The sequence below is a fragment of the Copidosoma floridanum genome, unplaced genomic scaffold (assembly GCF_036245765.1).
Source record: "Copidosoma floridanum isolate Cflo_tuat_1 unplaced genomic scaffold, Cflo_Japanese_pri ptg000014l, whole genome shotgun sequence".
Taxonomy (NCBI): domain Eukaryota; kingdom Metazoa; phylum Arthropoda; class Insecta; order Hymenoptera; family Encyrtidae; genus Copidosoma; species Copidosoma floridanum.
The window spans coordinates 1869663-2013841 of NW_028321891.1; the positions used below are offsets into that span (position 1 = coordinate 1869663).

Here is a 144179-nt window from a genome sequence, read left to right on the forward strand (position 1 = left end):
TCGGCGAGCCCGCGCGGTTCTCCCATGAGGCCGTCGGTGTAATTAAGCGAGTGCACCCCTCACATGTCTACATACGCTCGCATCGCGTCTATCCATCTCTACTCTCTGCTCTGCTCTACTCCATACCAATGTACGTGTATGTACCAGCTAGAGCGCTACACCTCTTCTCCATCTCTCTTTCTTTCTTTCTTGCTTTCTCCTCGTCTCTCTTTTTCCCTCGGATCGGGTGAGATAGGGCACGCAGCAAAAACCTTACATACGGCACCCAACGATCTATACGCGCTCGGGTGGGTGGGTGTAGTGTATACCAAAGTACCGCTGTCAGGAGGCTACAGGAGGGAGAAAAGGAGGTGACCTCAGGTCGGGTGTATTATATACCTACGTATGTGCACGTCTACGGGAGGGAAAAAAAAAAAGAAATCTACGGGTGGGTGTGTACGTTAATGGAGTTTCTCGATTTGCTGATTTGAGCTTTTTGCCGGCGCAGTCTCCGACACCTCGAGCTTGGAAAAAAACAGCTGTTCTGATTTATCACATAAGCCGACGTTGTGGAAATAGGGCACGCTTTTAACATGTCACTTGAGGAAGGAAGTGAAAAAATTAACCATCGTCCCAATCTATCTGCGTGTAAAATTCGCAAGAGTATAACCTGGCCCCTTGATTGCTCGATGGGCACCTCCACGCGGCATTGCAGTTCCCACGGGGTCCGAAGAAACGGAGCTCCCTTTCGTCGAATCGGCATTTTCCTCCCCGTCCATCCTTCGGATCGGTTTCTTAAATTGCCAGGATGGCAGCTTATTTTCCACACGTCCCGGCAGTGCTGCCGACGATTCTGCCGACCAGTGCTCTTTTCCAGCGCCCGTTCGACCCGCGATTTCAAGCTCAGCTCGATCGGCTCCCGGAAACAATATTCAATCCCCCCCTATCTGGGCCAAACTCTCTCGTAATAAAATCATTCCGACAAAACGATCCCTGGCACTGCACGGGGGGGGGGGGGATTTATCCCTCGGACTCGTTTTTTCGCTTCGCCCCGTCAATTACGAGCGAGTCACCGAAGGATGACGTATAACGCACAATCGGCGGGCGCTCCACCGGTGCGTCGAACAATCGTCTAATCGGCCCAGAAATACACAAGTGTCCCCTTTTCTCCTTCCTCTCTCTATGTATATGTATACGGAAACATCTATATGCGTTCCCATCTACATGTACACGCGTCATCTTGCATCGTTAACCAGTACAGTCCCCGGATATGGTAATGGAGGGCCAATCACGCGGTAACTAGCCACCCAGGGGATATACCTCCGGGGGGGTGTGGGGATCGGCCACCACCGCCGGCGGCTGCCAAGCGGCGGTCAGCTCCCGTCAATGTGTCACTTACGTTTCCGGGAGACTCCGGTTGTGCGGGTGCACGCGCATATAATTTTCCGTCCATCTCCCGTACCGGACGCGACCTGACAGCCAATCGCTAATGGACGCTCGTTATCGTTCCAATGAGCCGACGTGGCTCGGCCCGAAATTAACGATATCGTTGTTACTTTAATCCTCGCGAAGAGGCAAAAAAAAAAAAAAAAAAAAAAAGAGAGAGACTCGTACTACCCCCCAAACTGCGGTTCAGGGGGAGGGAAGGACGTGTCGATCGGTTGCAGTTATCGTTCCGATGGAAAAGTTCGTATACCGCCCGAGGACGGCGAGTATATAACTCGAATTAGAGTTAGCCCAAGTGTCCACGCGGAAAGTAGTTTAGCCGCGCGCGAGGAGGGACGAAAGAAAAAAAGAAAAAGAGCCGGGAAATGGCTTCGGAAAGATCGGAAGTATATGTGTGAACGAAGGTCCTCGCGCTAGAGCAAACGTGACGCGTGCTGCGGTAACTTTGAGAGTAAGGGCTGGGGAGATGTGACTCGCTCGGTTTAGCTACACGGGGGTCAAAGTGGCGGGATGATTTTATATACATACATATTTTTTCTTACCCCGCGCTTGGATGGAGCGATCGGTTGGAAATTTTAGACGTGTCGCTCGGAAAACGATCTTTGCCGTCCTCGCTTGTAAAAACTTGCGCAAACGAGCCATTGGCTACGTGTACGAGTGCAAGAGCGCGAGCGAGTAGGTGTAGGGATGGGGGAAGTCAGCCATCGGCGAAAGAGAGATCGAACGCGGGGAAGCAGGGTAATAAATAACTACAAGAAGATGAAGAAGGGAGGGGGGGGGGCGTGCTGCCCCCTCGGGGCCCCTAAACCTAGAGCCGTGTATACACTACGCGTCGTCTCTCCTTTCACTCCGATTCCCCATATTATGTAGTGCGTAGGACATACATATATACACACACACATAAAAGATGGGAGCACAGCGCAAAAGAAAGCCGGGGGCCGCCCCGGCAATTATATCATCGCTCGGTGCGGGCGCACGCGAAATGTTTTATTGTACCCTTGGTGGTGGCGGTGGGGAAAGGAATAAGCGAGATCGAGCACCTGACGGTGCACGCGCCCCGAGGCTTTGCCTCTCTTTCTCCAACTGGCCTAGTTTCCTCGTTTTCTACCTACCCCTGATGCTCAATGTTCGGCCGATGAATTTGCGCGCACAAGCTCTTAAGAGCTCGTCACTCCCCACCCTTGATTGAGCTTGTTTGGACATTGTTGTAGAACATACTCGTGAGCGAGAACGACGTCCATTGTTTGGTTTTCCTCGTTCATCGAGATCTGATTTCGTATACGCAACGAGCAAGTGAAACGACACGCTTGTACGGAAAAGCGTAAAATTACCCTGCAAAAGGCACGAGGTAATTGACTCTGGTACAAGTACACCGGTTGATAGATTGCGTGCCGGTTCAGTGACTAAGTATATAAATACCCAACAAAGTGCGTGCACCTATATAATATACGCTACGTCTCCGCTCGTAAGATCGCGACACGTATGTTATATCCTATATAGAAGCTAGCATCCACGTCATGTATATACATATACATGTGGATAGGTGCTTCGACTAATTTCGTAATCCAGACTCGCGCTCTACTTACTAATTGCTCACTAAAGCACGGCAGATCCAATCTTCTCTGCTCCGCTGCTGCCTCATCTATACTTACGCACGTGTTACATGTACTTACACGTTGTGCGCAGTGCGTGCGAGTAGGCGACGTGATTTCAAAATCTAGACTGACTCTGCGGGCTATATATATATGTGTGTGTGTGGGTACCTTAATAACGCGTAATTACGTGAATTTCGCTGCCACTGCGTGTCGGATTGATGAAGCCACTGCAATCGAATGGTGTACACTTAAAGTAGCGAATGGGTTTTTGAAAAATCTAAGAAAAAATCGCTCATCCATCATGTTACTAGTAAAAAAAAAAAAAAGGTGACATTGTTATGTTATGCGTATCGTAGAAACACACGATGGCAAGGGGGGGTGGACACGACATGATACGGGCTCGTTCTCAATTTCGCTCGTGCATTATTCGGGCAGGTCGTTTCGCAGCCGCTGCAAACGATTATTGCGCGAGTCACGCGAGATTGGGTCGAAAATACGTATACATCCTCCCCCCCCCTTCCGCACAGGCGCAAATTGACCGTTAATTAATTAAAAATGAAGAGACCGTGGAAGCTACTCTCCCCTCGTGCCGAGTCAGCCATCCCTCGGTCTTTGGTTAATCGGGTTGGATTAACTTGGTTACGGGCCCCAAACCCCCCACCGCTTCCGTCATTCCTCTCGATCTTCCTCGCCTCTCTTGGCGCACAAGTGCCGTATCATGACTATACCATACAGGTATGTACAATGAGGGGAGTGACTTTTCGCGAGTATCCGTATAATCCGATGTAAAATCAGGTGCGCTCACTAATAGCGGGTCGAAGGGGAGGGAATGAGCCAATAGCCTCCGCTGAAAAGTAACGGGGGTTGTATCGATTTTTAAATTGCGTGATAAATAAAATTAGCGGGAAGAAGAAAAGGGAGGCGGAGGATAGCGTTCTAATAAACCTTGTATCAATTTTTGCCTCGTTACCCGTTGCCTGATTTTCTCATCTGATTTACGTCCCCCCGCGCGCACTGTCTTCCCTTCCTTTCTTCTGGTTCCTTGCATCCGCGGTGCACCAGCACGGGTAATCCGGTTAGGAAAAAAAGAAGGGGGTGGGATTCTGATTCGCCGGAGTATACCTATGGTTCCCTCTGCGATTTGTGCTCGTTAAAAATCATGCGACGCTCGTTCATCAAACTTTTAAATTTTCCACAAAAAAAAAAGGGGGGGGAGGTTTAAAACGGGGACGAGGAAGCCTCGGTCAAGCTCCGGTTGAGGTATAAGTGCGCGAGCGGTGCGAGAGTTGATAAAGAAATAAAGAATCGCCAAAGTTCGCGTCGAACCCCCGTCCCCCCCTGGTACGCGTCCCTGGGGGCCTTATGACTTAAAGTCTCCTTACTACGTTAATTCTGAACATTAACAAAAGTCTCGCTGAAACTCGCCGGGGCCAACTTTGCTCGGGTCCTCCCGGGGGGACGCGAGCAGTCCGGGACTTGTTAATGAAAAAAAAAAAAAAAAAAAAAAAAGAGTACAATAAGTGCCCGGAAAAAAGAGGGCAACTTTTCCTCCGCGATTCTTAATTTTCGCCGTCACTCCGTGCACCCCCCCTTTTCTTCTTTTCTTTTCAAACGAGCGAAATTGATTTTCGTCCGAGTACGTCTACTTTTCGGTCAACCAAACAGAGACCCACCTCCTCGTGGATGGTACGGAAGTAAAAGTTTGCGGAAGGACTATATATATAAACAACACCAGTGGCGAAACGAAAAAAACAAAAAATTTTTCAATATCAGTCACCACGGCACCTTGACATATCCGCGACAAGGGCGGCGACAAATAATGCTCGATCGCGCTGAAAATTAAAGGAAGGGAGCAGTTTGGAAGCCACTCCTCCCTAGGGGGACTCTCCGAGCGAGAAATGATCCCGCCACTGGACACGGCCTACTTTAGGCCTTTTGTTTATTTTTTAAAACTGGACCAACGCATTAATATCCATCCACCAGGTGCCACGCTTAAAAAACCTGCCGAGCCGACGGTTACACCCTGACTGCACTGCGGAAAATCAGCGATTCGAGTAAACGCCTCGACCTCCCCGGAGCCCTCCGCAACCTTTCTTCCTCGGGTGAACTGCTTACGAATTCCCGGCGCGAAGGCAATCGCACTTACCGGCTTGGCAGGCCACCCGGACGGACGGACAGCGAGGCTCGGAACAATTACGCGAGAGGGGGAGGGGGGGGGGCGTGACCGGAAGCCGAATCAAAATCACCAGAAGCACGTATATACATCGAGCCGCTCATCCGGAACCCACGTAGTGTAGCCAACGCGCACACCCGGGGCCCTCCCACGAGGCTGGAATTTGGTTCGATCGGCAAGCTCTGCTGTGATTAGGCTCCTCGTGTACCGATCATTCGGGTGGTTTACCGATCTCGACGACCACCCCTTGATTGACGCTCTGAGTATTTATATATACATCGGGCTACCGAGGTATTTTATTTGGAACTCGTTCGCGACAATTTTATACCAATTTAGTTGGACATAGCTCGAGCCATCTGACGTGTCGGTACAACAAAGCTACGATACGAGACACGCTCCGCTACATATATACACTCCGATGCACCATGTAGATGCTTGTATAACCCCGGGGATCGGAAAAGGAGTTGATAAATGTCTCGCGAAGCTCCTCCTCATTATTGTTGCTGCCGCGTGTTGACTGTAATTCAAGAAAGGGCTTCCTCGTTTGATTGGGTTATGGCGCGTGTGTTCCAAGTATAATTCCCGCGAGCTCAAAGTCCCAAAACTTTGGTGGGAAGGTACACGTCGTAAACTTGGGGCCGAGCAAAGACGGCTGCCTTACGGCGAAAATCACGCGCGACACGCGTATACGTACACACCGTGGCCCGCGGCGACTTTCCTGAAGGGGTGACGTTTGCCCTGTGCTCCGCTGCGGCGCGTCACCTGCGGGCAAAAGCACGTGCCAGGGGGAGAGAGAGGAGCCGACGTTCGGGGCAAACGCGATGTGACGCGAGTAACCGAGTGGCTAATTGAATGAAGCGGCGCCTCGTCTCTCTCAGGAGCGCCAATCTCGCTCCTCTGCCCGTCACACGTCAGAATTTCGCTGCTGACACCAGCGGCGTGAGAGAATCACGTGTACACACGCGGTAGTGACGCGAGGACGGGGGAGCCGAGCGAAATTTCATTTCCACAGGTGTTTATTGGATCGCGCGCGGGAGGGATTCGCCGCGTGTCAAATATGGGTTGCGTGATTTGTTTTTTTTTTTTTTTACCTATCCGGATAAACTCGATTTTCGGAGCGAGCGGCTTCGTTTGCCCGAGTGCTGGATTCATATTTCAGAGTCGCATCGGAATAATGAGCAGCGCGGAGGACGAAAAAAAACGTACACCCTCCAATTACGAGCGAAGGAGCCCCTGCTCGGACAGCCAGTGATTTATACATATCGAATGCATCGGCACCACGTACAATCTCCCTTTGGATGCGAGGCGTAATTATTATACACGCGCGTGTACGCGAGAGAAGAGTGACACACTGCTTTGTCATTAATAATCTGCAGCAACGAGGCGCAAATGGGCGGATTCTCGCCGGTGGTATTATTTCGGTATCGTTTATCACCGCGCCTTGAGCCTCGCCGATGCGAACCATTGGGTCGGATCGTTTTTTTTCCCCCCAAAGAAAAAGGAGCTTTCGATGATTTCGTGGGTAACTTTTTTTTACACCCATCGTCAATCCGATGAGACAAATGTGATTCGAACCCGGTGTAAATGACAACATCGAGCCTTTCAGCCCAAAAATCAGTAGAACAGAGCGTTTTTGGTCGGACGTCGAATGCGTGTATTTGCATTAATTGTACAGCGTACGCTTGGGCTCGAAGTGTAAAATGAATTAAAAAAGCATTAAAGCTACACCTGGAGACGGGAGGCGGTAAGTATACACACGCGCGTCCAGCGCAAGGAAAATAATTCTCCAGTGGAAGCAAAAGGATAAAACAAAGGAAAAGAAGGGAAAGAAAAAAAAAAAAAAAGTGTGAAATAGACACAGCTAGAGTGGAAGATAAAAAGGCGAAGAGCAGGAGCGCAGTGGAGTATATATGTGTATAGAAAAGAGCAGCGAGCGAGGAAAGGAGGAGGCCTAACTGCGAGGAGGGGGGAAGGAAGCGGGGCAGGTATAAGGGAGCGGGAGGCTTATATGAATGTTAAAATAAGTTTGAAATTGTCGAGGACAAGTTCGGCCCCAGGGGAGCAGAGGGGGAGAGAGACCCGGCCGAGTAATTCCGCAGCCCCGGCAGTTCGTTCCTGCAGGCCCTTCGACGTGTATCCCTTCCCCCCCCCTCCGCTTCTCCAGTGCACGACCAAGACACTCTTCCCATACATATATTCTCGCTCGGCTAAGCCTCGTACCTCGTGATACGCCGTTATCTGTCTCTCCGATATACTTTTGCCGAGGGGCCAGACGGAACTACACACGCGTGATCAACGCCCGCCAACCAAGGGCGGTTTGCATCTGTTTATACGAGCTGTTTACATAAATTTGCGAACAACACAGGGCCTCGATGCTTTCGTCCCTTCTTTCTGCTTCGTCTTCTTCTTGAATTTAAGTGACTCGCAAAACACGCCCCACCCACTGCCAGATTACGCTTTTTAGGGAACTTGACATGCAAACGACCAGAGAGTAATTGACAAAGCTTTTTCCCGATAATCAGATGATTGGATTTAATTGGCGGCTCTTCGGCGAGCACGTACAAGTTTTACTTTTTTTTTTTTTTTCCTATTGACACGTGTCCCTCTCCTCCCACCTGCGATAAGCGTATGCATCGGTATATGAGATATGCTTGCGTGCGAGCGTGGTATACTTACGCGTGAGGGGGAGGCGTGGACGGGATTTACATAAGATTATGCGACGCGTCGCGGGAGGAGGGATCGAAGAAAGTGACAAGCGGCTGGTGTGTGTACAGGGGGGGGGGGTGCAGGGCTCTCCTGGGTGCCCTCGTCTTGAGTTGATAATTAGAATAAAGCCTCGACGTCACTTCCTCGCTCGCTCGCGCGTATTACTCATTTCCGCGCGCGTCGCGGGGGTGGTGATTTGACAGGAAGGGCGTGCGAGGATGCAACGGTGGACGTTTGACGAAGGGGTTTCGCGAGTGTCGCTTTTGCTCGTTTGCATACGATTATTGGCTTGGTCGACCATCTGTGCGTTCATTCAACTATTTATTTACGTAATTAACACTCGTTGTTATAGTTTTTTGGATACGTGATATTTGTATTTCATCGGTGGGTAGTGATTGATGGGAATGTTTTTTTTTTTTTTTTTTTTTTTTGCATGATGCATGATCGATTATATCAGGACAGCATACCCTTGGGTGATTAGAAAGTGTGGAATATATGTTCGGCTATTTAGGTCGGATGGTAAAAGAGACGAGCAACGAAATTTTTCTGAGGAATTGTAGGAATTTTCGTATGAATTGTAGTACCTGTAACTTTTGACCCACACTTAGAAATTATGACATCATAATCTTCGTCGGGCATAAGTATTTTTTAACTAATTGAATGTATTGCAAAAAATATACACACAGATATGGGTGGTGTTTTTTTGACTATGAGACATCGTATTAGTTTGGCAGATGATTTTTGATAATTTAAAGTAGCAAAATTTAATTTTGTTCTCCTTTAGGACTACAAAATTATTTTGTTAAATAATTTTATAAATATATATAGTTCGGTTCACCAATGAATTTTACTGGATTATGAAAATGTCAAATGAGCGTATAAAGTTAGAAAATTAAAGATAACGCAAGATGAGACAGAATTTACGTGAAAATCATACGTACGCTCCGCAAAGTACACTCAATCTACTCCTATGAGCGTGTAGAGGTTTGTAGAGTACATTTTTCCACAGTTGCCTCGCAATTTCCCGTCAAATTACGATTACGACCCGTCACTCGTACAGTAAACCCGTACTAAAATAATATCCCGAGCGTAAACACTCGACTTTGGTTTTTTTATTGCCCAAAACACGTACCGAGCAAAATTTATCCTTCCAACCGGCCGCTTTGTTGAATCTCTCCCGCGAGCAGCCGGCGAATTTTGTATTTGATATTCATAGTCTGAGCGAAAATTGAGCACAATAAAGGTTTACACGCGGCGTCGTAAAGTACGCACGCCTCCGTGCCTCGATGCTAATTTAAGCACCCCTCCCGCGCTGGTGCTATCTTTCACGCAAATCTTTTTTTTTTTTTTTGCTTACCTTACACACCAGCTTATATCCCATTTCAGTCCGTGGCGCCGACTATTTCTATGGTGCTACCATCTCGTCGATGGGAGCCTTCACTACGCTCTTGTTGCGCGGGGAATGCGTACCGGCTGTGGGTAAGCATCCTACTCCAGCTTGTGGTTACCATCCGTCGGTTCTAGTTGCCAATTTTAAAAAATTTTACACCAAGTTTGCGCTATTTTCACCAGAGGAATCAACAATGCGTAATTATATTTTCGATTTTGTTGTTTACAGTTTGCATATACTTTTAAAACAAAATATCTCGACAAAAACAGTTACATTCACTCGGTAGGCTCGTATACGCCAAAAGTATCAAAATTCTCGTTTTTCACCGAACCCCGATAAATTTACCATGAGAGAGTTGCTGTAACGTAAATACAAAAAAAGAAGGAACAAAAAAAAAATCTAAATTCAAAAGTGAAAGTATCAACCACCAGCAACAATATGCTCCCGTACTCGGCAACTGCGCGACTGTTGTTAAACAATGCAGCGAAATTCGTCACAGCACCGACGGCTAACCTATTGCACACGAGTCAAATCAATCACAAGAAAAAATCGTGTCGATGCGGACCCAAAAAAGTGGCGATGGTAAACAAATAAACAAATCATCTATTACCTGAAAACTTATCTCTTCATCTCGAGATAACACCGGGGTAGTAGAGACCAACGCGTCGATGCGCGATACACCCCATCGTATGTATACAAGCATCGAATGTATAGGCAACAAATCTGATGTGGCGATCGACATCATTCCCGTGGGAAGCTGTTTTTGCACCCACTGCCCATCCGTGTCACCCGCGTTGTTTTTTTCCTCATTCCGATTCACGAACCGATACGTTTATAAAAAAAAAAAAAAAAATAGATCCTCTGCGGCTGCGGTGTACTGGACGGCACGGAGGTCTCGGAGGCCGTGTCGGCGATGATCCACCTGAGCCACAAGGGCTACGAGACCCGCTTCTTCGCACCGGACATAAAAATCTGCTCGCCCATGAATCACCTGACGAAGGACGTCGAGGCCTGCCCCGACAAGAACGCCCTGGTCGAGGCCGCGCGCATAGCTCGGGGTAACATCAAGTCGCTCTGCGAGTGCTCGGCGTGCGAGCACGCGGGCCTCGTCATTCCCGGTGGTTTTGGCGTTGGGAGGACACTGTGGGTACTTTTTACACCTTCTTTTTTTTTTAAAACTTTTTTCAACTTATCGATTTCCTCTTCATCTTCCGCAGGAGCGATTTTGCCGCCAAAGGCTGCAACTGCGTGTTGCTCCCCGATTTGATTAGAATCATCGAGGAGTTCAATTGCCAGGACAAACCGATCGGCGGCATCTGCATAGCGGCAGCGTTGATCCCGAAGGTTCTCAAGGGAGCGAGGGTGACTCTGGGGAAGGACTGTGAGTATACATTTTTGTTCCCTGAAATTCGGGATCCAAATGAAAATGACGCCTCGTTTGTACATAAGTTTATGTTTTATTTACAAAAATTACCATTTAAAAATTACATGTATACATAATATATAATATTATAATGATATTTGCGTAAAGTTCTCGTGATCTTCCATCGGCGCGTCCGATCGATGCGCTCACCACGCGTGATCGTTAATAACAACAAAAACAACAGGTCCCAAGGAACGGTACGTCAATTCGGAAGCGATAGAGCAGGCGAAGTCGATGGGGGCCAACATCGACATGCAAGACGCGAAAGGGGCGACCGAGTGCAAGGAACACAACGTCTTTACTACCCCGGCGTTCATGGACTCTTGCGCCACAAATGCCGACATTCACGAGGGCATCGGCAAAATGATATCGATGATGAGTAAAATAATGAAGTAGCTCGTGGGACGGCTGTTGTTGCCGAGCGCTGGCCGTGGATACGATGAAAGATCACTCGAAGGGTACATGACATGTGTGTGTGTATAGATGGTGATCTTACAAAATTAACGTGGTACATCTACATTTTTTATGTTGTACGGTTTTGTCTCGACACCGCCAATTCATGGGAGGGGGCAAATTATTGTTTTGCTTTCGTAAGTGTAGTTATACTCTTGGGTTTTTTTTTTTTTTTTTTCTTCAAATTTTACTCTGTGTGTAGGGGTTTCCAATGTTTTTCGCTCCACGGATATAATATCTACGTCTATCGCTACAATATATAGTCAACAACAAACATAATAAAAATGCACACAGGATCTTTCACGAGTTCTTTTTTTCTTCTTGATATTTTTGATACTCTGATATATCGGTATTTTTTGTACAGTGAAATTGTGAGTTCTATGGTAAGAATGTGAATAAATTTTTTGCAATTACTTTATTTCATTGATTTTATTACAAAGATTTAAAAAAAAAAAAAAAAAAAAAGAAGGTAATGACGCGTGTTTCGAAAATGTTCTCCCTGTACGGTTATAATACAATGAGCGGTAGGTTTTGCCACCCACGCGTTCTAGTTAATGGGCTGCTCGAGATCTTGTCTCCCGGCGAAGGTCAGCGCAGTAGCCGCGGAATTCCAAGGGCGCTTCGCTTGCATACCTACAATGCGCGGAGTTCCGTCGCTATTATACTAGTGTAAGTATTTGCTCTGCTTCTTTTTTTTTTTTTTTTTTTTTTTTTTTTTTTCGATTAATCTGTTTTCTCTTTCTCTCGTATTTCGCATGTACATGAGATATTTCGTTACTCAACGACAATCGCTAACTTGCTCGTAATTACGACGCGTTTTTTTTTGTTTCGTTTTTGCTTCTCATGTATGTAATTTCACATTTCTGGTGTACAATAGTAGGATGTATGTATATGTAGTTTAAAAAAGCAGTATTTATTGCGTAGTAAATAAAATTTCAACTTGGCGGAAAATGAAAAAAAACTCAGTCTTGGAACTACTTTTTTTTTTTTTTTTTTTTTTTTTTTCGATTTTCGATAAAACTTCAAACTCGATAGGTAGATTGTCGCTTTTTAAATATTCAAGAAATTACATATAGTGTAGGGTAGATGAGCTCTATAGATAAATACACTCTAAACTTGTATAAAAATAGTGGTTGGAAATTTTCGCGATACTCGCGCCGTTCGGAAACCACGCGAATATCGCCCAAAAATCTCCGTCTGATACAATATACAATAACCATTCCATATCGACAATTTTTCTTAAACACTAATACGTACGCATACAGGGCAGCAGATCGAGAAATCACAAATGGATTTCTGACGCCGCAAGAAATGACGATGATTATGATGATGAAAAATGCGAAAGACATCACTTGTGGTGTGTGTATATGATAGGCACGCGGGGCATTTTTTTTCTTTCGATTCCGATATACTTTTTCGCGCGAGGCCTCGGGAAGGAAAAAAAAGGTGTCATCTGACTTTTCGAAAGTCGGAAAATGGACCGTCACGAGCCAAACAAACCCACTTCCAAATGCCATGAACGATCGAAATGCAAAGGTCATCACACTCGATCGTCCGCGAATGAGAATTTTTACAGCATTTGATAAAGGGATCCTTCCACGTGACAACAAAAAAAAAAAACTCGGTTCGCCGCGATGAAACTAACAAAATGACCGGTGAAGGGAAAAAAAAAAAAAAAATGACAACACGTTTGACAGTATAGGTACATGAGCTCATCGTCGCGAGCGAGTAGCTCAGCTGAGCGCGAGCAGGGGCTCGATGGTCATGCGCGACTTTCTGGCCTTCTCGTCCTGGTACTTCTTGATCTTCATCAGTTTCCTCTTGCCCTGGCTGAGCTTCTTCTGGGGCGGCGTCTCCGTCGTCCCGGCCTCCTCCTCCTCCTCCAGCATCCTCAGGGTCTCGATGATGTTCCTGGGCTGGTCCACCGGCGCCCGACCCGCGCTGCTGCCGTTCTTGTTGGCGTAGACGACCGACAGGTGGGAGAAGCTCGACTTGGGTGGCGCTGTTATATCGGCAAAGTCCCGGAAGTTGGCGAAAAAGTCACCCCCGTGGACGGGCTGGGGCTTCGGGTTCTTGTAGTAGGAGGGCCTGGCCCGACCTGCCCCGTGGTAGAACGGGCCGTAACCTGGCGCGTCCTCCAGCCCGTACTCGTCGGTCTCCTTGTCCTCGGGGTAGTAGGTGCCACCACGGATGACGCCAAAGTTGCCCGAGCCCAGGATCGCCGGCTGGTGGCCCTCCTTGGCCGAGGAGGCGGCCACGGCGTAGGGACGGCTGTCGCGCTGGAAGTAGCCGAGGAAGCGACTCGGCCGGTAGCGCTGCTGTTGCTGTTGGTGCTCGGTGAAGGGGAGCCGAGGCCCGCCGAACAGCTCGGCGAACGACGGGAAGAAGTTCTGGCTGTCGGTCTCGAGGCTGCGCTCCTCCTCGCGCTCCTCCGGCTGGCCGGAAGCTGTGGGTGTCGACGAGGAGGATGATGTCTCGGTGGATTCGCTGGAGGTCACCTGGATGGAGGTTTGGGCCGGCCGCATTGCGACTATGGTCATGTGGGGCATGGTGGGCCGCTCGGACTCGTCGCGATGCTGGTGGTGCAGCGGTGGTGGGTCCTCGGGCTCGTGTCTGTCGTCGGCGTGGGTGCTCTCAGCGCCGTCCGGCTCCATGTACATGTCCGAGTCGTCCCCGTCATCGTAGGCCTCCTCCGCGCCTCCGGTCTCCGATGCCGCTGCCTCCGAGTCCTGCAAGGGAACGTTTTGTACTCGAGCGCATACGTACTGTTGCGTTTGAAGAAAAAAAGGGCAACACACGGTTTAAGGTACGTGTCCACCCTCGAGCTCCTTAAGTACCAAAGGGAACTGTATGAATAGTGTATATAACTATAACGTTCGCGTGTACGAATTGAGTAATCGAACCACAACTAGATCGTTTGAAGCACTTATTTTTTAAAGCTTACACGTAATATATATAATAACTCAAACGAAATACCCAACCATACAAAAACGTCACCTCTTCGTCCAACGAGGGGTAAAAACATTTGGGAGGCAGAAATTTGTCAAACGAGACCCAGAAATTTTTTAATCCGGTAATCCCTTGCACGTAATATCGTTGAATCCCCTAACGAGACCGGCATATTTTTCGAGGCCAGTCCAAGTGCAAACAGCCACTCCAAGCGCGATGAGAGAGAGAGAGCGTTTATTGCCTGTCCGTAGTGTAGGTACACGCGAAAAAAGGCACGGCGACCGGGTGATGGAATTTTAATTGCAGCCGGACAGTTTAATTACAGGCGCGCTCGCGCGTTTTCTTCTTTTTGCCCTATCTTTGACTCCCCCTTTGGTTTTGTACTTTCTCACCCACACGAACAACCATGGCAGTTGACGAGCCTCAAATAAAGCGCATATCTTACACACCCGAGTGGAGGCGAACAACAGTTGCAACACGCCGGGCAGGCGCGCCTATAGTATTGTTACGAATCTGCTGGGTCTGTGTGACGGTACGACTGTCTCTTTCTACACCGCGAGTTTGCATTAGACCGGACAAATAATGTTTTTTGAGGATAGGAGGACACACTTTTTCTTTCCCATCAGTCCTCACTATCCTCTACACGGGGATGCTGAACAATTATCGATTTGATCGTTACTTGGTTGCAAAAAGTAAGTTTGATTGGTACCTTTTGTTGCGTTACATAATGCACGATGCAATAGATCGCGGTTTTGGTAACTATATACGGGTAACAATTCACAAGAACCAACGTTATTTGTTTCGACACCACGAGCCGAAACATTGCTCATGCACTTCGGATCGTGATTACCGTTATTGTATTTATGAAGAAATGGGATACTATCGTTGCTCTATCAAAATAACGCGGATGATTGAAAAATTGCCCGCTATTGTATTCAATAAAATAATTCAGGTAAGTAATAGTTGCAACTCTGAGTGTGACTTTTTTTCTGAGCTTATAGTTTATAATTACCAAGAAAAAAAAAAAAAAAAAAAAAAAAAAATTCATTCCACCTCCTCCGGGCTCTAATTCACGGTCCCACGTGAAAATTTTCCCCTCGCCTTGGCGTTTTCTTATTTTAGAAAACAGATCTCTATTTTGCAAAGCCCTAACGAGGCGACTCCAGTCACCTTCTTGGAACCGATCTCTCGCCGATTTCAATGTATCTGCATCCAAGACAAATTGTGATTGCACATAGGTCGTGGGACAGAGCACCGAGAGATTGATGATCGTCGCGAGGTAGCTTCGGTGTACGAGAGTATGGCCACGGAGATAGTTTGATGTCTTTTTTTATATCGCGGCTTGTATACGTACGGTTTCCGGTGTGTAGGACTCGGGAGTGATTTTTAGTGCCTCCTGTATGCATATATAAGTATCGCGTTGCAAATTGCCCCTCGTTTTGCCTCTATTTGTACAATAATAATCCCCGCGCGATTAAAAGCTGCGAATTTTAGTCGTAAAATTTTTTTTTTGGAATTACGGCGGCCGGGGTATCACAGGCGAACAAGATTAATGCGGCACTTAATGTCTCGCGGTGTAAGTTATATGAATATCGAGGGGCATAAAAGTTGTATACTGGAAGACGCTGTATGTGCATGGAATACAGGTGTAAGAGAAAAACGTCCCGTGTGTACTCTTGAATCTCTGCGATTACGTGATCCCTCGGTGATATGGTTTAGAAATCGCTTGGCAGGTATATATCTTCTTCCTGGATTGTATATTTTCAAGTGTCTTTATTAAGTTGAGCGCGGGTAGGTAATGTAGGTATATGGGATTTTCTTCCCATAATTCATCTCGCAGGGCCTAATTCGTTTATGATTGCCGTAATTTCAAGAGAAAATTTACGATTCGGTGCAATTTGCTCCTTTCGTCCTACGTTTTGATGGAAGTTATTAAAACGATTTTACCAGTTATTTCCGATTAGGCCAACGGCGTTTCGATCAAATCGTGTAACTAAAATAATGAAGATCCCAAGAGATGCGCTAATTGTTTTTTACTTCCTCAAATAGAAAAAAAAAAAAAAAATTGCACTGCATCCGTATAATATGAGACATAACAATTGATATTTTTTCTCATTTGTATTTAAACCGGTACACAGTGTATGGTTCAAATCGTCTATATCATAAATTATAACCAGTCCTCGTAGGATCTCTACATTACTTTGAAATTTTTTCTTATTTACATTTTAATTTATCCAATACATTTTGAGAAAGGCTGATGAGGACAAAAGATTATTTTTCCTTTGTATGATTAATTTTATTAATTTATTTATATTGTCAATGGCGTCTATCTGCCTTTTGAGACTAAAAAATAAAATATTTTGCAACAGAAATTAGTTACATTTTTTTTTTGTTAGATTTCATCATAATTTTTCTCTCTTAAATTAATACTCTCTTTCGGTAAAAATTATAATTCAAGAAGTTTCATAACATGGTAACAATAAACTTTTACAACTTTATATCCAAAGAATCAGATAAAGAATGTGTACTACAAGAGCTGCACCGAATCCCAAATCGTTTCGTAAGCGCGTGCTCACAATACTTTTCTCGGATACCAAACTTATATTCAACCACCCGAAAATCGAGGGCTAATCGTCGAAAGATCCGATCCCGAATGCTTTCTATGAATCGCGTAACGCAATCGACCGATTCTTATCCTTTACACGCACATATACACAGCTGTATAGTTCGTGGGATGCAGAATTTATGATTTTATCGCTCCACGTACCGCCGATCGAGATTCCTCTACTATCCACGCTATCGATGTCGAGCACTAGCGCGCCCACACGTGTACATTATTGTATTGTTCTCCACAATCGAGAATCGCTCAGTGCCATACCGATGCCCCACAAAAGTGACACTACGGATGTAATATCTGGTTTTCTGCCCCCTCCCCCCCTCTTTTTATTTTCCCTTTCTTACAGAGCAAAGAAAATACGTCGTTTGTATGTATATATGCATGGATACTTTACCTCGTAACCGGTTCTTGACTGCTGGGGAACGGTAGCTCCATCTGAAACAAAAGAGAAGGTTCGTCTCGCATTAAATTAAATTTCGCACTAAACTCGCGCGCCAACGCGGGTGTAGTATATTAATGTTGGAAAAGTGCACGTAAGCGTACAAGTATACACGCGTGTGCAAAGGTAACTTTCACTGTCATTTTTAGTGCTGTTTATTGCAAGGAAGTCCCATTGTAAGGCTATACGTATATATACACGCGTATATACTTACTCTTGTTTATGGATAAAGCAAACGAGGCGTTTTAGAAAACGTAAATTTTTTTTTTTTCGCCCTTAAAAATCATTCGGTTACGTCGAATCGTCGCTAATTACCACAATACCTGTATATCAAGTCCCATTTCCGTGCCTTTGCTATTGGGAAAAAAAATATCCAAAGGAAGTGCCCGAGTTCACGCGATTCGGACATAAATCACTCACAACTCGGAGCCAATGCAATTAAAACCATTTTTATTTTACTTTTTTTTTTTTTTTTCATCGTCGACATGATACACCATGGATATTTTTATGAACTAAATTCGACGTCCATTAAAAATATTCATCCCGCAATCACGTAAACGACGAATCGCATTAAATCCTATCGCCGTTAAACGGTCATTAACGAGCGTGTCTTGTAAAATACCTCCTCGTGGGTTGTGGGGGTATACTTCTTTCGTCACCCAGTCGAGCTCAGGATGCCGGCAAGTGTGGAGGACGTAAACAACGTCGATTAAACGCACCAAATAAATTTGAAAACCGCACAGCGCGTCTCCATTATTACAAAAACTCATTATCTTTTTACGAGCCCCCCCCCCCCTGTAAGCGAAACAAAAGACGCTATTTGCGCGATGTGTATGTGAATAATGTGCTTACTCGTCGGTAGGGGGGGGAGGGAGAGGGCACATGCAAATACGATCGAGGCGAAGGCCCGTCGATCCAGCGGCGCGTAAATTATCATTACGAAAGTGACAATGCCGCGGCAGTGGTATATGTTATGGTGAAAAAACCCGCGAGCCTTTCCCAACGCTCCTCCTTTTTCTTCTCCGTATGAGTTTGCATTATTCATTTTCCATCGACATTTTTTCCCCTCCTCCTCGTTACGCGTATTATTCCCTCTTAGGCAGGTGCTGATGTTGTTATTACACGAGAGAATCGTATACGTCGATGCGCCTCCTTTGTGGCCTCATTTTTCAATGACACGATGCTCTCGCCCGTCGATCGCTCGCTGCTAGTTGTCTCTATTATGCGAATAATACAAGATATCCTATTCATGGGTTGTACACATTTTTAGCTTTTTTTTTTTTTCCTTCGCCGAGGAGCTGCGTGCGTGATAGGTACAAGGGCAATCATGGTATCCCCGGCATGTAACGGCAGACTAATCAACCTTGACTCACTCCTTTCAACACAGTATTATTTTTCAATGGAATATATTTTTTGTGAATTAAATGTACAAGCTGGTGAGCATTGAAAATAGTTGAATATTTCAGCAACGCCACTCTACGCGAGAAATCAAAGTTTTTGAGATTCCGAAAACAATATAGGTGCATCCCAACGCGTTTATCGGTAAATTAAAGAAGCCGTAAACACCATCCTACCGCGCTATGGTTTCTCAATTAAATCTTATACCTTTCAATGGGCAATTAATATTTTTTTTTATCCCCTTGTAGATTTCCAAATCTCCATTTCGCCAACGTAACCCAAGCACCTACTTCGCCTGTAGTAACAAAATATTATATCCCCTCTGTGCGAGGCACGATTGAAAAACCATTGACTCGAGCTTAGTTTTCGTGCAAATCTTTATTTTCGCCTCCTCGCGCTTCCTCGCTATCATCGCCAACGATCTGTCGGCTCATAGCCGTATCCCTTTCCTCGTCCGTCACTCTCTGGTGCTTATTGCCGAGTCACTCGATTTACACAAAAATATCACGTGCCCATGCGAGTCGCTTTCTACGCGCGTAATTTAGTCGCGTTTGCATTACTTTCTACGATCGCCGGCTCTCCGTGGATTTTCCACGGCACGGGTCAATCAGTTGCCACGGACCACGACTGTTTATACCCATACACGTGCATGCCTCGTGAATCTCGCGGGGAGTGCTTTCACCGGTGAATCGACGGAGAAGTGTATACGATGCTCGCATCTAATCGGGAGGGAAAAAAGAGCCGTATCGCTTACTAAGGCTGCGGTGATTGAAAAAAAAAATAAAATAAAAGTAATAGTGCTGGAGGCTGAGGAAAGAAAAACTGGTGGCAGCGGCGCTCTTTGGGATGTATAGAGGCTTACGGGGGTGGGAGGGGATCGGTTTTATACGCACCGAGTCTTTTCTCGTGCTCCCACGTGGCACGAACGAGGAAGTGATTTACATCGAAGACCGGCGCTTGCCGTATTTTCCGATTTTTTTCTTTCCCCCTTTTCTCGAGCGATCGTTCCATCTTTATGATTTTCCGCGAGCGGGTAATATCTGCGCTGGTGCGGAATCGTGCATCGAGCGCGCGTTGTAATGCATCGGATTTTACTTTCTTGCGCGACCTACTGGTATACGAAGGGACTGCGGAGGGACGAGGCAACTTTTTCAATATCAACTTTGCCGAGTTTTTGGGCTTTTTTTTTTATGTATGCGTGGTTATGACAAGCTTGTGAAAAGGCCATTATGACCATTACGTGTTTATATATGTTTTGAGAAAGTGTCCGAGTTTACGGGCTTTTTCGTGATGCTGAAAAAAATTTAATGTCCCGCAGTTTACGGTAGCTTTACTTTAGTTTACTTTGTTGTGTACCTTGGAACACGTGTGTCTATATGTTTTACGTAACTATAAACGGGGGGAAGTGCAATTTTTTTGTTTTTTTTTCAAGTTTATAGCAAAAGTATACACGTGCGATTTTTCCATAATTTTCATTATCCCCAAGTATAATATCTTGTTACGTAAGACGAATCAAGCGAGGGGGTTAAGGATATTCGAAGCGTCGGATCCTGCTTACGTGGGTTGTACATTTTTTAACCAAAAAATAAAAAAATAAACGTAATCAGAAAAATGTTCGTCCCGATCAAGACGCTCCGGGAAGCGATTTCGCAACGCTAGACAGCAGTTTAATTAAGATCCGATTGAGCTGTTAGACTCGACGCGTATTTATTTCTCATCGGTGAGTGTGGAATAATCACGGAAATACAACAAACCGCTTCATCAATGGGAGTTCAATGAAATGTTTTTATTGCATTGCATAGAGGCACAATTTTTCATTGGTGGTATTGTGGACACATAGTAATTAAAAGATGCGGTCTCGCGTGGTATTGTACAAGGAGCTGATAATCAATTTCATTTTAAAAAATGCCGGTGTATACGTTGTGTGCTTGTGATAATGTGTACGTGTCAATCTATATTACATGAAAGATAGCAATGTTTACTGAATAATTTGAGAATGAAAAATAATACGATTGTTTCGGTGACATTTTGGATAATTTTTTTTATTTTCCCAAGGGGAAGCTGAATTTTAAAATTAAAGTACAACTTTACTACTCTGGCAAAAAGGGGTCTATCTGTGTGTTAATGTGCGTAATAGATTATATTTGATGATTCCCACGAACAATATCGATTCAGATTGATATTTTGGTTTGTTTTGTGATTCTCATCACTATCCAAAAAAAATTGGTTCCCCCTTCTTTTTTTAAATTAAATCGATTTTTGATGTTTGGTTATTTTATTTTTCAGCTTTTCATCGCTGTTTCAAGACGTTTCATGTGAGAAAATCTGAAAGATCACAAGATTTCCTGTAAAGAGACGTAGTTGAACAGAAACAAATAAGCTCGTTTGTAGGTTTTGGGTCCCTTGGCTTTTTTTTTTTTTTTTTTTTTTTTACATAGATTGTTTGGACTTTCAAAAAAGTAATTGTTTTTCAAAAAAATCTGAAAAATTATAAAATTTCCTTAAATAACGTTTATTACAAAAAAAATGAATAAATAATAAGAATAAAAAGATAATGTGAGTGTGCGTGAAATTATGCATAAACGCTATACAATTCTTTACACTGATCTCTACGTATTGTAATATCTCATACTTTTGAACACGTATTTTTAATAGTTAATACCCAAAATAAAAACCTTTTTTTTTTTAACTACTCAGTACTGATAAAAATGGTATGATTATTTTCAATCAAATGCCTGGCACTCGAGATAGATACGAATCACCGAATTCCTCAATCAGTTCGACTGTACCTACAGCAACGCGAGCTCTACATTTCACATCGCGTCGAGTGCAACATACATGCTTCCATAAACCGAATTCCAGCGGGTACCCGATGGTTAATCAATTTAGCTTCTGGACCATCGGATAACGCATATAAAATGCTTCTCGTAAATACGATCTACATAGTGTTGATGAAAAACTAGTTGGAGTTATGATAGACCCTCCGGTGCGGGTTATAGCGCGTTTTATTGAGTAACAATGAGGAAAATGTATATACTATGCGTATGTATCGCACCGAAAGTCGCGGTAAAACATCGATTAATCCGACTAGCTGCTGATTTCTCGAAATTACAGATCGAACCATTTGATTAGCTGGAACGCGCGGCTGTCTGAAATTTCGGCTGCAGTTACAGAATTAAGTATAGCTAATAAAACACCATTTATACCGCGTATAAACTCGATGAAACCGCGACTCCAACGTTTTGACGAATTGTTCGCGGAAGTTCGTGCCACCGCTGATTAGTGTTATGTAAATGAGATTTACCTTCATTGAAAACTAATGGTACCGGAGCAACGTAATTTAAAAAACAATCTTGAAAAATGATAGTTTGGAAAAAACAAAACCAAAGTACCTTCGAGATCAAGTAATATTCCCCTCTTTTTGAAAACTTTCAATGAAACTGTGCACAGACGAGCGAACCGAGATCCGCGTGCCGTCACGTATTTCCCAAGTTGCATCGCGAAAACGACTGCCGCGCAGAAGACAAATTTTACGGTCGATTAATGGGACAGGAAACTTTATTACGTATACAGACTCAATTCCAACCGATGCACGTGACCGGAGCGCTCGTTCATCAAATGGATCCAGTGCAGCTTTTTTTTTTTTTTTTTTTCTTCCGCCACCGAGTGACTTTTAGCCGTACGTGCCGAGATTTTTATTTTCCGTAAAAAAGAGAATCAATGAAAAAAAAAAAGTAACAGCCTTCCAGATTGAACGAGTGCTCTCACGTGCGTCGTTTAGCGTGGATGTATAAAGTCAAAACTGGGTACAATTACTTCTATAGAGTAGGTGTACATGCATCGGTGCGCGCTGCTCGTAAAGAAAGCTGCCCGAAGCGTTTACGTGGCACGTTATCGCTCTATTTGCATGATCCGCCGAGTATACCCCGTAAACGGAGCTGAAACTGCGCTCGTGCATGGCTGGGGTAGGAGGTGAGAGACAAAGCGTGGGATGAATTCTGATGGGCGATACGGGACGAGGGAAAACTTGCCAAAGGCCAATCGCGCGTATCCAAAGGTTCGCTGTCGGTGATTGACAGGAGAACTCCATCGTGGGGCAAAACGAGCACTTTTATATTTTTTAACGCTTGTTTATTTTCCACGCGCTCTTGATAAGATACGAGAGCGTCACCAGTCATTCGACACGTAAATTTGAAATATCTAAAAAAAATCTCCCGAGTCTGTCACCTTGAAAACCTCATATGAAAGCCAATTCAACTAAAAAGTCATACGTACCAACGCTAAGCTTAACGCGTTTTCTCGCGTCGGCAATGTGTTGTAATGTTGAATAAAGTTTAGCTGCTCTTAAAAAATAAACTGTTCTCGAAGCACCGCGAAAATATGTTTCACTTCGATTAAGATGGAGATTGGGTTGCATCACACCTTAGACGATTAGCCTTTCGCTCGCATCCTACGATGCACGGCTGTCTACCACTTAAGCTCCTAGAAAATTTGAGTCAGCGAAAATCAAGCCGTCGCGCCGTCGCATATTTTCCTCAGCGGACGAAAGGAAAAAAAAAAAAAAAAAGTTGAAGCATTGTTTCGAGGCGAACAATGCTCGGGGGCTCGTGTGGAGCGTGGAGGAGGGTTCGAAAGGCCCCGGTTGCGACATATTATATTTATGCACACGCGCGAGCCGTAGGTAGTTTTTGTACACACCAAGCGAAGAAGCGCAGACGAGGGGGACGCGGAATATCTCGGCAACAAATACACAAGGAGTGCTCGTGACAATAATAATGGATTGTGTACATGGAAATCTCGGTGACGATGGAATGGGTCGTGGGAGTGCAGGTCACACCTTCGGCTCTCGGAATCGGTTAGCTCGATGCAACTTTAATTGTTGAAAGTTGGAAAAAAAAAATTCATAAATCTGGCTTTTAAACAAGTGTGTCCTTCTGTAGCTGTTTTTGCGTCATCAATAGGCATATAAAATCCCAGGCAAGATTGTTTGGGAATCGAACGATTACCCGGAGTCTTTTGATAAATGGCTCCTTTGCGATCTGGACTACGTCAACCACCATCAGCATGAAGTAAATTTAAGAAGAAATTTCAGGGCAAGAAAAGTACTTAAACGAAAGTAAAATTACTCACTTGGCGAGAGAGATAAACCGAGCGGCATTCCCGAGCAGTGGCTTCATAAATCACAATCATTTCGTACGAGAAAAAAAAAAAAGGAAAAAAATACCGTTTCCGCTACAATATACCCAAAATGAAGCAAAAAAAAAAAAAAAAAAAAAACAGCGTTGTCCAAATTAAGAGCGCAAGAGAAAGCTCCCGATGAAAAAGCCCCCGCACGCACACGAGACTTTGCATACACGTGCATAATATACACACGTATGTATGTATAATGCACTCACCGCTGTCGCGTCCGTGCTTTCTTCTAACTTGGCTCTGTAAGTGTATATCTGTAGGTACAAAAAAGGACAATCCAGTGCATATATATATATATATATATATATATATATATATATATATATATATAGTACACTTTCTCCGGCAAGGGAAGATAATAGCGCCGAGATACGCGCTCGTGGTCCAATTACAAATGAGTCGTGCGCGATGTATCGGCATTTTCGCGTTCCCATCAGTTATACCCGCTACACTCGTTCCTTTCTCATTTCCCCGATATACGCGATACCCACTTAGTGATAGACGAACAACAATATACCCGCCGGTTGATCAATTTGAAATTAATAAATTTGTAGCTCATTGTGCCCCACTTGAAATCAGTTAACAGGTATGACCCTCCTCTGTGCTATTACATTACAGGTATATACAGCCAGAGAACCAGTGCTCCGCTGTTACGTAAGCCCCTCCGAGTAGTGGAGAGAGCAGATGTAGAAAATTAGAGGGGAAGGAAAAAAAAGGAGCCATAAAGAAAATGCCCTTACTCCCCGGTATCTCGAAAAGAGGAAAATTTCTCCTCGGCATCAGCGGGGTGGAATTAGCTCTCGTCGGCCCGTACAGTAGCAGATACATATACGTGCACGTATACGTATAACGTCGCATTCACATGTCCAGCGTCTAATTAATCGCCGTTTGATTTCTCGATTGAGCGCTGCGATTCTATCGAGCCGGTTGACAGATACTCGCCTACTGCTTTTACCCCGCGACTCGCTGGAAAAGAAATCCCAAGAATGAACGAGATTCAAAGCCGTGCTGTGGGTGATAGCAGCACGGGGGGGGGCTTTCTAACGGTGTGGTATACGTATTGGGCGGAGAGACGAAATTGGGAGATTAGCGTGAGAGAGTTTTTGGCTTGCCCAACGAGCCCGGCCGGCTGTTTTAATGATAATAATAATAATAATAATTTAATTTTCGAGGGAAAGCGAGTGCACATAAATACATGCGAGAGCTTTTTTTTTTTTTTTTTTTTTTTCTTTTTTCACAGCGTGTACACAGTTTCAGGAAAATAAATAATCATCCTTGCAATTTTCGTCGAGCGAGCGATCGGATTTATCGCAGGTTGTTAAGTTGATGCTCCTCGCGTACGCGTCGGAGTAAACATCGGAGTATTATATTAAGTGCACAGGGTTGGGGGGGGGGGTGTCCGAGCAGTAAAAACCGTGAAAAACGAGGACGCAGGGGAGAGATCATGAATATTGATCAGTTGACGTTGTTATGCAATTTATCGAGATAGTTCCAACGTGTGTATGTAAACTTGCAAGTATTTCCCGTCAAAGTTGATGGGGAAAAAAAAAAAAAAAAAAATAAAGATTGATCTCCGATGGCGGGGATAGACGATAAACACGGGGATCAGTTCGACAAATCTATACCTATTGTACATTAGCAACGTTACTGCTTATTAATGAGAGAAATATCATTTGCTACCTCCGAGGGCACATTGAAAAGCAATTACAAGCGATTCAGTTTATCAAGTATAGCGCACTGTATCACTCTCGGACGTGCGACTTTATTTATGGCTTGTTTATTATTTATGAAATTCTGAGCATCGGGTTGTCGGGCACCGCGCAAACATACATATATACACGCACGACAAATTGAAAAGCATTATTGTCGCCTACCGAGGGGGGACTATTACATATTGTAATGAGGGAATTTCTTTCGCCCGTCACCCACGACTCGCTTTTTTCACTCCCTCCACGCGGAGACGCGATTTTTCTTATCGAGGAGCAAGTATATATTTATAAACGCACTGGGTGACGTATGCGTCCGTATTCCCCGAGTCACATTATTTATTTTCTCACCTTGAATATCATGCCTGCGAGCAGTGGGATCGCGAGCAACGAGTGACATAATTTATTAATTAGAGCTGCGAAAAAAACTGTTACTTTCACCCCACGCGCCTTATCCTCCCTGCCCGATTAGCCCCCTTGCAGCTCCACTCGAGCGGATTCTCCAAAGTTGGTTGACCCAGCCGCGGCTATTTTTAGCCACCGCGGGAGGACGTTATCCTCGGCCCGGCGCGAACATTCCTCCGAGAAAGAATCTCAAGGCCGATGCGAAGAGTAAAGAAACCTGATGCAAAAGTTCTCCCTCCCACCAACCACGACAATGGGACAGGAGCAGCGATCTGATTTGCCTCTTTCAGCCACGAGTGAAAGTTGGGCCAGATCGCCCCGTATGACGATAATATGTACTCATTTAGCGATTAACGGACGATTATCAAGGAGTAACGTGGGTTTTGCCTCGTGTATTAATAATTACTTTCCAGTCTTGCCCCCTCGAGCGATCCCTCGTGTTTCTTTGAATGCAAATGGAGGGCCCCCGCGACTAGCAGCGGCGATTTTGTCCCGGAGGCGGTCCGCGAAACGCATTGGCCTTGACAGAGTCGGGCCACCACGTGCGGGGAGAGTCGAGGAAAAGAGATCTGGCGCGCGGGTTCGATGGCATCACGTGCGGCCGCTTCTATCTTTACATGGGTGACTGTGCGCGGCGAAACCAGTTTTCGGTGCATCGTCATCGGGAAGAGCAAAAAAAGGAGACGATCTCTCGTAAAATCGGATGGCGCTCGGTGTTTTTTAATTTCTTCTTCTTTTCTCAAGCGCTCTGTAGTGGGGCAAAAAAAACAAGGAAGGAATATGTTGTTGTTGTTGCTCGGAGTTGGTTTACGAAACTCCGAGTGGATGGAAGAAAAAAGGTCGATGTAACGACAAGCAAATAAAATCGGATTTTTACAATTACCCGCGCGGCTGAAAAATCCAATCGGCCCTTGCAACACGGCGTTAATACTGTCGTAAAATCATAGCAGAAGTTGAATTCGCGTGTACGGATACACGTGGAGTGAGTAACGGCAAAAGCAGGTGGTGAAAAAATCCAAAGGATTTGAGTAAACCTCCGCGTGTAAATTTTTTTTATTTACATACACACACGCAAGCGTTTAAGTATGCGCAAACACAAATAAATACTTTTGATAAACGTGTAGCAATGCACGAGAGCGCGTGCAACATAAACGTGTATGACGAATGCGTGTAGAAACGCGAATTACACGAGATTTTGTCGGATGCAATTTCGTCTCGCGTAACGCGTGCCAGCCGTTTGATTAACGACGCGGACGCGGAGAGAGACGGATTTTTCGAGAAAAAAACAGCAACCCCCGGGATTCCAGATCGATGTCCGAATATCGTTTCACAACCCGCACCTTATACATGCTGTGCGCAGTTGTAACTCGACGATGCGTATCACACGCGTCCGTGACGACGTTGGATATAAGTACGGGTTTTCCCGATTGGCCAAGTTTTACTATACGTTTACATGGATGCGTCGGCCAAGAATAAAGGGATGATGACACGGGGGCGTTTAAATTTTTCGTGTGTGCGCTTACCGTATGTATTTTCATTCGCACACCTCCTAACAGTTGTTTCAATAAACAGTTCTTAACGTTCGGTTGGTTCAACATTTGTTGGAGTCATTGGATTTGGTAAACTTTTCAACTGTAAGTACTTTTGTACGGTGTAACCATCAAACGAGTTAAATTCACCGAGATGGTTTTAACGTACGCAGCCACTTGAAACAAGAGTGCATCACCATTATTTACCATCAGCATCGTGTACAGTAAAATTGTTACGCTTAACTGTATATCACCTTTACACATCGATATAGAGCAGAGAGGCGCGCAATAAATAATCGGTTGAATAAACGCAAGCCCAACTTTTCAGAGTTACGATAGCGGCCCGCATTTAATTGACAGGTATATACTTGTGTATACACGATGCGATCTGGTTGCAACATAGAGAGCCGCGTGTTGTGCCCCCTCGAGTGATAGGGAAAAAGCTCTTTTCCGCGAAACGCGGGAAAATTATTTGGCCGGTCGTGTAATCGATGATTCCCGATCCTCTGGTCGCAGGAGGAATTATATCAGCTTAACCCGCGCGCGTGTACGCGATGATGTCGGGAAATTTATTAGTCCCGATGAAGAGTATTGCGCAAATCATATGACGACACGGAAAGTTTCTTCTGCGCGGGAATCGAGTTTTGTTGGATTACAGAGATCCTATACGTATCAACGCGTACCGCGCGATAAAAGCCGAGTCGGTTGAAATAAACGCGAGACGAATGGAATCCTCGAAAAAGTAATAAGCAAACGCGCGGTGTGTATACAGGTATACCTGTAGCGCTTTTCCGCGAACATATACGTTTCCCAGCGTTGACGGGACTGGGCAAATTTATCTCCGATTTCCGCGTTTCACCCGATCGATTATATTGTTCGATCTTTGCGGAGACGAGCGAGGAGGATGCAGAGAGGAGCGCACTTTCTCCCCGCGTGGTGTCGTCGGTCACCGTGACGCCGGCTGAGCCTTCCGGCACTATGGGTACACTCTGTACATACATTACACACTCTCGTGATCGATGGCAGGAAATTTTTCCCGGGTAATGAGCCTCTTTTCTTTCCCATCCCCGCACTCCGAGGCTCGTCCCTATCCTGCGATTGAATTTACACCTCGTCGAAACTCGCTCCCGGTACTTTTTCGTTGTCTCCCAACGGTATTTTACACTGTAAAAGCTCTACAGACTTTTCTTAACTTTATTAATTTTACGCTAAACAATCCTATATCCTTTGAATCAAATAAAGTTTCTTTATCCTCGTTCCGTTAAATATTTTCTTGTGGAGAAAAAATATAAGTTTGTTGAAAAAAAAAAAAAAGAAGAATTTTATTAAATAAATACAAAGTTTTTATTTAATTGTATTTTTTTCGATCGACTAAACATTTTTTATTTGAAAAAAAAAAAAATACTTAACAGAATGGAGGTAAATAAATTATTTCTGATTCAACGAATTGGGTGCGCAAGTGACAAAAAAGTGTTTGAAGCTACAGTAGCATCAACACTTAAAGTTTTTTATTTTTAATGTTTGTTAACGTAATAAAAGTTGAATCTCTGTTTACAATCTGAGATTATGTCATGTAACGCGTTACAAAGGTATACACTACAAAGTTGACCCCATTAAGGAAGGAAATACCACGTAAAAGTACTGGTCCGAAATAAATTTTACGGAGTACAGTTGTTTTTACCCATTTTGAACAGTTTCTCCACTACAATTTATTTTCCACCGCACCGCTCTTCCCCTTGTAATGAAAAAACCCTAATTTGTTTGGCTGTTGGATAACGAAAACGTAAGTACCCCACCTCTGTTTGTTAAACCCAGAAACGAGCGAGTTCCAAACTCGTTACAAACCTATTATACCCCCGGCTCTCGCATTTTCCGTTTAACGATTATCGGCCCGTGGGATGGTTTTTCCAATCCCTCCGATTACGCCGTAGCGAGTCCGCCGAGATGAAACCATAAAACCGATGTCGCGAACCATTCGCCAACAGCGATATATCCACCACGGATTTATCGTTTGTTATCTCGGACAACTCGAGTAAGCATCCGTCGCGTGACGTAACAACACATCGCGATTGGGGCACGAGGGGGGAAAAAACCAACCCACCTCTATTGAGCGCCGAGTTGCAATCGCCGGCATTCCTCGACTCACCCGAAACGAAAAAGAGAAGGAAACGCTCGTTAATATTCAATCAAGATGCATCTCGGATATCTCGAAAATCGCTTCCAACCGGCACACACATGTGTACGCCCATTGGGATCTATGGGCGCACTAATGCAGCTTCAACAATTCTACTGCAGAATTATACACCCTGGGCCCCCTTGTGTATACACACGTACGTATGGTTTATCAGACGCGGAAGTCGGCGGTACCCTTGGGGTGCGTCCATTAGATTCGATTTCGCGTGTGGGCGGACGCGATAACCGCGACACTAATGGGCCCCAACGACCCAAGGGGGGGGGGAAGAGAGGGACCACGAGAGAAGCCAAGCGCAGCAGCCGCCAATTATCCAAAGACGCGAGCCGGAAGACAAGCGGTGGTTATTTTCCGAGAGTACGGCGAAACTGCACTCGATTCCCGAGCGCACGTGTATATATACATATGTATGTACCTACATGCACAGTCGCAAATAAGTACTTACGGGGAGCGGAGAGCGCGTTCGTTTTCTTTTGCCGTTAAATTTGAATGTTTGTTTGCCGCAGCGCCATCCGGGCAGGGGGAGAACTGCACACGCGGTAATTGACCGAATGATTTGCGGTTTTTCGGCACGAGATCTACAGCCATGCCTTCGTACCGATCGCACAGCATATATTTAAGCGAGTACATCGAGTAAAATCACGCGTGCGGTACCTGTATGTGCTTTTTTGGATTCAGGATGACTTTGGTGATGACGATTGAGTCGTGAGGGAGTGATCCATCGCTCAATTTGCTTATATGCGCGGGAAATGACATCCAAAGAGTTATTCTAGGCTATACTTTTCTTACATCTGTATGAATACGTTGTTTAATCCAAGTGGAAACATAATTAGACCAGAGGGTGATAATTTATGTACATGCACTTTTTGCCGATCGGATGTAGGTTGTATAAGCCAGATTTTCCGTTCCAGTGAAATGTCATCGTTGAACGATCGACTGCAGCTTTTTTTTTCACGGCCGAGCATACATATGTATATAGGTAACAGCGCACATTATTGCGGTAAAACGTCGGCAAAAAATCAAAACCGCTCGTATGTTTGTTCTAGACGTCGCGAGAAGAGCATAAATTTTATCTCCGTTTCTCTGTTCATCGGAGCTTTCGAAACGCGCAATAAAGCCCGCGTAAAAAAAATTGCGGTAATTAAAGAAATATCGCTGCAAGGTGTTATTATTATTATTCTCGCGTGCAGCGGTCAATTAAAAAATCCTTAAGCCTAACGGTGTACATGGCTCTGTCTTAAGGATCGATTAACGCACCTCCTGCGGAACAAAGGTCTAGGTTGTTTTCTATACGCTTGGAAAGGTTTTGTTTTTCTGGGCGAGATTACCCGGCGTGCGCTGAGAGGGACAAAAACCACTTTTCAAAAACTTTGGGGTGTAAGTTCACCGTCACGGATATGGAAAATACGGAGGACGATGCGATCGCTCGCGTTTTTTTTAACTAATTAGTTTAAAGTTGTCGCAAATTAAGTGAGCTGCTCTCATTTTGGTCGAAGGGGTTGCTTTTGATAAGCGCTTATATGAGCAAAAAAATACTAACGACTGTTGTTTATTTCACGGGAGTGAAAGAAAACATTTTACGCATGAACAGTTTGTAAAAAGCGTGGCTACTTATCCTCGTCAACGCGTGCGCTTTGAAAGCCGTAATGGCTGGCAGTAGCCGTGTAAAAATCATCGGCGTCGATTGTCGCAATTGTACCGTACGTAGGAAATGTGCAAATTAGCCGTGTAGTCACGAGAAGGGTAAAACTGAAGAACTTTCAATGCGTCATAAACTTCTTCGGAACGCGAAAAATGTCCCCGCATGCAAATTCGTACTCGATTACAAACCGCAGCTGCAGTGGTGCGTGCAAATGTAGAAACGATGCTGGGAGATAAAATGAAAATTTTTACCCTGTTTACACGGGCTTTGGTTAATTAACGAACGACACCCAACGGAGCGACATGATCGCACCGGCATAACTTGTACGCACACGTGGAGATTTTTCTTTTCACCGAGTCGCGTTGGGATGGAAATTCATTTCGAGGCGTAGGAGAGAAATTTCGAGGTCACGCAACCGATTTTCCATTAATCCCGTGTACCTATAACTTGTCGATATAAAAAAAAAGCGTACAACAACCACACGGTCGCTGGTGGATTTAGTTTTTGTGTCTTGCTGTGTGTTTGGCGGTGATCTCGATGCTTGTGCGAGAACTGCACATTATATATCGTGAGCATTCCTCGGGGGGTTGCTCTTATCTTTGCGCGTTAATTATAAAATTATTAAGTGGCCGAGTACATGGAAAAACACCGCGACATTTTGCACACGAGACACGAGTTGTGCATTTTTTACCCAGAGCAAAAAGTTTTATGATGCAGCATTGGGGAGAAAAATCGTTTTTTAAATGGTGCAAAGCGTGAATTTACAAAGGGTCGAAGGAGTATTTTTCTCTCACGATGTACCTCTGATTGAACAACCATTATTTTCTAATACTAACGCAATTACGAGAATACACGAGAAAAATTAATTCATGCACACGTAAAATAAATTAAACATGAAGTAAACTGTAAAATTCAATGGACTCGAAAAATAGAGGCGATTCATCAAGTTGTCGTCACGCTTGTTATTCCGATAAAAATATGAAGAATCATTTCCACAGACAGAGTTTCAAACAGTCAACTACAAGCTGTTTTCTATTTCGAATCGAAACAACTGTCAAGTTCTCTCTGGTTGAGGAAAAAAAAAAGTTTTAGGCACTGTATCCTTTGCTCAACGGACTTTGTTTACCTATCGACACACGTCAATCTTCGCCATCTCAGCGTTTCATTTGAAAAAAAAAAAAAAAACAAAGAAAGGCAGTTGTTGGCCAAGTCGAGGTGAAAAAATTCACGAGATCATAATCCAGTCAAAGGTGTACCCCGACCTGTATTGTACATGACAGCCGCCGATTACCAGCCGCGTCGACAGTCAAAGTCTCGATTATAGACGAGCGTCGGTTGGATGGCGCACAATAGCCTGTCCCTCTCGCCCATCATTATACTTTGAAACGCACAGTATTGGCTCACTCGAGGCGCACATGTACACGTCGTACTTATGCGCAAGCATTAATTGCACATTCGACTGAAATTGGCCCTTCTTTCGCGAGGATTATCTCCTGCATGTTCAAACAGCCAACGGCCGCGACGGGCTCATTCAAAGGATACCGATCAATTAGGCCCACGTATAGGGTAGCAAAACCCCACAAGAGTAGTACATGTAAAGACGCACTAAAGTGTATGAAGGACACGCAGCCGGCGCGTGCACCCGTACAACAATGTGACGGGGCCGAGCTTGTCCTTCTCTCTCTCAGCGAAACACGCGATCAGCAGCAAACGTCACGTGAGGAAGGAGCTCGTGCCCTGATTGATCTACAATGCGAGCGGCTCGTGATCCTTGGCGTTCCACCCACGGTTTCTATACCTACACTTACACGGGTCATTATAGACACTCGTGCATACATGGGCGCGTTGCAGTCGGAGCTAGCGACAATGGGGGCAACGGATTAGCGCGAGTGAATGGGCAGCTGTGAGAGAAATTTTTCTGTTTTCGCTCTCGCACTTTTTATTCTTGTACCACCCCCCCCCCGCGACCCTTGATCTTTTCGAGTGTGTTTTTGACAAGACGATCGATTGGCCTCGAGGATTATACTTCATGCACTTTTTTTTTTTCATTGTATAAGCACACGAGGGTTACGTTGATAATACCTATAAGATTGATGAGTGTCGCAATAGCGCAATTATGAAAATAATGGCACTGTCGTTTAAGAAATTTGTCGACAATACGTACTTACTTGCAGGGAACAAATGGGACACAATTTCGAGTTTCAATAAGGCGAACGGAGCTGGAAAAATGAGTGCTCAATAACGCGTATAATCGCGTATGCAATATATATGTGCACTCGCGCCACGAGCAAAGCTTACAAACGTTCGAGGATCTGGAATCGATACAAGAAAGATCCCGCGATAATTGACGTGGCGCGTTGCATCAGATAATACATTATATGGGTACCCCCTTGCACTACTCGAGGAGAAAAATAACAACTTTCTTCGTATCCATATAGTACATGCAAATCGGTCCTGCATCTCTATACCAGCCGTCATTTGTTGGAGTTCGATGACAGTAGTTGCGCAACTCGAGAGTACTTTTTTTATTTCACTTCCCTCCGGAATCCAACGACTTTCTTTCAATTAAGTATCCCCGATCGCGAGGACGTATAGGTGCGCTCTATTATCGCCGCGGCTAATCGCGCCCCCACCAGATGTGGACATACCGTATATATATACCTACGTGTAGGTGAAAGCACTCGAGGATGTGACTCGGCGTCATTTGTTATCCGCCCGACTCCTTGCAGGGCGTTTTCTTTCCCCGTGATTCTGAATTTTCTTCTTCTTTTTTTTTTTTCACGCCCCTGTAACCTTGGTTCGAGCAAGGCGCGGGCGACCGTCAATTTGGGGATTTGCTCGATACAACTCAATAAATCGAGCTTTCGGTTCATTTGGTGTTTCCCCCCCGCCCTCTTTTTTTTCATACCCGCTCTTTTATGTAAGCGTCGACGCGACACTTAACAGTGAGTGCCAAAACGAGTCTCTCCGAAAGTGCAAAGCTCGGGAGATCATAACTCCGGACTGTGCGCGTGTATGTACTTTCGGAACGTTGATACCGATGTTTATGAATTCGCGGAGTATTTCGAGCGGTGGGGGTATCATTAATAACACTCGCTCTCTATTTACCCCCGCGTAAGTAAGCGCGCGACTGTATCGCTTTATTGGCTAATATTTGGGTAAACATTTCATATTCCCCGATAGGGTAATTTATGGCCCCTCGAGAGGTTCAACATGATCCGCTGGTGTTTAATTAATTCATTACACGCGTACGCGCGATTGGCTGCGAAGGAGGAGAAAAAACAACGGACAAAGGAGCGCGTTACGTAACGCGTCGGGCTCGCGGTGCAGTTTCGCCCGCGGAGCTGGATGGGCCTCTTCAATTTCAATGGCACTTTTGGCGCGGCCCTTGTGCGCACTACACGGCGAAAACAATTTTTTTTTTTTTTTTTTCATTACAAAGGGGGAACGCGCTGAATTTATCAGTGCCCGGCGCTGAAATTAATTCCCAAAGGCCAATATAAATACACTCGCGTTCGGCGCTCCGCTCGCGATTATTAACTCCGCGGGGCAGGGGTGTACGCGCAGAAATGAAAATCGAAATCGCGTTTCACAATGCCCAGACTTACTTTAGTGCCCCTTTCGGCCATTGAAAGAGCCGGACAGTGATGGAACGAGCGCGCGTACGCGTGTCTCATCGATAAATTTCCACCGTGACGTAATAAGGAAGCAGGGGAACTAATTTCCCTTTTGCCGATTTTTCCGGCCCGCGAAAGTCTATTTGGGCTTTTTGCGTCGATGGCACGAAAAAAAAAAAAAAGCTCGCGCGCGTCCCGCGAGACTTTATCCTCCGCGCGTATAAATACACGTTTCAAGCGGGAGAAAGCGCGAGCGCAGAAATTACGCTTGGCGGGTGCAACTTAGCCTCCATTGTGCCAAGGTATATGGTAGTTGCGAAGGTTACATTATTTAGAGCAGAGTACCCATTAAGTACATGGCAAATGGAGCCTTTTTTTCCCATCCGAACCCCCTCTGCCATATATGTGTATATATGCGTATAGCATTGAAAAACAAAATTATTATCATTATCCGCGCGCGCAGCGATTATTATTATACATACCCGCTACTCGCACCGCGCAATTACAGCGCTAGGTAAATTATGACACCTGATGGCAGCTTTTGCCCCGCCGTAAACATTTAATAACTAGCTCGGACTTCAAGGAAAACACATAAACAGTTTAAAAACAAATGGAAATGTACATATACGGTGCATCGTGTATATGTGAAAATGTTTTAGGCTGCTATATATAATGTAACCTCGTGTTACCCCGGAAGTCTCGAGTTAGATATGTATACCCAAATTCGACTTCTATCACTCAAACTCTCGTTTCCATGTGGCTTCCCGGGATGGACAGGAAGAAAGTGCAAGAGCTTCTAACCGCACATTGTTTATCCTCATTGGTGCAGGAACAAAAAGGGCCGGAGCTAAAAGATCGGCTGACCCCGACACCCGATGCGGCTGGAGGTTGTTCGATACCCATAGCGCGGTGAAAGTTGGGAGGAGGACGTGTTGGTAAGTACAAATTTAGCTCTACCCTGCAAGATATTGTCGGATGTACCCTATTCAGCGCGTTGGGCACTTTCTTCCGATAGAGATCGCGGCTCATTAGCGCCAAGTAGAATTAGTGTGGGCTGGTGAGTTGGTTAGATGTCTACTCTGATAGGTAGTTGGGAGACACGTGACTTTTCTTTTTCAATTTTCCATTTGAAAGTTCGGACTGCGGAGAATTTTTTATTTCATGGGCTTCGACGTTACGAGTTCTAAAAGTGGTAGGTACTTTTGTACACGGCCGATCGCGGTTTATATTAAGTGGCCCATTGCGCAATTGACGGGACGCATTGATTTTTGGCTTGTTTTTTTTTTTTTTTGCACTGCGGTGCTTTCGCGCAAAAGGAGAAACCTCTGTTTATTGAATCGCTCGCCACTTTGATTTTATTGGGGTGCGGTCTCTTTTACTCGAGGGTTTCAAAATCGATGCGGCATTTTTTTTATCTCCGACTCTCTGGTGACACGGAATGACATGCCATGGCGTGTATCTTTTTATTATTTCAATGTGCGTCGTTAGTTCTCGAAAGGGACAAGTAGGAGAACTTATGTAAATGAACATTTATGGTTTTATTTTTTCAACACTCTCTGATTGTCGCGGGTACTTGTTTTGTGTTTAAAACTTTCGGATGCAAACTTGATTGGAATTCACGCTTCAGATATATTCCTTGTCAGCTCGGAGGTATACGTATATGCATATGATGTTCTCATGAATATTGTAATTTTTTTTTTCCTTACATAAGTTGTGCTACCATCTTGTAACATATAATTTATTTTGTCGACTCTTTATTCAAGATTTTAGCCGAATGTGATTAATTTTTTCATCGATGGATTAAAATGTGGTTGCACGCGTGTTTATACTCTAGACGATTATGAATATTATTATTGATAAAGAATACGTGTCTCTATTTTACTACTCAAGAAGGTTGTTTGATTAAGGTTAAACAAAATTTATTGGGTGATTGAATTAATTTTTGCATGTAAAAAGTATTTTTTGTTTCAATTTAAAATACTGTTTTATCAATAAATTCTGATACTTGATTAATCATCGATTTATTCAATAATGACGTTGTTAAATTCTGTTATCACTCTGAAATAGTAGATACTCGAGAAAAATGTAAAAACATTCATTGTAATACGAGATCCCAAGTTTTCCGTGCCACCAAGAGCGTCTCGTGCGGCATTTTTGTCGAAAGCCGTGATCATACGTTTTTCTCGTTTTAAAAAGGTCCTCGCTCCCAAATCGCACTTTCACGCTCAGGCCGTACTGCTGTGGCTACCTCCCGGTTCCTTGGCGACCCGCACTTTTATTTTCACCGCTGGAATTCGAGAATTTATGCCAATCACTTTTTTTTCCGATGAATACCTGAGATCCCAAACGCCAATTGATACCCAATCGTAAAGCTGGCACACAAAGGTTGGAAATCTTATCGCCGGAGAGTTTTATTGATATGTTTTTTTTTTTAAATTGGAATTTAAGATTATTTCAACCAAGAGAACATTTTTCTCGCAAACCGGTGTGTCCTCCTCGTTTGTTCAACACATAAGTTCTACATAGCATTAATATTTTATTAAAAAAAAAAGAACCAATTGTGGCCACCACATACAAGTGATAAAATCCTGAAAAAAAACCAACGACGCGCAAGAAATTCAATTAGAAAACAGGGCGCCAACGTTTTATAAAACAGGAAATAAAGGATTCCGGCGCGCAAAGAAAATCACACGGTTATTAATAGCGATAGTTATTGAGCGCGCGCCAGCATTAACTTTCTAGGCTGCTGACAAGCGTTGCCGTTTGCCGAAAATATAAAATGTAATTTAGATTATTTCTCCTTTTTTTTCTCGTTAATCGTGATTTTTCATCAAATTACCATAAATCCAGCATTAAGATACGCTAGTTCTGTCCGTATCGCCAATATCAATGTCAACGTAACAGTTGCACGTGTAAAATTACGTTTGACACATTTTAATAATCTCCAATGTTTATGAAAACTTTCTCAAGAAACTCGGAGTATTGGAGCAAAAAAAAAACTAGGATAGGAAACCATTTGAAATACATGCAAGTTTATAATAGATGTGGAGGACTAGTGACGAGAAAATATGGAAAGCATGTTTTTTTTCACCCGATAAGTATATATCCATGATGATTTATTTCACGGATTTTTTCATGCGAAGGAGAATATCCGAGTCTTCGCGCACAGCTTGTAAATCACTCGTGATCTCCACTCGCACTGACACGTACAACGTACCTCCGTACATTATACACAACTATGCATGCACATATATAGTTACAACGCCTGATACTGGCGGGTAAATTTCGTCACACGTGGTGTATTACATATTATGAAAAATCGGCATGTACAAGTGCACACGCGGAGAGAGATGGTGCTGGTTTGTGGATGGAGTAAATTTTTTTATTATTACCTAAAAACCCTCGCTCCCCGAGCAACCCACGGGTAACAGTTCAACATAAACACACCTGTACCTTGTTGTAATGAAAAAAAAAAAAAAAAAAATTGTCGCGTTTGCAAATACCTTCAATAATAATTCAAAGAGGATCGAAGAAACTCGTGATTAACAAAATAACACGCGATAAGTAAAAACGCGCCTAAAAGCCCGTAGCCAAGCGCCAACAAGACATTATATATGCTCCCCAATCAAGAGCCACACGTCGTCGTACAAATCATCGTGGTAAGGCGAGATAGATCGAGCCAGCACTATCGGAAATCATCGTCCATTCGTCATCGATTATGTGCACTCACGGGCTTTTTCGCGCTCGAAACGTACTTGCAGTGGCGCGGTCGTAAATCCTTGCCCGCCTTCTCACGCCGACAATGTTCTGATGTATATGTATATACGTACTTACACTCGCTTAAATAGGTACGTGCCTACTTGTAGGTATACTCAAGCAAGTATACCTATATTTCTCGAGAGAGGCGCGCACGGAGCAACGTGACGCCAGCGGCACACTCGCGGTGAAGGGGTGCACGGTAAAGACGGGCTTTCGTGGGTGCCAATTGTGTCACGCTGCTCTACGTGAATGGGGTTTTATCCATAATTAGATGATACGAATAAATAATGCCAATAAATTTTACTCGATCAGCCCCCCATTTATTTTACCAAGCGTCAATTATATCTATATGTTTCTATTAACAAGTGACGATATATAGGTTTCTATTTTAATTGCCCAATGGCTATAGAAATACTACCAGATCGTAGACTTGTACAATTCTCTGGAATAACACTTGTAAGACGCAAAACAACAACAACACTTTTTGGTCAGCGGGGCAAATTTCCGTGTAACAAGTTGATTATATCCAAGCGCAGGGAGATTGATGACTAGAAATCAATAAAAGCCGCTTAGTGTACGTGTATACACACGCGGAGCGTCTGATCCTTTCACCGAACGTAACGCGATGATCGATGGATGAATCTTCAAACGGTGCCCCAACTACGCAGTTCGGCAGAGCTACCGATTACGCCAGCTTTTATACACGGGCTTGAACAACAACAACAAAAAATGTTTGGGCAAAAGCAAAACGCCGCCGATGGGCTTGAAAAATGATTTCCTCCACGGACGCTTACCTTAAACGTATATCCTAATCCAACGAAACGAGAGGATGGGGGGGTCCCCATGTCGAAAGCCCATAAATCAGAGACCGACGCGATAATGATCGATAACGAGAGTCCTCCCGCGAAAAGAGAGAAGAGTTTGAAAAAAACCAGTCGCGAGAGCCCACTTTCTCCGCGCCAACCGGATCGCCGTGCGTGTACGTTATGTACGCGAGAGCTCCTCCGCTCGAACAAAAAAACGGTTTACTTACTCATCCGCTGGACGCGGCTCTCCGTTTGCCGAGTATATATATATATCCCTTACCGCGATCTCCCGCCGCTTATACCGAGCGGAAGCGCTTTCGTTCCGATAGGACAATGGATTGCCAGTTCCGCTTGTTGGAACGTACCCGATCTCGTAGATTCGCAGTCGCGGCGGGTAATTTTATTCGTCTCGGAGAAATTTTCCTACTCCTCCTCCACAGCAGTTTTTGTTTTTTTTTTTTTTTTTTTTTTTTAGATCGATAAACCACAAAAATACGGACGCACTCGGTATCAAGTGAAAAAAACCCCCATTGCTTTTGAGCCCGAAAAAAGTCAGACATCAAGAACTTTTTGCTCCTAGTACAACGAGACAGACGCATATGCTTCTTTTCAGTGTTAGCCAAGTTATCTCCATCTGTGCTGTGTGTTTGATCTATAAGCTCTCGTTCGTGTATATACATATATACGAGTATTTTGCACGAATGGAGAGTAGTACGCAAGATATGCTCGATGGTGTACAAAAAACGATACAACGGGAGTGCAATCGAGTTTTACATGCATCTGTACGAGCATCGGGAGATAATCAATTGCGTAAGAGCCGTAAGTGTATATAGCTATCGTTGGAGTAAAAATGAATACAATCGCCACAGCACGGCAGAGCATACCCATGGCTGTGTAGACTCGATCTCAACTGGGGAGAAAAAAAAAAAAAGGTAATACCTCTCAGATTTATCGACTCTCAGTTTTTGTTCGATGGGTAAACTTAATTACATACGCGTCGACGAGTGTACGGTTTCTTTGTGCTCCCCTCGAGTGCCGAAAAGAGCTGCCAAACGGGAAGAAAGTGCGGAAGAGTCGCTGCTTATTACCCTAATGGATGCGTTTACAAATTAATTTCCAACTAATAGCCACGGCGCGCAATAACAGAGCTCTAATGGTACGCATTACGATTTTTGCTCAGTTGCACAATGAGCCAAAATGATAATTTGAAAATTTTGCAACCTGCGTTATTTATGACCGCCGTCTGGCAATATATTTCATCGGTTCCTCTCTCTCTCTCGAGGAATCCGGTGCCCATGTGTATGTTATTCGTTCTCGTGTCGAGAGGGAACCGAGAGAAAGTCGGGAATAAAGAAAACTCGAAACTATACACCATATATATATGTGCGTGAGTACAAGCAGATGTACATATATTTACGTGCACGTACGTTATTGGGATGCGTTAAAAGTGCCTGATTATCGAACTTCCTGATACGTGGGCACGAGCGTGTCTGTTGTAACGTTACACGTTTGTACTCGCCAACCCGTTCATCGCATCGAAAGTGCGCGGACATAACGTTTTATCGAAAAGCCGCGATTAATCACACGCAAATGTGTACTCGGGTTCCGGTGCGAATCCATGAATAAAATTATCCGTCCCGAAGAAGCTGTTGGCACGGAAAACGAGAGTGTGAAACGAGAGCTTGGCTCTTGAATCGCGGGAGAACGGCTCCGCGAGGAAGAATTTTATCAACCGCGCGAGGAGGAGGCGCTCACTTTCTCCGGGGTTTCGTCGACTCTCGCGTGTCTTCTTTCCGAGCAACAGTCGCGAGTTTAATTTTTACCGCGTCGGGATCAACGAGCGCCCACCTTCGCAACCGGTTACCGCCGGGAGGCCCCCCCCCCTCTCGCTACATCCCGCGACCGATCCTCATCGCCTTTGATCTCGCGAAAGTTATTTGTTACGAAAATTGCCTGTTCCAACGGCCCCTCTCGCCAATGTTTGTTTGTACGGCCCTCCTGCCGATCCTCCCGATCGCGAGAACAAACATCGGCAAACAGAGACTCGAGTCGACCCGAGGATCGGTGAGCGGAAAATTGCGCCAAGCTCTATGGAGTTTCGCAAGCCGGGGACAAATTGTCCTTCTTGATCGCGCTTGACACCAAAAAGGTCCTAGTATCGAGTGGGGGTGATCGCGACACCTCGTCGAGATCGCGTCGGGCAATGCCGATACATCCTTTGGTGTCGTAATTGGAGAAAAAAAACGAGAGCTCTTCCTTGCAAAAACAAAAAAAAAAGAAACATGTTAGCAGTGGTGCCTAGTGACTTTATGAGTGTAACGCAGGTGCCTACTTAGTTCGGAGAAAGGCATGCATCGTCCGTCCACATCTGCATAATCCGCCGCGATTTCCCGATCAAAGTACATACCGTTTCGGCCGAGTTTATGTAACGATCCCACACTCGCTCATTTTTCCCCGGTTTATAATTAACCATTGCCCAATGCGTCAAATTCACCCTGTGTTTCTCCCTCCCCGGTAATCCGCGCGCATTCGACGGGAAGGAAAAAAAATAGACAGTCAATCGGTCTGTCATCGCGTTTCATAACGGGATCCAATTAAATTTTTTTTCCCCTTCCCTTGCGTGCATCTATATATTGAGGAGCAGGCGACTCTGGTGGGCACAACAAAAAGTTTTTCGAATAACCGATGGACTGCTCGCACCTCGTTTGGCACCTTATTAACTGCAACGGCGCCTAATCCGAGATACTTAGAGATATGGAGGGAGGAAAAAAAAAAGAGAGCTCCCAAGCGCGGGAGGCGATGGTTACAAATGGGCGGTTGTAGTCGTCGTGGGACGTGGACAACGAAAAAACGGGGAGTCTTCTGGATTTGCCATGTATGCCGGTTTCGTGCGAGCCGCGAGAGCTAGTCAGCGAGTGGGTTTATAGTTTTGGCTCGTCCGGGAAAGGCCGCTTGGTTTTTCATTTTTAGTTTATTATTTTTTTCACATGTCCACGTTGGCACGGATACATCGGTAGTTGAAGGGTCAATATAAACTACAGGAATGATTGTTGGTGAAAAAAAAAAAAAAAAAAAAGATTGAGGAAATAATTTAGTAAGCCGCAGACAACGGTGCGGGTAATTGAGTACGTGTTGAATTTTAATTTGATTAAATAATCGCCGAAAGAGCGCGAAACGAACGAGCTCGTATCATTGAAACGTGAGCTTGTAACGAGATAACCAGATCAGTTGCTGCGCCTCGTTAAACGTGAAACTAGACATACGTATATAAACATGATATACCAACGGGGCTGCACCGTTTCTTCCAATATTTGCAATCGGAGTATAATATAGTCGAGTCTCGAGACCTGCGAGTAGTAGTTAACAGGACGACTTCTGGATGTAATAATTTAGACAAGAATTTCAGTGCACTCGTTTCCCGAAGAAGATAATATTCGTAAAATATTGTATTTACTTGATCATACACTATAGGCGTCACATCGCATGGACATCGGGTCCACGCACTCCCAGCATAATATTATGCTCTGGACATTGGTCATCACCTACGGTGAGTATACCAGCTGAGGCAGTGCCAAATTCGCGAGATCGAGTTAATCGCGAATACGTGCTTCGAAAGCTATAAAGGTCATGATGGGTCAAGATTTCGTATTTACACGCATAGCAACTACACTGGGTCTTAGGGTCGTCGTGTGCAGTGTTATTTTCATGCGATAAATTTTTTATTTAGCTGCAACTACTGTTCATTAGAAACGGTCTTTTCGGATTTTCATTTGTAATAGTTTAGAAACAATACAAGGGAAGTGGATTACTCGTAGAGTCATGGCTTTGTGATTAGATTTCGTGGATGTTTATTTCGCTATCGGTGTCAGTTAACTAGCGTTTTGAATACGAGTTTTTATTTATTTTATCGACAAACTGTCAATACCATTAATTAGGTGAAATCAAGGAGACAAGTTTTTGAAGAACTTTTCTTGAAGTTGCGCTAAATTAGCTTGAAAAATATTTTGAGTCGATCAACGATTCAATATTGAATTGTGCAATAAATGACTCCTTCCAACAATGAATTTCAATCTTTACTGAATTTATATACAAATGGGTCAGGTGCTAAAGAAATTATACTGACACCCATAGTTCAAACGGTATGATGAGTTTGTGACACTTTGGACAATGAGCGTTATTGCACGAGATGACTCAACTACGTACAACAGTAAACTCTTCCATGAAGTCCTTAATTTTTTTTTTTTTCACTTAGATTATATTAACACTCACAAGAACATATCTTATGTAGAAGGGCGACAAATCTCATTCTGCCACATGGTCCACAGTGATGAGGTCTTTCTAAATTTTTCACATTTTCAAAGCAGTACTTGCTATAAATCAAGCAAGTGTTTAATTCAACACTCTAAAAATCGAAACAATACTACTTTTTTTTTTAAATGTATATGAGTAGGAGAAAACTTTTGTCACTGTTAAATAGGCCACAGTTTCGGTGTATGCCCAAGAAAATTACACAACTAAAACTTAGTCACAGTGTCAAGCCTGCGAATATTCATGAGAAACACCCATAAACATCCTTTGAAAAAAAAAAAAAAAAAAAAAATAGTCAAAGCTTCAAAAAACCATCCCCAAGCCCAATCCGTATCGCATACTTCCCGGCAATTAATCATCGTGGCAAGTTAGTTACGGGATACCGCCAAACTCGGCGGGCGCTTTGTACAAACGCACACGCGATACGCTCGGCGAAAAAACACCAGAGAAATGTACAGCTCGTGTGTAGGGCGCGTAGAGAAAAGCACACGCTCAGGAAAGCTGAACAGGGGGGGAAAAAAAGCTCAAGGAATGCGAACGGTTTTGAAACTATTATACACTCACAAAAACAAACGAAAAGGCGCACGCGCTCGTTCGTAATTTTGATTGATTTACCGCCGCCCGAACATTGTTACACTCCCCGAGAGATAAATCTAGAGCAACTCGCTTGTTTTGTCGCCGCTATCTTTGCACGCGCTATTTTTTATTTAATTTTCAGCTCCACTCGATAACACACCCTTGGTTGCGTGGCTATACAACACACGCAATAACGTATACTTCCCAGCCCACTCGACGCGTCCATCACAGAGCACTGCTCGTATATATGGCGGGTATTGCAACAAGAGCGCGGTGGAAGGTCGGCCGACTCATCGCTGGAACATTCGCATCGGAGACGCACGCCAACACGCTTCATCCGCAGCTTTCACGGATCACCGGCTGCTTTGGTATGGGTGTCATTACTGCGAGGCGGTGGCGAGGCTCGGCTCTTCCACAAAGTATGTTTGTTACTGCCCTGCGGCTACGAGCTGAGGATTTCAAGTTCAGGGATCCCTCGCTGCATGGATATAACATACCGAGGAGGAGTTGCGCGCAGTTACTGAACGAGCGTCTACCATCCCACTAAAAAATTATTTAAAAACTAAAAAATCAAGCTCATCGATCGATTACTTGTACTCGACTCCGTGGTAAACTTGAAATACGAGTTTCGGCATGTGATAATGGCGCTTAATCCTGTGGCTGGTATATATGTAATAAGCGATCGGTATAGATGTCGGGCATCGGAGGATCGCTGGTATCGGAGTAGTGTATTATTTTGTCATTCGATCTACCGGTCCGTAAATATGTGTGTTTGCAGGTGCGGATATGTTGCTTCGATTACCGATACGTTTGGCAAATAAAGTTGTTCGTTTGGTGAGGAAGCCTTGCTTGGTATCGTGTTGGGAGATAAGGTTTTTTTCGAGAAAGTCTTCGCTTGGGTGAAAAAAGGGCGTGGTTGGCGGTTCGAACTTGTTCGTTAGGGGAGATAAGGAATCGAAGCTCGTGTTCTAATCGACCGCAGAGTGTGTTTTCGATTCCAGTTATCTTGATATTTATTTTTTTTTTATTTTTTTTATTTGAGATTGGATAGGCAATCAGACCGGTAACGTTCGGCAACTTTTCAATTACAGCGATTCACCGTCCATTAGATCTTATGATTTCCTTGTTTTTGTGGAAAACAAACAAGATTGTAGGGGTCTTTTGTGACGCTCGCTTTTTCGGTCAGAGCATATAGCTGTTGTACAATACCTATTACCCATTTACGATGATTACGTATGTACGTTGTAATTAATGTGTTTATGAAAATTCACACCCAAGCGATGATCGACATTGACTGATTTCCTCTCGAGTACCCAGTGCAGATGTAGTCAAGCGGTGATTTACACGATTTTAATATTTATAGCTATGGTTTGTTGAAAGAGTGAAAGTGCGTATAGAAATATGGAAATTGTGTCATCGTTGGCTACTACATCTCCAAGAATCTAAAAAAACAACTTGTGCTTTTATCAACTTTTTTTTTCATCGGTACATCTTTCAGGCTTTACTGACAGAAAACATTCCTTAGAATCAAGAAAACACAAACTAGAATAGCACCAAGTCAACATTTCTCTTACAGCATTTTTTTTTTTTTTTTTACATTAAAATGATTTTATTTGAAATTAATATTCAAACATAATCTTACCACTTACTAGTTTCTTGATTATAAAAAATGTTTTTTTTTCATCTCTAGCGTGGATTATGAAAAGTTAATCGAAAAAATGCCTCGATAAACATTTTTTTCGACATTGAAAAATTAAAAGTTATTATTTAGTTCGCACGACGCGATCCCACGCTAAAGAGCTCATCGAACTGTAGTAATCCCGCACTCTACAATTATTTTACCTCATTGGGGCACCCACAAAATGCAAATACCGAAGTTAGCATCACAAACGCGGATGGAAAATCATGAAAATACGTCAGCCCGACGTAACACCACGAGCTTTCAGTGAATCATATGCCTGTATACCTATATACTTTATACACCCATACCTACCAGCCCGTGAGGCGAGAAGAAAAAAAAAAAAGGTGCCCGGATTATGCGATCGCGCGCACGACTCGGCCAAACCGTCCCCTAATGAGGGGCCTTATTTGAATTTACAAACGCCCGCTCGCGCTCCTAATGCGAAAATAACTTAATTCATTTGCAAGTATATAAATAATAATAAGTATCGCGAGTACATTTGCGGGCACACGCCTCGAGACAACATTAAGTAGAAAATACGAGGGTGATAAGTTTGGCGACGGAAAGGGGGGGGGGAATGTGTTTTACTCCAAATTTGACAGACACGGTTCCCCGCGAAGTACCGGATTAAGCGCCACGCGGAGATTATACTGACGGAAGTGGCCAATGATCATTTCATCGGTCTCCCTATATGTATAGGTGTCTTTAACCATACGCGGGAAAAAACTAAAAGAAACGCGCCAACACTCCATTCGGGAGAAAATGACTCAATCTTATTAACAAACGGATTGGAAATTGGTTATTCAAGACAGCGCGCACGTAACCGCTTGACTCCTTCCCCCTAATTAATTGGGGGAAAGCGAGGGTGAAAAAAAAAAAAAAAAAAAAAAAAAAAAAAAAACACTCGTTAAAGAGCCAACGAAGGCTCGCGCGTATGACCAGAGACGTGTAAGTTTTAGGCTCTTCGCGTCGATTGGCTGGGAAAAAAAAGCCAAGCTCATGGATTAGTCCACCAGAGACCGAGCAAACGCTAATTATCGCACTTTTTCCACCAAAGGGACGGAATCGAGAACGGAGAGAAGGTCCGCCCCGTCTTCGCGCTTCCGTACGCGTATACAGTTTGGAAATCAGGTGCTCGGGTTCACGCTCTGGTGCGTCGCGTTAATCGCAGGCTTACACACAGAGAGAGAGTGCTTGGCGCTCAAACAGAGCGTGGCACGCGTTACGTGCTCCGGTGGCTTGTGTACGTGTACCCTGGGCGCTTCGAGCAACAGGTGCTGTGTTGTACACGTTTTGAGGAAGCACTGGATGGGCAAACTTTCTAATTGGGAGAAGAGTTAGCCTCCCGCGCGACGCGTCGTTGGCTATGAAATGCGAAGCTACTTTTTTTTGCAACTCTAACGCAGGTGGTTTCTTCTTTTCCGAACGAAAATTTCTCATTCGTTGTTCGACCTGGTAGCGCGTTGGGAGGCAAGTCAACTGGTATCAGACAATCGCGAGTTGGTTTTATCCGAATTCCCTAGAATTTGGAAATTACCATTTTTGTTACGTATAGCTAGCGATGACAATAGAAAGTGAAAATTGCGTCAGGAGAATACAAGGGTATCTCGTTTCGGATGAGGTTGGAAAGAGAGAGAGAGAGAAGAGAAATTAATGCCCTACGCGTACAACGTATAAATTACACGCGAGTGCCTATGCGCAATAAAACGCGGATGCAGAGACGAACAATAACATCGCGAGCTGTTTATGGCTGTGGATTGAATACGAACAGAAGATAATATAATGGCCATTTTCTAAAAAAAGACACTCTTAATGCCAAACCGTAAATAATACAAATGTATATGGTGCTTGGGAAAAATATTTGCGGTACATATATAGGGTGTACGAAAAAATACGGAAGAGCAATATTTTCGCTGCATGTCGTGACATTTATAAACGTACTTACCATCATTTACGGGAATCTAAAATTATAGGAAACAACGCAAAGTTAAGTGAGCCCGATGCAATATCCTCGCGAAACAGCATTTCACTCCAATAATCCCGACGCGATATCAATTACAACCTCGGGAGCTCAGCGTCGTTTCAAAATCGCATTTGAAAGAGAAACCACGAGATGCCCATCCAAATGTACAACCGCACGCACGCGTGCCTCCACGGCATCACGAAGAAACATTTGATTCGATTGTTGAAAAATAAAATGGGACGTTTAGTTACCATCATTTAGTATGAAATACGCGCCGTTACAATTGAAAGCTGTTCTGATCGTCCCTATACCTCAGTAAAGCATTGAGCACAACACGAGGTATACAGTGTAGACATCCCGGGATGCCATAAAGAGATACCTCACTGGCTGCGCAAAAAGAGCCTATATATATGAAGCCTCTGCAGAGCAAATGACAGTGATTCGGTTAAAAACCAAAGTCCTTCTCCCTCGAGGGCGATTTGTCGAGTCCGCGGCTCTTCCGCGTCGGGCCAGACGCGAATGAATTTCGCAACCACTCGCTTCTCACGTTCGGGCGAGAGAGCGTGTATTATATACCGATAAGAGCCCCGGTATCGCGCTCTGGGAACTAATTGAAATCCAATTCCGCGGGGCTCGTGTATAATTCATGCGTGCGCTTGCGATATACCTACTCACCACCGCGAGCACGAGTTGCGAAACAACGATGAGCCGCGGTGGCGGGCACGCGCTTTGGCCGAACTTATCCATTGCGCAGGTGGCGACACAGCAGGAAGCGTCTATACATATATATATATACTTGCGTGCACACTCTCTCGATGGGGTTGCAAAAGGAGATGAGCGCTCGCGCGGGCCTCTATATTGTTATTTGTATAAATGCCGGTCGTTAATTGCTCGTTGCGCATTCGGTGTATACGTACATACATAAATACATTGTGTGCGCATCATTGCGGCGGGGAATTATAACACGACGAACCACTGAATTATTATAAATGTTGCTATTAAGCGCGCGCTGCAATTAGGGTGTACAGCGATGGTCTGTGTATATGTACGCGGGGAAGGGAGTTGCATCAAGCTCGACGGGAGTTTAATTAATTTCGGGAATTATAATTATGACGACTAATGGCGCAGCGCGGGAGCATATTATGCGATGTGTATATTGTTGCGCGAGTTCCCGATGCACTTGATTCAATTACTCGTGCTCAAGTGATGGTTCTGCGCGCATTAGTTTCATTTGCCCGGAAAGACAAATTTATCGGTTTTACGTACCTTTTGCTTTTGTTTCTCGCAAATTACGTTGATTTATAGGTCACCTTTACTTACGGTTCGGAAAAAACACGCCTTATAATCCCAATGAGCTCAATAGTTCTTACCTGAAACAGAGAAAACAAAGTTTTGTTTTACAATTAATCGCGTTAGGTAATCCTCCCAACTTTTGTAACAGCGCAAGCGCGCGATACTGCCTCGTTAAAACTATAAAGTCGAACGAGTTGCGTGGCTCGACGCGCAAATATAACAGCGCGCTTATAATGGACAAGTTAGTGTGTATTATGGGAACTCGAAACGACAGCGCGGAATATGATACACCCCCGTGCATATATATACGGATTAGCATACCTCCTCGTTAAACGATCGTTAAGCGCCAAAGAGACGGCGTTTTACAATCGGAGAAGTGTAATGGCCGTCGTTAATTTGCGAGATGTTTTCCTCCCCAAACAAACCCCCGGCTAATTTAATGCTTCGCTGCATATTATGGATGTATGAACTACAAGGGGGGAAACGTAATATATATATGCTGTTGTTTGCCGATGTCCGAAGAGTATTTGTTTGTACTCTGGCCTTAACGACCCGTGGACCTAAGGAAAACGTTGTACATTTAAATAACACACAGGGCACCGGTAATCATCTATTTTTCGCGCTAAGCTGGAGCGATGAAAATTAAATCATTGCCATACGCAGAGATGTATACATATAGGTGCGAGAGTGCTGGTTCATTAATCTATTTTCCCGAGCTCTTTCCCATGCATCAGTCGGACTCGGCTACTTTATATTTATGTAATAACCGCGATTACCAGTGCCACGTCGCCACTGCGATTGTAAGCGCGAGGTGTCTTACAAACTGACGCCTTGTCGTGTCTGCGGATGTTGGAAAAAAATCAAGTTGTCTATTCCTCTGTAAAAATATATGCATGCGCATATAGTTTAACAAGTGAGCGTTCCAGTTGCGTTACATCTCGTTTACACCTGACGTCTGCACTGTATAAATATATGCATTGCCAAGCCGATCTCTGCCCTTCGAGCTTCTAATCCGTGTCGCAAGTGTCGAGCCGGTGGGACGTGATCGCGCGTTCTGCCGGTGATTCATTCGCGTGTGACCTTTTGTCACTTGAGTCACTCACCGGGGATCTATAAGTATATCTCCTCTTGGCGCCAACGACACCTCTCATCGTGTGAAATATACAAGAGCTTAGAAAGTTGGAGCGGCGCGTATTTATGCAGGTGCGAGGGAGTTGCTGCTGATATTCATACGCGATACGGTAGAAAAAAAAAAAAAAAAAAGTTCACGTTGCTGCGATCGTTGCCATGGACACGCGGCTCTGTGTGTTTTTATGGAGTCGCATAAGTTACGCCCGTCAAAACGTATGATATTTACAGTGCCCTCAACGTTATTACAAGCTTAATGGGTCGTGGTTGATGTATCATCGAGTCAACTCTTTTTTTTTTTTTTTTTTTTTAATTTACACGCAGCTATGTATACATGGGCTTAATTTTGCCTCATTTTCGGGTATTTCGTAAATATTTACAACTATTTGCACACAGACACTCGTGTATATAGGTGCTCGTGATTTCGCGAGTCACGTTTATGTTTTTTCGAAACCCATCACCCGATGCGCGCGGAGCACACGAATTGCCGCAAAAGTGAAATTTCGAGCAACCCGAGAGCTTAAAGCCCGTCCATCCTAAAATTAAAAGGATCTTCGCATCGTGTGTGTTTTTCTGTGTAGTAGGTACACGGAGCGTTACTTAATTTTCAGCTTAATCCGCGTAACTGCGCTTTGTACAAGTACATCCATACCCGTAAACGACAGCCTTGATACAAGGAACGACCGCGGCGTTACATTACCCGTCGGGACTGCTCGAGAAAAGAGAAAAGGAGTCGAGGCTTCTTCCCTGAATACAAGATTGTGGTTACGTGTCTATGTGGATACGCGTATACTCTTGTGCTTCGTGTCTTACGATGCTGCGCTTAACACGACAAGCATCGGCGCACCTGTTGGTTGTTCTCGATGTTCGTGTACTGCATCTGATGTGTACAGTATAGCAGGTATGTGTACCAACCAAGCTCGTTCTGTTGCGTTTCGGTTTTGTCTTGTCAAAGTTGATTAATCGCCCTGGAGATTTTTTTTTTCTTCTTCACTCTTGTTTTTTAAAACACAAACGCGCTTTGGTGCTTCTTTTGTCGATTTATACATTTCCACGGTTGATTTTTCCGAGTGGGCTCGACGGAAAAACAAGAAAAAACTACTCAAGTGCACCTTCATGCGTATACTTACCGATGTAATGCGCACCCGTGCGATTTTAATGGGCAAAAGTTAATCGGCTTATAATGTACACCCATGTGGGATGCAAATGTCCCGTCTGATTTATCCTTGTGCCATGGAAAGTTTAACGATCCACGTACTGCACACCGTACGATTTCTTCCCTCGCTTACTGCGCTATATGTGCGATCTGATTTCACTTTAATGAGAGTGAAAATCGCGCGACAATGCATAGCTATCCATGTTATAGAAGCAAATCTCTCCGTGCACGGTCACATCCCTCCGATTTTTTTACCGATCCCGTACCGATTACCCACAGCTGCGAGTCCTCGATCAAAACGCCCGACACCTTTTAATCCTACAATCCTGACTAGACGTTCTCGAGGCACCCCGCCGTTTCGCAAGGAGTGCAGTACAGGCCGATCGGACTATTTGTTCCATGGTAATCAATAACTCCGAGCTTGTTTATAATTACTGACGCGAGCTTGCCACGTACAGCCCGGAAACCGTCGGCCAAAGTGTCGCGCTCACAGCAGTTGTTGCTAATTTTCGAGCAGTTTGCTCCGTGGTGAGCGCTAACGGAAGACAAAAAAAAAAAAAAAAAAAAACGGCATCCACGGCGATACTAATTGGCCCTTGTACCTTCGTAGCGCTCTTTTTTCCCCAACTTTCTCGATATTATCGTTATATATGTATACCGGGTTTTGCATCTTGTTTCTCGTTCATTAATAATTAAACAGAGTTGCCGATCGGTACACATACGCAATGTTAATCGCGCGTCGACGGTTTATTTACAGGGAATTAATTTCAACCGACCGGCACGGCCCCGCATGTGCTCGTTTGGAAAACAATCTCGGCTCGGACTACATAAAAAAAAAAAAAAAAAAAATCAAACTTCAAAGTGAAGTATCAATTTATGCTGGGAAAAAATGATTTTTCATTACATAGCTTCGTTTGACGTTCCACCCGTGTATATAAGGAGAGTCTGGTGGATTCCTCCTTTCCCCTGAACTTTTGTTTGTAATTGACCAGCAGAGAGTTGGTCTAATTACTCAGCGCCGAGGGGTGTCGGAGGAGTTACGTCAACGCGCCGAGTTACCTCCGTCTTCTAAGCTTGTATTATGTCGCGCGCGACTCGTCGAGAAATGCCGTCAGTTCCTAGTCACATCTAACCACTGCCTATGTGTTAGTAGAAGTACACGGGAAAATTTGAGGCGACTCGTTTTTAACGCTCGTCAAGTGCCTCCGCGTGTATTTACATATCCCACGCGAGCCGATTAAAATGTTGCGCTAATTAAATTTGACGGACCGAACTTTGCTGGTATATTATTTACGTACAAGGAATGTTTGCCCACAGTCGTTGCGAATTACATTTAACGCTTTATCGCTTCAGCGGAGTTTCGACAGTTTTTCGATAATATCCCTCGTATCGGACACTCACTTGCGGCCCCTATAACCACCCGTATAATTACTCGTTAAATCCACCAAACCCGAAATTAACTTCCATCGAAAGGAATAATATCGCATATCGATCCTTAAAAAAAAAAAAAAAAAAAATATCCTCGCTACCAGCTCGTATGGGATATATTGCGCGAATATGCTCTCGGTAACTCTATTCATCGTTGAATCATCCTTACGAGGGGAGTACGTATATCTCGCAAGAGTTAATTAATTGTGCAATCCGAGTATTAATACCCCGTCATTAATACCCACGAAAGCGCACTCGCGAGACATATGCGCTCCATCAGTTATACATGTATGTTTTCCCGAGGGAAAATTAATAATTATTATGCAAAAACATTCCCCGCAAGAGCTTACCCGTGTATCGCGTATTGACATTGTTTTTTCGATAAATTACAATGTCCGAGAGCTGTTGGGAGAGGACGGGGGGGGGGAATGTGTAATCGAGAGCGATACACGTCACGTAATTACGTAAAGATCTTTACCTGAATTACACGGGTGTCACTTGCTTGTCGTGAGAAAAAAAAAGTAAATTTCAGCAAACAGACTGGCCATTCAATGGAAATTCCATGCGATCAACCGCGTTTCATCCAACGAAATCTATTATTGTAGGTTTTGAAGTACACCCACAAAAAAAGAAATCGCTGTCGAAAAACAAGCTCATACACCGTTTCTGAGAGAACAATGAATTATGAAAACCATACGAGAGCAGTGAAGTTGATGGACTAAGAGAAAAAAAAAAGCAAGTATATCTATTTTAAGCAAAAGTTCACTCGGGACTCGAGAGGAACTTCCGTATCCTCCGGCCCGTGTATACATATACACAGAACAGAGAACGAGCGCGAGCCATTAGTCCTTATTTGCGCAACCACACTTCACGTCAAAGTCGCAGAATCATCGCACCTCGTGTACAAAGCACGTGTCAGTTTGGCTGACAATTAGGATCAGGCACGCGCCAACACTCCGATTCGCAGCTTTCGCGCTGGATGTAATGGTAGAAAAACTCGGGGGGGGGGGGACGATGTCGACACACGAGGAAATGGTCGCGCATTTACGGCTCGAGTGATTTGTAATCGCGCGGAGCCTTGGAGTCTGTGTATCCTTTTTTTTTTCTCGCACTACAATGTACGTTACGTTCAGCACTGGTTTTTCCATCGAGTTGGGGGAAAAAAAAAAACTTTTTTAAGAACCAAAATCCGATGTAAAGCCTCCTCGATCGGAGTGCAATCATCCCTGAGGCTGACTCTTAAACTGGAGTCTCGGAAACGTTTCTGTGTGTACCCGCGAAATTAATCCCGTGGCATTTGTCACAGTATAGCCGTGGAAAAATTTCGCAACGGTAAACCCGACCGCGAGTCTTTTCTTTTTTTTTTTTTTTTTTTTTTTTTTTCCTGTCGAAAGTCCCAGAGAGTCGGCTTCTGCTGCGGCTGAGTTATTACGTGCAATAGCGACTAGCTGTACACGCCGCTTTTACGATCGAGAGGCACCGAATTTTTTCGTAACACTCCTCGGAATTGCCGAAGAATCGCGAAAAATACACGAGACGCCCCACAGTGCGTATTAGGAATTATTTTACGCGATTGAATAATTTATACTTTCCCGATCAACAAAAAAACAACAACGCCTCTGTTTGGAAGAGCCGATCGAGCGCGTTAAAAGTAAAATCGTTCGCGCGAGCTTACCAGTGTCGGTGACGCAACGAGAGACTCTCCCTGCGAAACAATAAAGTACTAAAAATAAAAAAAATAAATAAAGTATGCCCCACTGATGCATAAATAACAAGCGGCGTACATATACTTATTAAAATTCCATGAAATTTATGCGATCGCTCCACTTTCATGTAACACTCGCGTAATGACCGATCGTACAATCGGCACCTGGATTCGCCGTTCGAGCATATATATGCACCCCGGCGATAATTCATGCTCTTTACCGATCACCGCGATTTTGCCTATTAGAGCATACGCTGAGCTACGCGCATATATATCAATGCAGTTGAGAACTCAATCGCTTTTCAGGGAAACACCTTCTCGCTCGCATGCCACATAGAGCATTCACGGGGTAAAAAAAAAAAAAGAAAGAGAAAGATCCTTGCATAACCCAGTGGCTGGTTGAAAAAACCATCGAGGAACCTCGAGTGCCTCCGTATACGTACAGACGAACCCGCCCGTGATCCGAGGAGTTAAAGCAGGAGCTCGAGATTGCGTTCTCCCGAGAAAATGAAAAGAGAGCAGTAAAGGAAGCGAGTGGCATCCAAAGTCCTATTGCGCGTTGCGTCGGCTGGGAGGACACGTAACGCCGCGACACCCCAGCACACACAAAGAGGCGCTATCCAGCCGGCGTCATCTTCTTTCTCGCCGTATATACATGTAGGAAACTTGGCTATCTCCCACTCGTTGGCGGAGAAAGTGTTCCGGTATACGTATTGGATGGCGATCGATCGCGTGTGCGCGGCTATATGCAAATGTATCGGAGGACGCGAGCCATGGGCTGTTGTTATATCGTGGCCGGATGATGAGTCTGTTTGATTGCCGTTTTCACTTTTTGCGTGAATAATTGCCCGTTTCCCTCCAAAGAGCTGTTCAGTGGGGATCGGATAGTTCCTCGGGATGCTTTCCAATCAACGATAGTCAATGCTATGGTGGTGTAATGGCTGTATACATATAGATGAAGGGTTGTATATTACCGAAAAGAGTTTTGTTTTTCAATCAGAATCTATGGTTTCTGTTGGATGCGCTTGGAGTTTGTGGTGAAAAAGAGGAAGAACGATATACTGGTATTTTCCTCCAATCATGGCAAAGTTTCATTTATGTGTTGCGTGAAGGTATTATATGAAAACTGTTGAGAGTCTTGTGAGGAAACAATCGAGTGCAACGTCAAAAGTGATGTAAATTGGTTTTGTCTTTTTTTTTGTTTCATATTAAAAAAAAAAAAAAAAAAACATTGTTTACGGGCACAAGACGGCTCGTTGATCTTTGAATTCAATTAAATACATTGTCAGAGAGGAAAAGATCGGATCTTTTTCGAGATTTATTATATTTAATGAATATTGCGATCGCTCGACGATTACGGCCATTAACCGCGTATGTATTGTATCGCGTCCAAACGCCCGAGCAATTAAAAAGCTTTGATCGATGGTTCGATAATATATCATTGAAACGCGTGACCCACGCTGCGTCAAAATTAAATTACTGCCGATTCTTTGTGACAAAAATCACAAACCAGTAGCCATCGAGTAAGTAGCCTCGGTTTTCCTCCGAAATTGTCGTTGCGAAAAAGCCAGTCAAGCGTCCTCCATCCGAACCGATGTTAATCCCAGCGTTGCAACAGCCCCGCGGCCTTTCTTCCTTCGCTCAATCCGCGCTTTTTTCTCGACTCTGCCCAGCTGTCTCCGACCCACCCCTCTTTCAAACTCGAACCGCCCGCTGACACAATAATACATCCATTCTTTTTTTCTTTCTTCCCTTCCCCCGTCATTCGGCTCGAGTCGCGCTATGCACGCCGTTTCGGGATTGTAAAACAACAGCGAGTGGTCTCGTTACGCGGCACTTTCCATTTCGGCTCGCAAAGTCAGGCAGACCGGCTGATTAGAATGCGCCGTTGGTCGCGCGCTGGGCCCGACGAAAGCTACTGGTCGGATTGAGACACTGCCGTGTGGTTTTTCAATTTTTTTTTTTTTTTTTTATTTTTTTTTTTTTCAAGTTCAGCTCGTCCCTCCCTCCTTCCTTTGATTTTGCACTGTTTGCACTGAAAGAGAAAAGTAATTAAAATCATAGAGAAATTCTGGCAAAAATTACCATTCTGCTCAGTAAATTGGATGCTAAAAAAATTACTATTTTTAACGGTAACGATTATTGTTTTAACAGTAAAAATTACTAAGTTCGACCAGAAAACTTTAAAAGGATCGGTTCATACATTTTACTTTCCAGCATAGTAATTTTTACTGATCGAACAATAATTTTTACTGTTAAAAATAACATCTTTTTCCTATTTCGCCAGCTTACATTCGATTCATTGTACAAAATGGTAATTTTTGCTGAAATTTCTCCATAACTTTTATTATTTTTTTTCCCGTCGGTGCGCAACTTCTTATTATCATGTACGAACAGTTATCTCGGGGGAAAATCATTTATGGAATATAATGTATACAAATTACGAGAGTAACAACAACATCTCAAGGAGTTTCGAAAAACACAGAGACAAAAAGAAATTTCGAAACGTATTCCACCGGGAGGATGGGGATCGCATTTTTCGCCTTTACACCACGTTAATACCACAACGTCTATTTTGTTACATATACCTGGTTTTTTGTTGTTCTCACGCGCCAAACGCGAAACTAAATTAAAATGCCATCGAGTCAAATTCAATCCGTATAGGTATAGGTGTGCCGAGTGATGGTGGCGCGCAAAGATCTCGAGGGACGACAAAATTTCTCACTCGGCGACACCTAACAATTCGTTCTCTCGTAATTTTCCGACAACCCCCCGTGACTGTTGCCCACGCTACGGGGAGATGTGAGCGCCGTTCCTCGGGGCCAATTATCCCGAGTGATTCCGATCTCTCGGGGCTATTATGGGCACACGTACGTACACGTGTGCGCACAGATTGTGCGACATACTGGTGTATGTATATGTATATGTATATACCTGCACACGTATAAGGTACGCGAGCTGCGAATTTACGAGCGCGACGAGTACGAGCCAACTCTTTATCTCTGCCGGGTATCGGAGACACGAGTGCCCCTTCCGTTGTGCTGGTTCTAATTTTTATGGGCGCGAAATCTGGATCGTACGTGTCAATGTTGTAAAGAGAGCCCCGACTAATTTCAGCGAATCTTATCGCTTCAATGGAGATATATTTATGATAGTACAATAGTAAATCTTTATTTGGGGCTACCCACTGGTACAGCAATGTGAGGTGACAAAAATAAAATTAAAAAGGAAGTAAACGACATTTCAATTGCTAAAGCCTACAAGTATAATTATTAATACAGATAATTTGTACACGTATGTAAGGAAATACATTTTACAATTGATTAGGAAATATGCACAAAAATATAGAGTAACTGTGAGGAAATGTGATTTTGTTTGAAGAAAACAAACTTTTTTTTGAGAGTTAGTAGTTTATGAATTAAATTGGTAGGATTTCGAGTTGGTGCCCCGTGATTTCTCCGAGATAGTTTTACGACGCAGCTGTGCTTTTCACACCGAAATTCACTACAAAAATTCGCAGCCTCGTATCACCTATTTTTATCAATTCTCTCGAGCGCCCTATGTTAAAGGCATTACCCGCGATGTCTATAAGGAAGTAACACCTGGTAATACAGTCCATCACTGCGCGTAAACCAGGCGGCAATCAAAGCTATCATCGCGCCCGGCAAAGTGCCACGACCAACAGATTTCCCCGTAAAACCAAGCGCGAACTGCGCTTTGGGAATTAAGATTTTTGTCTCGCGCGAATTTTCATCTCCTCGTTTCCGGGTGTGGTTAGCAACACGCGCGCCTCTACATGAGCTCGTACCCCATACCATTAAGATTGAGCCTTATCGCGTGCAGTTTCTTGTACGTGTAAAACTAGAATCGTCAAATTACCGATTTTCTGGGAAACGGTGAGAAAAAAAAAAAAAAAAATTAATTAAAGCGTGTTTCAGTCTCGCTCCTAATTTCTCTATCAGCACAGGTGCTCGACCAAAGTGTCGGCCCGACGCGCACACACGCGAGAGCGACGACTAATGACGCCGCGTCCACAGCAGCGAAAATCGAATAATAAGTATCGGGTCGTACAAATCGATCTCTAATTGCTACACGCGCGGACTTGCGAGCAAAGTCGTGTACCGCATTTTCGCGCGTCCTCGTGCCGCGGGGCTCTAACTGTACGTACCTATGATCGGTTATACCGTGCCTGATGGATCTCTATAGCTGCGTCCTAAAAACACGGGGGGGAACTACTTTCAAATCGGCCGAAAACACAGCGAAGATTTTCGGTGAAAGCGAAATCTCTCTCGGCGCTCTCTTGTTTGCCTGCGAGTTTCAAAATAGACGCCTCTGCCGTTTGGGCGTAGAGTTACACGAATATTGTGATTACAGGAGTGGATTTTCGAAAAAAATAAAATAAAAAAATGAGGAAGGAAGGAAGGAAGTGCCTCAAAACCGGAGATAAAGCCCCGGAGAGTGTAAGTGTATGGTTGCAGCTTCCGGCCGGTGCTCGCGGAAATGTACACACACGCGCGCCTGAACTGCTTTTCTCGCCGATATTAAGTCGTAAAAGCGCATTAGCAGCCGATCGGGAAGAGTCGACCGGCTCGCCTGTACGCGAGGGGAGGCAAAAAAGGGCCGTCGAGGCGACGACAACTACTCGCCTTGCTTGGCTAATGGACTCCCTATCCTCACCTTCTCCTTATCCGGTATAGCCGTCGCTCTCTCTCTCTCTCTCTCTCTAGCCGCACCACACTCGCGTTATCTAATGAACGATGTCATAATGCACTCGTTTAGTTTACCACTCGTGAGAGCACATCGATCGGCTATAAGTGTATATATATATGCGTGCAGATCAGGTTGAGCCGACGTACAGAGGTATGCCGAGCACGAGCACAACCTGCTACAACCACTATTGCTTGCTGGGGGTATATAGCGTGTACTCGTACTCGTACAGCTAGTCGTTGTTTTGCGGAAGGAAGAGAGAAGCTGATTTATCGTCGAGATGTTGAGGTGCCTATTAACGAACGCTAGTTTCTGGACGCCTCGATGTGGTGACGCTGATCACACGAGCTGGCGTCGCTCTGCGGGGCTTTAGTCTTTTAATTGTCGTACATTTTCCACATTTGAGATATTTATGAAAAAGATGATATATTGAAGATCAGTTACTACAGAAGATGTTATAAAAGGTAGAAACGAGAAAAAATAATATCAGCACTTTTACGACGCTTTCAAAAGCAAATTATTGCCGCTTTTATCCTTCGTACACCGCTTTGTTTGCTTTGGCCGTTTAAGATACTCATCAATTCTATAAGTATATGGAATACAACTTTTTTCAAAAATTTTATGCTATTGTTTGAGCTGAAAATTTTTTTCTTTCAATTTGCTATACAGTATTTAACACGCACATATTTTCAGCAAAAGTAAATATTTTTTTTTTTTCCAGAAAATTACATTCATTGAAATAAATATTTCACACAATAATTTGTTGGAAAAACTTTCGTCAAGTCAGTACTGTGGGGCTGTAGTTGGTATTACTGAGAAATTTTACATTTCAATCTCATTGAAACTGACGAAACGGGAATTTAAAAGCCGCACCGAAGACTAGAGTACCCCAACCAGACAGCCGCTGCGCGTAAATGAAATCAAAAAGCAAGCAGCAGTTGTAGAACACGGCTCGGCAACCGCACGAAGATCACACGAGAGAAAAAGTTTCCCTAATCGCGGAAGGAACAAAGCGGAGCAGCTCCGGTTGCGCAACTCCGCACTTCCTCCATTCCTTCCTCACCAAAGATAGAATCTTTTTTTTTTTTTTTTTTGTTCTCTCCCTGCAACGAGACGAGACACGCAAAAAAACAAAAAAAAAAATAGTAAGCGAGGTATTGTATACGAAACGTAATATACATCGTCCCCGTGTTCCGTTTGCGGCTCGCTAAACTTTACGACTCATTGTACATCTGAAACAGTTTACGAACCCCCGCGCACATAAGAATAAGCGCTTGTACATTATACGAGTACATACTCACACTACTGCCTCCGATTTTTCTCTCCCCCCACGACGGAGCTGTTACTGCAAATAAATTTACATCCCACCATGGTACAGCCACGCGATATGCGGTTTAACGACGAAACGGCGCGTTTATGATAATTCCAGGGGGGGTGGGCTACTTTCTTGCGCTTCATTGTCCAAAGCGTCTCGTACGATATGGTTAAAAAACTCGGAAATGTTGGCCCAAATAATTATTCCCTGCCAAAGTTATTATTGTACGGTTACCATTTCAAGTGTGTGGAAGAGCGTAAACGACTTTCCTCGGCTGGGAATATACGCGCACCGCAGCATAATAGCATTCCTCCGGTGCACGAAGCGAGAGGAGCCGTATTCTCGCATCGCGGAAGGAAGAGCCGATTACGCAAGTGCTCGCGCGAGATTCATTGTAAAGGCTGCCGGCGTCGTATTGTTGGGTTCGTCGACTCTTGGTTGTTTTATACCTATATACCGAGTGTACGTATACACTTGCATGGCTCAACGCTACGGGTCAGGTGGTATAGCATTATGTGTCGCACGCGTGAAGGTATGGGGGGAGGATTGACCTCGCGAAAGCGCTGCAGTCACGGTCGCTTCCTTTCATCCGTCGAGCGGGGGACGACTCAATCTTTCTCGTTCGATAGCTTCGCGCGGAATAAGAGTGCGAGTTTATATTATATTAACATATGTATATGTTTCTACACATGTGCGGCCCGAAAGCCAAAGCAGTGTCTTACATATTGAGGTATTAGCGTTGATGGGATACTTTCTCGAAGAAAGTGTTCCCGGTGCTCCCGAGATTGTTTTGGAGATATGTGGGATCAGTGGCGTCGATGTTTCAAAGCGAGATGAGATTGCTCGAAACGTATGTTACGTACGCGTGTTTTCTCGGGTTTTGATTGAATGCGAAATGAGCGACTCGACGATCGGTGTACACTTATTGCCGAGAGATCGGTACATGGAAGGAGGTGGAGATATCTTTTTTTCTCCTCCTCACAATCGTACACACATCTCTTGTAGCAATAGTAAGTATATATTCTTTGATTACAATAATTTTATGCGATATGAAAAAGAAAAGTTGTTGATTTTTTCTTCCCTTCGTTCTTCGAAAGTGAAGAGAAACGAAGAAAAGCAATCTTAAAATATGTATCTAATATTTTGATGTAACCGGTAATTACCCGCGGGGGGGTTTCTCAATACAACCTCGTTGTCCGCGGGTACGGTATAATAATAATAATAATAAAAAAAACCCCGCATCAGCAAGATCGTACATATAGTTCTTTGTGTTTGCCTTTGCGTTGAATATTATAAGTACACACGTAACGTGATGTATGCAAAAATGTGTACCATTATGTTTTGCAGGCTATCGTCAAGAATCATCAGTGTAGCCCTCCTTCCTCCGGATCGCATTCACAATGTATATACGTACAACTGCGGTATACGGACGTGGGGTTCGCATGTTCTCTCCATCGAAGGATGCGGCGATTACACGCTCGCCTGCACTCGATCGAGAGATAGAGTCGAGCTCGCGTATGTTTGTTTGTATGTATTCGGATGGTCCGTGGAACTATGAATTGCGTGCACCTATACAAAGCTTGAAAAAAAAAAAAAAAAAAAAAAAAAAGGAAAGTAAATACAACGCAGGCGACGAAAGAGAGCTGGAAATTTGTCAATTGATTCGTGTGTAGCGTTTCATTTCCAAACATAAAAATCGGTGGGTACAGGTACAAAAATACGTATATCTGCATGGTAAAGAGTATCGTTTTGGGAGAGTTGAATGCCGCAACGATATGCGTTGTAAAACGACGATAATATCTTTATCATCAAACGTATAGGTGTATAGCCGTACACCGCACGGACACGTGCGCTTTGTACAATATAGCTTCTGCGAGTACAATGTACCGGTAAGTGCAGTGAAATACCTATACATACACACGGAGACCCTTCGCTAGCGCGTGGGCCAAGCGTCCCGCACGTGTCACACGTGCTCTCGCACAGTATACCCACCCACACGCGCATTGCTCTCTCGCCACGTGGGACGACGATATATTTATATTCCGCGGTCAGAGAACTGTATCATATATGTATACGTGTTCAACAGCCGCGCAGCCATTGTAACGAGAGATAAGCTCCGCTCCCGGACTCGGTTAATTGACCGATTCCGCGGTGATGACTCAATTCGGAACGTATGGATACCTGTGGGATGTTGCCGGCCTCACCTCCGTAAGCGCAATGTGGTTTTTGCGGTCGATGACTGCAGTCGCTCGACTCGGGGTGATTTTCATACCGATCGAAAGGTTACCACTGCCGGACAATGATTGAGCCGTAAGTATATCCGTTCGTTGCTCGCACGAGTATTCCAAAAATCTTATGCATCCAAACAACGATAGCTACTCCATGGTTTTTCAATTAAAACAAGGGGGGGGGTGGCATTCCTCGCGCTCAGGCATCCCGAAACTTGGCTACTGTATACTCGGTAGGGGTATACGCGACTCGCGAGAAAGGAAATTCCGGGTGCAGTCGGTGGCGACAAAAAATCCGCGCCACGCGGCTCGAGTGAAATTCGATAGGCCGGGCCGAGCGCCTGTGGTTGATTTGTGAAACTCTGCGCGAGCCGGGGACAAAAAAAAAAAAAAAAAAAAGAGGCTGTCTATGCGAAAAAAACAGCTGTGAAATGGTGCCTGTCGGGAATTCACGCAGCCAAAATCGAGCTGGAGTCGAGGCGTACATTGGGTCTACGAGAGGTGCATACGTGTTTTCAGGTGTCCCTCTAACAAATAGGACGGACGCGATACAGTACGGGCTTATCGGTGCGCCGCTCGGTAGATTAGATATCAGGTGCAGGATTGCCAGGAGGCAACGAAACAAAAGTTGTGCACTATAATAAGTATGTCCGGAGCATTTTAATTCAAGATTTATGTTGGCCAAGCTGTGCTCCATACATGGTATTACCTCATTTGGGTGATTTGACTATATTAAAACGCACGCTCGGAGGTGTACAGAGGGACAGGGAAAAGCAGTCACGCGCGGTATATTATTATACAGCCCATTTCACTGGAATCCTGGCGCAGGGAGCGCGGATTGCGCGTTCGTCTGAAATAATGTTAATTGAATTTTATTAGTCGCATTTCGGGTGGAAAGCCCGCTTGGCGAAATCTATTTGTTCTATTGCGCCATTGGGGCAGGGAGAGCTGCTATATGTTATACACAGTGATGAAACGTTAATTGCACAGTTGAGACACTGGAGCTGTACTATATATTGCATGTATTATGCACCTATATATATGTATATACACGGGCGGTTGGGGCCGTTTACCGAAACCGTTACTTGTACCATTATTGTATTATTGGTATATTACCGAGTTTATTATGTGGTTTAATGGACTATATTAATTACGCTTCGGGGGGGAGGTGGGGCAGATCGGTACGACATCGACATTTTTGCTCGCAAGATCGAGTCGAGATAAATAAGCAAATTTTACCGCGCTCCTGCCACCCCCTAATCGCGCGCCTATCCGTACAGCCGTTGCTTTTCAGTGGATTGAAGATTTATCTGCCTCCACTCGGCAAATAAATTGTGCAGCTCGGTGCAAACGCGTTATCGGAAATTTTCGCTCCAATTCGATACCGGTATGTATATATTATATGCGTGTACACTCTGCTTCGGTATATAAATCCGCGCTCCCGACTGATAACTTAGATAAGGGGCGTAACCTTCTTTTTTTTTAATTTCCAAATACATTCTTACTTTATCTGGATTATTTTGTTCCCCGATTTTAAGGTATGCGTTGAAAAAGTTCATGCCGGAGAGGCCTATATTTTCGGTAGAATAAGTGATTAATGGAAAACTTGTCCCACTACTACTTATGACAGTTTTATCTATAATTATCGAAACATTAGATTATGATGTAGATGTTGGCACCCAACCTCGACTCTGCTTGATTTACCATTAAATTTCAAGGTATCCCAACCCAGAGTAGGTACACGTTAAATTTCAGAACAGCCACGCACTTAATATAAGCGCAGCATCGAGGACTGATCTATTGTCTCCGGCGAGTGCATTGTAAAGGTCTTCCTCCGGGGCAGCGCATATCTCTCATTCGCGACGCCTCGATCTTTTCGCACGTCAACGCGTGGTTCTCTCCTCTCCCTTTTTACCTCTTCTTACATATACACGATATTTTTACATTCGGATGATTGTTCCTGTTAATTGAAATCTGTCGCGAGCGAGAGCAATAAGCGTGATGTGTAGTTCGCACCGCCCGGAGGGTAAATAATACTTTCTCCAATCTCAAAATGTTTCAGTCACAAGTATATACCCTCTGACGGGAGCGTGATATTATTTTGATTTGGCCCGCAAAAACAGAACCCAAGTGCTCACGTGTGGAGAAGGAAAAGGGGGGGAGGGAGAGGCTCTAGCCGCGGTCACGAACGAAACAATGCTCTCTCTCACACAATGATAATATGCGCATATAGCGCGAGAATGGCACACGTGTGTTGCGCACTCAAAGACCCAATGGGTGTATATATAGGTACCCTCTCTACCCACTACTGCATCCTTGCCATTCCAGGGGCCCCGACCTATTATGTTTTTCATGAGGCATACGCCTCGTTATGCACAATCCACAGCCTCGGGCTCGCGTGATTTTTGATGGATAATTTCATCCCACGCGCCGAGCTCGTTGTTACGATGATTACCTAAGAAAAGGCTTACTGTACATCGATTAACTGTGCCAGTAAAATTCAGAGATAGCGCACGTCGCGCAATAGGGCGTATCATTTGACGCTATTCAAATACCAATAGTAAAAAATAATATTTTCATCTCTGGTTATCGGAATTTGTTTGACGATTGTGAGGTTTCACACGGATATACATATGTATACATGAAATTGCAATGGCACGCGTGAGCTCTTTTGCATTGAAACTCACGAGTTGGAAAATCGTGGAAAAGGAGCCTCGTTGCGAAAGAGTTTTACGTACACGTGGCCTCGAAGAGCTGCACCTGGACGACAATCATAATCAGCTGTTGTTCGCGTCCCACCGGGTGGACTTTGCGATAAAAATGCTATTTCATCGCTACACCATACGATAACTCGCGTGTAGCCGAGTGTACCGGAGAGACAATTTAGGGCCCCTGATTGTTTTATCGGCCAAAGTCTGTAGAGTCATATAGGGTGGGGGAATGACACTACTCCACGTTATCCCCCAGCGGAATCGATAAATCGGCATTCGAGTGCCCGCGTACTCTGTTTCGCTCTGACAACCCGACAAATTTAATTCGTCGCTGTACGCGTGCCTTTCCATGGAATAAATGTCCTCTTGGTCGTGAATTTATGCGTTGCGAGATAGAGAGAATAGACAACTAAGAATATAAATACGAGTACAAACGAGAGAATCAAGTTGAAAAAATGTATTTTGCGTCTCTGCTATATAACGCTGGCGTACGTTTGTTGCATTGTTCGTAGCATCGATGTATTTTTAAGAGCCACTTCGAAGTCGAGAGTTCGTTTGTGTGCAGGAAATTAATGGAGCGGTTACGTCGGCGTGTTGTTGGCCAAAAACTGCACGACTCGAAGTTTGACGCGGGTTCTTTTAGCGGAGCGAATGGCGTGCCGATTGTAATAATGAAACTTCGATCGCTATCCTCGGGTCATTTAAGAATAATAGCTTGGCTGAAAGGAGTCAGTTTGATGAGATTTCCGCGTTATATAGGATACGTAGCACTTACGACTATTCGATCGTTTTGAGATAATCAACTTGCCAAATGTGTTTCAATCTTGATGTAACATCGATAAAACTTGTACAAGATATCTCGAGTAATCCTCTGTTGTCAAGGAAGAGTTTGGAAAATAACAAAATTACGTGCTCTAAACAAAGAAGTACATTGAGGTGTGCGAAATCGCGTCAAGGTCAGCGGTTCGCGAGTGTCTGCTTTTTTAAACGTTACTGTACTGTGAAAGGCTCGACGAAACGCACTGAGTGGGAAATTTTCTACTGTTTTCCACGCTGGAGCGCCGTAGATCGTTTTTCATCAAAATCCTATTTGTCTCGCGTGGAGATGATTTAATTTCTCGATACTGAGTGCAAAGATTTTTGCGCATCTGTTGCACATTTTTGCACACTTCCATTTTCTACGTGTGTGTTCGTGGCATATTTTAATGTTTTTTTAATTTTGTTAAGTGCAAATTGGAAAAGACAGATTTTAAATGAAAATGAGAATAGGTCACATCAGTATTTCTCGCTTCGGCTCGTCTTACCTTACTCGTCTGTTTCTACTGAATTTTGCATAGTAGAATAACTCTTGGGTTTTAAGTCAAATACTTACACTGAGGACTATTTGGTTCAATTATAAATTTACAACACAAAGAAAAAGTGAAAAAATAAAATTATTTATGAAAATCCAATTGTACATATTAATTTGGTCCGTATTTTTTTAAGTTACGCATACTCTAAAAAATAAAAATCATCTTAGTTCATGTAACGAGTAAAAGCATATTTTTTTATTACCGTATTTTTCAGGAAATTATTTTTTTTCACCGACCCAGTGGTTACGGTATCTTCCAAAATCGAGGTCTCTCTCAGCCACCTGCGGCCTCTTTTGCGATAATTTACCGATACACGAGCCACAACAGCGGCATTACTTTTACGATCTCCTTATTTTTCCCTCCTCAGCTCGCAGTTCGTTAAGAGAGGCACACACGCTCTCAAACACCTAATGAAAAAGTTTCATTTAATTATACTGCGCACTGCATTTAATTACCACGGGGATAAAAAAAGGCGCTGAAATTTTTTCAGCGATGACAGCGATAAATCATACCAAGGGTCATAGAGCAGTAGAGGGGAAAAAGATAAAAAATTAAAATTAAAAAAAACGGTTGCAGAGAACAAAGAGGCGATAGGAGCTAATTGCGGCAAAAGCGCGCCCACGTGCGTGTGTTGTTTGTTTGCACGCTCGCGAGGGTTAGTATACGTATGGGACAGTACTTAGTTGCGAGGGAGAACAACTTGGGCTTTGTTTCAACTAGTGCGATGATTTGTGAATAGTGGCTGAGACGGTGCTTGGATAACGATGATCGAGGAATGTCCTTTTCATTTTTTATACTCTACATGTTTTTTTTATGATATGTATTTTTTAAAGCTCGAACATGCACTTTTTCTTTTTTATATGTATACAACAATAGCGTACAAACTAGACAAACAGAGCGATATCAAGCTGGCGAATATTTACGACCGGCTTATCAGATGGACCGGAGGACAATATGGCCGATAAATTTACCTCGCGAGTCGTACACAGGGTCCGGCCGTCTGCTCCTCGAAAAATTACCTTTAGTTGGCACACGTACCGATATGATTTAGTGGGGCACAGCGGAATAATTGCTTACATGCGTACTCGCTGTATACCCTATAACGTCCCCGTTCGTGAAAGTAAAATGCCAATGACGATTTCCCTACCCTACTTCGTGGGTGTGCGTTTTTAATCTGTTGTCCGATATCGCCGATACGTTGTTATGACAAAGACAGTCGTGTGCGACGTTTTTCCGATGCAAATCTCTTTTGCGCTACCGTTTTACGCGTACAGATATATATATATGTACCTACGTGCTCCCTAATGGCTTACAACTCTGATACAATATCTGGCTCGCCGAGCAAGTGCAAGTGCGTGTCTTACTATACACGTACAGATGTTGTTATTGGTCGCAAGTACGATTACCCTGTAACGATTTGTTAGGCGAGAGTCTCGACGGTGGTGAAAAAACGTGGGAATTTTTGCAATTTTTCCTCGTCGATCAATGAAAAACGAAACGTCTTTGAATCGAATATTGTGTGCTTTTGCCACCCCAAACATATATATAAACGAAAGGAGTTTGGATTAACCAAGACTAAGTAGATACTTCCTGCAATTAAACGCGGGCGACAAAGTATGTTTTCCGAGCCACGGGCGATCGATGCATAACCTATGCACACACAAAGAGAGAGAAAGAGCAGCGGTCCCAGGTACACACCCGGCGTTTCACAACGAGCGGCTAACCAAGTAGCCGAACCCCACCCCGTGAGCAATTAAAGCCAAGCGGCCACGGTAATCATAGGGATCTCGCTGTGCGGGACACAGAGTCGCGCGTGTTTGAGGAAAGCTCAAGAGCACGTTGTCGTGCAGGTATCGGTCGAGCCGATCGGTACAAGGTATGGCACCTAATTTGGTTAATTGCAGAGAGAGAGAATAAAAGGATCGTACAAGATCAAGGGAATCTGGCTTGTTTCTCTTCCTACGGAGTTATGATTTCAATAGACCGTGGACCGTTTTGAGAGTCAACTTGGCTATAGTTTTTCGCCGCATGGCCCGATAACGAGGCTCGGGGTGTAGCGATAGGGATCGCGATTGGCCCCATATGCTTACTCTCCCCGAGTCTTATATGGCAAATAACACGTTTCGGCTCCGCGAATCTGAATTTCTCGCTCGGGTCGCCTTTTTTTTTTTTTACCGATTTTCAAGGCTAAGAGTCTGGTGCAGAGTGAGCTCGTTCAATCCAAGAGTTTCATCAAAGGACCCAAAAAGCAGTTGGGAGCCAGGGACATTTATATCTGCGATTTCAGATTCTCCAGGAAAGCGTCGGTCGATCTTATCGGCGACTCTTCAGCGCGACATTAGAGGTGTTATTTTCGCTTATTTGTATTATACTATTAGGTAACACCGCGTTTTTTTTGTAGATCTACCCAGTGGGTGGGGGAGGGAGGAAAGTACAAGGTGTTACGCGCGCGCTCGTTGTTTAATACACTCTCGTTGCGCGACAGTATCAAATTGTCGTCATCGAATGGTTATCGCTCCCCCCGCAAGGCTTATTGTGTTACACAGCGTTGGGTGGGGCTTTTTTCGCTTTGGTCCCATCGTTTGCGCGACGCAATTATTTGCGGTCCTTAATTTTGGCTCTCCCCGCTCGATTACACGAAAGACACTTTGGACCAAAGAGGCCCCCCGAGTTAAGAGCCGCAGTTAAAGTACCGAGATGGAAAATAAAGAGTGCAGAACACGTCCGATATTACCGCATTCGCGTAAAAAAAAAAAAAAAAAAAAAAAAATTACTCTACCCGGCGATAAAATAGTGTCGCAATCCTGGCGCGTTTTCAAATCCAGATGTTAAACGCGCCGTACTGTGTATGTGTAACGTGCACGAGTTGGCCAAGACTTTGCGAGTGTTACGCGCTCCGACGAACAATTCGACAATGACTGCACGTGTATACGCAGGGAGGGGATAAAAAAAAAAAAAGAGAGCGGTGAGCCCGGAATACCGAAATAATTTTCGTCATCGATAATATGGTACACCGGGCCCGTATCCCATTAACGAAAAATTTGCATGCGTGTATGTACGTGTAAGCCGCGGGGTCGTAAAAAAAAAAACAAAAAAAAAAAAAAAAGAACGACGGAAAAACCGAAAATACCTGCGTTTATCTGAGAGGCGAGAAAAAAACGAGGGTGTATAGGCCACTTGCGGTTATTTTGCAGCCTTAATATGTTCGTAGATTATATACGTAGGCATGTAAAAATAGCGCGAAGGAGGGGTACCGTAAAAAGGAGAGCCCGGCCCGATAGTGCTAATTTAATTGGGCAATTTTGAAACTGACAGCGCGCTCGAGACGCGGGATTGTGTTTACAGGCTCTTTGCAGATTAACCGAAAAAATCCCTGCAGGTGCATGTTCACCCTGATGGGTCTATTTTTTTTTTTTTTTTTTAATTTGTCTCGAGCGTGAAAAAATTGTTTCGAAAGAGATGGTAAGGGAGGAAAAAATATTATTTACATTTTGAGTCGTAGGCGAATAATTTATGCGAGAGTGGATAGTAGGACGCACTTAGTCGATACTTTGGTGTTACCAGCGGGAGAAAATTTATTCGATTGTCTTATCAATCTCAGTCGCGCTTGAGAATCCGCTAATACATAACTATAAATAAGTACAATAAATTAATGACGTGAGTGAAAGTTACGCGTTGGTTGGCTTACCCTTCACCGAATCGTATATACTCGACATTGCAGTCGTTTCAACAACACCAACCTGAAACAAACGGAAAGATAATAAATTAATAATGCAACTCGAGTACAATTAAGATAAACTTGATAATAAATTTTCTCATATGTATATATGTATCTAACAGTGTGTGTTTCGCACGTTATATTAAGCAAGCGTCACTTCCATCAATATTCTAATCGCAAGTGCGATAAATTATCCGACGTATATTGCTTTGTGAATGAAAACAATACTACAATTTTTTTTTTTTTAAATAATGGTTTGTAATTCATACCTTTTTTTGTCATTATTAGAGACTGAGAAATTTTTTAACGCCTCATCATTTTACTCCCAAGTCTACATATCGACTGAATACTTTAAACGTTTTGTGGAACTTAAAAAAACAATTAACTAGTGTCTACATGAAAAAAATAGACTTTATACATACATACACGCACAAAAGGCTAAACCCAAGAAAAACTGTTAGTGTACGACCAATAAAGTAGGATTCACTGATTCACGTGGATCGAGTGGTAGAAAAGTTGGCTAGAAACTTGCTTCCGTAATGAGTTCAAATTTCGAAAAGAACATGTGCGAAAGATCAAAAAATTCGAGTGAGCCCTGCGATACAACCTTTGCCCACTACTAATGAACAAAATTTATGGTCAAGTTTATTCATGAACTGCATCTCCTAAATAAAAGTATATTTTTTTCTATTCATAAGCAATTATAATTATATATAGATCTCAGTACGACTTTAAGGTGTCAGGAAAAATAAAAGAGGTACTAAAAAATAGTTTTCTAATGTTTTTAACAGTCGGTATACAAAATTAAAATGAAATGGCATCACATCCCCCCCTAAAAAAAACAAAATAAGTCGTTGAAATCTAAAGTGTTTTGAGCTCTTCGCCTCACTCTTTCAACTTTTTTGGTTCACTAACTTTTAAATTTGGAAAATATTTTTTTGTTTTTTCAAATGTACGATAAAAAAATGTCTTAAGCTCTAAGAATCGTCCTTAGTAAATGAAACGTATGCGCTTGCAAAGTTCCAGCAAAAATAAAAATAACGATATCTCTCCTTTTTTAGCCTTAGAATTGAAATTTTTCTTATTTATAACTTCCTATGAAAGTAAAGGATAAAAAACTTCCCATTTTTCTTTCACTATATTAATTTTCCAGTAGTTAATGAAATATCAACCGGCCTTCTCCGAAATAATAAAAGCTGAATGAACCGAGTGAAAAGACCCACGAGTGGGTGGCACAAACCTACTCGTGTGTACCTGCTATAATCCCGCAACTCTTGTCTGACCAAATGATATTGCAATTCTCCCCCTCGGCAACTGCTTGCATTTTCTAACACACCTGCAGCCACCATTCCACTGTGCCATTTTCCTCAATTATCGGGCAGTATTACCTAAAACACCAACTCGTACAGCACAAGGAAAGATGTACCAATAATTACCCCGAGTCAGCCTTCCGAAGCCCACTCGTATATTTTTGCTCCGATAGGCATCATTTTTCTCGGGAGCAGTGAAAAACGTCCACCAGCGAGATTGATCCGCGTGGCTCTTGCCGCCCCAATCAAGGCTCTCGAGAACCACCGCGAATCTCTTGAACGTTTCCGCGTCCCGATTTTTTGTCAACCCCCCTCCAGCCCCCCTAGGCCAATGGGTACAATGATGGATGCTGAGAAAATCATTGCGGGCTCTCATACGCGCAGCTGGACCGAAACCTGTTCCAATGGCTCCCGAGCGCGCATTAGAATGGGTATCCTGTATACGCGCGTGTAATGTATACGGACCCCCGGCGGTTTATTTTATTGCGCGCCGGTGCAGGTTATGGGCATCGTCGCCGGTCTACATTACAATTGTAAATCACAGCCCCCACGGGCTGGCTCGTATTGATGACGATGATTATTCGAATTTGTTTTACTAATTTTCCGAGCTCGTGTGTACTATATATATGCGTCCATGAGCGCGCGATGATAAATATATACACACACGTGTTGGTTTCTCGCTTCGTTTTGCGGAAAAAATAACTATTCATCGTTGGAAAAATGCCATTGAGGCAGAAAAAGCATCATTTCGAGCCATTGCAGGTACAACCGTACCGAGAGAAGTTGTTACCTCGTCGAACAAGTATCCGATTCAAAGATTCTCATTGTCTTTAGCGCGTGTGTATCTATTACACAAACCCCTTGGTCCTTTGTTTCCAAGCAAAGAAGAAACGAAGAACTCGCGACCCAGTGCCTCTTTGGCACCATCGAGTATAGGCGAACTCTCTCGCACAATATACCTGTACTCGAGTAAAAGGACCTACCTTTCCGCGACTCGATCTCTCTGTCTTGCAAAAGAAGCCAAGAAGCAAACATACGGAGCATACATCGAAGGATGATGATTTGCGACTCTAGCTCATCGCTATACTTTTTATTCATATATGTACGACGTGGGTCGTGCGCCGTCATCTAGATGATATTCCCATTGCGCAATGTATAGCATATAGGTGAAGGTATATGTGTACATTTTCGTTCTCAACGAGGAGGATGCATTGCGTGCATCTGCTGGCATCAACTTTTCGTGAACATAAACGCTGTATCTATATGTTTTCTCTTTCGATCGCGTCTTAAATTTATGTACGCGTGGGTGAATTTCGATGCGACGAGCAGCACTTATTATTTTTGATACCCTCGCGTTCGATCACTTTTTATATCGATATAAGTGTTGCATCTAAACGTATTTCTGATGGAAGATAATTGCTCGTACGCGATTTAGTCGCTCCTCGACAATAAATCTAAATGCGAACTGAAATAAAATGAAAGCGCTTGCAATGATAACAACTGCGGCGACGGAAGTACGCGCATTTATAACACTATTGGAAGTGAAAAAAAAAAAAAAAAAAAAAAAAACGGGAAAGGAAAGAAATAAGTACTTGAATAACATTAATCGACGAATAACTGCAGGAGCTCTTTTTTCGGCACGACCAAAATTTATACCATAAATTCACAAAAAAAAAAAAAAAAAAAAAAAAACGAACCGGCGTCAAATGAGCCACACTCCACGATACATTTTCACGAGCGCTCCATTGTCCCGTAGCAGTGCACGTCAACACACGCTTTGCCGAATCGGAGCTCATGAGAAATCACCCCTGCGCGCGTTAAAGACCAAAAATCGAGTGCTCGTTAGCCACTCGCGGACTTTGGGCGAGTGCGCGCTTTGAAAATTATTTATGGCACCTGGACGCTATACGTGCTCCCCTCGTTAAGCTGTAAATGCCGAATTCGCGTCGAGTATTTCCCGCACCGATTGTATATACAATATATACGTACTTTCGGGTCTATGGTACATTAGTGTCGTGTATCTTGTAAATATATAGTGGCAGTGTAAAATGGGTGTATCTATCACGGGGGGGGGGGCTCGGTTTAATGAGATATCCGCTCGGTGCGTGAAATTTTTGCGATAGCAACAACGAGGCGCGTGGAATTTATAAGTGCCCCCAGTGTATATACGTACTAGTGCGGCCGTAGATTTAAAAAAACCCACCGTTTGGTCGTTTTGTTTTATTCGCACCCACTGGACAGCCGAGAGAGGGATAAATATATATATTAATTACAAAAGAGTCCGAGTGCACCTATTCTCCGGCAGCGTGTATACATTACATATGTGCACTGCAGAATCGCAAAGATACGGGGATTAAGATAATGAGTCGAAAGTTATATAATCGTATGGCTGCACGTGGTACACACAGACTCTCGCTATATATGTACAAGTGGACGCGTAAACGTGTACATATAATACACACGTGAGCCCGGCCAGGGCGGTCCGATCGCATTCTGTCGCAGCTCGGTATTATTATTCTTCGGCTGGTGTGCTGTCGCTGTAAAAATGGGGCTCAGTCGAATGAATTACTCGACACCAGTCGGGAGTCCTCTGTCACCGCGCTAGGGGGCTCCGACGCGAAATTTTAATTGGTTCCTAGCTTCGTTGGGAAAAAATCGCCCGGGTAGCACTGTTGTGTATACCACGGTATATGGGGCGGGCCTAACGAGAGTCTCGGCAGGTGCTCGGCACTTTCATAAAAGTGAAATTCAATTTATCTGCAATTAAAATCGATCTAGCTGGCCGGTGAGTATTGGTACCGATTGTCGCGCGATTTCACCTCATATGTCGATTATTACAGGTTATTGGTACGATTGATGGGCCGAGCGCGAAACCAACCTACCGTCCGCGGTTCCACGAAGACGACACGCATCTTTGATTCTACTGTTCGAAGGTCGTCAATTTATTTATCTATTTTTTTTTTCATTTCACTTTTGTCCCATTGACTTTCTTGTGGTTTATACATGGAATCTCTACATTTGTACGTTTCACTGTAAATGTCAGTCTTTACGCATTTACTTATCGTCCCACAAACAAGTGAATCATTACTCACTTGAAACGTTGAAAATCATGCCCAAAATTTACAACACACGAATCATCCTAACACAGAGTTAACACCCTGGCAATAGGGAGCTAAATTATGTATAGAGTGTTTTGTCCTCTATGATTTCTTTTTGCACATTAGGTATGCTTTGAAATTGGCAGTGTTAGTGTACACGTGGCAAAGAGAAGAAAATGACCGTTTAGTCCGTTTAGAAGAAAATGACCAATCGAAGGGAAAATCGGATACTCGGAAAAATATCCCGCGTCACGCTTTCGTTGATCGGAGCAAGGATTTTTTTTTTTTTTCTCTCGACACGCACAGTTCACTTATCTTGACTGCGCGCGCGTTTCGGAAAAACAAAGAAATAAATCGATCAGCTGACGCGCGGCCAAGTAGGAATCCAGTGCTTTTCCCTTTCGCTCCCGCAGCCGTCAAGTTCATAAAGAAACGGGGGGGCTTTCTCTGCGCGCGGGTCACCCGAGCGGGCGCGTACATTTTTCCACCACCACCCCAGTGGCTCAAAGGGGAAGTTGCTGCTCGTGTTCGACGCGTTTGTAATACCTTCGCGGCGTTATCTGTCTCTCGGACAACGGAGCTGTGACTCCGTGGGGTGTCACCAGTGATAATCGGTCCCAGGGAGATTGTTGATTACCACCGGTGATGGAGGAATCCCGAAAAGGGCGGCGACGACTTTGACAAAATACCGCGACTAAAAATATATGACTCCTTTTGGGGAATAAATAGTTAGGGCGAGTGGACAAGTTCTCGAGATTCGGTCGAGAGATTGTACAGTGCAGCTGCCGGATTATCGAAATCTCTCGAGCAGTTGATAAAGCAGAACTACTCCACTATCAACGCACTGCGCGACAAATGGCTCAGTTGTACTTTTTTTGGTTGGAAGGGGGGGGGGTCACTCGCTGGATTTATGGGTTAATTACGACATGGCCCACGGGTATACAGTGCGGTGTCCTAGGTCTAATTGAAACGTCGCGGTTGTATCTCTGGAAAGGGGTGTACGAGTGGGTTATTGATACAAATGGAGTGTGCTCGGATTACTTGTGTGTATATTTGTGTAGGTATACGTGGGATAACGTAAGCTCTCGATACGGCCGGAGAGTGCCGATAACCATTGAAAAGGAAACACAAAATCGAGGGGTGATTTATCGGTGGGAATTTTTATAAACTTCGTTACGACGGGATTTTTCCTTCTGCGAGTGCGTACGTATACCTACCAGGTAGCGATTAATCAGAAATCGACATTTATAACGCGGTATAAATCTTAATCAAACAACTTTGTAACAAAGGTTTTTCCATTTGCAGGGAACGAAAATCGCGGAGCTCGTTTGTCTCGGGGTTGGAAGGAGTTGAGAAAAAAAAAAAAAAAAAAAAAATCCGAGCCGATCGGCATACGCATTATTGTTTGTAAAAATCCAATCCCTCGGCATTCCGTCTACGTGGTTGCAAATAAGCGGTGATAAATTTTCTAGTTTGTGTAACCTGTAGCAACGGAAAAAAAAAAAAAAAAAATTATCGCCCTCAATGTCAAAGTACGGATAAAGACTCTGCACGGGCTGTCGAGGGAAAAGCTTCCGCCTACAATATCTAGCGATTTTCGGTGTTTGGCTCGCGGTTGGCTGGTAGCGCGAGGAAGAAAGAGTTTACCGTAAGATACGTGGGCTGACGCTTGTGATCGCGCCGACGTCGATAAGACGTGTCCGTTTAAAAGGATTCGGGTGTTAGGCTTTACCGATCCAAAAATCGGTATCTCTTTCGGGATTTTCTAAAAAAAAAAAAAAAAAAAAAAACCTGTCAGCATCGGAGCTCAATAGTTTGGAAAACCATATAAATCGACACTGACATTCGCTCATTCGCCTGTGCACATAGATACAACAGTAGAAACAGCCGAGTCTGGTAAGACACAGCTGCAGTTCACGTGTGCTGTATGTCGTATCATTATTATTATCCGCTCTCGTGGAGGGAGTAAAAAGGACTGGCTCGGCTATGCGTCTGGTCCAGTTCTTTGTGCAGCCGTGGCACATTTTTAGATCCTATTTTATAAAAGAAGAGAGAGGGGAGGGCTCGGGTATCGGATTTTACAGTTTTTTTTCTAAATTCCGTGTGACCATTTGAACCCCCCACACGTATACGTTTCGCGAGCAAGCTCGAGATGCCATATCTCTTTCGGAGAAGGGCAATTTGTCAAATTCTTCCATCGCCGGTCGCGTACGCGATAAGTAAACCGATAATGCTCCGGGAAAAACAGATTTAGAAAAAAGAATTCCACCGGCGCGGAGATCGATTTCAGCTGCGCTACACGGCAGGCAAGGGCCCACACGTCTCGGCCACCTTCACCCGGTCCCCTTCGTAATGTACACTCGCATGGTGCGCGAGCTCGGCCGAGTAAGTATCGCGCGTTTTACCTACAAATGCCTCGGGTAGCCGATACACGTGAGCGCGTCACGTGCGCGCGCCAAGAAAGGGAGACAGAGCCGCGAGCACGTGAATTGTAATATCGGCCACGAGTTGATGTAGCACACAGGTTATACCCTACACTTGGTAATATACTCCACGTGCATGTATATTTGTTAACGCGAGCATTTCACGATTTCATGCACCACTTGTGTATACAACGTGTGTCTCCCCCACCCTGGGCTCCTTTTGCCTCGGCGTCAGGTTCACGTGCTCTACTCCTTGCGAGAGGATATGATATGCGATACGCGATTTGTTCACTTTCAGTGTGCTTTTCGACGACAAAGCCAAGTGTGACACGCGCCTCACGTCGGGCAGGTGGGGAGAATTTTATTTTGTTTGTTTTTTTTTTTTCATTTTATTTTTTTGGCTCCCCAGAGTCACGACTTTGCTCCATTTGCGCGGAAGCTCGGTCCACACGGCTGTGGTGGTGAAAATTATTTTTTTCCACTCGTGAAATCGATTTGCATATATTTCGGCGGCAGCCGCACACGGCGTATTTTGTAACTGGGATACGAAGATTTTTTAGCACAATAATCCAGTCACGAAATCAACGTTTCACTGGATAAATCCACGTCAAAATTGAAGGGGCAGTAGGTAAAAATAAATATTCGTATACAAGCAAGTCCCATCAATGGATCCATCTCGAAAACCACACAAAGCACGTATAAATATACATATACTTCTCTCAATTAATCACGATCGAAAATTTTTCATTTTCCCGAGGAGATATCCCGTTCGAGCCCACATTCCACGGATTCTCCAGGCAAGCGAACAAAGTAGCAGCCACCGCGCACAGAAGTGCAGCTCAACAAACGGCGGCTGAACGATTGTTAGGCCTAACAATTATTTTCAACGGTGAAACTTTTCTCACTCCCGTGTGTGTATAATATATCTCGGGCGCAGAGAGAGAGAGAGAAAAAAAAGTATCGCCTCCAGCGCACGCGATACGGCCAACGCTTTTTCGCCTTTCAAACACACCGTGGCAAGTTCACGTGAGCCGCGTACACGTGTACGTGTATATATGTATATACTTTATGCACATATAGCCTATACTTCCACGCCTTCGCGTATATACCTCCATACGTATATATATAGTGAGCAAACATAAGGTTCATTGTCTACGGGTTGTAGCTAATTGCGCCGTACGTGCCTCTATGTGTGTACATTGTAAGATACGGGCGTGAATACGCGTGGAAAAAGAAAGGTTGAAATTATACATTGATCAGCTGAGCCCTCTCATCTCGAGATGAAATGATGAAACCCCCTTACCCTCTCTGCAACCCATGTGCATACAGTGAGTTTGCGTGTACACGAGAGTATACACATATAGGTATGAAGGGTGTGTTTTGTTTGACGTCATTGCGAAACGTTGGCCGATGTATATACGTATATAGATACCCCAGTCGGCATTTTTCGTCCCGTGCGACCGATAGTCGTGCCGGCCGATCGGTATCTCTCGATCCGATCGCGAGGTGTGAATGTTTTCGCGTGCGTGTATCGATCGGGACGAAATAAAAAGACAATCACTCGTTTCACCCATTTGAGGTTTAAGCAAAATATATTCGAGACATCAGAAGCACGTATCGTATGGTGTACACGATTCAGGCGTTGAGCTGAATTCATACAAGACGTGCCTCAACGCAGAAATTGAATTTCCCATGGATCGCCGATCTTATTCAATTTCATTTCTAAGACGCGTTACCCCTTGCCAATAACGCATAGCGCACCGAGAAAATTACGCTTTGTATTACAACCTGGGGCCGTTTGTTTTTGCGTCTGTTGGCGCATACGAGAAATCGTTACGCGCTCTCCCGGTGTGAGGCCGCGTTCATCAAAATGAGTATAATATAATTTGCTCGCTTGAAATTGGCGTTCGAGTGCCGGATTTCCACGCCGAAAATGTATGTAAAAAAAAAAGAAAAAGGCTCGTAAAGTCCATCGTTTCGAAACGATAATTGATCCAAATTGCATTGCCGATCACTCCCTCGCACTTTGGTCGTAAAATGACGTGTATATTTTTTCGTGCAGACAAGCGCGCGTGTCTAATTGATCGCGTGACGTAACGAAAATCAAAAAGGAAAAATAAAAAATCCCTACATCCGACATTGCGAAATCGTAATAACTATTTTCTGCCGGTAACAATTTTACGGTGGCTCGCTCGCGCGATTTTCGAAACGCCGAGTGGGCTTTTTAGAAAACCCTGCCAAATTGGAGCTGTTCCTTCTTTCATCGCGTGTAAATCTAAGTCACGGCTGTAGAGGTGGCTCGTTAAAAAAAGAAAAGAAAAGAAAAGAAGAAAAAAAAAACCGTGAGTGGAGGGCAATTTAAGAATTACACGCCAATGCGGTTGAGCGTACAATACCTATACTAATTAGAAGGGTAATCACGATAATGGCCCGTTTCGACACCTGATTTTTTTCGGAGGTCAGTGGCACGCTCATGGATCCAAACACACATACACGAGCGGCTCCATAATCATTCCAGTAGAGGCTCAACCTTTTCGCAAGATCATCTACTAGAGAGAGAGAGAGAGAGAGTAATTAATCACGGCAATCATCGATATTTCAAGTGCATCAACGAGAGCAAACGCAAAACACTTTTTCTCTCCGCGAAGCGATTTCAGAGCGCCTCGAGTTGATTAAGGCGTGCAACGGGACATTAATCAAACTATCCTCAAAACGTTTCAAAATAATCGACCAGGTGGAAAAGACAGACCCTCCATTCATGAATTCTTGCCGACTCGGACCAGTTCGGAATTCGCGCTCCACCCAAGGCTCTTATTATTATCAGTCGCAGCATTTTGAAATCGGTTGCACAAAAGTGCGAGCGTACGAGGGTCACGAGCAAATTATGCCAGCATTGGAGAACGACGCGGGCTGCTGTTGTGATAGTAGTATTTTCGCGAGAGAAACGAATACCGGTATACACACGCGATAAGTGCACCTTGTGCCGGGACTGTCGATTTTTTGTTTCTCGTTTTGGCTTCCTCGGATGTAAAATTCGCCGTCAAAATATTTTCGGCCCATGAGTGGGCGCCGGTTTTACGGCCGATCGGTTGGATCAGTTCTAATGTGCAGGGCGAAAGAATGCGTATTTACGTGGTCCTAACTGTGCACGTTGACAAAAAAAACTTCAAGGTTTTCCACCACCGACTGGTCACGCCGGTCCGTTGATTTTGTTGTCAAAACAGGGCGGCCAGACAGGCGCGCAAAAGCATTTTGCCACTCGACACTGTGATCGGTATCAATTACCTTATCCCACTCTGGATATTGAAAAAAAGGGAGGGGGTATCAATCTTGAATAGATCAGCCTTCACTTTTGACTCGGTCGTCGAGTTCGCGGACACGCGTGCCATAATTACCGATACTTAACAACCTGCTTCACGTTTCGCTGCATTTTACCAACCTGCACTCAAGTACCTGTGGATACACTGTGATTGTCCCCGATAACGCGATGACCACTCGTTTTCAACAACTACGGCGGGCATTCCCCGTCTCGCTTCGTTGAGCATATACCGATTTCGCGATTAAAACGATTTGCAAATTTTCAAACGTCGCGAAATTTTCTGTTTTCTTTCCTTTTTGTTCGTTGCAATTATGAATCTGGTTATAATCACGCGTTTGAAAAGCCAAGAGCACAATGAAACGCCAGGCTTCCCTTCACCTCGCGATCAATAAAGCGTATTAAATTACACGCGATACATGTAGTCGCAATGCAGTTCGCGAAACAAAGACAGTTTTGCTAGCGGTAGCTCAATCAGGCGTCGTACCTGGAAATATAAATAATATCCAGTCGGGCGCCACCCGCTGACGAGGTTTTAATTGTTCCGAGGAGGTGAGCTCTTTATGATGGTCGGACGGAAAAAATAATCGATTTTCCCAATAACGCGAACGCAGCTGTAAATATCCAAGTCCGCCTTTTTTAACCGATTGTTCCAACAGAGATGCAGGCACTATATGGGAGGCAAGTCCTAAGAATGCATCAAATCATTTGTAACGCAATCGCGTGTATCCCAAACAAAGTGCAGTTTGCATAATGGCGGTAAACTCGAAACCCATAGGCACCCATAAATTGGGCGAAAAATGCCGGGCAGAGAAAGGGTGGCAATTTCGCGGGCGCGCTCAATTATGTTGGCGTCAGCAGCTTTTGGTTTCCCGAATATTGTGCAAGCCGCGGGCCCAACCGCTCCTAACGAACCCACGGCCCAGCCAGTGTAGTGTCCCCTCCAGCAGCGGTGGCTAATTAATTATGAAAAACGCGGAAACGCCGTTCCAGGCGACAGGGGCAGGAATCACGAGGAAGGAATAGGAAAAAAAAAAAAATGTGCACACGCCCGCGGGACAAACGGAATAATTGGGAGCGCGGAATGCGGGGAGAAAGAAATTGGATCGAGGAAACGGGCGTCCTACGGGAGGCGCGATAAATCACCCGCTCGATGTTAATTGCCTCCTGAGCTTTGTTGGTAGCTCCCCCCTTACTCCCTTAATCGCCATTCTCGGACGATGTTTGGACAACGTCGTTTGACGCTCTGCTGATGAAAATATTTAGCGTCTGGCAGCTCTGGGCTTTGGCTTCGCGACGGGAAAACAGCATTTTGTTAAGCAACGATAAAATTAGACAAGCCAAACGTCTGTAGTGTAATATTTGTATTCATGAGATTCATCGATGTTGTTTTTTTTTTTTTTTTTTTTTTTTTCGCATATGTATACCACGTTTTCTAGTGCAATTAAATCCCTATACACCTGCTTTTAGGAGCGCGGGGCTGTGAAAATAATCTTTACATAAGCCAATGGGGCCAATGTAAATTGAATAATTAGGAGCGTAAGTCTTCAAGTTTTTGTTGACAGCCCAATTAATTATTATCCAGCTGGTGTGCCTATATACACATCGTACGGTGCATTTCACACTGCACACGGGTTGTCCGGGCGCTCCACGTGTACCTAATGTAAAACAATTTAGGCGTTTTCCCGAGATTGAATTTGCATTTGCCGTCCACCTATATGCGAGTGTTTGGGGTGAAAAAACTTGGGTTGGTCTAAATTATAGTGTACTCGTTAGGGTTACCAACGGGATGCCACCTGTGGTGAATCTCAAGTCTCGGTTTTTGCTGGAGAAAACTCGCAGTTAATGTAACTGGTGTAGCCTTCCGGGATGGAGAGAAAAACAGATGCTGCGTTAATTGTCGTCGGGTAGGCATTACACATCTGTTTGTCACTAATGGCGAAATTATAGAGTCACAACACTCGCTGTAATTGGCACTGAAAATGAGAGTAACCTCGGCAGGGCCACCGAACTGTTATTCCATACATTTTATACATTTATTTTTGATGATTACTGTTTATGGTTCAGCAATAATTTTCGAACCAGAAATAGGTACTCTGCATATGAGTGGATTGATGATTTCGATGAATTTAGCTCAAAAACTTCCATGTTGGAATATAATTTTTTTTTTTTTTACTTATTTCAAGATGCTGATTAAATACGTGACTTAAAGTCATAGCACCCCATTCATTGTACACAGATTGCATAACCATAGCGAATCTATAAAGCTCACCGTTTCGTTTGTCTGGCGTCATCAATAGGGAAATGAAAATTTATCGGGAGCTTAACAACGTAGAGTCATTTTAATTAGAGCTAAGAGGAAAAACATTGTCCACGAGCTTGTTACGGCACATGCAAAGTACGGAGGATTTATGATTCAGCTGTGCGCAAAATTACAGCTACCGATCTCTAATAATCTGCGCATCGATCACTATATTGCACAGTGCACCGCCAGAAATTTTTATCGTCCCCACCGCCAAAAATTCATCCGATTTCGAAACAAAATACAATCGCTCATTTTGTTCCCAAAGCTCGGCATAATTTTATTTTTCTAATTAGATCTAGTTTAAGTTTACATCGGCTTACAGTATGTATAGCAAGGAATTCCCGAATAAGTAGGGCAGGGCAAGCTCATAATATCAGATCAGAATTATTTATGGTCCACCGCGGCGCTGTGAATTATGCGAATTTATGAGCGTTTGCTTAATAGGCACCTACTTACGCGTAATTAGACACGATTGTTGCCGCGTAAACGTATAATTTGTCGACGCGCATACCACAAAATTCTCACAGACCATTTCACTATACTTGTTATAGTTTTCCAAAATAATTTTATGGCACAGATTTATACACGATTGTGAGGTAACGCTAAATTAAATTTCAATGATATGATGTATACCCTCCGATACGAAAGCGCGCATATAATTATTATTTTGTCATTGAGCGCATTGTAAAAACCAAACTCATTAGAATTATAATGACCCACGCGTTGTTACGTTCAGCTTTCACCAGCAGGAGCAGCCGCGTCTTTGTCGAGGATCGAGAAAAATGGCAAAATTTGTCGCTCATTAAGAAATTCCACTCGTTATAATGTACGCGCACACACACACACACACACAAGAGATAGTCGGCCGGGGTTATACTATCGCTGACAAACATCTATACCACTACATACACTCACCTCCATACAGCAGTTGGAGGATCTTTTAAGGAGATAAACTCCTGGGGAGAAGAGCTCCCGTAACCCGAAACGGCACAAAGAGACGTTTTTAGCATCCCGTGCCCGCGATGACACGCTCGGAGAATCTTTCGAGTCGTGCCTATGGGTTATACTACATTCCTGTACGGTGTGGGAGAGCTTGCATAATCCTCTTTGCCATCGCTGCCGTTGTCGTATAGGTACAGAGCATTGCTTGGATGTTTTTTTTTTTTTTTTTTTTTTTTTTTTTTCATTCCTCCTTGCAGAGGTAAACGTGCATGATCCATCTGAACGAGATGTATATATACCTGCGCTCGCCACTTGTTAACGAATACGTGCGAACACGAACTCCAAGTCGTGAAGTAACGAAGGGAGCTGTGCAAGTAGAGATCGTGTGTTGGTTCAGTATGGGTGCCATTCGCTGGGTCACGTTAGGTGCTTTGCACTCTTGGGTTTGTGCACTCTTTTTTCCTTCAACTTGTAAAAGTCCGTGTTGGCAGCTTTTCTCTGAATGTCTGCCTGACTATGTGTGTGCACCTGTGAGTATGCTTACTCTCATATACGTGTCGCAACATCTCAAAACAGAGCGTACAATCGCGTGATTCGCAAAATTTTATTTTTTTCTCTTTCCGCTTCAATCGAATGAAATAACTCGATTGCATCGGCGCTGCTGCTTATACCGAACGAGTGAAAGCCATTTATATGGCGTTGATTCATCCAGTGGGACGGAAAATCGCATTCCTTTGGGGTGCCAAGATATTTTCACGCCAATCAGCCGATTCTCGGATAAACCCTAATTGTCTCGCGTAATGGGTGTAATGGCGACACGGTATAGAGAAGATAAATGAGTTAAACGATCTTTTTTTTTCTCGAGGAAAGAGTGGACCGGAGCAGTTGGAGCGAGTGATCGACTTTTTCCGCAAAAAGATCGTGATCCTCTACCATCACAATGTAACATCGTTACGCCAGTTAATGATTCTCTGAGCTTGATTGTGGTTACTGGAAATCGTTTAGTTAAGGCACCCCCGTTACTGAGGGACGCTTGTATTACACCAATGGCAAAATCGTTTTCCAAGAGTCTCGTTGCGTTTGCTCAGATTTTCATCAATGTATATTTATACCAAGTCAGTGTTTTGCAGCAAAATCATTTGATTGATCTGCTGGATTTTAACTATTTAAACAATCCTCATCATGAAGATTCATACTCAATCGAGGGTATGGGCATGAAGCTCGGATAGTACTGATGGTAGAGGTACGTCTAATAAAAAGTATATCTTGCTTCCTCCAAGAGATGAAGTCTCTGTATCTGTTCGTACGAGTGAAGCTGCATCGCACAGCAGCAGACAAGGATATTATTATGGGGCATAACCGCATAAATGAACGAAAAAACCGTAGTAAAGTTACTATGTCACAGTTGGTAAAGTTAATTCCACATTTTTTTTTTTTAATTATTTATTGGTACGCTGAGAAAAAAAAATATAATATACATCACGTTATTAGCACCATGAAAACAAGTCCAAATTGTCAAGCAACTTTCCACTTTCAAGTCACTAAATAAATTTTTTTATTTTCTATAAGGGTGATTTCGATCGTTGGCACATGGTACATGAAAAGCTCCATAACGGTTGTTCAAATGGTACAGAAATCACTTTTCAGTACAGCAAACGTAGAATCCCAACAAGTAAAAAGAATCTACCTAAATAAGGTAATGAGCGCTATCACGTAATTTTTTTACAACTTGTGCCTCTCGATGTACAAAATAAAATTGTTGATTATCTTTTTCAAGTGAAAATTTTTAAAAATTCCCGTGGGATTAAATTGAATGGCGCGTTGGTGTGGTAATCAATATTAAACGATTAAAATAATTATTTTCATAAAACTCAGTTCCCATGTTCTCTCGTCTACGTTGACGATCAGATAAAGCTTTTCAACGCATCCATGCACAGAGAGGCCCTCATGCCTCGCAGCTGAGCTTTTCTAAAACGAGAAAAGCGAGAAAAGTGTCATGGAGAGCGTAAAAATTGTTTATTTTTGCAAGCACGCGGACAACATATGAAATTCTCACGCCCCAACAGCGAGATTTATTTATCATAAGCGAAGAAAAGCCCGAAGAGCTAAGCTAGCATCTGGAACGTGGGGAGGCAGGTGACGTTATATACTCTCTCGCAACCGACAGTCGTCAGTAGTGGTAATAGAGTCGTGTACTCGGTCACGTAGATGTCAAAATTGTCGCTCGCAAGCGCGTTTGGCACGTAACACAAAAAAGCTCTTAGCCGCGCGCGTTTGATTTCAATTTGGCCGAGTTGAACGCGACAGTTGTCGTCCGAAAAACTCCTATAGGTAAACATTTCCTCGATGGGTGTCAAAATAGACGCACGGAAACATGCTAATGCCCGCCCGGACGATGGTTTATTTTCCTCCTCCGGCATAATTATGTAATTAAACAGTAGCAGGTGCGCATTACGCGCCAAGGGGGGGGGGGAGCGCTCGCCGAATTGGCTTATCGCCGGCTGACGTCGCGGCCGTGTCAGGAGTATTAATTAGCCGAGTGAGACTTGTCGCGCGCGCGTCGGCTCGTCTGACAGCTGTCCAAATTAGGGATTTTTTCGCTTCGTTCCTCACAGTTACTTTGATTCCTTCTTTTACTTTTACGTGAAGCTCGATGAAAACATGTGTATACAGCACCGATATATGCAATTCGACAATCGGTCTACGGTGCATCCGTATACGTTGGCTGCAACGCGGTGAGCTCAACGAGCGCCAAAGCGATGGCTCCTAATGATTTCGTAGGCGTTTGATGCGCTTGGGTGAAAAAAAAAAACAAAAAAAAAAACTGCCCCATTCAATAGCCAATATATTGGGCAACGCATGATTTATCGTTCCTTTTACTCTTGCGTACCTCTACGTAGCGCGAAAGTAAGCCAACACACTGCTTCTTTGGTAAATTATAAACGTTATCTATCGATCTGCCGAATATATCGGTAGTTGCCGCTACCCGGCACGTATACATATATATTTTGCGCACGTTGCTGCTGCACTTGTGTGCATACAGGTATTACGCAATCAAACATTCATGTAGTTAATAATGCAAATGCAACTCGCATTAATTTAGCTAGATTATCTGTTTTATTGAAATTCGCATAATAGTACAAGTGCAGGTGTGGGTGTACGCTTCCTAAAGGTACTTGTGATTTTTCTACTTCCATTAATTTTAAAAAGATGTAGCTCACCATCGTCACGATTTTTTTACGTGCGTATGTATAAACTGTTGGTATAGAAGCTGTTTGCTCATGATATCGTTAAATTTTTCAGCGCCAAAGAACAAAAAGCCGATCTCAATAATTGTTCACTGTCTTCGCGTACAAAGGCTGCGCGATGTTCCGTTCAACGAAACTCCCGCGTAGCCGGAGCGTTTCGAAATCCACTGCAGCCACGATGCAGGGCTATCTTTGATCTCGGGCTGTAGAGCTTCCAAATTTTTCTCGATCCACTTCGAGAACTCGCGTTTTTTCGATCGTGTAATGTATGCTCTTACGCGCGCCGTCGGGGGATTTAGATTAAAAGCCAGCGATTACCAGGCCAACGTGCACTCTGTACGACTTTTCGGTCGTTTTTTCGGTAGCGGATAGAGAGGGAAAATCAGTTGCAGCACTACCGATAGCGTTACACACGCGGATATATCGAGTAATAACTATTTGACACGCCAAGTGTCAGGCTGACGTGGGCGTGCGCGTGTATAACGAAATACCGGCTCGATATACGAGTTCTATGCAAATATTCGCTATCGTTCACAATGAAGGGCTAATTGGGCGCTCCGAGTGATCAGATACACACATGTATGCGCTTGGTGCTGTAGCGATTTGCCGATTTTCCAGCCAGTCGCTCACGATTTGGCGGCCGATTGCTTGTGTGTACCAATGTTCGCACATAATTCTTACGCCCGTATACGATTTCTCGATGTATATTGTTGCGCAATGTGCGGCTGCTTTTCGCGATTGCTACCAACTCCGAGTCTATACATTTCTAGGGTCCTTACAGTTTTGGGTGTGTGGATGAGTAATGAAGAATCCAAAAATTCTTGTCGCAGAACCAAAAATACTTTTTTCCATTTTCAAATCCCGAGCTTTATCAATCTCGACTCGGTCGTTCCCTGCGAGCTGTAACGCGGGTGTAGAGAAAAATAAGAGTCACTTGAAATCAAAACTGTCAGTCAAACGAGTGCAATTCAATATGAATTTCGTAAGCAGCGTTCGACATATTTTCCTACAACGTCGAGAGCAAACAATAAAAACGATCACTCACGGAGATCGGAATATTTGATTGTCTGGCTGAAAAATCCCTGAAAGCTTTACGTTTCCACCGATATCGCTGTCGATCGAGAGCTCGCAAAAATACCCGAGCCGTTGTTGGGTAACGATCTCGCGAGTCAAAATCAATTCCATTGCCTTGTCCGACCACGATAATCGTGGATTTACAGCCAAAGATCCCACGACACCCACATAATTACCGATCTCCGAACGAAGCCATCCGCGACGATCGATTAGCTAAAGCTCGTGATTACCCGGTCCAGAGCTCCAATTATCGGTACACCCCTTTTGCCGATCGCTTCACAGCTACACGCGCAATTATACCCAAGGTACGTATACACACACTGGGTGCAATTTTCCATCGAGCGCGTACAAGTACGCACCTTATGAATTCCTCGCACGGCGCTGGCGATCGGCAGAGAGCGCAGTGTAACGAGGGCTGGTTAGCGCCAACCGTAACGTGTACCGTCGCTGCCGCGTGATAGCTCAATGGAAGGGCTCTGGAGTTTTTTGCTAATCACTGAGCGACGCCGAACCTTGGGTGATTAAAGAAAAGAGCCGCGCTCGGCAGGCAGGCCTTTTACAGGTAACACGTATGATTTTCCAATTTCGGATTTCATTCGTTTAATTAGGGAACACGGCACATCCAACACTTGCAATCAGTCAAGCGAAAAATGTGGGACATGCTTATTTACAAATATTAGTACCAAAAGTGACACGGGCAGAATACAGGTAATTGCTTCGTTTCGGCTCGCCGATCGAGAGATGCCTTACATAGATTTTTCGGCTCGTCGGCAGTACTGCCGATTCTTCTAATGGCTGGGTAAAATCGCCCGAGGGTGGATCGGTGGCGGTATATTATCGATGCGAGGCGCGATCGCGAACCCCATTAACCTTGGGCCTCCTCGCAGGGGCAATTAGGCCGTGCCACTCATTATATCGCCGAAGCAGAGGCTCTTAACGAGGCGCGCCGTCATTTTTCTAGCTGGGGGAAAAAAAAATTATTGCGCTTGGGACTCAATGTTTGCACGACACGCACATCCGATCTCGGGCTCGGAAAGGTGATGGACTCCAAAGTGGGCTATCGTCGGGCTCTTTTTTTTCACCGTATCTGCTTAGATAACGGCCCGAGAGAAAATTAGCCTTGAACGTAAACTTGAAAATATCATTTTTTGCGTTTCGATGGACAAGCTCGTGCTGTGTACCTGCGCACAACTGCTACTTACACCATTACCAATGAACCATTCCAGTTTGCCCGAGCATGAAAAAATCCAACATTACATGCTATCGCCTATCGAGGAGGGGGGTAAAAAACAACAACAAAATTTAATGGCGTTAGTTTCTACGTCTTTATGCCGCGTCTCATTGAAAATCGCGTACATGCTCACTCGCGTGGATTTTGTGTTTGGAAGAAATGAAAGTTTGCGTCATTTTTGTCGCTTTTCCTGAAACCGTTCAACGTTAAAATCGATAGCGAAACCTGCTCGCACTGATACTCGCAGCAACTTTCTTTCGCGCGCCATTATATTAACATCCGCGGCGCCAAACATGCGTACCCGCGTGGACGTGATAAATCGCGAATTCAATTAGGCAAACGGCCCAAAAGGGTCCATCCGAGAAGTGTCCGCTCGAGTGTGCAGTCGTTGCTTGTTGGGCTCTGAAAACGGGAGAGAAGAAGAAGAAAGTGGACTACTTTCACGGGCTGATTCTTCGCGTGTGCACGCGTTTGTGTGGGTTCACTCGGTGGTACTCACCTCCAGCGCGACGTCGCTTATCGCGAGACGGATCAATCCAGATTTCTAATGGCTCTTGATATTTATATTCCCGCGCGCTGTTCTTTTGCTGGTCATGTTCTGTTTTTTTTTTTTTTTTTCTTTTGGGAGATATAATTTATGCTTGACGCGCTTTAATTTATCGACGCTTATTGAAATGCTGATGGTTTAAGCGCGACAATTAATCAAGTTTGATTGGACGCGGTAATTTGTATACCAAATGTGAACAGGCGGGAGTGTATTTTTTTTTTTTTAGAAATTTTATGATACCTTTGATGTATGGGCTTAGATCAGCAGAAAATTTGATGATTCGCTCGTGACGAGATGTGGTTGAAAAATTTTGAGCTAGTCGAAAAAAAAAAAATGTAGTTTTGGAATATTTGCTGGGAAAACGTAGGCGAGAAAGTTCCTACACGTATTTTTAATTTGTTTACTCTGGTATTTTCACGGCATCTGTAGCTATGTCAAAAAATTAATTAACGAGTATTTATTAAGATTTATTGAAAATAAACAATTGTGACTTACAAAAATTAATATAAAAGTATTTATGATGGTTTCAACGAAATTTTTAAATATAAATTGCTTGATAACATAAAGATATTTGACTTTAACATTAATTACTAATGAAAAGTTAAATGTAATATTTTTAGACGTTGTAAGAAATATTTTTAATGAATTGTTATTTTTTAATCCTTGTGTTTATAACATAGTCAAGATATATTTTTATGTATAGAACACTCCCACAAAATTTATTGCATATTTCTTACAATAAGTACTTTATAAGTGTAAAATAAAAATTCTTAATAAAGCTACTCGATCTACTATAAGTATGCTCAATTAAATGAAATTCATGAGTTTACCTAACAATGCATTTACTAAAGTACTTTAAATAAACACCAAAAAAATTGTACACTATAGTATTGCAATCCAAGTGTTTATTCAGCGGATACAGAGGCTGATTTTCAATAGTGTTATTCATTAGCAACTGTGTGCAGCCTATACAATTTACACAATAGGGAAATTTTGAAGTTCCTTTGCTGATTCAGACTTTAAGTGTCGTAATTCTAGAAGTAAAATCTAGTAAAAAAAAAAAAAAAAAAAAAAAAAGAGTTAAAGTGATTCCATGCATCACTAGCGAAGGGCTTGTCTAAGTAAGTGCAGCGTCTGTCTAACCGCGGCCTCTCTATCCGCAGCTGCATCTTATTATTCCACGTTCGATCGAGGATAAGCGTGTGTACTAGCCAAGCTTAGAGCCATTGTGCAAGTGCCTTTTGCCAGTGTGTCTGTGCGGAGCCCTGAACTTTGCAAACCATCGCGCGCGCTCCTTGTGTGTTCTTTTATTCGATTTTTAACGCCGCCTCGCGCGCAATAGTACGGCTTTTGAAACCTTTTCACGCGGAGGAATTTTTCTTTCCAACTCCATCAAGTTTGACGCTTTTTGCACAATTGAATGTTTTTTTTTTTTTTTTTTTTTTTTTTTTTTTTTTTTTTTTTTTTCACGCACAAGCGAGGTTTCGAAAAATTGTAATCGTTTGATAGTGAAAGACCGGTCGATTGAGCGAGTTTCGTCATAGAAGCGCTCATTTTGGTTAAGTGAGTAATTTTACAAGATTTTAGAGCCGTGATTTATCGAAAGAGATCGTTCATAATTTTACCTCACGCACGACACTGATTCAATAGACCGCGGGACACCATAAAGTACAATTACTCAGATTAAGTTAAAAGTGAATCTCGTACGTTACGTACGGGTACGGACTATACTTTTAAATTTACATAATACTCGCTTTGATGCATGAGCTCCGGACTTTTGAAGTATGTAATATAAATGTAACGTATTAATCCTCGGAAAAGAAATTTATGAGATCGACTCTATTGGATGTGCAGGGATAATACACTTAAAATGCTGGCTTATTACATAAATTTTTGTGATTCAATTTTTTTTTTTTTTTTTCTTTCTAATTTTATTCCTGCATCCATTTCGTTTGAAACTATAATTATAACTTTACATTGCACAAACCATAAACTGTTAATGTATTACAAAACAAATTTCGCCTGGTAATTATAACATAAATTTTTTCCAAGGTGTTACCTGAGAACTCATTAATTCACCGTGAATCCGATAGAAGAGAGCGTGTGTACCAGCACATAATGAGCTTTCGCGGCGCGTGTTCGTTCGAGAAATTGGGTCTATTAAAAATTTTAATCGGCGCACAGGTCAGAGGAGAAAATAATTTAATTGCACCACCGGAGCTTATGGGTTCTAATCCCCAATTGCGAACATAAAATGATTATCCTGTACCAACAATGCACTTCAGTAGCAAGTATAGGCTCTCGGATTTACTTGACAAATCATCGACGGCTCTCATTGATTTTGCATTAACAAAAAGCATCAACGGAGGGGGGGGGGGAAACGAAAGAAAAAAATTCGCCGACTCACCTGGTAAGCCTCGATCCTGCGGATAGCCGGAAACTCGATCCCCCACCAAAAGGGCCACGGCCAACAACTGCACAAGCATCATCTTCATGATCACTGGCGTCGTTCAATCAAACAAAACAATAATCAATACTTGACAACCAAAACAACAACAACCAAGACAGTGGTCACGCACGAAAACCCTCTCGTGTATTCACTTGTGCGTCCGGTTGACAACAAAAAAAGGGAAAGGGACGACACCGGCTGTAAAATTGTAAAATACCCGCGCGAGCGAGTGAATGGAGCGGCGCGTACGCGTGTGGTCGTGGCTGCTGTCGCTGACAGACTGTGCTGCGGCGGCAGTCTGGAGGGCCGGCGAGCGCTTTCACTGGTTTTATACGGCGCGCCAGCGCCTCTTCCGCCGACTCCCGCGGAGTGGGGGGTTTAGGTGGAGGAGCTACCGCGGTCGGGTCCGTGGAATCCTCCGCCCTTTTGTCCTGCGAGCCGATATCATCACCCATCATCCACCAAACACGCGTGCAGGCATATGAAGAAACCGAAAGGAGAAACTGCATTCTGCCGGAATCCAAGATTTACAGCTCCCCCGGCGCGCTCCTGTTGCCAACTTGATGGGTGATGTGAAAATGTCCATCGCGTGCTCTCGATGGTTTTGACAAAGGGTGATTTGTTGCGCGACCGGAGCGTAATCCTTGTACATCCCCCCACTGTATATATTTAAAGACGCGTCGATCAAACGTGACAGCGAGCGATTGTTCTTTGGTGATGCATCGATATTTCGGCTCGCGCTCCTCGGTGTACGAGGTACAAAAAGTTGCTCAACCCCCAAAAGCGAGTTCGGACAGTTCCCCCTTGGGTTCGGCCTTGCCCGAACAATACTCCGCGTGAAATGATTTTCAATCGACTCGTTCGATTCCCGTCGACGTCTCTTGTGACTGCATGCACAACCTCACGATTCACCAACCCTCCGTGTGTGTACACGCCAGGAGGAATGACTCGGCGCGTCAAGACAAATGGGACATGTGTGTGTGTGTATACGTTGCGCAGAGTCAGCTCATCCGAGACAAATGTGTGTATGTATACATCCGCGGGTTGTTTCGCCACACCGTACAACCGTTGCGGCAACGCAACGCGATGAGGCTCGCGCATTGAATCGAGATCGATTGCTCTCTCTCGCGAGTGATCATTAAACGGTGCTCGCGCGCGCGTGTATTGAGTTATGCGCTACGTGCGTGCTAATGACCCGAGTATACGGTTCGACTTTTCTGCCTCGGCGAGTTATGATTTTCGACGCCTAATTAATACATACACAACGCGTCGGTCCATCGAGGGCGCGTATGCTTGCGAATTGTTTGTGCAACGATGGGGAGATTTATTGGATCGATGAGATTAGAAATGATGTACCGGCGATATCTCACTTTCCTTTTTTCTTTCGCGCGTGAATTATTGGTCCTTCTGATGAGGTGGAAGCTTGTACGTATGAGGTGCTAAAATTTCTGGGGTATTGGGATGGTTTAGTGCTTTTTTCAAAGATGACAATGCTTCATTATGACATGGAGCTATGTGGAGATGTTCACGGTAAGAGAGAGAGACGGAAAATTGGAAATTCGAGTTTCGTGTAGCTTTTGATGAATAAGGAGTAGCAAATTATAGACACTATTCGAAATAAAGCTTTCACCAAAGTAATTCCAAAACTTTTCTTTCAAATCTCAGTAAAATTACCAAAATTCCTGAGCACATTCTCTACAGCCGCAAAAGTAACAATAGTTACAATGCTCCACACACTTAAAAGATATAGAAACTATTTTCGAAGAATGCAGCAACAAACTTTCTACAAATACTGTAAAAAGCTAAAAATGTTTAAATATCTTCCGTCAATAATTATTTATACGAGTATACTTACCGATGTTTAGACACGATCAAACGCTCTTCAACGCCGTGTATACAAGGTACTTTCAAAGCGCGTACCGCTTGCAAATCGACATGTTTTTAATAAACCCATTGAAAATTTATTCACAATAAACGCGTGATACCATAATTTTGATAAGTTATTAGCCCTGCACTGGAGCAACCCGAATCGTCGAGGGTGAAGAAACATTCGCCAATATTCCACAATTATTTTATAAACGCAGCACTGCTCTTATTACTGAGCGCGAGCCCTGAACAAATCGTCACCATAAATCTGTTGATATAATGTACATCTCGGGCTAGAAAAAAATAAAGGAAAAAAACAGTTTCGTCAGGTACACGCAATTTTTTTACTTCATATTTTCACCATCTCCATCTATATAATATAGGTACGTACAAGAACGTAAAAACTAATTGCCGAAAGAAATCGCGCGCTCTGCTATTCTGGAAAATCGTGTAAAACGCACCGGTGAGCTAACAGCATCGGGAGCTGACATTAATTGACCGTAGCGAGGTTGTCCGTACGGCTATTTGCAATTCACTCGTGAAATCGCACATCTATGAAAATTATTTTTCGGAGCGATCCAATAATTTTCCGTCTTCTTCTTGCCAACACCTCACCGAGCTTCCCGAAAGTCACAAGCGTCAACTCCAGTCGGACTTTTAATAGCGACCTGCGTATGTACCAATGTTTGCTTCGATGTTTGGCAAAACTGCGATTTACAGCTCTCAACTGCGAGGAAACAGAACGTCATTTGTGTACCGAAATGACTCGGTTGTGAAATTGTTTGCTCACGTTGTAGGTTGTAGAACTGCCGTAGAGAGAGTAACTAGTCTATTTATAATAAACATCGTATAGGGGATGAGAAGTACCTTGAACACATGAATGCACACGTACGATTTTTATTCGGCTATTCAATGTTTTTTAATGTGAGTTTCTGTATCGTCTTCGACAATTAAATTGAATTTAAATGTATACGTTTAGGTAATGATTGCAACTGTAACATGAATCCTACTCACGTAACCGTTGCGTCAAAGTATGTACATATACTTGTACGATGTTGCATTAACATGCGCAGGATGAAATAATTACATTCTACACCATCTACACCACGTTTAAAATAGACAAAAAAAATTTCCGTTTCTACTACTTTAGCTTCACTATTCGTGGTATGAGTATAACTTTGTTTTCATACATCAAATCTCTATTACCACTAATTTCAATTTAGTTTGACATCAGATGGTCAGCGCAGACACATCACTTTCTATTATGGATTTGAATGATCAGTGAATATTTTTTTTCTAAATTACACGGTTGTAGGCGACCGTGAGGCTCGGTCGTTGAAGAAAGCTGTACACTCTGACAAGTCGGTCTTCGGGTACTTGGCCCAGTTTCTGTCAGTGTAACGTTAAACACTTGTGTATGTCGGGAGCATACAAAAATAGTTGAAATTTGTAATATTTATTTTTGAAAACATTTTTTTTCATAAGCATCACTCTTTTATTGCGTAATCAACTCTATTCGCAGTGTACCTACGTACTTGTCGCTAATATCATTAAAACTACATTTTTCAACTTGAATAAATGGAATGGATGGATTGTATGGACTATTTTTTGTTTACGTACACCATTGGTTTTATGGGTCTCGGACACTGTAGGTACTCCGATTAGTAGCAAACTAAGTAGTAGCTTTGTTCTTACTTTTAAATTATTTGGAACAGCTATCAACTACGACAGATAACCTGGAAAGTTAATAAAAAATAGTAAGTTGGAAAATAAAATTCTGTTCATACTTTTATGTAGAAAAATATATGTGCAATAATATACATATGAATAATATATGATAAAATTCACTGATTTATACCCCCAATTAGCTTAAAATAGTTTTAAAATTATTCGTTTATTTTAAAAATAGTCTCAATTTAACGTAATCTCGATCGAAACACGATCACGATATTTCTAAACTAGCGCAGCTGTAATTATATTATTTCCTTTGACATTCGTACTAATTTTTTTAGAATGAAAAAATTAAAATGGTCGTGCAAAGCCAAATTGGCCTCATAAAATTTGCTCTAATGATCTAGACGAATAATTAATAGTGATAATTGCTCGATTTCGGTGGAAGTGACGACATCCCGCTCCAATCCCCCGTACGCGAAAAAAACTCGGCATATCTATTTATTTTATATACGTATTTACGTTTGTATTGAGCGTAAGATCATTAACGAGGATATTTTGCAACCGAAGCCAACACAGTTTGTACCTCTCGAGCCCAAGCCGCTTAACCCTGAACTTACGTGCACCGTTGAAAATGCCGTGTTGTAGCCAATTAAACATATGCAAATGAGTCATAAAGGCGTTTAAATATTTGATCGTTGACTAATTTTTACAAGTGCAAGAATTCACCCACACGTACCGTATTCAGTTTATTCTCTTTTATCGAGTGCTACACACGATCACGATTTCACAAAAGAATTTACGACTGCGAGTATAATATGCATAAACTTACGTAAAAGAAAGACCACAGTTTTGATGTTACTGCATGCATATGTCATAAAAAAGCACATCTACTCTCTCAGCGGGTGGCTAGGAAAACGAGCGCGAGTGTTGCAGCAGCTCTACTTTTTGTGTTTCTTTATTCCGTGTACTAATGCATTATCTTCCTTGGTAATAGTGTGAAGTCAAATTTGTTCTACGTAAATGTATGTTTTTTTTTTTAACTTACCTGTGGTAGGTTAAAATTCTCATGGCATCTACTGAACATGGATTACATGCCTACCTGGTTTAGTTGTCGTTTTTACTTGCTTTTCTTTCATAATGTGGAACTACTTCACAAGTTTACAGGTCAGCTACTTCAAAAATTATCTAAATACCTACTTATGGCTGTATTCTCACCAATTCAATGAGAATATTGATGTACTGATTGAAAAGTGTACAGTAACTATTTGATTACGTGCAACTTCAATTCAATTAATAGACATTTATTGTCATATGACTGGATTAACTGACACAACTAGTAAATTGTTACTTATCCGTATTATAGGAAAAACAAAAAAATTCAAATGAAACAAATTATTGACAAAGAAAATTGGATCGGTTGGACACACACCCAATACTACGATGTTATGCAGCCAACTTTTTTAGCTAATGATAATGAAATTGATTGCATTACATTATAGCACTGTGAACGGCTGATAACCGTTTATTGACATTTGCAGCTAAATTTTTAATTTCAGCAATCAAACTTGGTGTATTTTTCTAAGGGAAACTTTAACTTGGCACTTACGATAGAATATACTCATCGATTTGGTAATTTGTCTAATCTCGATGAGACTTTGTTCTTCAATGAAATGTCATGAAATCATCATTACTCAGCCTCTTGATAATGTTATTGCTTGCTGAATGAGAAAAAAAATGTAGTATATACCCACAGCTTTAATTCAATTAAATCAATGCAAACACTGGCTCAGAGGCAAGATTTTAATTCCGGAATTTTCAGCGATAAGTTTACATAGGTAGTACTAGTATCGACGCCCGTAAATAACCCACGAACCGGTATACCCATCACGGAGAGCACCTGTCATCGAGGACAATAACGTCTGAACAAAAAAGCGACATCTACAATCTCTCGCCTCGAATAGTGCAAATCGACCCAAACAATTAAAACAATCTCCACACGATAACACCTCGGCTTAGCTATGATGTCAGATATTCCCGATTTCGAGTGCTGTCAAGTCTCTTCGTATTTATTAATAAGCCATTCGCGCGCGTGTTTTTCGAGAGGAATCCGACAACCCGTAGGCAGCCGAAGATTTAAGACTCAACGTGGGTGAGCTTGAATTTCCAACAGTCGTGTTATATAGCGTTGAGTAACGACGCGCGCCGATATTATTGTCGTTATTTTTCGTAACACGGTAGTAGGAGCTTTAATATCGGTATATGTATATTCAAATCATGGGAACTCCCAGCGCGAAAACAAACAAACAAACGTACAACAAAGGGATATATTTTATCCTATACACCGGATGGTTCAAGGCAACGATTGGTGTATATAAGCTACGAGTAACGAGGCGTAAAGAAACGGCTACTAGACACTCCTACTGGGATGGAAAAATCGGTTTCGGTACTTGGGGTGTATGGTTACCGCGCACATGTAGGCCAAAGTCTAAGCTAGCTCCGGTACTTGGATCGGCTCGATTGAGCGGGAGGCCTGGACCGGCTCTGGTCAGCGAGCATTGTCGGGGGCCGCGACACAATCGATTTCACGTCATCCGGTCGATCGGCGGGTCTGGAATTCCAGCATCAATCGACGACAGCGACGAGATCGACGTTGGCGCAACTCGATCGTGCCTATACGGTACCAGGGTATACGTATATTTATATACATGTATGCCCAAGCATACAGCCACTGCTGCTTGCCCCTTTACGTGTGGGGTGCTAATTAAGATTTATGCGGCGTGACAGGTGACATTGTTCGATACCGATCTGCTGTTTGTTGTCGATGATGTGAATCTCGAGTTACCGGGGGTGGGGGTACTTGCGATATGCTGTATAAGCGCACGCCTTCAAAGCTCGGCTGTTAACGAGAGCTGTGTTAGATGAAATCACTGAATCCGCGACTCCGTGATTAATAGCCTTAACCTCCTGCTGTTGCGAGCGTGTATTATATACATACCTACGTCAAATAGGGAACAAAGAATTTTTCCGTTCTAAAATTTGTTTAGTAAATTGTGGTCCAATTTATCGATGGTATAACCGTGGCGTGGATTCCAATGGCGGTATCGAGTTGACGTTGCTTTCACGCTGAGCCCAAACGATTGTTATTCCCCGGCAAAACAACGCATACATAACACAAACAGAATACGAAGGAGGGAAGAACGGAATTCCTCGGAGCGCAGTGGATATAGTACACCCAATACGGCGCATTTCAGCGTGGGCGTGCGCGTGGCTCCTCTCGTTATGCAAATGCGCGTGCCTTCATCGGCCGTAAAGTGCGTTTTATTCGGTGATCGCTGTTATTATTACCCCCGGTTGATGACTCGTTCAGCGCTACAAGAGACCATAATTTTGTTAAAAATAGCCTCATGCACGAGTATCACATCACTTGGGCATCTTTTGAATATTAGTTAATACCGGTACTTTGAAAAATTGCCTTCCAACCGAATGTATGTTACTATTTGCAGTATGATTATTGCGTCGAAATAAATTCACTTGAAGTAATTTTGTAAATAAATTTCAAAAATCATTTCTAGATGATGGAATTAACGTGATCGTATAAAATTGTTGACGACGGATCCAACGAGTTCGTCGAGGAAAAGAAATAATTGATTTCCATCTCCCACGCGGGCTTCGTTGTTGTTCGAGTTGGTCGCCGAAATTTGAAACCTCGTGGTGACTTTGAATCCCGAGATGCATTTCAATCGTCCGTATAGGACGTGGGCCGCAAGCGCATACTAATATTAGCCTGGTCGCGAGGCTAAAATTTTTTTTTTTTTTTTTGCTTAAAATAAATACAATGGCTTTGCTTGATTTGCATGGAATTTCGATCGAAGATAGGTTCTTTTTTTTCTTCGTGAATCCTAGACCAATAAATAACGTTTCCCGAGTCTCCTTGCCCAGTTTGTTTTCGACGGCCAAAAATTTAAAAATCACGGAGCAAATCCATCGATTAACCAACACAGTCAAGATTTTAGTTTGGTCATCAGAAAATGCCCCATCAAAAATCGATTCAACGGCAGGTCGATCATCAATTAACCAAACTCAATTGTACATATATATATATTTACAGTACTCGGGGTATACACAACAACGGCGATGGGGAATAAAGCCGGTAACGAGCAATTAAGTGAGACCCGCTTCTTTACGCGCGTCTCAAACCAATTACAAAGAGGTGTATACGCTCGCACGTACGCGGAGCACAGATGCTTGTACAGATATTGATTTAATAGCCACCGAAGATACGGATCGAGCGGAGCTTGCAATCGGATTAAGATTCGAGGGGGAGATTTTATGGGAGAGCCGTCGGTGGTCCATAAACTCATCCGACGAGCTGAGGATAAACGAGGCGTCTGAGGTGTTGATTTAATTCCAAATAACTACGGTGGATCGTGAGTACGAAAAAAAAAAAAATAAACGAGTGTTGCATTTTCCGATCGTTTAAATCAACTTAAGAACATGATTGATGCCAACAATGAGAATATACAAAGGACACTCGTAATTTTACCTCCACGGTGGTCGTAAAAACTATGAGCAAGAATTTTAATTAGATCGGTTGTACTCGTGGGTGGGAAGGAGCTTTTAGGGGGAAACGTGTCTTCATTTTGGTTGAGAAACATCGCGCGGGTACTTATAATAAGTATGCGTGTATTCCAAAGTTGAACATCGAAAGAAGTTCAAGTGAATGTACTTGCTACATCGGCGTCTATACACAGCTGCCCCGGGTTTGAATGGACCCAAAATTACGCCACAACGAGGCACATAACATCGGTATCCGTGTACATACATATGTATACTTACCTACGCGTGTACCTTATACAAGGAGGTATTTTTCGTGTTCATTTGCTTCGAGCCGATCCTCATTGTACACCAATTAGACCCAACGTCTCTGCTTTTTCGGACCCACTGCAAAAAACTATACTATCGAGCGATTGACAACATTAGTATTTATATGTAGTAACTCTCAGGTACTCAACTCCGTGTGAAATAGAAATCCATCAGAGATCGCTCTCGTTTTCCACAGCATCCCACAGACCGTGTCCTCTTTTCCAGTCATCGCGTGATTCGTGGCGGCGGTACATTACACACACGTTGCAGCCTATAGATATAGATAAATCGATGGTCTACAAGAGCTACATCAGTCAAGGATGACGATGCTCGTGCCGGCGTCCTCTCACTCGCGCGCGCGTGTGTGTGTGCGTGCACCTACGCCAAGACAAGCACCACCACGTGCGCTCGCGAGCGTATCAAAAAAAAAAAGGATATAAAGCCGGGATTTATAGCGCGTTTAACTCCTGCTTTTTCACATTCGTCTTGGGCCCCGTTTTGTAGAGCCCATCTCGATGACAAGCCTACGATCGTTCATCAACGCGGCTACCGTATACTCTATACTCCCCCCCTACACGTGTGCAAAGTCAATGTTTTGCATGGGCTATACATGCCCCCGCTCAAAATTTCCGAGTCGCAATAAATCCATAGTTGCAAAACGCCGATTTTCGCGCGAGCCAAAATTTCATATACTCGATTCAAAGAGCTGCCGCTCTCGACGTTATATTTGTTTTTTTTCCCGCCGGCCGGCGAATAACATAAGGATTTTCCGCGGCGCACTCGCGAGAGTCTTTCGAAAAACGAACGAGAGTCTCTCGGTGGGCTATTGCGATCGCTCTTTTTTTTTCCTCATACGATTCTCACAGGACGAACTAACGCGGGTTTCCTATGTGTGCCACATATATATATATACTCATACGCGTAGAGTGTAGAGGAGCGCGCTCTCTGGCCTTTTGCCTCGATTGTGCCCTTGCATTATCATAAGAGATTGTCGAGCACATACACACACACACATTGCGGGCGCGTAAGGAGTCCCGAGGAGCGCCAATTAAGCCGCCTTGGAAGTAGGTACATACACACATCGGGGATGCAGTGTATATTGTACGTATATATATATAAGTATATTTACAGAGAGCGGCTGGGTTTTCTCAGAGAGAGCTCGCGTGTAATATCGTTTGCGCGCCACCGCCGCGGCCATTGGTTTCATAATCGGAAAGACGGACGTCCTCGTTCGCGATATTCGCGAAAGGAAAATCCTCCGTTGGCCGTTGTGTGCGCTCGGGACTCGTCAATCCCGTGGTAAATGGCTCCTAGTGTGCGCGTGCGTTTAGGGTGTTGCAACCACCCTACCACGTACACCTATGTCCTTTTTCTCAAAGCAACGATTTCGAGGAATACCCACACGCGCTTTTTCGATCGATTGCACCCCTGTACTCTGTCACTGTGACGCGTGGAAGAGTCCACTTGACGGAAATGTGCCATTTTACCACACGCTGTTACTTCACAAAATGAGATTATTCGCGTCACATGGGACGTACACGCGAGGTGCATCCGACACATCGATCTCGAGTGTAAAAATGAGAGGAAGTTTCGAAAATCTGTATACCTATACTGTCTGAAAGGTGATACAAATCGGATGTGATATTGTGTATGGAAAATACCACGCGGTACAGGTTGCGCAAAAACGAGTGGCGATCAAAATGTCCGAGCTTGAATGTCGAATAATAATTAGAGCTGCCGCTGCCACGCACATTGTTATCCAAGCGTGACAAACGCAAAGTGATATCGGATGCTCGTTGGATCGAACGTGTTTGTATATTTATATACGTAGCAGGGCCATTATACTGCATCGCGCGAGCAATGGTCCGAATGTCACGCATGAATCAGGGATCAATTGAGCATGTAGGTGGTGGATGTAGGGCAGAAGAGGAAATTCTATTCTCTGAATCCCTCTTGAGCGCGTATATATAATGTATGAGTATTCAGACTAGAGACCGCGAAACCAATGGGCGTGAAATGTCACGGCGGACTCGATATACACATCTGACAGTTGTTACGTGTATCGAACGACCGCTAACTACAATTACGTTGCGAGTTATATCCAGACGCGTATTGATTACACACACTTTTTTTTTTTCTCTCGGTAGAAATTAATTTTACAGGGAGATCCCTATCAATAGCACTTACAAACATTGAGTAAACATTTACCCCCACACCCTCCTCGTTCCATACATATTTATCACTCGGGGTTTTTTTTGCTCCCACTATCCCTCTCGAACAACGTAATATTATGATTTAACGTGAGATTTTAATTCTGCTTATTATGCGCTCACGTGTGTATAATTAAGATAGCTCATGCGTATATATACATGTCCAGTGCGAGCAGAGTGGAATGGAGTAAAAATAATGGGAGGAAAAAAAGGAATTGACAGGTGAGCGCGTATTATTACCATTTACAAATATAGGTGTCGATCCTTCAGCCCGAGAGAAAGAGATCTGAGATGAATGCAACCCGATATACCCCCCCGACAGCAGATCTTCGACAAGCATCTCGGTGCGAAGAAAAGAACAAAATGCCTCTCCCACACGCAGCAATGCGCGAACGCAACAACGGATAGGGGGGTGTGGTATGGATCACTGATCGACGCGTACCGAGCACATCAAGGCTGTACGGACGCATACCTGAGTCGCGCGGGTGCGTACTTACATACGTAACGTATATAGGTACATAACGGATCGATCGTCGCGATAATAACCTGTCCGTTTTTTAAGAGCAAATTTGCTGTACAGATAAGTTTGCAATTTCAGGTTTTTGGATGAGTCCGACCGAAAGAACATCAATGGGACGCAAACTTGAACTATACTCGACTGTCGTCATGGACCGCAATGTCCATCCTGGGAATAAATTTGTTGTCCAAAGTCGATACGTCACCAATGCTTGGACACAAACTGACCTATCCCAATATGTGACTACATTAAAAGTTCGGGTCCTCTGCTTACGTATCCTGATGGCAATGTCCAATGTCACGCGTATTAATAACCGCGTTTCCGCGGCGAAAGTATGCCGTGCAAGCGAGACTCGCTCGCGCATTTACGTAACGAGTATTTCGCGCGTGTATTTTTATTATTCGTCACAGGGGGAGGGACGCTACAACGCTTTCTCTCCTTTCGGATGATGTATATGGAGGAGGTGGCTCCCCACGGGACACATAATAAATATACCACTTTGGCGCCTCTCGCCCGTATACGGGTGTCCGGCGCGCGGTGCCGGGGAAATAAAGTATACGTACCAGCCGAGCTTGCGAAGCTCGAAGTAATCTCCTTTTCTCGGCTCCCTCTCCCGCTTACACCGGATATACTTTTACCGCACGCACCATTTGTTTCGCCAATAAAGTTCCGTGAAAATGCCCTTCCTCGTTACTTACTATACATTATACTCGAAGAGACAATGGCGAAAACTGTTAACTTTCGCTCCCCCGTTTCACTATGTTTCCGCGTCGATGCCCAAAACGTGCGCAAAAACGCTGATTCGGGAGAAAAAAAGAACCTCGACAGCATCTAAAGTTGGAAAACCCACGCGAGACGTACAGGTATATACGGAGAGTTTGATAAATAGCCAAAAGTATTGAACCTGCCGTCGACCCGCGCGCATAATATAACGTGCACCGAAGCGCGCCCGCGATAAATGTAATTTGGTACACATATTATGCATTCACGTGTATGCACATCGAGTAAAGGGGGGGGGGATACCGTATCCCGAGGTCGCGACTCGTGCACCGCGGAGAAAATTCCAATTACTCCTCTCCTCCTGCATGTACACCGACAGCATCAAGAACACGCCGCGAGATTCATCCTTTCACGTATATATAAGCTCGCTCTCCCGAGTCCATGTGTATATATACTTTGTCGTGAACGGCGAATAATAGGCAGTAACGTGTCTCGTGACTCGTGGGGAAGCTTTTTTTCTTTCTTTTCCATTCGTGTGCATTTTGCGGCAGTCGCGTATAGGGTATAGATATTCGTGGGTGTGGGTGTCTTTTGACGCCCCGTTGCAGGCTTCGATGCATTGCACAAGTTTTGGATATAAGTGAATGCTGCCTCTGTAAATTCCCTCTCTCCCTTTCCCTGTCCTCGTGTGCTGTATACGTAAGACGCAAAGTTCAGATCATCGGGACACTCGAGTAACCGAGCTGGTGCATTGTACGGGTGAACGCCTGGAGGTAATGCACTAATGGCACCGAATGCGAAGAATGTACAGAGCCCATCCTCCGATACGAAACAATGCCTCGTCGTCGCGGATAGAAGAAGAAAAACATTGCGATCGGGCGATGATGCTCGAGCTTCGCCTATACTGTGCCTTATAAATGGCAAAAAATGTAAGTGCAAGCCGTGTCTTCGGGGCTGGAGAAATAGGTGTGTCCTCGATGAGGGAGATAAATCCCGAAATTACGCAAAGCGTCTTCTGTTTCTCTCGGGGAGTTGCACCGCTGCCTATAGATAATATAAAGGAGAGAGAGAGACAAAGGCGTCTCGCAGAGGGGCATTCCAATTACCATCGCCTTTCGTTCGCTCGATCCCTTCGTGGGTTTGGTAAACTCTAGCCACGCTGGAGAAGCAAAAAAAGAATGGGAGGACGAGTTGGTGGTATTTTCCGTGGAAATTTTGGCCATTTGAAAAACGGCTGTCACATATTTTGTAAATACACGAGAGAGGATGTTTTTTCCGCCACCCAATAATGTTTCAAGAGGTGACGAAAACGAGGATTTTTTATCTTGATGCATAACGCGTCTTTTGATCTTGTGCACATGTTGACAAAATCTCGATGCAAAAGGGATTTGCGTTTGTAAAAAAAAAAAAAGCTTGACCTCCGACGTTAGTTTCAAGATGTTTTTTTTTTTTTTTAAATTTCAAAATTTCACTGTGACGGAATCCCGCAGTATCTGCAAGCAAACAAACAAACAGATTGTCCGTCGTCGAGGCGCGCGCGTGAACTCTCGCGAGAAAAGGCAAAGGAGCAACCTTGAGCCGCCGCTCCACCTACATCGGTGGGTAATCTAACCGAGCTCTTGGGCAATACCCGAGCGCTACAGCCACACTGTTATGGGCATATTTCTTCAACCTTCCCCCCCCCTTTTCTTACTCATTCCGGGCAAAAATGAAAAATTATATATTATACGTGTGCGTATAAACGTAAAAGGTTTGTATTAGGTATTTCGTAAATGCTGGTGCACTGCTGCTGATTGATGTTTAATTAATTAACTCGGCCAGAGCGGGACAATAGAGTTACGACCCTCACTTTTTGATAAATAATCATGCACCATCGAAATTTTCGATCGATATATCCAACGTGAAAGTGTTGAAAGAACATTCAACTATCATTTCTGATAGAGAATAAATGTTCTGAGGAATAAAGTTCCCAGCACCGTCTCGTGACTTTTTTTCTCCATCACCCTTTTTCACCTTCTTTTTTTCCCTTTTTCTTGTTCTCGAATGTAATTAGCACCTGTTGGCTCGTGCACAAATCAAAGTGTCGATCATCTGGTAGCGGCTCGCAGCAGCCGAGTCATTAATCACGAGACACGCACTCGACACTATGGGAATTATAGGCGCAGTGCGCTTTTTTCATCCACCGAGTGTCGCGTGGTATTAAATAAATAATTCCCCCCCGGGAAAATCACCGCTAAAGGATGCGTGTGATTCAACCGGCAATTATGTGCATACTTACTTGCGCTCGATCTTGGGAAACTTTAAGTGTGCGCGTTTCGGAAAAATTGTTCGCGCACGAGCATTTATCGATGCATTTATTGCTGGTGTTGGAGGATGGCGCTGGGCGTTTAGAAATAGTTTGGAGCTTCTTCAAATTTTACCGAGTAATTTATCAAAGGATCAGTCATCCCACCAAGTTGTGCCATAGTGTGGAAAAATAACAAAATCTGTCCCACCAAAAGTATCTTCCACTACCCAGACACGTTGATCTCAACGCCGTCCAGCCAAAGATTTTGGTGCTGTAGATTAAATTTATTCCTCGCATTGATCCAAACGGTATAAATTGCTAGAGGCGTAGGAGTCGTTCCGCCATTTCTCGCAAATCAATCGGATTTCTATGTATTGCTCCGTACACCTTCACTCGAAATCCCGATATCGGAGAGAGAGAAAGAGGTGCGAGGTTAAAAAAAGGAAGGAAAAAAAAAACGAAAGAATAACGAGTCCATTGTCCGTACGGGGGAGGAGGAATATTCTCGTACGTATACACATTCAGCGTGTCGATTCGAGCCGGTGATAAGAGGTGTAGCCTAGCAAGGGGCACTACAGAAGAGAGAGAGCCGAGGAATTTTATCTGATTTACATAATCGAGTGACGACCATAGTATAAGTGCGCCGAATGTGAAATCATTTACGGACGTGACGTTTTTTCGTCGAGTTTGACGAACCGAGTCGATGCTACTATTAATTGTGCAAAGAAGAGCTGAACGCGTCTCGGGTTATTTCTTCCATCGGATCACGCTAATAATAATGTAGACTAAGAAACTTCGTGTCTTGTTGCAAAAAAGAGGTGATACCATGTCACGATTAGAAAGGGCAAATTTCATCTTACCGTGTACTATCTTGTAGATCGGAAAATTGATACTTTGACCATTTTTCCTTTGAAAACTTGATTGTTGCTGTCCTGGAAGTTATAGCGCCAAAAGTCAATTTACTTGCACACAATGACAGTGTAACAAGTCGCGTAAGTTTTTTTGAAAAAAAGGGAGAGGGACCATTTGTGTACTCGAGCCAGTACACATATCTTAAAGGATACGCGAAATTATTTTGAAGATTGAAAAAAAGCATTGAACGATGGCAAGTTGATTAATGGATTGATCTACAGATTCGGCAAAGTGTGTGCACTGTGGAAGCCGACGATTTAGAAATAATTGAGTCGTCCTGGCGTTAGCGAGGAAACAATTTCGCAAGGTAATAAACTCGGACAAGCGTTTCGTAAGCAACCATCGAAAGAATAAAGGCGCAGTGCAGCACACGAGAGAGCCCGGAAGAGTAATGGAAGCAAGTGATCCCGTGACACTCGAATGGACCAAAAAAAAAAAAAAAAAAAGACAATGGCTGTTCAGTCGAGAAAACCCAACGCCGAAAGGCCACGTGCAAAATTCAACTTGACTAATTCGACGTCGCTACAATACGTATACCTGTATCCCAATGCCCCCGCGTCAAATAAGTCACGGCCCCGATAATGGAGATAAGAGCCGCCATAAAGAAGCTGGACTCGGCGAATTATGACACCAGCGCTCGTGCTGTCCGGCACGTTGCTAAGCGATCCGATTGAAAATTATCGTCGCCCCGTTGACTGCGTTATTTACAACGCGGACGCTTTCTATACATATATATTGTAACACATGTAGGCGCGGAGAAAGAGACGCACGCCGCGCTATGGTTATAACATTCCCGCGCATTGTGTGTGCAAAAATACAATTATATATATACAACACCCTGTGCGATATTTTTTTTTTTTTTCGCTCACGGCAATAAAACGCTCCCGTGGATTTTCGACCGGATTATGCGTACATACATACATTTTCACGTACGCGAGAACCGGCTGTTTTGCATACAATGCTTTCGTCGGATTATTATTGTCGGGGATTTTGGATTTATTTAAAAAAAATTTTTTTTTTCACAATTCCATAAGCAGCGAACACTCAATGGTCTATTTATCGTCGATTGTAGTGGGAGCTATGGTATATATATACACGCGAACGGCTCCGAGCACCTGTTCCTTTTATGCGCGTGACAAGGAAGCTACCGCGCTACAGGTTTTTAAAAGCCGTCCTCGCTGCTGGTTGGTTTTTCCGAGCTGCAGAGCCACGCAGGAAATGCCGACTTTCGTTCGCCTTGTTTGAGTAGGTATGCGTCGAACTAATTAGAAATATTCTATAACATCTTTTTTGTTCTCTCGATCGCGAAACAAAAAGTTCTCATTAGGTGTCGTCGAGAAATCGGTAAGCCGATGGTCGAGCGTGACGCGTATCTACTTGGATGCTTTGAATAATATGTATACAGGCAAATTGTTGCATAACGAAAAAAAGGAAGCCCTTTACAAATATATACCTCCGTCACCTCCACGCAGATTCATCTGAGCCGCGCACGTAACAGCAGATATATACACGTACACCTCGAACAGTTTCGTCAGGGAAAGCCAAAGCAGCTCGTAATACAATATATTATTGTATCGCGATACCTGCATTGTCATCTACCTACTCCCTCGACAAGATCCTGGACGAGTCGGTGTATACCCACAGAGTGACATACCTGCGGGGGACATAAATCGGCTTTTCGCTGCACACCTCTGATGCCAGACGTACGTGTGTGTATATAAGTATACGAATGGGTGTGTTATTCGAGAGAGAAAAATATTATGTGCGCGGCTTGCGCAAGTACTTATATACACACCTCGTGGGGTTCACCTCTCCCATCTTCTGTCTCTGCGCATCAGGTCTCTCTACTTATCGCGCACCTCCCGTGAGATCGTGATTCTCTCGGGCTGAAACCGCGAGCTTTGAATTTATGCGCTTGCTCAATCGGGGGCGTTTTTGAGGATGCGCCGGGATACTTTTTCGGAGAGCGAGAAATGGTACCCCACCCGCATATACACACATGTAGTCGGCGAATCGCGATAACGATGCCAAAATTGAGCAATTAAATGTACACTCGTTACGAAACCGACAAGTCTTTCAATTTTGTTTTATCATCCTCCCATCGTTTTCGCAATTGTTACGTTTTTATATACATACGTACCTGTACCTCGTTGTCGGAGACGGCAATGTAACAATTAGTAGACTCGGCGGGCGTGTAAGTACCGCGGAATATTATCTTGTGTGTTTGATTGGCCAACGCGTGCTCTGTTGTCGCGACTACACAGGAAAGAAAACAATAATAAAAATCATAGAACAATTCCAGCAAAAAATTACCATTCCGCACAGTCAATTGGATGTAAAAAGGGGAAACAAATTGTTGTTTTTAATAGTTAAAATTATTTTAATTTCAATAATACATTCAATACATAGAAATAATACATTTTACTGTCCAGCATGAAAATTTTTACGTTTCGAACCATAATTTCAACTATCCAAACGATAATGTTTGCTGTTAAAAATAATGACTTTTTCTTGTTTTGCCAGCTTGGATTTTATTTATTGTGCGGAATCGTAATTTTTGCTGGAATATTTATTATTTTTTCTCTCTCAGTGTACGCGTATCGTGAAGAAAACACGGGCTGTTCACTTTTACCCCGTGTCTTATTCTAATTTCATTCCCCCGAGCAAATAATTGTACCTATTATAGTCTTATGAGACGTAATTAGTCAAGAATTTTTCGGCAAAGCAACATCGTGAAAACTTTAACGACGCAACTTGGCATCGCATTAGGTAGAGAGCCTCGTAGAGATCAGCTGGCGCGTACGACCTACAAAACAATACGCATACTAATTGCACCGCGAGAGAGACAGACTGGGTGGAAAAAATGAAAACCACGCGCGTACCCGACCGCTGCAGTAACGTCCCGTTTATGCTTGCGATGGGAGAAAAAGTAAAAGGAGACGTTGCGACAAGGCGCGGAGCGTATAATTGATACGCGGCGAACATCTTCTGTGTACATCGATTGAACAATGCATCGGAGTAAACGCCGTGTATATACGTGTATACCTAAAGTACACGAGCTCGACGACAGAGACTTTGGCTACCTGCCTTTTCTAGCGGGTCGCGACCCGAGGGGTATATAATTGCACGCGCGTACGCCGTAGATGCAAAGAGACAGGTACTTGTAAACAAGATACGGAGAAAAAGGGGGGCTTGTGCAATACCACCTACTCGCGTACACGTGTCCTCGGTTGTCTCTCGAGATTGGCATGTCGTTTTTCGTCTGGATGATTTGATAAGTCTTTCTTTTTTTTAGTACTCGCGCGTGTGGAAACTTTTTTCTCCCCCCTCCCCGCCGCGCCGATGAACATTAGAGCGCCGATACAGTGGTGGTTCGAAACCTATGGAAATTCAATTCATCCAAATCGGAGGATGATGAATTACGCGGATCCGTGTTTCGTTAAAAAGAATCATATGATTACTGTCTTCGCGCGTGATCGATGAATACGTCAACCTCAAAAGTGTCCTTCGCAGCGAAATGGCACGAAATGATCGAGAGCCATTAGAAGGATGCTATAGTATACTCCCCCGAACACATCAATCAAAACACTGGACGGACCAAACGATTAAAAACTTTTTTTTTCTCTCCAGAGCAGATAGGCACGGTCGTTAAATTCTCGTTGGACCACAAAGAGCTCCGACCTCGTGCCATATTGACCCCATTATGCGCCCCTTGTGCTCTTGATCCAAATATAAATAGCGAAGCATATATACTACGTGTCAAAGACTTCCTCGCTGCGTATATACGCTTCACCTTCGCGGTTCACAATGGGACGTCGAAAAAAAGAGCCGAGAGGTGAACGTGTAAACACACGTGAGAAAGGACAGGAGAAGCGGAGTGTACGTATGGTGTAGCGATTGTATGCACGTGTACTCATGTATGTATATATGCAGAGGGAGCGAAGACCTTGCTGGTGCCGGAGCGATTGCCGCATATATATCCTAATCGAACCTCCGCGAGAAGAGCACCTCTCTCTCTGGGATTATATTATATTCCCCGGTGCAGCTTATATTTGTTAGCTCGCGAAGCATCGCCAATTATTCAAGCAGGCGCTGAGTATTTACTTTTCGTTGGCAATTAAACCGAGACTTGCCTGCTGATTGATGAAAAAGAAGGCTCCTGGTATACCTACGTGCGAGGGTTGGCTTGGAAGCTCGAGGATTATGTTTTCCATCGAGTGAAATTAAAAAAAATACGATGCTCTTGCGCAAGCGTGCAACTTGAGTAAAATGCAAGAGGAGCAAAGTTTTTTTTTCTTTTACTTCCAAGAAGAAGAAGATCATGATTTCTCAATCTCATGTGACTTTACGTACACGTTTCACCTTCAACTAGTACGCTATCGTTGTCTTATAAATGCGAGTTATACGTGTTTTTATCGCTTTTACGTAAAATTTATTCAACAAAAAGTAATTATTAATCACAATGTGTGAGAAACACGAGCTGCGCAATACGGCAGCAATGGATTGTCGTATAGATTGACGATCGCTAGCTTGCCTTAATCATTACACATTTGATTTTGTTTCTCTTGTAATAATATGAGCAGTTTCAGTGGCTCAACTTTCATTTGAGTTTTATGTAAGACATGGTGCAAAGCTATCTTCAGAAAGAGATTACTTTCGCGAAAAGAATATGCGATTCACGATAAACTTTGTTGAATCGACATAAGAAGCAAAACGTCGTATCTAATATTTATGTAACGTAGGGAGGCGAGCGAGAGACCATCGATTTAAAATTCATTCACTCGTACACCATTACTTCGACCAACTTCTCTTCTTTGTCGACTTTGTCTTTATTCCCGATGGTATCCACGAATTTTCGAATACTTTCATACATCGGCTAATTAAGCCATTCGAGCAGTCAAACTCCCTCCCCATAAATCAAATGCCACATTCGTCAGTGGAGTCTCGAACAAATTCATAAACCGTCGCATAAACGGGGCACAAAATTAATTCGTAATTATTCGCAACGTGTGTAGGAACAGGCAATCTCGGCCGCGTATAATACACAGGTAAGTCGACGAGGCGCAAAAAGTACCACGCCCATGTGAGAGAATAAAAAAAAAAGAAAAAACTCGCAACGAGCAATAACGGCCGATCTCGGGAGGATTGAGCACGGCTCGGGGCTCGCGGAAATCCAGCTCGACTCTATCGTCGGAAGGGAGGGGGGAGTGAATCGTACAGGTCATAAAACTCGTAGGGCACTGTCTAGCGAATTAACGAGATAATATCCAACGACATCGCATCGGTCGACTCGTAATGACGTGATCTGTTGGAGCTACTGCCACCCCGGGCACGTCTTTTTGCCGGCTTGTCCAGCTCTGCGGGGAACCAATGCGCTAAAAAGTGGAAAATGATAAGCAACTGAGCCACGAACTGTACTAATGAACGGTGTATACGCTTTTACGTGATTTTATGAACTTGGTTTCTCCGGCAATATTTCCTCGTGTGTAGTTTAGCCCCTAGTGGTGATTGACACGTCGGTTACATCAAATTTATACGTGAAAAAAAATGGGAGAGGAGATGGACTGACTCTCTTCATCGCTGAAAATTACTCTCTCGAGGTATCTTCCGCGAGAGGGAATGGTTTCCAGCCCGATATCCACGAGGTAAACAATATAGCGGCGCGGAAAAAGTGAGCCTCCTCCTCCTCCTCCTACTTTAATGATGGTACACGGCAAATTACATCTCAAACAGCAGCAGAGGCGATAGTTATATATAGCCATTGGTAAGCGTTACGTGTGCACACCCACCAATTGCACAATCGTAATTCTGGAGTATCGTCTCGTGGATCTTTTTCGCCGCGAACTTTAATTTCCTGGTTGGCAAACCCCAACTGCAGCAGTACCAGACACACAGTAGCTGACGACTCGAGAGGAGAATGTGGGCGACAAATTTTTCTCGCCTCCGAGTCGTCGTCCGATCTCTTGCCACTGATAAATGGCTACGCGAAAATACGATCGTGGGTAGATTTTCTCGGCTACCGATGGCTTCCTCGAAGCTTTGAGTAGTGGATATTTCTAGCGAATACACTACTATTATTAATATTATTTTGATACGAGGCTTTTCAAACTCTCACGGTTTTACAATTTTATGGTTCGATGGTATTAAAACTAATATTTTCAACCAAAAATCAGTTTAATTTTTTATTTGATTGAAACAAGACGGAATAAACATTTTCTCTCAAGTTTGTAGCTAAGCTAGATCATGTCAACATCTCGAAGCACACATATCATCTTAAGGCTTTAACTTAATACAGCACTTTCCTTTCGTCTTGAAGATCATCAACGAAAAGGATAATTTGACACTTAGGATACAATAATTATTTTTTTCTTTTCGCGGGAGGAATAAGCTATTATAGATGGAAAACGAAAAAACAATATTTACGTGATACAACAACGTCGAACTGTTACAATTAGTTTTCCATGATTTATATGTAGCGACAACGATATAGGTTTTTAAAATAATTTTTTGTCTGTAAAGTCTGTAAATAAGTTATTGTAAGATAAAATGAAAAATACCAAATATGAAAAGTTAATTATTTTATGATCCTTTTTTCAAAATAATTTAATTTTATAAAAATAAAAGTAAAACATATGGTGATTTTATTTAATTTGGTTTTTTACTCTTCATCGTGTTCCTAAATACATACCTGTAGCTTTTCCGCACTTATTTACATTAATTGATCAATTTATATATGTGAGTAAATTTTTTTTACTCTCTTAGTAAGATTGCACGTGCTGCTCTCTGTAAAAATTGTCCAGTAGGTGGGTGAGATGGAGCATTAGTCGATAAGTTAAATTGCTGCTTTGACTAACAGCTGGTATTTCAGGATAGTACAAATCCGGACACATTTTTCAAGATAACATCAACTGAAAATATCATTTACAATGGATAAAAACGACAAGTTTTTTAAATTGATATTTTCAATACAGAGTCTGAAGGATATGAAAATTTTCAAGCTCGTTTTCAAGCTCACAGTAGATAATCGGTGTGTATTTAATAATAAGTAAAACATAATTTATATTTAAAGTTTGATTTTATTTTAGAAATGTATAAAACTTAACAAACTTCTTAGACTAGTTTTTAAATAAATAATTTAATATAGACAGGAACAAGTGTTCGTATGCATAATTAAATGTACTTTCATTACATATCTATAATACTGTGCGTTGCACGCAAGCAGCGCAAATAGGTATGTACATGTCACAATCATTAGTAAAATTTCTTTGAACAACAGTACAGATATAGCTGACTTTTTCTTTTTTTTTCATGAGCGAAGTTGTTAAGCAAATTTTAAAACATGTAAATTAAAGTATATTATACAACTTCCTGTCTCATTATGCCAGCTACATCTGTTAGTCAGCAAAAAATTCATTATCAAAGTTTATCTTACAGCTACAAATAAATATTACTAACTAAGGTGACTCTGTAAAAATATCCATGTCGCAATGTAAATACTATTTTTCTACTTATATCATTTAAGTAAGTGAATTACGTAAAAGTGAAATTCGATAATCACAAATATCGACCGATCAATCGATCAACGAGCAAAAGAATCACGAATTTAATTACTTGAGCGAAAATAATGTAATAAAATTGCTTGATCTAGCCACTACATCAGGACGCATGGTATTTCCAGAATTCTAGATAATGCGAGGATGCGGCATATACTTGATCTTGTCTAGCGCAGTTTGTTGACCGAAGCTATTTACACCTCATGCTATATATACATACACGCGAAGTTCATTGCGATGACATTACACCGATCTTCGACACAATCAGCGTCGCTGTCATCGCTTACTTTCAACTGAAACGCAAATCATCGCTCTCACGAATTATTACGTGTTACCTGCATATCTACGCTATAAATATAGAGATTTTTGAAACCTTAAATTTTTTATCATTTTTTTATAGCCTCCCCGTCGAACGGCCGTATAGATATATTTACATAGTTTGACTTTTTTATTAAAAAGTTCCAGGATGGCACCATAAATGGAAGAATAGACTCACGCACTCGCTCCATTCGATAAAACTAAATTCATTTCTACCTATTTACACTTAACATCGTAATTTGACTAAGCTCGACATTCTGCAATCACGAAAAAAAAAAAAAAAAAAAAAAAAAAAAAAAAAAAAAAAAAAAACGTACAAAATTGACTAATTAACGGCCAACCGTGAGTTAATCGTCTAGTAGTCAAACACGTGTCTCCATGCGTGCAAGTAGTCCTTGTACTTGAGCAAAACCCCCCAGTCGCGTATAAGCCTCCTCGTGTCGTCGACCGGGTCCCTCTCCGCCTCGCTCATGATGCCCCTGTCGATCCTACTGGGCACACTGAGCGCGGGCAGCGAGTATATGCTGCTCTCCACCTCGCAGATCATCATCTTCAGGTACGACTGCGTCGTGTAGAGCGCGTTCTGTATCCTCTCCGTGTACGTCTCGTCCTCCACCATCTCCTCCAGTGCCACGGCGAACTTTTGCAGGTCCGAGTGGAGCTTTGGCAAGTGGCTGGCGATCTGCAACACGGGCATCGTGAGATTTACGAGCTTGTTGATCGCGCGGGACAGATTACCGGCTACCCACTTCTCCTTTTCGAGTGCCCGGTATTATCTATGCTTTGCCGCTTCTCAATTTTATTGAATCAACTTCAGCCGGCAATTTACGGGCGCTCATCGATAACCGCGCGCTCGCCCGTTATTTATTGAGCCAATAAATCTCTCATCCGCGCAATTTTCCGAATTCAAGTGCGCAATTGAGAAAGAAAAAAAAAATGTAGCTACCACCTCGATGAAACTTTTACCACCGCGCGACAACTCCGAAGGGGGAGAAAGTAAAAACCACCCCTGAGTCTACAGTCGCGGGGATATGGCGAAACTTTGAAAACTCGTTGGCACCCCTTCGGCTGTATCAAACAATGCACGGGTGTACGGGTCGATGTTACACGGCGTGTACAGGTGTATCGAGTGCACCGAGGCTCGTGCGATTACGCAGCCTCCCGACCCGGCTAGCATGAGCAAATCGCGGCGCATCCCGTACTACACTGTCTCTCCTCCTTGCGCGCGCGCGCGCAGCGTCCAGCTCCTGCTCGCCTGGTACTTTATAATAATTACCGTCTCATTAAAATTTGTTATTTAACGTTAATCAATTGAGCCCCCCCTTTTTGGGGAAAAACAGGACGGGGCTGGGCGAGCACCCCCCCCCTCCCTGGAAAAACAAAGCCTGCCGCGCTCCCCCTTCCGATGGCCCACGGTGTTGTGCGCGGCAAAGTGTGGTTGGGAAAGCTCGGGATAATTGTGCCAAGGGGGGGGGGGATCCTCAAGTTGCAGTGTTTACGTTGAGAGAGTCAAGAGCGGGCTCGTTTGGCCTTGACACTCGGCGAGTGTGTATTTGGACGGGGTGGCCTCGTTTGGCGCGGCTCTCTGTTTCCTTTCGGGAGAAACGTCCAGCGCGCGTCGCTGCTCGATATCCCTCCGTACTCGGAAATTCGGGAATGGTTTCCCTCCCTCCCCCTCCGGTTTGTTTTCCTTCGAGAACATTTTTCCCTCCCTTCGCGGAAGGCTCGATCCAGTTAGATTCTCCGGATGCGTTGGTCTTCGAGACTTGTCCACGACAAATTTTTGGTTGCCGAGTCACGCGTGGAATCGTCGATGAATCGAGTATCGTGTGTACACAGATAAGCAGACGGAAGTTCAAGTGCGCGCGGGAGATAATCCGCGGAGGATAATGACGCAGTGCATCGGAACGCGTGGCTCGCGCGTGCGACGCTAATTCTAGCTCACCTGTCTATTTCGCGCGTGGATGAAATAACTCGCCTCTTATCTGATCTCCTTTGCCAATTGTGCGTCACGTTGCACGAGGGGAACTACACGCTCGTGCTCTACAAAACAGGAAATTGTTGATAACGATTTTAGAAGAAAAAAAAAATCCTTTTTGCAAACGCACAATTGGCGATTGACGATTATTTTCACAACATTTGCCAATATATTGCAGGTGTGGTTTCAAACGATTCGGCGCCTAAGTGGATACATATACATGTAGGGGCAAGTGTCCAAAATAAAGGAGCCCGTCAGCATTGAAAAATTCGCGAAAAATAGAAACCCCGGCGTTCACGTATAGCAGAGAGCAGGGGGGGCTCATCTCGGTAATTAGAGGAGCGCGATCACAATGGGCTAAAAATAAGAATTACAGCCGAGGCATTTGAAAAATGCTCGATTAAGGAGCCCAGCGTCAGAGGAAGAGAGAAGGTGTACTTACGTATCACGGGGAGGAGGTGGAGGAGCAGACACGTGAAAGTCGATGCGAATCATCATCAACTTTGTTTGCCGAATCAAAGCAAACACTTGCCCACCGGCCCGAGTGGGTAGTACATATTACAATTTCCAAGTGTGAGCCACTGTCGAAACAATAGCTCTACACCACGAGTAATCGGCTAATCTCTTAATTGGGACCGATTGGTTTCACGGATTGCGAAAGGCGCTTCGTATGAATTGTGTCGCTCGCGACGAGGTCAATGTAACGCATGTGTGCACAGCAAAACATCAGATGACAGTAGCAGCGGGACTCGAGCTCAAAGACTTTAAGGTTTAATAAATCAAGAGGAGCGCTCGCCGCGATTAAGTTTTTCAGATACGAAGAGCCTGCCAAAGTCGTCGATTATTCGCTATACTATCTCGATCGATATCCGGCGCTTACGACACATTCGAAAAATTCTCTTTTTTTCTGGTTCATTGGCTTTTCTTACCGATTTCCAGTTAAAAAAAAAAAAAAAAAAAAACAAAAAAAAAAAAACGAATCAAAGGACTCACCAGCTGAGGTTTGCCGTGCCTGAGCCGCTTGACGAGGTGGACGTCCTTTTTGCCGGGCAGCCAGTTCGGTATGTACTGGTGCTCGTGGACGCCGATCCTGACCCTCTCGTAGAGAAACTCGTAGTCCCGGCTGAGGTAGTCGGTCATCATGAGCTCGTGCTGGATGCGCAAGCTCCTCAAGCTCTCGCTGATCTCTTCCTCGGGGTTCCTGGGATCCACGGGCTCGGCGACCTCGTTGCTCGCGCCGCAGGGCATGTGCCAGTACGGCACAACCGATTTCGGCGGCTTCAGCTCAACCGGTTTCTTCGTGCTCGATGGGGCGCCGATCGCGCGCGACACCACGACAGCCACGACAACCACCAGCGTCGGCAGGACCGGGGCACTTTTGTTCCTCCTCGGTTGGCAAGCCATGGCTCCGAGATCGGCAATCGAGGGATGCGGCGACAAAAACCAAAACACGTGCTCGTTAAAGGGGGGAAGCGACGAGAGGCACCTGCTGTCGGGTGGCCGCGAGCCTGAGAACTGAGTTTGTCAAACCCCGCGGCTCGCCCCTTTATATATGCGATAGTGTAAACAATCGGATTCCCGCGCGCGTAAGTTCGACGTACATACACGTTAGCGCTATACGTCTCTCTCGCGCCCACCCCCTCCTTACGCGGCTCCTCCGTAGATTCGCGGCCGGCCACTGCTGGTGTACTTGCGTCTCTGACCGTGCAAAGGCTTTGCTTTCTTTCTGCACCGGCGAGTCTCGCGTCTCGAGAGCTGGAATTCGATAAGAAGCCGTTCAATTGACATGCTAATGATAAAGCGATGATTATCGGACGAAAAATCACCGCTATACCCGGGGCCAGACTGATCTGTTGGGTGCGATTGGCAAACGAGCTGGAGATGATCGGGTCCATGCAACCAGCTCACATTTTTTTTCTTTTTTTTTTTTTTTTTCTTCAAATTGCGAGGATATAGTGGACAGATAACGCGAAACACTGTGACATGAAATAGTCAACGAGAGAGTAAACAATCGAGCGCGCGTATGAATGAATCGAGAGAAAAATCGGTATTTGCCGAGAGCGCAACGTCCATGCGATTTACGTCACGCGCGCGACCATACGCCGACCATCGACTGATAAGGCGATGGAAAGCGGGTGGGGGAGGAGGAAGATCGAGCTATAGGCGTTGGTATTACACACCTGTCTCGTCATCAACCGGCGCGTCATCGCTCGACTGCACCGTTGCTGCCTCGCGAAAAAGGTGTAATTTTTTGGACTTTTTCTTTGCTTATTCTTTTTTTAGGGATTACGATGGATTGCGAGAATTGACTTGGACTCTGGCTTAGGTAACTAGCTGTTACCGATCCGGGGACTTTTATTGCTCGCGGTGTAATTTAACGTAGTTCCATGTACGTACATGCAAATCGAGTTGCGCTGGGTAAACTTTGGTGGTGTCGACGGGTTTTTCTCTCTGTGCTCACGGATAAAAATATTACTAATGATACGCACTTTCGACTAAGATTTACTTTGGAAAAACAAAGACCCAATCATCCATGGTATTAGGATTTGGGGTGTGCTAAAAACGAGTACTTCGTGTTCTATAATCTTTAAAATGTACTGAAAAATTGAAGAGAAATGGCAAAAAACAAGTATTTATTTATTTGTTACACATCAAATTTAATAGAGTAAAGTTGAGTGAGAAAAATCACTTGCTTGTAGAGCCTCCGTATCTACAAGGTCACAAACAAAGCTTGTGAATCCCAGACGAATTTTTTTATTCAAGTTCATAAAACACATATTTCATAATCCACGATGCATGTCCTATGGAGCAAAAAAGTTGACTCGCTCGTTTTATTCACTGATTTGCATTTCCATACCCTATAATCTGTCGATACAATCGATCGACATTTCATTAACAAAAATCGGGGAGGGGGGAAAAAGAGAGGCAAAAATCGTGTCAGACAAGATAAGAGGAAAGAAAACATTGCGTAACGCCTGCCCAAGGTTTCCGGGGGAGGAGAAGCGCCCGAGTGACCCATAACAAACCATGTCACTGTAACACAGGACGGGCTCCTTAAATTTCCGCGGAACCGGCACTTTGCGGGCCAGCCGGGCGTCAGAGAGCATTTTACGATCCGCAACACGCGCGCGCGCGCGCCAGATTACGCTGGTCCGATGATCGGGTCTCCGGATTTGTCGGAGTGACGCCGCTGCTCGTAAAAAGCTCTGGCCACACAGGCGCGCTTTTCCAGGATATCACCAGCGCGCCTCCCGTGTTTTTCGGCTCTGGAAAAGCAACGCTGGTGTTTCCTCGAAGCCATGCCGAGGTTGGCCTGTCATCCCGCGTTTTCGGGCTGGGCGCGCCGATTGGATCATCGGTATGCCGGCCAGGAATTCCATCGACTGAATCACCGAGACGCTTCTCGAAGTTGTTCAAAAAAGGCCACGAACCGATCAGTTATACATCGGAATTTACTCCTTCTTGACTGATGCAAAGTATAAAATTGGGATTTTTTTTGTCCCAACAATCAGACTGATAATTTTGCAAAATCATCGCGACGAGAGGTGGTTATTTAAAGCAATCCAATTAGCCGATCAACACATTCCTCGGTCAATTGACACATACTCGTGTATCGTTATGTTTTTCGATAAAATTTCCGCACAATATAAAGATAATCACAAGTTTATCTGACGGCACACGTGCTCGCTCTTCGGCTGTACCAAAGTCTGTCCGTCCCACTATACTCGACTATCTCTACTGATTTAAATCGGCGGTCGGCCCACGTGTGTCACACAACTGTATTAGTTTCGCGCTGGCCTTTTATCGTCCGCTATGATATCTCTAACTGCACACGATTGGTACTTAATGTAAATTAAAAAAAAAAAAAAAAAATTGAATCAAGTTAACCTGATGTATCTTACATATACAGTGTAAGGTGAAGATCAGTAGAACGCGCCCTTACTCGACAGACACACTGACCGCGATCGAGGCACGTCGAGCAAAGTTGCACATCTGTGTTTGCTCTGGAATTGAAACCCAAAGTCACGGACACCGGCACGAACGACCAGTCAATGTACCAAAGTTGTTGCGAATGATCTTCTATTTCTCTCATTTTCTACTTTACACTTTGCACTGCTACAAAACGATTTATAAATGCAGTTCAGTGCGAATCGGCCGATCGATCGGTTCGCCACGCGTTTAGGTGCACGCGCAAAAAAGCGCAGGAGAGCTTCCCGTAAAAGGCGAGGCTATTATTAGCAGTCAAATCCGAGAAAGTATCCCACACATGGGACAACAAGAGCCGTCGAATCTTCTCACGCTGCCCTCGGTATGCAAAAGTGCCTTCCAGAGCTTTCGCTTCCACCCGAAAATCATTAGGTACGCAACTGCAGCTCACGCGTGACCTCATCCTGCCCTGGTAGCGCATTAATGATACCTCATGACTGAACTCATTTCTACCAACCCCCCCGCGAACCATACACCGGAGAGGCCAAAAATCCCTCTCGAGTCCCAAACACTGACAATTATTTTCCCGGAATTTGTTTAAAAGCCGGGGGGCAAAAGTTGCCTGAGTTTTTATTAGCTACCAGTGAATCATCATCCGGAATATCAAAAGCGCGCCGGCAGCATCGGCTACTCAAAAAGGGTGGGGGAGGGAGGGAGAAAGGGTTCGCGAATCGATAAAGGGCGGCGCACCTGCGGCAAACGACCCTTGGCCCTTCGTGCGCTCCTGTTACCCCGGCGGACCGTTTCGCCGACCTACCAGTCGATGTAGCCGTTGTTATATACCTGTACGCATATATATATATTTTTGGACGACTCTCCACGCACGCATACGTCCACGGTCGAGTGTAAACGACCCTGGGCAAATGCTCGATAACGCGGGCGTATCGGGCACGGAATTTCCGATAAGCTCGGGTTTGTACAAATTATGCAATGTGGCAAAAACTGAGCCTCGTTCGGCGCAACGTGCGCATATAGGTACGCGTCCCATTAAATTCACCTCTACAAAAAGGTACGCGCGCGCATGCCCGATGCACTTTATCGATAAGATTGAAGAGCGATACACCATCCGGGGCGGGGGAGGGAGGGAGGTCGCGTGGCGTCGCGCGACAGCTCATACCAGCCTGGTATTCGCGCGAGGAATGTCGAGCCCTCCCGCTTGGCCGACGTGCGTGTAAATTATACACTCGCGTGGCTCAGTGACAGCTGATGTAGGAGAGGTGTATATACATGTTTGTGCAGCAGCTCGGTACTTCCGACGTTTGGCGCGCATCTCGGGGGGGTTATCGGATCATATGGTATTATTGACTTTGCCCGATCGGTCGAGTCAACGACCCGTCATATATACGGTCCCACATCGGGAGGTCAGTGGGCGAGTTGTACAGCGTTCCTTGACTATTGTACGAAATTCTCACGATGATTCATGTGTGCATACTTTTTCCAGGAGTCAATGATTCCTATCGACTACGCGTGTACGCCTCGAGAGAGAGCCCCAATAATTGGACCAACAAGCAGATTTCGTCACTTGGCTGTGGCCGCCAATACACGCAAGTATGACGCGTGTATGTATACGTGCACCTTATCGCCGATACATACCTATACGTATAGATAGATAGGCAAGTGGCCAGCTAGCACTACCATCGAGTTCAGAAATAAAACGATCTCGCTAGCGGGATGACGCGGGCTGCCGGATAAACAAACAGAATTTGCAGATATAGCCCACCTGCAGGTCCATCGGCTCTTTGAGCTAATTCTGGAGTTGGATTCACGTACTCTCTTCTTTTTTTTTTTTTTTTTTTTTTTTTTTTTTTTTTTTTTTTTTTTTTTTTTTTTTTTTTTTCGAGTATCCGTGTAGGTTCGGACCTGTAGATTTTTTAAATCAATTTTACCGATCGTCGCGTGCGCACTGCCGTGTAAAGAGCAAAAAAAAAGTTTTACAGGTTGTATTTCATAATTACTCGGTCTATTGCATCATTGGCGTTAACTGATGAGATGCGCAGACGTTCGCCGTAAGTACTGATTATTCCCGACTCGGATTGGCAGGTGAGATAAAAATTTGGACGATTTCGCGCTCGTGCCCGTGAATCGATTGATTTAAAAAAAAAAGAAAAGACGGATCTTTGGTGGATTTTCGTATATTGCTTTATTATAAGCAGAAATAATTTATGGTTTTTACAAAGAGTGTAGGGAAACATGTACAAAAAAAAATAATAAATTTAGCGGTACGCTGAGCACCAAGGAGAGCAGATTTTTGTTTACACGTGTAATTTTTACGGACAGTACAAGGGAAAAAGACGATATAACAAGTAATATACATATATATTATTTGTACGCATTCGTGTGTATAACATACGGTGAAGATGGTAACGTGATATACAATAAATAATTAATCGTAAGTCGCTACGTGAGTAATGTTTGTGTGCGTGTGTGTGTTTATGTGTGTGTATACCCAATATATAATCTACATGTATGCGATAATGATATATGCTTAATAGTTGATAGAAGATGGAGGAAGATATAGTACATAGCTTAGAATACTAGAAATAGTGTAGGAAAAACGAGTATACACTGATTTCGTAAAAAAAAAATCGTAATTAACGTTTAAATTTTCACACGAGGGATATTTTATATATAGATTACGGGGGGTACAAAATACATTGTATTACAAACCTTATTACATTAATAGCCATTACTTGTCATTCAAAGCTCCAAATCTCTTTGAATATCATTTTAAAGTACAAAAATAATAAATAATACGACAAATTGTTTCGCATCCACGCAAAGAGATAAGTGTCATGTTTTACGCTCTTGGGGAGATTCGAGCATAGGCTAAAAAAATTTGTTTTGTTTCCTCCGATCAAATGTACATAGCATATATATTAAGATAATCTATTTGGAAAAACATCGAATTAAATCGTAAAGAAAGTAATTTTCTCGAATACATCGCGCTGCATATGATTTTTACAATGTTCTTCGACGATTTGATGAAATTAAAGAAACACCATACTTTGTAATTAATTTAATGATAAGTTTAGATACAAAAAAAAAAAAAAAAAAAAAAAAAAGACAAAAAAAAAGAAAAACGTACAAAGAAAACGTAGGAACTCAGCAACGTCCACGTACGCTCGTTATGTATATATAATATATATATATATATATATATTTATTTATTAAAATTTATATCACAGCTCAAATCCGAAGCTTAACGCGATACCGCAGATCGCGATACAGCCACCTTAAAGATTAATTCTTCACTCGTTTGCAATCAACTGCTCGAGTAGTACTACTCCGTTAAGTAAAAATTTGATCGAAATTGGGATGATCGATGCATCGTACGCTATTATATATGTGATTGTTAAAAATCACATTTTAGAGAGACGAAAAATTTGATAAATTATTACAACTTGAACGATACAAATCGCGCAGTTTTGGTCGCAAAATTAAAAGAAAAAAAAAAAAACAAAAAAAAAAAAAGTCCACCTCCTTAAACTTTGTGCCTTTTTTTATGTACAAATTTCTGATCCACACAAAAACGCGAAAGTACTGTCAACGGGGTCACGCCGATTTTTCTCCTAATGACAAATTCTCCCGTTTAGCCTAAAATTACATCCTGCCACTTGTTAGTAATGTACGATTGGCATAAATTTTTGGTACGACAGGATTTAGTTTTGCTTTGTTAATATACACATGAAAATAGTTAATTTTCAACAAAGCGGCGTAAAAAATGGATGAAACCCTCGTGAGGCAGTTTCAGCAGTCCGGCGACCCCATTCAAGTTGACAATGAAGCCACGCACGAAAGTAGTACAATCTTTCAATGAAATACCTAACTCGAAGTTGATCTGCTCGAACTTGTCGAGGTAGACCACTTAATACTGCATATATCAAAGTCTAAAATGTATAACGTATAAAGTTTTGTCGTTTCATTTTCTCCTTTCCACACGCACTGAACGAAAACACAATCATCATCCACGGCTAGATTCGACGTATCTAATAACTAAAAATTTTGTCGCAAAATAAATTAACAAAAGATACGCAAGTCCGACATAATACGCGAAACGTCAATCATTATACACACGGTAGGTACCAACATTTGTCTCGCGTACCGACGTACAGTAAAGCTTCCATGTGATAGGCACGCGCCATTGAGAGAAAACAACTAATTTTTGTCGGTACAATTGAAATTCGCAACCCGAACGAATGCAAAGTCCACACAAAGAAACGCGCTCAGAAGGCCTTCCTCTGTTGTCGCATGAGCTGCTGCCGCCGCCTCTTCCTCAGCATCTTCTTCTTGGCCAGCCTCCTGGCGTTCTGGGCGAGCGGCTGTTGCTTGGCCTCGGCCAGACGGGCCTTGGGCCGCTTGGGGGTCTTTTTCGGGCTGGTCTGTTTTTTCTGCTGCTGCGGCTTTTTCGGTTTGAAGTAGCTGGCCAGGGGCCGCAGCATCGCGGGGTCGCAGGTGCCCGGGCCCGTGACCGTGGCGTTGCGCAGCGCTCGGATCCAGTCGTTCAGAAAGGCCTGGTACAGCCGGAGCACGCCAGAGTCCTGGATCAGCATGAGGGTGAGGTCGCCCTCGCGCGCCCAGTTAGAGCTCTCCGTCACTAGCATCGACTTGTGGGTGACGGGCAGCTTCAGCCCCAGGTTCTGGATCGCCGTCTCCACCTCGCACAGCATCTACAAGTTCGTTTGGGCTTAGATCAAGTTATACAATCATTGGTACTATATAGTGTCTGGTTTGCACATCCTGTTTTACACAATTACGGCGCGAGATCACGTTAAGTAAGGAACAATATGTGCTGTTGCTTTTCTTGGATGATAAAAAAGGAAAAGATGAGTGAAGTTACATTCACATTCACATTTGTGTAATTTCCTTTAACCAGACTCTAGTAGGAGTTACTGTACAAAAAGCTCCAGTAAAGAGTTTTACATTAAAAAAAGTCATAAAGACATAGTAAGGGGTACACAAATTTTTTGAAGATTTTTTGAAGGAGACTAATCTTTGTAGGCTTTTTTTCCAAAATACGGATGAAATAACAGAGCTAATCAGGAAAAAATCGAAAAGCACACTTTGAAATTGTTGAAAAAATCAGTTGAAGTGGTAAAATTAATTTGCAAGTTATCCCATAAAATCCCGGATTCAGCCAAAAGTACACCAAAGCAAACGATCATCATCATCTATGTGCTCACCCTGAGTATCTCGCTATTCATGCCGTCGATGATCTTGTTCCGCCTGATCATGGTCATGTCGGCGTTGATGTTGGACTTGAGCCTGAACGTCCGCAGATGGTGAAAAGTGATGGCGAACCTTTGCAGGGAGTCGTGAAGCCGTGGCAGGGCGCGCTCCGCCTTTTTGCCCTTCTCTAAGCACCAGATCTCGCTGTGGTACCACTCGAGCTGCCTATCCGGCAGCCAACTCATCCGGTACTGCTCCTTCAGCACTTTGTACACCTGCGACAACCAACTCGACACGTTACACATCCATAAACAAAGATTGCCGATTTTACTTTCCCTCGTTGTGATTTACATCTAGTCGCGTCATCGAAAAATCCGACCCGCGCACACCCTGAAGCTCCTTTCCCGCGGATCTCGAGTGCAGGATGAATCAACCCACGCGGGGCAACCGAATCCTTTTGTAAACACACGCGGCTCGCTCCCACACATTAAAAAACCCCGTGCGCTCCTACACCCTCCTCACCACTGCTTCGTGCGATTCATCAAAATCAACGGCCCTTCGCGGTTAGCGATGTACCTCGCGCCGTCGACCGGAATCGCTCTCGAGTGCTGCTTGTCTTTCTTTCTCCACAAGATGCGCAAACGCGTATATATATATATGGTTGTAATTGCGAGCAAATATTGACCCACTCGCGCAAACAAGAAACGCTCGAGAGGTGGTATGAATTGTATACGTTGTCGCGTTGTGCATCGACGTTGGGTGAGAAACGGTGCAAGAGGCGCGTGACAGTTGATACGATTGTTTCGTCTTGGCCGGTGCCACCATCAGCGCGTACAACGTGTAGGCGGATAAGACTATAGAGGCGAAACGCGAGACCCGCGCGTGCCTCATCCTTTCTCTGGCTCTCCTTGTCCCGGTAAGTATTATATGTAACGAAGCTTTGCACACGTGCACGCTATTTTTCAAATCCCCTATCTAAAAAAAAAAAAAAAAAAAAAAAAAGAATGTATGAGCATAAACGTACCTTGGAGTAGATGTCGCGTATGTCCTTGAGATCCTTGCGAAAGTGGTTCTGGGCGACGCGGAGCTGCGTCTTGACCCGCTTGAGGGTCCTGTGGACGCTGTGCCGCTGGGGTAGTTTCCTCAGGGCAGCGGCCATCGGTGTGCCGCAGGGCTGCAACCACGGCTCCATGAACGCCTCCGCGTTGAAGGTGGTGCGCATGCCGTAGGACGGTGCCCCGGACACGACGGGGCTAATCGGGCCTAGGCTGGAACTCAGGAGGAACGCGAGGCTCGTCAGAGTAGCCGTTTGTGCCACCGAACCTGCAACGGAAACCAACGGTACTCTCGTTAGTCGGGCTGTTTTTTCACTACCTTTCTTATAAATATACTTCAATTGGAAAAGTATTTTGTTACACTCTTGAAAAGTTAATCAGTGAAGACTCGAGATTTTTGTACGATGTCAAAGTTGGTAATTTGAAGAAGGAAATTTGAAAACAAAAATAACGGTGGTTTGTGTAAACAGCACCCAAAGTTTCACCGATTCACATTTAGAGAGTAGATTTTCTTCTCATCGTAATTTTCAATTTGCAAAAGTGAAAGCTTCGCATTCCCGGCAGTCGATGTAGATATACGATTTTTCGATAAGTAGTTGCACATTTACTGGCTGTGGATAAACAATTTTCCTCGGCCAGGACCATTACTTCATTTTATGGTACCACATGGTTCGCACGAATGAACGAATTGTACTCGAAAATAGCTGGCGATCGTGTAACTCACGCTTTTGTACCACTGTGCAAGCAATACCCAGTTCACATGTATGTTGAATGTATACCGATTATATTGTTTATCGTTGGTCGTACGCAGTATGGCACATAAATACGTATTAAATATGAATTTATTGGGCGTATTAAGTTATCATTAGGGGGGCATTTACGTGCTGTAATGGAATACCGCGTGACTTTCCATTACGCGTTTATTAGAAGTAGGTACGTATACCACGTCGATACCTAGTCCCCGTATCTTTATGTTTTACTCCGAAGGCACGATAAAATATACGAGCGGCGTCAAACGACTTACACTTTATCTCGTAGATCAGCGAATACCTTTTCGTTGCGAAAGACCTACACTCATTGATGCTACAATTTAAAACCAAATACAGTTTCGTACGCGTATACGTATTATTATGGAAAATAACGTAGATAACGTAGGCGTTTCAAACTGATTACGTTTCTTTTTGACCATTTAAAAAATTATAGGGACTACTTTCTATAAATCGGACCATTTTAGGTAGCAGAGGTATTCTTATGATTCATCACGTGCAGGACTAAAAAAATACAACAAAACTAGTCCCAAAGCCCTCGTAGGGATTTTTTTTTAATATTCCAAAAAAAAAAAAAACACTTCCGCATGTATATAAGTGAGCCAACGCAACGAAAACACGCCGGGCACCGATAAATTCGGGCCCTTTAATAACCATAAATCCGGGGTAACGCACTGTAAAACACCCAATATCGAAGTTTTCACGAGGCAGGCGTTAACGGAGACCCTAAATCCTCGACCCATAACCACACTCGTCCGCGCGTAAGAGCCTCGCTCGGATTACACTCGCGCAGGAGGATAAAAAAAAAAAAAAAAAATTAAGACGCGAGGGCGGTGGGGGGTGGATGGAAAAAGTCGAAGCGAAAGAAGACGGCCGTAAAACGCGAATAAACGACGAAACAAGGACCAGAAGAGCGGGGGAAGCTCTTCCGACTTTCACGCTCGGGCGCACCTCGCACTGCACGTAATATTGTGTACACCGTATATATATATATATACGCGTGCATCGGAGTGTATGTACAATGCACCTACGCGCCAATTTAAGCGGCAGCCCGCGCCACCCCCGCGAAGAAGAAGGAAATAGATTGCGAATCGAAGAATATCGGAGGATTTATTGCGCAATTCAAATTGTCTCTCTCTCTCTCTCTCTGTGTGTATATACTTATATATGAGCACCGCTCGCGTGCGGGACTTTATTGCGCCACGCAACGGATTAGCCATTGTGAGTGTTGTTTGGCCAAATAAATTCACACCGGCGGCGCTACTTCGTTTCTTATCTGCCGCCGAGGAGCCTCGATAACTTTGCTCGTGCATCTCCGCAAAAATTTCATACTATGTGCACAATCGGGACACTTAGTTGGGTAATTGAAACGTACACTGCCGATCTCGAGGCTGCGGATGAATCGCTACTTTGACGCGGGCGCGTGGCATCATTAGTTAGAATGTATATTTTTTTGCTCCCTCGTGGCGAGTGACTTTTTGGTTTTTCATCCAGATCCTGTGCAACTGATGTGACGAGGAAAACTCGTGGCTTATTAGCATCGGTGATTCAGCAGAAGGAATAAGTATCTCCCACGCGATCCTAAAGTGTACCACTTTGTGCGATCTGCTCTCGGTGCAGAGTCAAAAATTACAGAGTTAGGGCCCCGCGGTGCTTTCTCACGTTGGCTCGATACCGCGTGGGTGTATTCACACACGTACGCGTATTGGATGTAGGGTGCGCGTGTTCCTTACCGATATGGGGCCCTCGGCAGGAAACATCAATAATTCGGCAACGCGCTCGGCTTTTGTGCACGTTTTCAATGAAGCCGCAATAGAGCGATTTCGCGAGGCATAGCGAATATTCGTCCTTTGAGGGGAGAGAGGGATATATCGTCCCCGAGGATCGGTAAAAACGAGCCGGTCGATGAGTGACGCACCGCAGATGGCAAATAACGTCCTGCCCCTTCGGTGGCACCGATTTCCACGACATACGACTCGAGCATTCTTCGAGCGGATCATTAGAGCGGCGCAAGAACGGCAGATGGGTGGGTATACACATATACGGGGTACCTACACGGTATATCGGTGGCAGCAATTACACTCAAACACCTCGGTCGCGAGAATGGATGGTGATGCCCCCTTTTCACTCATTAGGTGGCGGCTTTTTCTCCGCGCGCTCTCTTTCGCGGGACAATTTCGGATTCCGAGAAAATCGCCGTGGGAGATTTTTAAGGACGCGAGCTTCCGACGAAAAATCCGGTCGAGAGGGGCAAAGGAGGCGTAAGTGTATCTCGAAGGAGGAGAAGAAGGAGGAAAGAAAGGAGAAGAAAAAAAGGGCTGAGGACGACTACGACGCAATTAGCCGAGAAAGGGAACCTCGAGCGCTATGCGTGTAATATACTTACCTACTGGTGTGTGCAAAACACCTGCGCGTGTGTGTATCATGGATGCGCGAGAGGAGTGCTGATCCTTTTTTTATTTTTTTTTTTTATTTTTTTTTTTTCGTAGCCGAGGCAGGAAAGAGAGAGAGAGAGAGGGGGGCAAAGATTGTTGGTTTTGCGGGAGAAAGAGAGGATGCCCCGCAGCAAGAGCGACTCGCTAGTTTTCTCGGAACGGAATGGGACTCGTAGCCGCGCGTGTGGATGCATAACTATGTGTCTCGAACTAACTCTAATTGCACGATGATGATCCTTTGATTTTCCATTTTTCATTAATGCCATGATATATTTTCATGTTTTTTAAAATTTTTTCCTTCTTTATCGGAAATTTTTCTTCATTTAAATTTCAATACATAACGTGTGTTGGATTTAATTTACCAGATAATTTATTTCTACCAAATTGCGATATTAACAAACGTGTGATTAACAAACGATACGTGCCGTGATAATGACCACAAAGTCATGTCGTACAAATGCAAAGTAAAATCAATGATAATTATCTGGTGTTTTAATAACAGTTATTAGAGGTAATTAAATTAAGAATACTGTACCATACAAGTGAAAAGTTGTTTTTTATTTTTATTTCGATTAAGCGTTTAATTATTGTACCATAAAAATGAATATTGGTTGAATGAAACTAAAAAGTAAAACGTTTACAGGGAGTGTCCCCGAGGGTACTATGACAATTATTTGTTTCACAGTCATTATGTATATTGGTTACCATAGTAGTTTATAACTTGAAGGTCCGTTTACTGCCTCTATTGAGCGTATTCGTTCCATCACAGATCAAGACTCGAACCTAGAGAACTGGACATGGATGTAAGAGGGTTGATTTACTCTCTCTACCAACTAATCCATATGCTGCACATAACTTATGTATGAATTTATGTAAAGTAAACGTAGTCAACTTTGAGGTTTACCTCAATACTATTGGTGCGTCAACACTTTCCTTACTTTCGGCAAAACAAATCACATTTTAAACGTGGGATTATGACCATAAACAAATGTTTAGTATTGCACGGTTTAAACAAAACATTTGTATTATTTGTATTATTATATAAAAAAAAAAAAAAAAACTAAAAAAATGAAATATTTTGAAAATTTCGGAAAACGATTGTATAAAAATGTACAAATAATTCCATATAAATTAACATAAGTATGTATTCTCAACACACCCGCAATAAGTAAAAGTTAAAATTCCTAGTCCAAGCAAATAATTTATAAAAACTCTAAAAAACAATATACCAGTTAAACCCGATTCGTCCGGAGCGCATCTTCGGGCCAACCTCCGGGTAAGTTCCACGAGCCCACGAACGCGAGGGCGACCCACATTCATTTGCATAATAACACCTATACACAGTCACCGCCGGCGGGACACGACATTTCCATGCCACAATGTAACATTACGTATACATACGAGCGCGTGCTGCACGCGCGAACAGCCCGCAAAGACTATACGTTATAAGTGCAGAGGCGTCACACGTGTGCTTTCACCGCTGCCCCGATGTATTATACACTAATGCTCATCGCAGCTCCGGAACCAGGTTCGCGTTTCGCAAACGCATCGCCAAACACTTTCGATCTCGTCCACGAGGAGCGACTCTTTTTTTTTTCTTCCCATCCGGCTCTTCTGTGCCAAAAACAAAAAAAAAGGGCCACATGAAATATAATTGGCCCGCAGACAATTTTATCGGCAGATCGAGAAATCCATCACTCCTCCGCGGAGGAGCGCGTATATTCGTCGGGGCTTATCTATTTCCGATTGAAAAGCTCGCGTCTATTAATCAAGCGCGTGCGACGCGATGATAAACGACCGCGACGAGCCGGCCGGAGAAACTTCACAAAAACAATGTGAAGAAGAAGAAAAAAAAAAAAAAAAAAAAAAAGCCAAAGAATTTTAGCGCAGGGACATCAGAAACAATGCGGTTAACAATACGTATACGCGAGATGAGCAGAGAAAGATCGGCCCGAGCTATCAGGTCGGTTGTATCGGTTGCGCGGGGCGAGATTCCAAACTCCTCCTCCTTTTTTGCATCCCCGGTACATACACACACGGGGTGACGTCACGGATGCGCCAGACAGATTAGCCCCAGCGCGAGAGCCCCGCCGATTATTTGCATTTTGTCTGCGCCACATACGTGCCGGCGCTCGCCGGTCCCTATACACACACACACACGCGTGCCCTCGGAGCTTATATACCTCTCTCGCACGCAGATCCGATCGACCCACCTATATATGCTTATAGTGCCTTTCTTTTCTTCCCCTCCCATATTTATGTGTTGTACGCATGGGCTTCGATGGTGTGTGTCTTTTGTGCAGTGCCCACCAACGCGCTGTCGATCGGGCTCGGGTGAAACAACGCGCGCGAGCCTTGCGATCGATCGATCCGCGAAATTAATATCCGCGAAGCACGCCATGGCCTGACAGGGCTCCGGCGCCTCGATGCGCGTGAATGTAGTGTTGTAGACCAAGGGGGTAGGGAAGGGGGGGGGAAAGAAAAAGTTTTGATTTAGCTTTTGGCGCGTATAACTTACGTCGATAGACAGCTTTGCTTGGGGACGTAAAAGTTTGCGCCAAAAACGCTCGGATCGATAGCGCGGGAGGTGAAATCGAGCTTCGGTGCAAGTATATATACGTATAACAACTATTGTGGGAGAGAAGCGAATTTCGGTCTAAGTGGCCGTCTGCTCCTTTTTTTTTTTTTTTTACTTCTATCCTCCCTTCCTCTCCTTCGACCGTATTCTTCGTGTCTTTTTCCTTTTTACATTTTTTTCCATATCCCCATTATCGTCTGCAGCTCCTTTCGCTTCTTATAGCTTCTCACTTACTGTGCTCGACCGGCGATTATTTTCTATTTTCATCCGCGCGGTAATAAGCTCCAAAAATGGGCCTAATCACACCGAAATCAGCACTGCACGCGTCGTACAGGTATTCGATGATTTTCGGTTCAATTATCGAATCGACGCGCCAGAGACCGGCAAGGAACACTGCAAGTATATTATATGAAAAAATACCCCACCTCGTACGCACATCACGTGAGGCAGTACTTGGGTATTGGGAGGCATAAATCTCTAATTGCGAGCGCGAACGCTCATGCTGACAGGAACAATGTACCACGTAGCTACAACCAGTGGCCGTAACCTCAGAGAGAGAGAGCCTTTGGTGAGCAACCATTAGCCAAGATATGGATCACTGATGTCACACTATAGGTACACGTACACCGAGCTGACGTCACTCGTCGTTTGCAGCGCTCGCGGGCATGATCGAGAGCGACGTTTCATACTCTGTCGAGTCGCTCGCGAGGGGGAAGGCACTCGGGGAATGCAGCCGGGAGATAATACATATTATATGTGTACCCGTACATCTGTTTATTCATTACGCGTACACACTCATCTTTACCACACACGTGTGGGAGGGTGTAGTTTTTCCTGCAACCGAAATCAATTTTTTGATGTACGGCCATTCAAAATTAGTGTAGAAATCGGCATGTCGAGACGCGTGTATCGTTACACCGCATATCGCGATCAACAGATTTTTCCCCAACGACGCGGCGTTACGTGTATCCTTGGCTCGGCATTCCGTAACGCGATACGCTTGCCAGCGAACGAGCCAGCCGCTCTGGAGCCTAGACAAGCGTAATAATCTCCTGCCTTCCTTCTCTATCCGTGTATATGCACACACTGCCGATTTCGTAGGCTTTTTTTTTTTTTTTTTTTTTTTTTTTCTTTGTCTCTTCATTGCGGGACTCGCCCCGGCCGAGAGGATATCGGATTTTTGGAAAAATCACGGCCTTCGGATTATTGACCCTTTGTAGGTGCTGGTATTGAGTTGCAAGCCGCGATCGTCGGGCTTTTCTCGATTCATCGCCACGCGATTTAACTTGGCAACAATGCCATCTCTTGTTTTTTTTGTTTTTTTTTTAATTCAAAGAGAAATTCATACGTGATTGTTATAAATAAAAAGGATCGGGGTCTTTCGCGTGACTGGATACGGTAATGTACGAGGTACCAAATAAAGTGATTATACATATATACATGGGAGTACAAGATGATCGATTCGAGTGCAGCCACCCGATCATTACACATGAGCTTCGATGCTTTGCCTTTCACAATGCATAATTTAAAACCGCAAGAAATAATATCGTCTCTTTTGATTCTCGATGTCGTTGTTGATTTTTTTTTTTTTTTTTCCCTTTGCTCTTTTCGAAAGGAGAGCTGAAAAAACAATAACTTGCAGCGCACGCGCGGACACGAGTGTGTATGCGATGTACTCGGATTTTACGAGGTGCCGTAAAGGCCGGCGCAGTCGACGACGACGACGACGTATGCTAATGAAGCGGCAGTTTTTGTCTTTTCTCCCCGTCTCCTCCGCTTCTTTCTTTGCGTTTTGTCCATTGATGCAGCTTCGAGAACCGAAAGGGAGGGGGGGAGGAGCCATGAGAAAGGCACACTTTCGTGGGTCGGGTGACAAGTGCCGTAAAGCGGCGCTTCCGTGAAAACGATGATTTTCAACTATTTTTCATCGTTAGCCGGATCTTGCGGCCTCATCCGCGCAAACGAGACGATTTCGGAAACTTTTTTTCCTCCCTCCGAGTGAATGATTTACGGAACGGTAGACTCGGAGGGAACGAAAGGGTCGAAGGATGACCGTAAACAAATCATAAATTATTCATAGGCCCCGAGTGGAGGGGCGAGAGTGCCGTGCATCATCGTGTGTACGCAGGGAGTATACATACGAAATTTGAGGTTTTATTAATTTTTTCAGGTCGCAGTTTCCTTTTTTAAGGACGAATATACATCGACCAAGTGGGCATTATTTTACCCGAGATCGTTAAATAAATCAACGCCCCTGGCCGTAGGCTCTCTTTCTATCTGTTGGTTTGCATTCGCGCTATTTTTGCCCTTTCGGAGAGAGATTTTTCTTGAATTTTTTTGAATCAACATCCAAGCCTATAGATCGCGCGTTTCTCGAATCTCTCCAAGGTAAGTAAAAATCGACACCACCCGTGACATGAAAAATCGAAACTGGGAAGCGATCCAAAAAGCTCGTGCCACCGGATACTTTTACGGGCTCTTTTCGTTTTTCCCGTCCGTCTCGTTCTTTCTCACGACTGGACACAAACTACCACAACCTCGCATATCTCGGACATGTTAAATGGAAGTCGGTAGCTGATGCATACAGTTATACCGTCCACGTGAATTTATCAACTGTCCGCTCGGTGATTACGAGGCTTCGATCGTCGCGATGATTCATGTTAATCCCGAGGAGTATAGGGACGCGACGAAGAATTTAACGGGGTAATGGTTGCTCTTTGGCTATACTTTTTCAACTTTGTGGCTGTACGTGAAAAACAAGGTTTTTTCAATAGATAAACGGGCCATTGGGATGTCGGTGGTGTCGCGCACACTGCTGTTTGAACTTTCAATTGTTGGTGTACGTTGAGGAGATTACATTGATACGGTAGTAAAAATGAGAGTGGCTTCGAAGAGAGGAAATTGAGTCCATACGACGCACAACCATCCAACATCCTCCGAGACAGGAAAACCGCAAACAAAGCGAGGTCTCCCCCCTCCCCACCCTGTTTAAATGTTAATTTCGTCACTTTTTCACACGTATACCTTACACCGTATACCTATACTAACCGATAAGAGGCCCGGGACGGCTCTGGGCATTATTGGCCATAAAAACGCTCGAGGCCCTGTCAACGCCTCTCCCGTCTCACCTTGACTCTCCTCCTCATCAACGCTTTTCTCCGCACTTTCTCGTCATACCCACCCATCGTGTGCACGGCTCCAACTCGCCTCGATGAGACGCGCACACTTGCGGTCACATAACCGTTTGGCTCGTACTGCGCCGACTATGTATGTAATGACAATCATTACCACGACTACTATGTCCCTCGAGACTCGGGAACAACCGACGGAAGTAAATCAGCGCCTCTCAGAATCAATTTCACGCCGATCGTCCGTACACGTGTGCGTTTCCGTAAACACACTCGCAAGCGGCGCGTCCGGTCCACCCACGTGCTGCATCAACCGAACGTTACGAGGCAGAGCTGCACAAAGTGCGGATCTCCCAGGGTCGCAAATCACTTTCATTCGTCACGGGGGTACATGCGTATACATATGTTTGTCGTAGCCGGGCGAACAGGTTTGAGGCAAGCGGCGACGGGCTACTGGCCCATTTCTTCGAGAGCAAAAGATTGACAAGGTGGTACGAGGCGATGGGGGGGAGGATTGATCAATCGGAGGGGCGCGCGTTCGCGATTTGTCGATAATCGATCACCGGCCGTTTAATTGGCTCGTTCGTCAAACGATCGCCCTGTACGTGTATACTTGGGCCGGGTTTCGTTTCAGGTTTTGCAGCAGCTCGACGGTTTTGTTAATTGGGAGCTCGTGAAAATCAGGGTATTACACGCGCTGTTGAAGTAACAGGTAGCTCGGGTGCGATCAAAGCTGTACGGCGGCGTGTTATTTGCTCTTCAAGTATAGTATGTGTCCGTAGAGTATTTTTGGATATCAGTGTTTATTCCGGTGACAAACAGGGGCCATCGATGAATTTGCTTTACTGATACATTGAACCGTTCCATGACACATGTTTGTGCCTTGAAATTGACGATGATCGATAGTGGACTAATTTTATCAGAGCCAACCACAATCTTTTGGTAAATAAAAATTTCAAAACTTGGTAATCTCTTGGCCTTACAGTTAAGAGAGAACGAGCAAAAATATCATTCCAGTTGTAAGAAATCCAAGTACATGAGATCCAACAGGTTAGATGTCAAAGCGACGTCATGACAAGAGAAAGAAGTTCGAGACTTGCGCCTTTGTGGAACTCAGTGTCACACAGCTACCTAATTCGAATGATGGAAGAAAAGAATACTCTAAAACAATTGGTATCTCGTCCTCGTTCAGCAAACTTTTTTTTCTTCTTCTTTTTAAGAGCAAAAGTAAAAAAAAGGTGTATGGTATATTACGGGTAATAAGCCATAAGAGTACATATGAAATTAAGAAATTAGGAGGAAATGCTTCGTATCAGGGGAGAATTAATGAATAAATATTTTATGTAAGGCCAAGGACTATTAGGGGTCTTTTGTAGCCTTTACACAATGGATAACCCAGGAATCGGGCTATATAAATACATAGTATTAAAGATAATTAAACCAACAATGAAATTAGCTAAAAAAAAATTTGAAAAAACAGACGAGTAAGATGTATTATTTACACCCAATAGAAGACTGACTCACAAAAGTGTATCGCGCGAGAAAGGGAGAGAGAGAGGCTCGGTCGTCTCGTACGTATACACACGGAACACGAGAAGACAATGTCAATGCACATAACGTGGCAACAATGCTCGTGCAATGCTTATTACATATTCTTCCTCCGAGACGATATTGCCCGCCCATATATACGTACACGCGTGTATATCCCTTATGGCACTTTAAGAGATTACTCGCGATTTTCATACTGTACTAGCGCCCGCGAATGAAAGAGCGTAACGCAGAGACACATACCCGCAAATTCACAATGGAAGGGGCGCTAATCTGCCCGATTCTATTGCACCGAATGCTAATCCGGTCCCCTCCCCCCTCACGACGATCGATCCATCGGTAATAATTGACTTTCCGTGTCCCAACGAGCCCCGCCCTCTCTCTACATACTGGGCTTTGGGAAAATGTGTCACGAGCAGCTTTCGCGAACGGCTCCGGTATACACTCGAAAGCTGACAGAAACGCGTGTCACCGAGGGAGGGAGGAGTGTTACATATTTACAAGAATGATCGATGGGGCTCTTGGAGCGTGTTCTCGAAAATCCCTCTGTGTGCGCATGTACAATTGACACCCTGATCCGTACATGCAAACGCGTGCGTTGAATACTTTTTTTTTTTTTTGGCGAAAAATTCCCATACCAAAGGTATTGGGTATGTATCGGAGAGCAAAATTTTATAAGTTTTCCCCATGAATAATTTACAGCGATGAATTATAACAAAGCGTCGATGGCGATAAAGGCGCGCGCGTGCTTTACGTAGAACGGGGCATTTTCGATCGGCTGGTAGGATATATTATACGTATACGTGTCGATATAATATTTATACGATTGTTGTGTTTTTCCACTTTGTTGTTTCCCATTTATTCGCCATTCAAATATACATCACGCTGTCGCGGTTCTTTTTATAATGTACGCAACGACACGCGCACTTTTTCGCATGACAATACCCGGAGGGTCATTATAGCGGAGCACCACAGAAGACACACAAGCTCCCTTCGGACGCGCCGCGTTTCTGTAAATATACATATATATGCTCATTATTGTGTGTACATATGGTATGGGTGAGGCCATTGTCTCTTTTTCTTTGCTGTGTGCATACGTATATATTTGAGTTTGGTTTCAGATGACAGGCAACAAGACGACTGGATTAGAATTGCCAGGGATCTCTTATCTCCGTGTAAATACAACGTGGGTTCTCTCTTTCCCTATGTATAGCTGTGCATGACACCACGGCGCCCCGTTCGCGCTTTGGAAAGCCGCCGATGCTTGGTTTTTTTTTTTTTTTTTTTCCTTTCGACTTTTTACACTGTACACCCACACAGCGATTTATTTGTTAGTCCAGTTGCTACAGCCGTATACTTTATAGAATTGGCGAGCTTCCTTCCCCACCCCCTCTTTTGATTTTTTCCTCGTGTTTATAAGTTCAGACGATTGTTTACCTGATTTTTACCATAAATGGTAAACGAAAAAAATGAGATTTTTCCTGCTTTTCTACCGATACCCGCGAAACTTTGCAAAGATTGATAATATCGTGGGGTACGAGCACACCCGCACATCGGCCAACCAAGGGCCGTTAAACAAACAAAAGACACCGTGAATCCACGGGTGGACAATGGAGGATAAATTTCGTATCGCAAATCCGACTATCCGCGCGAAGTGACGCTACCTCGCGCAACTCGTAATTATACAATTATCAATGATGTAGACGGTGCGCCACCGTGCATGGGTATACCTATACGTTTACACAAAACGACCCGTTACACGGTATATTTATGGCTACTGCGCGATGCGCGTACATGGCGTATAAGTATACCGATCGGAGATCGAGGAAGAGATATATATGTGTATGTATGATCCCCCTCGAGCCACTACGTGCGAGTGTCATCCACACGGGCACGCCTTTTGTGCGAATCGCGTGCACACCGCGAAAGTTATTTCGTCCCTCGCATTCGTCGTCTCTTCGTTGCAAGTGTAACCGATGCTGTTATTACTCGTGTAGTAATTCGCGTAGGGCGGCCCCGTGCGCTAATTGTAGGGCCCCGTGGCGCTCTCAATTTCACGTGCACCTGTAGTATTAATATACCCACGGTGAACTCGCGAGATCGTACAAAAAATGTCTCAATCGTTGCGCTATCGCGATCGCCGGCTAATACATATGCATAATTTTCCTTCGATCGTACGGCTGTGCTCTGATTGTCGGTTGCGCTCAGCTCGTGTCTCTTTTTTTTTTCTAATATCAACACACCAATAATTGATCTCTGTAATCATCCTAATGCACGCACGTACGCGGGAGCAGTGAAAAATCTATCACACTTGTTTTTATGGTGGAAAATACCGACAGGGGAAGGGGGAAATCAATTTGTCGAGGAGATACGATAAGTGAAAAATAGAGTCGTAAGAAAAGAGATTCGATTGAAAATTCTCGGTGTGCAATTGATTTGTACCTATTCGTAGAGACGCGACGGTGATGGCCGACAAGCGATGAAATTACCATAACAGCGCGCCAACGATTCCCTCGTAGAGTAACGATTAGCGCGTCAATTTGTCACACAAAGTCACCAATGTACGAGCGTTTTATAAATAAATAAAAAAAAAAAAAAAAAATCCCTGTAGCCCTCGAGTGAGACAATCGCACGGAGGAGCAATGCATCAACGGCGTGAAGCGTTTCCGTGACCCATTTAGAAGCGAAGCTCGAAAAGCCTTGGGGCGGCCGCCTGGATGCTGCTCTGCGAGACACCTGCACGGGAGGGCTTTTAATCGAGTCTCGTTATAGAATAATACCTCTTGTGTACGTACACCGAGCAAACACGTGTCGCGCGCGAACAGAAGGATATACGTAGTCGGGGGGGGGGGGGCATAAATTCCGCCGCTGCCGCATTAAAATGCCGGTCATTACGCAGATTTATGCACGTTATTACATCGGCCGCGGGTAATATTTCAATTTGGCAGCTATCCCGCGGAGCCGCACTCTCTAAATCAATTCCTCCGTGCACAGCCCATGAGAGTTTCTCTTCTTTTTTTTTCTCTTCAGAAAATTTTTTTCTATACATTTTGGGCGTTTCGGTACAAATCGTATTGTCACTTTTGTTACATTGCTTACGTGAAAATTACTGTGTATTTTTATGATTTTTCGAGTTGAAACAAACGCAAAATCGAAATCAAACACATAATGTTTCGCTTTTATGTGTACCATTTGTGATACAAGAATAAATTTTTATCGTGAGCACCGACAATAACCCATAAACGCGAGTCTTGCCGATGTACAATTGGAAAACGATCTTTCGACGGAGAGGAAAATTCCACGACGTTTCCAACGAAAGACAAAAGGAGCCCTGACAAAATCAATAAAAACTCGGTGCGCGCAACAATACAACAAACGAGCGTCCATTATGACGGAGGACTCCAGGAATCCATCGGTGGTGCGGCCGTAAAAAATGCGAACTAGAAACGAGACGTATATATATACTTACATAGCACAGGAAAAGGGTCTCCTTGAAAGGAGGCGATCGCGGGGCTGTGTTCTTTTTTTTCTTCCTACTTTTTTAATGCGCTCGTAAATCCGAGCGATTAGAGGATCGGCATTGTGTACACACCGCGCGGTTGAGCAACGAGGCGCGTATCCCCTCGTTAATTGTTTCGTTCAAGTTTTAACGCCGCTCCGATGTATTTACCACACGAGCACAGAAAATGGAAATCGGGCCAGGTTGAGTGTCACTAAAGTGGACTACTTACGTGTATAGCACCGGTTACAAACATCGTCATCGCTGTAGCCCATCGCGCTTCGAACCGATGCGCAATCGTGTCGTTTATCGCTGTACTTATCCGGTAAAAAAGCAAACTATCCAATATATTCGTAAGTAGCTGCGTAAAGGCACGTCAATTGCTCAATCGCAAAGGTAATTTTTGCGAGATCGGTACGGGTAAGACGAAGATCCTCGATTCCAGAGTGAGAAAACAAAAAGCCATGCGTGTGACCGCAAAAGCATCGAGCCGGCGAAAAAGGGCGTGGTGGGTCCAGTCAGCTGTTGGGCTGTGTTTCGAGTAATCACCTCATGCGTGGCTCGGGGTACAATCGGGCAAAAGCGCGCGTCGCGACACGTCAATTAACCCTTGTATTTTTCTTCCCCCAGCCCATCACGTTGTTCTTGATTGCGAGATGCAAATGATCTGGCGATGGGTGCGCGGAAACCAGGTCGGAGTTTCCTCTTGCGTGTTTTCGTGTGTGTGTGTGTTTTTCATTCCTCTTTTCTCGCACGAGAAGGTAAAAAAAAAAAAAAAAAAAAAAAAAAAATGAGGGAGACTTCGTATTATGTCCCCGGGACACCGGCGAGCTGTCATTTGCGGGATCGGTAATTGAATTTTAAATGCATACCAATCCACTGCCCCTTCGTGTTCTCTCGTATTCCCCTGTCATTTATTATGAAATATTGGTACGTTTTTGCTCATTTCCTCGCACGCGACGATATTTCGAGTATATACCTATTGATAGGTTTTTTCATCGGCTACGTGTGTTTTTCTCTAAAGTCCGATACCTATTTGCTCGTGAAAACATTTCGTGAAAAAATTTTCACCATTTGCCTAGGGGGCAAGATTTTTATTAGCCAATCAAGAAAAAAAGAGTGGTATTTATCTGGGCACTACTACAATTATTTATATCAACAAAAGATCTTAATCCGATCCAAGATAGTTGTAAGTGTCGCCATGTATTGTACCAATAATTATTTTCAATTTAGGGTGGCAAAAGACAACAAAACGCCCCGGAAAAATAACTGCGAACCAAATGCCACCGCACGGACGTACCGTTTGTCTCCTTCCTTATATTTTCTCCGAGCACGGCTCCCACGAGCGCGAGATTTATCGGTCCCACCCCTCGTCCTGTTCGCGTATAATAACACTAAATCCCGCGAGTCCTTCCGATCGTGGGGCCCGAGAAAAATGCCGGGCCACTTGAATTGTGCATTTTTCAACCCTCTCCGAAAAAAAAGACCACGCAGTGCATTTGTTACGACCAACACGTAGGGGGAACACCCACCACCCGCGTAATATTTTCGCGCCGGGTCCGGAGGACGGACGTGAAACCGCAGACGCGCGCGACTCTCGCGAGAGAGGCCCCCCCCATTTATATGTATGTATCTCGGCTTATGTATCGCACACACGCGGGAGGGGCTGCTACTCCCGACGCGTCCGCAGAGAGAAGAGAAATTCAAGACGCCGAGGAGTGGGGGTAATAAACGAGGCCCTCTCGATGAACGAAAGGTCTCGCTGTAATTAATTCCCGCGCGCGTACCCCCTTCCCACCCTTTGCAGTGCGAAATATCGTTGGACGCGATGTATATATACCTCGAGGATGCATCTTTTTTTTTTTTTTCTCTCTCTTTCCCCCGACTTTTGAAAACACGGCCCCAAAGCGCGATCATCAAAGCGACACCGGCATCAAAAAAGAATCGGATTGAATCTCGGAAAAATTGAATCAACCCCCGCTGGGTGACTGCATTCCCAAAGCTTATTTTCCATTCACGACCGGCAAGGACTTTCAGGAGCGATATACCCTCTTACAAACCCACACACGAGACAGTATAGTATGTATATCCCTACGAGAGGTGTCATCGGGTGTACACAAAACAAGTCAATATGCGAATCCAACGGGATCGGAGAAAAGAAGGACATGGGAGGACGACACCCGTGGCGGCGGCGAATATAATTCAGTCGGTATATAGTTATGCAGTACACGCGGTGTATATAATACACAGTCCAGTGTGCAGGGGGTATATAGCATCCACATATATATATATATAAATACAATAATGTAAACCTAGAGAGGAAAAGCCCCCGCAGCGGCGCGCCGGCGCGCTCAAACAGCCAACCGCGGCACAAAGAGCCGGCTCCTCCTTCCGTGCGGTGCCTCGCATCTCTTTCTCCCCCTTTTTTTTTTATTCCCTTTCGCTCCTACGCCCACATTTCGCTCGCTTTCCACGGAAGGGCTCCTCTCGTTG

The 144179-nt window shown here is 44.0% G+C and overlaps 4 protein-coding genes across 4 annotated transcripts; 1 reads left to right on the forward strand and 3 right to left on the reverse strand.

Annotated features, from left to right (window-relative positions):
• Positions 1-9727: 9727 nt before the first annotated feature.
• On the forward strand, positions 9728-11108 carry LOC106638163 (uncharacterized). Its single transcript, XM_014351216.2, has 4 exons — positions 9728-9871; positions 10146-10432; positions 10507-10670; positions 10897-11108. The coding sequence occupies exons 1-4, from the start codon at positions 9728-9730 to the stop codon at positions 11106-11108; spliced, it is 807 nt and encodes a 268-aa protein (XP_014206702.2).
• A 1769-nt stretch (positions 11109-12877) lies between these two features.
• Positions 12878-92810, reverse strand: LOC106638222 (uncharacterized). The gene is made up of 3 exons (XM_014351297.2): positions 92584-92810; positions 17126-17166; positions 12878-13894 (listed from the first exon to the last, which is right to left on the reverse strand). The coding sequence occupies exons 1-3, from the start codon at positions 92669-92671 to the stop codon at positions 12899-12901; spliced, it is 1125 nt and encodes a 374-aa protein (XP_014206783.2). The 5' UTR covers positions 92672-92810; the 3' UTR covers positions 12878-12898.
• A 23090-nt stretch (positions 92811-115900) lies between these two features.
• LOC106638162 (uncharacterized) lies at positions 115901-118927 on the reverse strand. The gene is made up of 2 exons (XM_014351214.2): positions 118517-118927; positions 115901-116227 (listed from the first exon to the last, which is right to left on the reverse strand). The coding sequence occupies exons 1-2, from the start codon at positions 118925-118927 to the stop codon at positions 115901-115903; spliced, it is 738 nt and encodes a 245-aa protein (XP_014206700.1).
• Positions 118928-125733: 6806 nt separating this feature from the next.
• Positions 125734-128376, reverse strand: LOC106638161 (uncharacterized). The gene is made up of 4 exons (XM_014351213.2): positions 128340-128376; positions 127701-127999; positions 126691-126951; positions 125734-126177 (listed from the first exon to the last, which is right to left on the reverse strand). Exons 1-4 carry the CDS (start codon positions 128374-128376, stop codon positions 125734-125736), a joined length of 1041 nt encoding a protein of 346 aa, XP_014206699.2.
• Between the last annotated feature and the right edge of the window lie 15803 nt (positions 128377-144179).

Coding starts and splice junctions, on each gene's coding strand:
- LOC106638163 (XM_014351216.2), top strand. CDS start 9,728: ATGCTCCCGTACTCGGCAACTGCGCGACTGTTGTTAAACAATGCAGCG. Junction 9,872..10,145: donor GACCCAAAAAAGTGGCGATG/GTAAACAAATAA, acceptor AAAAAAAAATAG/ATCCTCTGCGGCTGCGGTGT. Junction 10,671..10,896: donor GGTGACTCTGGGGAAGGACT/GTGAGTATACAT, acceptor CAAAAACAACAG/GTCCCAAGGAACGGTACGTC.
- LOC106638222 (XM_014351297.2), bottom strand. CDS start 92,671: ATGAAGATGATGCTTGTGCAGTTGTTGGCCGTGGCCCTTTTGGTGGGG. Junction 17,167..92,583: donor GCAGGATCGAGGCTTACCAG/GTGAGTCGGCGA, acceptor CTTTTGTTTCAG/ATGGAGCTACCGTTCCCCAG. Junction 13,895..17,125: donor AGTCAAGAACCGGTTACGAG/GTAAAGTATCCA, acceptor GTTCCCTTGCAG/GACTCGGAGGCAGCGGCATC.
- LOC106638162 (XM_014351214.2), bottom strand. CDS start 118,927: ATGGCTTGCCAACCGAGGAGGAACAAAAGTGCCCCGGTCCTGCCGACG. Junction 116,228..118,516: donor GGCACGGCAAACCTCAGCTG/GTGAGTCCTTTG, acceptor CCCGTGTTGCAG/ATCGCCAGCCACTTGCCAAA.
- LOC106638161 (XM_014351213.2), bottom strand. CDS start 128,376: ATGGTCCTGGCCGAGGAAAATTGTTTATCCACAGCCA. Junction 128,000..128,339: donor AAATTGTTTATCCACAGCCA/GTAAATGTGCAA, acceptor TTTCCGTTGCAG/GTTCGGTGGCACAAACGGCT. Junction 126,952..127,700: donor TACGCGACATCTACTCCAAG/GTACGTTTATGC, acceptor TGGTTGTCGCAG/GTGTACAAAGTGCTGAAGGA.